Source organism: Gymnogyps californianus, chromosome 2 (genome assembly GCF_018139145.2).
Source record: "Gymnogyps californianus isolate 813 chromosome 2, ASM1813914v2, whole genome shotgun sequence".
In the NCBI taxonomy this organism is placed as follows: domain Eukaryota; kingdom Metazoa; phylum Chordata; class Aves; order Accipitriformes; family Cathartidae; genus Gymnogyps; species Gymnogyps californianus.
In genome coordinates this window covers 28,002,800-28,146,978 of record NC_059472.1, presented here as the reverse complement: position 1 = coordinate 28,146,978, position 144,179 = coordinate 28,002,800, and the positions used below count along the sequence as shown (strand labels likewise).

Below are 144,179 nucleotides of genomic sequence, written 5' to 3'. Positions count from 1 at the left end.
GAAAATCTGATGAGCTCAGAGTTTTCCTATGAGCACAGTGAGGAGTTGCTCTTTTCCCCTATCCCTTTCATATGTGCACACATACACTGACACAGGTATGAATTAGCTATGCTCATGGAGTGAGATCTGGAGAGTGGGATTTTTCAAAGGTAACAGTCTCAACCAGACTGGTTTCCCCAGCTATAAATTTGTAAGTCAGAAAATAACACTCATCGTCTTCCCGGAATGTCCAATATTAGATGTGCTCTGCTTTTAACTGGTAGCTGTACTTACATGTGCATGGCTCAACTGTGTGCCTTCACAGTGAAACCAAGCAATCTAAATCCAGTCTTTGTCTAAGTCAATCAGATCTGCTCATTTGCTTTATCTGTCTGTCTCTTTCCATGGTTTGGATACTGATCTGAAGGTAAATAATGCTTTTGACCTATGTAAAGAAAGGCTTGTTAAGTGAAACCTCCACTTCTTCTAGCCCAGATATTGTGGACCACTGTTAAGTATTCAAACAAGGTGTCCAGGAGAAAGTTACTCATCTGGATGAGTATTCCAGAGGGACCTGAATGTAAATACAACTTTTTTGTTCAATCACAGACCCACAAAGAAGGATTAGTGAAAAGCTGATGTATCAGGAAGGCTGATAAATTAAGTAATGTATTGGTGACATGGTTTCAATATTACACGATGCCATTTTTTGAGACCAGATACAGCAGTGGCTTAATTGGGATACATTGTTCAACATAGCTGAAAATTAAAGGTCAAGAAGAAATGTATTTTCCTGACTGAACTGGTGTGATTAGAAGGAGAAATAGGAAGGAACAGAGCTGCTTGTAAGGAGAAGGATTTATAATAATTCTTTTGCTTTCTGTCTGGGAAACATTCTCAAGTTTTTGACGTGATTCTAGACACTTTGACCCTTTATGTCTGTGTAACTGCTCTGCTAAACACGCACTGATGTAAAACTATTTTAATAATAATTAAGCAACTTTGACTTTTATTCTTCAAGCTATCTTAACTTTAATTTAGATTTAGTTTTTTGGACAAGCCAAGTATTTAAATTAATACAGCCAACACCTTTTGAGAAGTCAGTGAAAACAATCATTTCATGTTTATGATGCCTTCAATTATATTTTGTGCAGCTATGAGTCACAGTTTTGCTTTATGACTGCTTAAGAATGACATGACCTCAGAACTTCTTTATCACATTAGCAAAATCACATATATTAGCTTAAATCATAGAATCATAGGATAATTGGTGTTGGAAAGAACTTCCAAACATCATCTAGACCAACCTGTTATTCATGTTTTAACCCACCTGCTGTTCCAATAGTCTGTATTATTTCTTTCAAGGACACTGCGTGTAGACCTTCTTGGAATTTTTCTGAGAGAATAGGCACAAACTGAAACACATGAGATTCCCTCTGAACACCAGGAAACACATTTTCACTGTGAGGATGACCAAGCACTGGCACAGATTGCCCAGGGAGGTTGTGGAGTCTTTGTCCTTGGAGATATTCAAAAGTCATCTGGATATGGTCCTGGGCAACTGGCTTTAGGTGGCAAAGCTTGAGCATGAGTTTTGGACCAGATGACCTCCAGAGGTCCCTTCCAACCTCAGCTATCCTGTGATTCTGTGCTTCTTTGATCCTGGATGTCAAAAGACTAGAAAGCAGCTTTGCTGAAAACGAACTGGAGGTCCTGGTAACTTTGATGCTATCCCTGCTTTAAGCAGAAGATTGGTCCAGGTTTACATTGTTCCAAGGTAAATTTTTCTGTGTTTCTATCATATTTTCATGGAACCTTCAAAGAATAGGTTGAAATCTTTCCATTAGTTTTCTACTGTTTTATTGAGGAATGATAGCAGTTACCACTGGAGAATAATTATTGTATAAGTACCTGAGGTGAAACTTCAAGCAGAGAATTATAGAATTGTAACATGTAAAACAGACTAGAGCTACATCTGTAAAGTAAATTATATAGTGCCAGGCATCGGATTGTTTTTAGAACAGACCTTGGCATGCTTTTGACCTATGCCAACTTGCACACTCCCAAATTATTCCCGGGCATAATGGAGAAAATAGCAAAAGCAGGGGACCATTCCCAATAGGCAGTCCACATGCAACCAACCTGCTATGGAGGGTAAGGGAGTTCAAGAATACAGATAAGGTTTATGGTTCATTTGCCTGGCAATGAGTTTCGCTTATGGAGAAACTATGCAAAAGGACTACCAGGGAACGACAGACTCACCATTCAAGGACACTGTAGGTGGTGTTACTTCAGTTTCACTCCATCTATTCATCAGACATCAGAGTGTGTTCAGAAAACAATCAAGAGGAAAAATTATCTAGAATACAGACATACTTCCATTCATGCTGCCAAGTAGTTGCCCATACAGCTCAGTTTGAGAAAAATGGGAGTGATCTGTTCCTGGTTCTTCCTGGCAAGCATAGCCAGCAACTTCCTGCCCCAGTCAATCTTTTTGCTGAGAATGTGTAGGTTGCTTTGGATACAAGATTTTACTTTCCCAAAAGATGACATGGTCCGGTGACACCTCAGTCCTGTGCTGAGGTGGGAGATTTTCTAGGTCTTCTGTTTCACAGCTCCATTCTCCTTTGCCTATTCCTCCTTCCCTGATAGAAATCTATCCTATCCCCTTCTCTCTTCTCCCCAGCTTTGCAGCCCTGCACCCTCTCTTTGACCAGCTCTGGCTTCTGTCAGATCCTTTGTAAATCACTCTAATTCATTAGCAGGGCACAAAATCAACCAGCTTTCTAGTTTTGCTTTCTGCAGCTTTAGCATGTTGAAGTGGCTCACAGAGGGATCTGGTAGGTGTTGGGGCCAGCACAAAATAAGCAGCAGGACTGCATGTCTAGGAGTGAGGAGGGGAAGAAGAGAGGAGAACAAGAAGATGCCCCTTTCAGCAGGGTTTTTGTTGCTGGCATCTGACTTTGTGACACGGTCTGAGAAAAGTAATTGTGCTTTGCTGGTGGCTGTGCAAGTTGCTACTAGTGTGCATTCTGTTTCTGTTTTTCAAGTGAAGAAGACCTTTGTATAGTGCAAATAAAAGAAGTATATTCATCTGCTGCCATGCTCCACAGAAAAAGTTGGCAGTTGGAGTTTACCCTCAAAAGAGAACAAAAAACAAAGACTGGCTCTTCTTGCTTGTGTTGTTTTTCTTCATCCTTTATTTGCTTTTATTCTACCTGATTTACTTCATTCATTCAAAGCGTGTGGTCTGAAAAGTTCCATGAAGTGGTGTCCTGGTTTCGGCTGGGACAGAGTTAACTTTCTTTTTAGTAGCTGGTACAGTGCTGTGTTTTGGATTTAGTGTGAGAATGATGTTGATAACACTCTGATGTTTTAGTTGTTGCTAAGTAGCGCTTATCTTAAGCCAAGGACTTTTCAGTCTCCCATGCTCTGCCAGCAAGCAGGTGTGCAAGAAGCTGGGAGGGAGCAGAGCTGGGGCAGCTGACCTGAACTAGCCAAAGGGGTATTCCATACCATGGAACGTCATGCCCAGTATATAAACAGGGGAGAGCTGGCCGGGCGGCGCGGATCGCGGTTCGGGAACTAACTGAGCATCGGTCAGTGGGTGGTGAGCAATTGCATTGTGCATCACTGTTTTTTTTCCTCCCCCCCCTTCTTTTTGTTGCATTCCTTTTCATTACTATTATTATTATATTTCATTATTACTATTGTTAGTATTATATTTTAGTTTAGTTATTAAACTGTTCTTATCTCAACCCACGAGTTTTACTTTTTTTTCCTTTGCTTTCCTCCTCCTCACCCCACTGGGAGGGGGAGGGGGAGGGGGAAACGGCTGCATGGTGCTGAGTTGCTGACTGGGGTTAAACCATGACAAGTGGCTAAACAGACTCAATCTCTCTGCTGATTGAGAAGTCTCAGTGGCTATTCGTATTCATTTCCCTTCCTCATTCACCTCTCTTTGCCTTCAGATATTCTCAGACACATGGTTTAATTCAGGTGCTTTCTATTTTATGCTTTGCGATGCATTAATCATAGTAGTGCCTAGGTGACACTTTTATATGGGAATTAGTCATCTCCTATTCGTTGGTTCACCAGTAATTTGAGTTGTCTGACTCTCAGACTGATTTAAGAAAGTATCTAATTATCCCAGGAAATTTTCTTTGAAAACACATGAATGGATTTTTCAGTTCATTAAAACTCTACTGTGATTTCTTTATAGATAATTCTTCCAACAGATAATTGCAACCTATATTTAAATAATTTAAATCTTTATAGTTTGCTAGAACTTTATCCTTCTGCTGGAAGTGGCTGGATAGACCCCACGGATTCTCACAGAAGCTCACTAAGGCTTATCTTTTCGGGCTGTCTTCAAAGTCAATGGAGAGGTAGGCTTCCAAGGACAAGTCAGAGCAGGCGGCTTCCTCAGGTGGTCTAATCACCCACCATGTTAGAAGTCTGATATGTCTGCACTTCCTTTGATAATAACTCAACTAATAATAAGCTCAGACACTTAAGGGGGCTGACTCAGACTTTTATCCTGCAGAGATGTTTAAATAGAATCTCTTGCAATTTACTGGGTCTGGGCGCGTAGGTATCTTGCACCTGAGGTATCCTATATTATGTGTGGATACATGATCTTGTATCTTGTACATGAAAAATCACAGAGCAAGTTGCTAACATATAGGGAAAGGTTTGGGCCAATATTTGTTGTCCTCATTGTGCCTCGATCCATTTCACTGTCATCTTCCTATCTGTTGTGGCTGACAGGGTACTGAGCCACTGAGACCACCTATAGCACTGTTTAAATGATGAGAAAATTGGTGAGGGAATTTGGAAAGTTCAGAGCCTTACTGTGGAAGATGATCTAAGGCCATAGAGTCCTATCATGTTAGGAATGAGTACCAGGACAAAGGCAGCAGGTATGACAGTCTGAGAAGGTGATCTCATTGGCAATAGACTAGAAAAGTACTTAACAAATTTGACGTCATGATCCCAAAAGGTGTGAGACCTGAAAGCATGACATTTTCAGTCCCAAAATGGGAATTGCTGGACTAGAGCAGTCCAAACAAGCCACTAAGAGAACAGACTCCCCCAAAAAGGAGAGAGAAAGAGACTAAAGGAGGGGGAAGTTCCCTGCTATTGATATGCAACACTGGACACTGGACTTTGGACTGAAGAAAGCAAGGGGAAAGCAAGATTTTGGTTTCAATCCTCTGTCTCTGCACGTGTAGTCAGAGAAGAACAAGGGAGTCGGGAAGCAGGGCAAGAAAACCTGCAGAAGTACGGTATGGCAATCAATGAACACAGAGCAACTATTTCCAAATGAGAAAGCTGAATAGGTAGTTTTCATGGGAGATATAGAGCCTCACCAATGGGTTGAGGAGTGGGACAGGTCTTAAAGCAGTTAATCAATAAAAGGATAAATCACCGTCTCTTTCCAGGTGGATAAAAGTGACTACTCTGCCAGGTTTACTCCTGAGGATGAAATGTGGAAAACAGAAGAATAAACAGGAGGAAAACATTTGCTATCCAAAAGGCTCAGAGGGGCTACCAGCTGCAAACTGGGACTCTGCCACCCCTAGGACTGAATAGACTTGAGTGGGTTTATGTATTTATACCTGCTTCATCTAGCTGTATGGGGCAGAAACACGTACCAAGTAATACCCTTGTCTGGGATGTAACCTTTCTACTCTCTCTTCTTGTCAGTAGTTGGAGATCATCCCGCTCCCTTTCAAGTAAATGAAGTGTCCCAGCTCTGATCTGCCTCTAGTTATATTCAAATAGAGCACCTGGGACCCAGTGGAAGGAGAATGTTGAAACATTAAAAAAAATAAAGAAATATATTTGTATCTGTTAAAGAGCCTTACAAGCCATGTGCCACCAGTGGTGCTAAGGGTACACATGCCTCGCCAAACTCTTGCCATCTGGGTGGCTTTGCACAAAGACCAGAGATGGCAAAATAGTAAGTGATATAATAGTAATCCCCTCTAAGGAGTTCATGGTAGCTGACCACTTAGTGTCAGTGATTCTGAGTCTGCCCAGCAGCCAAATACATGAGGGGATGTCAGATCCTCTATCTTCCAGAAAACTTTCAAAACAGCAACTCAGATCAATGCTTTCATATTAAATTGTACTTAAGAATAAGCAAAGTATATCACAAACCTGTCAGAACGAGAGACTTGATATATTCATTCTTGAGGCTGATTGAGATTTCTTTTAAGTTCCTGTAAAGGTCTACATTTTTTTTGTTAGGAAGTATTATTTTTCATTCAGATCTATCTGTCCCTTTTTTTTTTACTGTTCAGCTGCGTGGAAATAAATCATGTTATTACTGAAAAGTGAAAACAAGGCTTATCACTGGGGTATAATAAATCTTGGTTAAAATACAGATTTATTTTTTTAATGTAATGATTCTATGTTTGAAAAATGTTAAGGTTGTGACAAAAATCAACAAAAGCCAGGAAATTCAAAGTTAATGTTGAATTGTGTCCATAAAGCACCTCATTAAGCCCAGTCATTGTATCCCGTACGGAATCATACAGTTTCCAGAGACATATGTGATTGTTCATAATAAAAGGGCATATTAAGGACAGAATCAGTGGATGTTCCTGATCTAGCAAAAAAATAATTCTAGTGTTCATATGCTCTGTAATCCATGAAAGGTGGTTCCATCTGGATTTAGCAATGAAGCACTCTCTGCTTAGGGTAATCTGGCAAAAAAAAACCCCAAAGAAACAAACAAAGCCTTGAGTTAGGTTTCAATGCAAGGCATGAAGGGGGGAGAGCTCCATAGTCTCCATCCACTGTGCCTTGATAATAGTCACAATTTTAGAAAATGACTTGTTGATTTAGCATCAGAACTATTTGCATATTTTTTGCCGAAGGAGTTTCTTAATGAAAAGTTAATCAAAAATTATCTCTTATAGCAAGATCTCAGTCATGAAGCATTTCACTGATGCATAAGCAAGTAAGGACTGGAGCCCTCCAAGTTTTCCTGCAGGATCACCGTAGGGCTGACAAGAATCCCAATACTTCCAGAGTTTGTAGCTTTAAAGTAAGCCTACCACATGCACTCCCAAGCCATTGCACTAGACTTTTGAGAGCTCTTTGAAGAGAGAATTTCCAAAATCCCCAGGGCAAATCTTACACTTGTTTGGATTTTTCTGGAAAATCAGATTTTTTTATTATTTTTTTAATGTGGGAAAGAAAATAGGAAAATTTGAAACATGGATGTTCTACAATTTCCTACCATACACTGTCTCCCAAATATATATAATTTGGGTTTTTACTTGCTTTTTATTTTTTTCCTTGCAGAAGTTAAATTGTGAAAAAAAAATCAGTTTGTCTCTATTTATGAAACACACACAAATGCTGCGTCGCTCCTCTGCTATCCCTGGGAGTGTAGTCCAGTACGCCAGCTTAGCAGGGGAGAGATGAGCTTTTTTTATTAGGCAAAAGGGCAGGATAAAATGGTTTTGTTTTCAAAACCTTACTTACCTTACCATGTGCAGTATCTGGGGAGTCTAAAGCTTGGAAAGTGTGCAGTAGTCTGCAGTGATCGCAGTAGCAAGCAGACAGGTGATGCTCCCTAAGTCCTACTGACGGACAGAGTATTGAGCGTTGGCTGATGCCAGGCTGGGAGGAGGGACTGTGGGGTCATGGGCCAGGGTGACAGCCACAACATGGAAGCCAAGAGGAGCTGTTCTTTGTTATGGAAATGCAGGGACTTACTGGTCTGAGCCTGAGCAGGCAGGGTGGGAATGAGCCTCCACATACTGAGCTGGAGCCAGAGCCCCTTCTGGCAGTTCATTCCTTGAGGGCAAGGCTGCTGGGACACCATCTTAGCTGCTGGAGGCAAGAGAAAACAGTGGAGGCATGCGCTGGCCTGGTGGGAATCCCAGGAGAGAAGGCAGCAGCAGGGGAAAACACGATATGCTATTGGCATGAAAGAACTAACTGAATGGCTTCAGGAGGACATGGACAGGAGTTCCATTGGAGGAGGAACCCTCTGTCCCATCCATACAGCAGTGGATGGAACAGGCAAGGCATAATTTATATGTACATATTTGAGAGCATTTCTATATAAAACAAAAAGCAACCAGGAAGAAACAGCTCAGTGCTGTCACTGGAGGAGATAACGCTCATACCATGCTTGGAGAGTGTGGGTAACCAAACCACACTGAATGTTCCCAGAGACCAAGGAACTGCAAGCAAAGAAGATTAGAGGGCTTTGAACTGGATGTCTGTTGAAGAAAAAAAGAAAAACAGAAGGGAAAATATTTTTGTTGCAAGAGCTCTGAAAACCTCAGCTACTACTGACCTCTTTCTAAAAACCTGGGAGCATTGCAATATTTCACCTTCCACTGAAATTCTCTCTGTTTGGATCCTACCTGCTTGAGTCTGGATTTAGAGGTGTTTATAGGACTCTCTACGGGGATTCAAACATAATATGTTGAGCAACTGCACTCTGATTATCAAGATCCATTAAGCTGTCTCAAATCAGGAGCCCCAAAATTGAAATAACCAAAATCATCAGTCACTTTGAAAATTTAGGTTATCTTTTTCCCTGTCTTTTCCCTTTTCCAGCTAGAGCTCTCTTTGATCCATGGCCCTTTTACATTTTTCCCCAGCTAACAGAGATTAAGCTGTAAGAGAAGAGCCAGATCTGATTTACCTGTCACTCAGAATCAGCAGCTTCAGGGCTACGAAGTGTGCAAAGGCATTTTTAGGTGGATAGACCTATGTTTGTTACCTTAATGTTTTCTCCAAGAATATCATCAAGGCATAAGCTTTATTTTGGATCTAAGGTATCTATAAACTAGTTGAACCAGCAGAGAAATATCCCAGGTATTTTAATGTTGTTATTGGCTTAATTTTGATTTGAAGAAATTCATTTGACATTGTTTGGGATTTATTCCACTAAAAACAAGATCAGAAACACAGCCTCTGGGTACCTGTAAATAGTGTGTCATGGCCAGATTCAAAATCATTCTGCTCACACTTGGAGTCCGCTAGCACAACCTTATAAATTGATTAGTAGTAGCAAGCAGATTAACGCATGGTTAGTGCCGAGGTACTGCTTCAATTCAGAGCTCATTTGCCACCACCCTTAACATATGTTTAGACATGCTATGTCCCCGTATTAAAACTCTTTTGACTTACAGGCCTAAAGCGAGATTTAGGCTGAGTTTAAGCACCTAATACAGCAATCTTGTCCACCCACTAATAGGCTGAAGAGCTCTGAGAGTCTCTAGGGCTTCCCTCCTTAGACTAAACGTTTCCTACTTTTTCCTCAGAACTGCCCTAGATGCAGCAACTTGGTCCTTTGATCTTGCTTAGGCTTCACTGAGGTCTGGAAGCTCAGCCCCTGAGATCCCCAGGGCTACATCCATACCATGGCTACAAAGCAAGTCAGGGCCAAACTCCAGTCTTTGGACAAGGTACATCCACAAACTCACATTCTCCCCTTCCCTTCCCAGAATGGGATGTCGATGACTAAACTGTCTCTTGGGCACTGTTCCTGATAAAGACTATTCGTCTGGCAAGGGTGAAAACTGTGCCAAGGAGCATGTTAATAATTAAACAGCCCACTTTTGACTGCAAGCAAGTGCCTTTGTTATTAAGTGGTATAGATACAGCCTTAGACATTACTGCAAGGGGGCAGATAGGTGTTTAAGTGCTTAGTTTGTCAGTGCACACTTTTTTATTCAAGGTAACCATTTAATGCCTTGCTCCTGAAGAATAAAGCAAAAAGCGCACTTTCAAACCTGACTGACTGTATGAGTCACCTAAATTCACTTGTAATCATCTAATGTCCTGATTTTCTGACGTGTTAACTCCACAGCTCTCTCTGAAGGATTTTTTCATATAGGTACCCATGTTCATTCCAGTCCGTTACTGGATAGCTCAAGCTCCTTTACTCATTCCCATTATGGTCAGCATGTTTGAAAATCATCTGATTTTTATTTCAGAGACTAAACAGCAAACCAGAACCTAACTTCAGGCACATGGATTTGAATATTTTGACCACCGCTCTCTGTCTTGACAAGTTCTTGACAATAACTTTATTACTTCATCCTGATGAAGTAGCAAACTGACAAATAATCCTCTTTTTTCACATGTCAGTGTCAAAATGTTGATTCTTTAGTAGGAAGTACTGAGCTAATTATAACCAGGTTTAATGTTTATTAGCTTAATCTGAGATTTAAATTTTATTGTACTTTTAAAATTGTTCCATTGTGCTTAAGCAACAGTTAGATAACTAAGAGCATAATCTCATGGAATAGAAAGGAAAGGTAGTAGCATAGGTTTTGCAAGCAGGAATGATTGGAAGAATTCAAAGTAATAAAAAAAGTCGTTGTCCTTTTAATATCATCTCAAATCTTGTCATTGCTGTGCTATAGTAGTGACTACAAAAGCATGTTTAGAGAAAGGGAAAATGTTACTCACTTAAAATACCAGGAAAACCAAAATGTTCTAATTTTTGCAGGTATGTGAATATATTAATTCCTCTTGTAGTTCAGTTCAGCCTGATCATTCCTTCCTTACCTAAACTGTTGTATAGATCTCTGCATTCTGAGACTACATTCCACCTCAAAAGTGGCTGCATTTTGACAATGGATGAAACAAGCCATTACACAGTTCAGTGTGTTAAAGTGCTCCGAGACCCTTTGGGAGAAGGTATTATATATATGTACCAGAGGTATTATTTCAAGGCAGCAACTCTGCCAAATGTTAAACTGAGACTGAAGCCTTACAGCTGAGTTGTTAACCTCTGGAAACAGGAGTTTAAACTGCAAATGCTGACCTAACCTTACCTCTGGGGGAGCAAATGGCAATAATGAAAAATTATGCAGCTTTCACCTCTTCTCCAAAGACAAAACAAACATTTTAACCTTCATTTTATACTCTTTTTCTCCAGTTAATTTAGACAAGCTTGTTGGCAAAATAATAATTCCTGTGCTTAGTAAGCAGTATTTCAACCTTCTGACTCTCATTCTGCAGGAAAATCACGAGGGCAGGTTACTTTCATCCTTGGTTTGTAAGTAGAAAAGAATTCCGCTCTCGGCCTTCTCGGTGCCACCATCAGGAAATACAACCAATGCACAAGGTAAACGTGCCAGACAGCCAGTGGGTCCCAATCTATAAAATCACAGGAACAAGTCAACTGAGGGAAAAATGATTGGAGGTGAAAGATGACAGGAAAATTATTATTGCAGATTTACCATCTCTGGCTGTTACTTTTAAAAGACAAGAAAAAGAACATACTCTGCAGTTATGTAGAAGGCCATAAGAGAGAGAAAGAGAAAGCATGTCCTCCTTTCAGCAGGCAGGGAGGAAGACAGAGTCTGTCCTGCTCCACTCATAACAAATCTTTACAAACTCTTGGGCAAAGATGTCACACCCTCAAGTGGTGGGACTGTATTTATTCATCACAAGTGGTTTTCACTGCATGTAATAAATGCTTCATTTCTTCTTCTTTAAATATAGCAGGATCTTACTTACAAATTAAATGCGAGAATCTGCTTGAAACTCCCAGTAAGAGGGCCTTAACTACTGATTATTGAAATACAGGAAGATATGTAAGGAAAAATTTTACTCAAATGATAGTATTTATCATGCTCCTACACTCTCCTCAGCTTTCCCTGCTACCAGAAATTGGATAGGTTGATAAGACAAAACGTGATAATTTTTATGCTTTCAAATCAGTAGACAGCAAAAAGGAAGCAAAGTAATGCAAAATAATCATTACTGCACCATCTACATGGTCTGTAGTCCTATCAGGTTCACAAAGGTGCTACACAGAAAAGCAGTTTTCTCTCTCCCATCTTGTCTTCCTCATTAGATTCAGACCGTGAATCTCTTCAGCTGGCCCTTTGCAAGTAAATTAGGACACCTTCCTACTGTGTCTTGGGCTAATTGCTAATGCAGTCCAGCTTTTTTTTCCAAAAGCCACAGAAAGAGCTGGACAAGGGTAAAAAATAACAGCTACAGCCACAAATAGACAAAAACGGTAGAAGGAAAGAAGAGCAATCCCACGCACTCCATTCCTGCCACAGTCACTTTTCCACTCGCACCACCTACAATGTCCCTTTCTGCAGTCAACCCCTCGGCCTGTCCCACTGCAGGTGGGGAAAGCGGGGGCAGAAGTTAACCTTCTAGCTGTGGGGAGTGATGAAGTACAGCTCTTGGAAGGCTTCAGGGTGAGAAGAAAAACCCAAAACAGAGGTTTAAACCACACCATCCCTAGCAGAATACTTGCTGATATATTTTTACTTTTGGGGTGCAGAGGTTTGAGCTTGCCCAGTTACCCATTTACCAGGATTTATTTATCAAATATAATGTTCCCTGGTTAAGGAAAGCATGCCCTTTTCTACCAGTATGTGACAACATTTGGGCAAGAGAAGGCAAGTTCAGCCTCAGAGGCTGGCTGGCATTTTCTGTCACCAGTCCTCAGGTATGGATATCTCTAAGATGCCCGTACCCATGTGTGGAATTTGTGGAAGCAAACTGTGATCTGCAAACTTCTAGTGCCTCAAGAGGCTCAAGTGCATAAGACCAGGCATAGCTGGTCCCTGGAACAATGTCCCTACCACAGCGCTTTCACCTCTGATTCAAAGGTGAGGGTGCATACTGAGTAGGTGGTGAGAAGTTTTGATGGCTCACAGTGATCCATTGACCACAATGGATCCACTAATCTAAAGTGATCTGTCAGCTTCAGACTGTTCTCTCCTGGAACCTATCAACCCAAAATCAGAATTCTTGCTGTTGTGTTCACTCTGTCCTGCTTCCAACAAGTCCAAATAGGCTTCCTGTGTTTTCCTGGCCTCTATGTAACCATGCTATCAGAAAGCAAATGAAGATCAGAAAATCAGAAGGCAGAAATGATGAGTAATTAAGGGTGGAGACATATAGTTCCAGTGGGAAAATGAGCTGTAGAGTCCTTGCAGTTAAAGACTGGAATCTGCAGTCAGAGGCACCCTGGACGTATGCTCATGAGAGCTGGAAACATTTCAAAAGCCTTATGGAATTAAAATAAAGCTTTTCCCAAAAATATAGCTATTTTAAACAAAACACTGAGGAACAAGTATGAAGAGTTTCAATAATTCTGTAAATATTCTTATATGGAGAACATTTTTTTTCTTTGTTTGAAATGATAGTTTTTTAAAAATTTGCCTTATTTTACTGTTCTAAATAAAATGTTTGAAATTGCAATGCAAGTTCTGCTTGATCTGCAAAATTTTGAGAGACATTTCACAGAAAATCCAGAAATATTTTGTTTTTCTTCTAAGCCAGAACAAAAGGAAATTTCAAAATCTCCGAATTTCTTGTGAAATGGATATTGCGGATCTGCACAGCTGAATTCACCGTTCAGAATAACTATTCTCTGTGTATGCTTATGTGTGATGGCCTAATTTTGCTATTAACTCATTTAGTATTAGTTTCCTATGTGTAGAACAAATGCAATGAATGTTCTGGCATTTATTCATGTTTTATGATCATTTTGCAACATGAGTTTTTCTCATTAGGTGATGCATACTTCATAAATATCTTCAACAGGGTAGCATATCAGATCTGAAAATAAAGGAATCAGAAGATCATTCATATTAAGGTGATGACCTCTTGATATTTCTTCCTGATTATTGTGCTTCATAATGATATTTCTAAATAGGTGTGTATGTGTGCGTGTTTGTCGAAATATAATTAAGCACTGCATCAGAAATGGATGCATTATTTCACATGTTGATATTACCAAGGTTTTATGTATATATACTTTATTTTTATATGCAGAAGGCTAAATTTCCTCCAAATCATGCAGGCATAAATCAAGGGGTTGTACAGCATGTGCATATGAAAGGGCATGAAAAAGTGAAAAATGGTAAATATTTTTAAGGGAGATATTAGGGCATGTTCCTGTAGGTGTGCAATGAACTTCATTGACCACACAAATTGACCACCACCAGTAGGTGTCTTAATAAATATTATTTCTTAATTTTAAGCCATAGCAATAGGCACACATTTCACCCAATTTTTGGAGACTCTGGGACAAGAAACTTTAGAAGAATTATGTTGTTTAGGTAGTTATTAATAATCTAGACAATAACCCTAGACAGTCAGACAGAACTGGCTCCTAAACATGTTAGCACCTCAGAAACTTTCCAAAACTGCTGTTGTATGCATGTTCTTACCTGCACCCACACAGGACTTCACGTACCTTCTCAAGACACTGTATTTTCACTCAGCCTCCAAGACTCTACAAGTTACAGGAATACAGGTTATGCTCCAGCCCCAGAAAAAACAAGTATGACACCAATCTACCAAACACCAGTCCTTTGAAAATGTCAGTTACAATGCAATATCACTATGTTTTCACACAGCTTTTGCCATCTTCTTGTTCCCATAACTGAGGGTACACTCAACAGCAAATAGTAAACTAGGGTTATCTTTCCACTGATTTGGAGGGGTATTGGATCAGATTGTTACTATTAAAATGTTTCATAAACCAGGCTGATCTGCAGGATGAATGGACATTCTGATCTTGCCAGGATAAGAGGACAAAAATTCTAATGACTTTTCAAAATCTCAGATAAAAAGTTTGAATAAGGTTTAAATTCTTGCATATATTTTATTTCTTTACTATATTTGATCAATAAAAACAGTTTTTCAAATTGTCCATAATTATATGTAAACGGATGCAGCAGTATAACATTCTGTTGGATTAAAAAAATTGTTCATTTTTAACCCCTAACCTCAGACACAGGCTGCCAGGGTAAAATTGTGTTCTTTGTCATGTGACAATTTTTTAAAACATTGATAAACTCAGATAATTATTCTTGATTTTGATATAATGATTTAATTAATTTCTGTCCATCTAGAATATAATATCTGGTCATCTCCAGATTACACAAAACGGTTGATTTACTCTCATATTTGATTTCTTCAAATAACCAGTAAAAAATCTCTACTCCTCTTTCCATTCTTTCCATTTTCTCCCCTGCCAAGTAAATCCCATTTTTCAAAAAGGCGTAGTGTTATTCTTTTTTTTTTTTTGAGCAGATCAAAACTAAGAAGATGCATGAGCACCATGAATTCTGAATATCTAAGTTATATACTTAAAAAAAAAAAAAGAACTGTATATAGCATAAGGATGCATAAAGTGAAAACTTGGTCACACAAAAATTACAGCAAAATCAGTTTTAGCTTTTGTGAGAAGGAATTCTGTGTAACTTGAGGAAAAACTGTGTATTTTAGTATCCTCATCCTAATTAAATCCAACATTTCTTCTGTATCGCCTTCCACCGTATACACTAGCTCTAGATTTCCTTTTCTCTGATAGGGAATTGAGTCAGGGAGAACCACAGGTAACAACCACTGTCTGTTAAAACGCCTTTTATTAATTAAGCTGTAACCATTGACAGAATCAAGCTGTTATTACTAATAGCAAATATCTGTCTATGCAGTGCATTCACTTACTCCTCATGCAGTTCACTCTCATGCATACTTGGGGTCCCTCAATTACCCACTTGCAGTCGGGACGTGAACCCCAGCTGCAGAAGCAGCGGCTCACCTCGATGTGCCGGTGGCTTCTGGGCTGTTCTTCAGAAAGGCCCCAAGAGTCCCTCGTCCCACCAGGCACGCATATAACCCTGTAGTCTTTCTTTGCAAACAGTAGCCACCACCTCCCTGCACAAGGTCCGAATTGTGAAGCTCCTTGTTTGTGCTCATACATGCCAGTGGCCTTCTACACTTTTGTCTGGCCCTTCATGTCTCGAGTTTCTCTGTTCTTGCAGATCCAGCAGGACTGCTGGCCTCTGAAGCTCATCAGTTCTTGGGAGACTGTCACACACTCCTCAGCTCATTACCTTTCCACTCTTTGGCCTGCTTTTATCCAGTAATTATCTTTACCCACATACGTGGGTAACCACAGAAGGGACTGCTACAGCACCCTATGCTCCCAGGCCACTCTGGAGCTTCCTCTCTGCACAAAATGCTAATGCTTATTTATTATATGTATGGTACACGTGTAGGAAACAGAGAACATGCTAATGTGCTATGAAATATTTTACAGCTTTGAGTCTGGTATTTAATGATACCTACAGGTGGTGACTGTACAAGTTTCAGATGATCCCACGAGATTTCCAATAAGTTCTGTATATTATACCTCCACAGTGTTCACTATCAAAAAAAAGAAACTGACCCATTTATTTTCTGTGGCCAAGCTCAATAAAACATAAAAATAGAAAAGAGTTTAAAGTAAATTTAATTTTTACACTTATTTCAATTTTATTGATCCAGGTTACCGTTTTCTGGGAACATAACTTAAATAATAACAATAACTTAAATAATAGCAACAATAAAACCAAATTATCTGAGGTGATATATTTTCATATTTGCCAACCCAGTCATTGCCCTCAACCATTTCTCCACCATGGAAAATCAGCTATCCTGCCAATATCTCTATATTACCATCCCTGCTAAGACAGGAGACCAGAAATAGATTTTCCATACATAATCCAGTTACGAACTTGCTTTATTGGAATAAGATACTTTAAATCCCAGTGGTTAGCAAGATGCAGAACCTTAAAGTATTCACTGTTCTGAGGCAGATTGTTACCTGTAATGATCTTCAGGTCAGTAAGGTTTTGGTTAAAAAATCTGTACTCGAGAAAAGTGAAAAAACATCTTCTAAAAGGAGAGAAGGTGTTTTATTTTTGAGAAATATTTTTTATTGTTGCTGCTTTTATTGTGTTTTTTTTATTGGTGCCAAAGGAAAACATTTAGTTGATTTTAATATGACAGTTCATTCCAGTTACTCAGAAGTTGGAATATCAGGAGCAAACATGGTAGTAAAATAGTGAGCATTATTAAGCAGATCTAATTTGGACAAAACCAATATGTCTTCCCCGTTTTTTATGGAGTTATAGCAGCAAATCACCATGATGTTATGATGTCAAGCACGTCAGATCCACAGTATTTCAAATGTGTCAGAAATTGTAAAATCTTTCTCAGAAGTTGTTCCAGCTTGCTAAGGATCTGTGATCAGGAGGATTTCTCCCCTTCTCTTTGCTGCTCAATTCTTCTGGCTGTTTCCCACAGTAGAATTCATTAAGAAAACTCAGAAATGCCATGAACTACATTTAAAAAGGAAGTAACATCTTTACTAACTCTGTTCCCATCGCAAAGCATTTCTTTGCTCTGAAGGAGGACTGTGTTCCTGTTGGCTGCGTGCAGAGAATGGAAATGGGAAAAAAATTGCTTGCAGAAACATTCTTAGAAAAGACATATGTTGTACAGATCCCTAAAAAAACTTCCAATTATCCAAAGATTTAATCAAGCATTGCCTGCTATGGACATATGTGCCTAGGCTATCCTCATACCCTAAGCATGTCTAGCTAGTTTACTTGGACTCTTAGTAGCTGCTAAGCTCAAGAGCTCAAGAAGATGCTCAAACCAGAAAGTTAAAAGTGTTCCTAGTATTGTAAAGAAGTTGGAGGGAATGAAGATATATTGCTTTTTCTCTCCCACTTCATATGAGCTAAGATTTTGATCCTATGGACTGATGTGTTCTGCAATCACAGTTAGACTTGTCTGACTCCTTAGGCAGTCTAGTCCTGTTGCTGGAGACCTATAGTATGGCATCAAAGTGATCAGTGGTAAAATGGGCAGTAAATTGTAGATATCAACCTTTCATGCTGGTTTTATGCTTTGATAAGAGCTGAGATAGTGCATTTGAAATAAAATGTTTCTCCTTCTGCACTTCAGCATTTTCAGTTTGGAAAAGCCTAATACACTTCAGGTCATATAGCTTGCTCCCTAAAGTAAGATATTTACCAATTTAGAAGGTGCTATCAAAAATAGCAAGAAATAGGAAATGAAAGAGATAGCAAAATAGACCTTTCCTGGCACAATAATCTCTAAGGTTTTGACCCAGCAAAAAATCTTGAACATGCTGGCAAAAGTTCCAAATAAGATATCAGGAAAGGCAAACAGATTTCTGTGGTGGAAGAGATTGTATTAACCTATCATCTTGTAATTTACTGAAATGTTTACTTTATTTGAAATGATTCTTTCTTAAAAGCCATAGTGATTTTTGTCTACTAACTAGAGAGGGAGACAGAAGGTCAAACATTAATATCTTGACAATGCTTTCATCTGACAGACTGGAATTAGCCTGTAGGTACAACATGGTTCAGGATTCTACTTTCATTTCCCTTTGGTGTAAGATTCACCTATTAGTTATCTCTGTGCTGCTCCCATACACAGCATTCAAATAAGATATGCAGTTTTTACAACAAAATTTTGCAATTTTCAAACATTCTTCTTGATTTTAAACATTTTTCTTATTATAATTGACATGAACATTCTTTTCCTGCTTTTTCTGCTTAGTTGTTAGCAGTTGTTACAGTGCTGTAATCTGACAAAAATACAAGCCTGCTGAATGGCTAAGTATCATATGTTAAATATACGTGTATTCCTTATTTGCTGAAAATCACGTTGAGGTGAATGTACTAATGCAGAAGGCAAACTTGACGTAGATTCCAAACAGGGATAGTGGTAAAGATGACTGTTGGTGTTAAAAGAAGTACTTCTGGTAAGAATTTTTGCTTGATATGTCACTTCTGGTTGTATCTTGGATGCAAATATCTTTTGGGCATATAAAAGGAGTACACTGGATACACACACCAGAGCCATCTGAACATCACTAAGAATATTAGATCTGAAACACTGTTTTTCTAGAGAAATTTTCTTGCATCAAAACTGTGTTAATACACATTCTAACTTACTATTTTAGCTAATAGAAAATAAAATCCTCAGTGCTATACTGAATACACCATGGAAGTATTGGTGTACTTTTTCCTTTAAAAAGAAGTGAACAACTATTCTACATAATTAGAGAGATTGTCTAAATTCGCATAGTTTCTCCCTCCAAACTAAGGTCTGTTTTCTATCTTAGTACCTTTTTTTCTCAAAGAATTAGAATATACTGAAGTTTTTGAAGCTGAAGCACTTCCTTTTTGTCTTAATTTGGAAACAGTAGGATTAGCTGCCTGAAAACGAACCCACTAGATGGTAATGTCTTGATTACAGGCACTTAAGCTGCCATATGCATACAGGTTCATCAGAGGTTCTACAAAACTAATGAAATCCTGGAAGAGTTACTGGTCCGTCATGACAATATCCATGTTCTAAAACAAAAATGGAGATCTGTAGGAACTATTATGTGAATTTAAAAGCATTGTTCGCATTTATTACTAACATGTGATATGCATATATATACTTACACATTGACAAACTTTTAACTCTACTGTCACAAAGATGGTTGATTGCTGCGCTTTCTACTCATCATTCTCCATATCTTTTGTCCATCTTTTTCTTGACTTGGTCCACGTATCAATGAAGGAGTTAGCTACACAGTGTCTTCCAGGAGACAGCTGATCTCTGCACCTGTCGTCTGACCTATCACTTTTTCTCTCCATTCCCAACACTTTAAGCTTGTGGTGGAGCATCAAAGAGCTGCTGCTACATACTTGGTATTTTCTTTGACATCATTCTCCATTAAAAAAGACAATTCTAATCAGACTGTGGAAAACATCCAGCTCTAAGAGTAAGACAGTACACCAGAAACAAAGAAAATCTCAAGGAACCAGTGGAGCTCAGGGTTCCACCTTGGCTCATTTGACCATTATTAAGTTGCAGGAGCCAAGTGTTTGAACTCCTGTAGATTAGAGATGTTTCTGGCCTTCAGCTCTGGCCCTGTGGATTTTGGTCTCAAACATCCTCTGCCACAGCTGCCTGCCATTTTCTAATAAAATGGGCAACTGTTCCCAAATTGTCTTGCATCAGTAATGTTTGGGTAATGCATCTCTATCTTATATAAGGTATACCTAGAGAGAGAATACATAACGAACTATTGTGCTGAGGCATTTATCTTTGCAACATTGAGAGGAATAACTTAACTTGTATAGTAGCCATGAAGATAAATAATACAGCAGGGCATAGTATCATGTATAAAATATTCCCGGCACTCTAGGTTCCATTTCATTATTAGATTTTTAAAAAGAACCATTTTCTTGGTTAGTTTCCAGAGCAAGCAGTCACAGAGGCTAATTTCAAATTGCTTGAGGCCTTGGAAACAAAGATGTATTTATACAAACACTGGCTTAAATGCCAATAAAAAATGTGAGCAGGATCCACCCAGCCTTGTAAATGAAAGATACACAAGAAATTTTTTCTCCTCACAAACCCTTATCTCTCCCAAATTTTTCTGTCATGCACCAGCGTTTACAGGCTGGCTTTCAAAACAGCAAAAATATTAGGCAGCAAAAAAGAGAGCTATCTAGATAAATAAACAGATAGCTTTCTGTAGCGAGCAGTTTCTTTTGATCAGCATGTGAGGTCCTTCCTCATTACCTGTCTCCACTGAGATCTCGCCTGGAGTATATTCAGGAAGGATGTGGGACAAAAGCAGGAAGTCCACAGCAGATCAGCAGGAATGGTTAGGTGTTTAGGTGTTAAAGTTTGCGTGAATTTGGGTTACTTGACCTAAAGAAAAGGAGTCTGGAGGGAAAGCATGGCAGTTACTAGTATACAAATCACTACAGAAATTTGCAGTAACAGAGAGAATAAAATATTCTTCATGTTCACCGTAAAAAGGAGAATCTTAAAAGACAGTGAGGAAGGTTCAGGTTAGATATCAGGAAAACCTTTGTAATGTAAAGGTAGTAAAGCACCAGAATAGGTTACTGGAAATGCTGTGAAATTTGCACCACTGGAAGTCTGATGTGAATATTTATCTAGAGATAACACAAGTGCAGTTAACGCTGCTTTGGATCAGGGAGATAGACTGTGTCACCTTGTGGTGGGTTGACCCTGGCTGGATGCCAGGTGCCCACCAAAGCTGCTCTATCACTCCCCTCCTCAGCTGGGCAGGGGAGAGGAAATATAACAAAAGGCTCGTGGGTCGAGATAAGGACAGGAGATCACTCAGCAACTACTGTCACGGGCAAAACAGACTCGACTTGGGGAAAAATTAATTTAATTTATTACCAATCAAATCAGAGTAGGATAATGAGAAATAAAACCAAACCTTAAAAACACCTTCCCGCCACCCCTCCCTTCTTCCTGGGCTCAACTTTACTCCCGAATTTTCTACATCCTCCCTGCCAGCGGTGCAGGGGGAAGGGGAATGGGGGTTGTGGTCAGTTCATCACACATTGTTTCTGCTGCTCCTTCCTCCTCAGGGGAAGGACTCCTTACACTCTTCCTCTGCTCCAGCGTGGAGTCCCTCCCACGAGAGACAGTCCTCCATGAACTGCTCCAACGTGAGTCCTTCCCATGGGCTACAGTTCTTCATGAACTGCTCCAGTGTGGATCCCATCCACGGGGTGCAGTCCTTCAGGAACAGACTGCTCCAGTGTGGGTCTCCCACGGGGTCACAAGTCCTGCCAGCAAACCTGCTTCAGCGTGGGCTCCTCTCTCTCCAAGGTCCACAGGTCCTGCCAGGAGCCTGCTCCAGTGTGGGCTTCCCACAGGGTCACAGCCTCCTTCGGGCATCCACCTGCTCCAGTGTGGGGTGCTCCATGGGCTGCAGGTGGATATCTGCTCCACCATTAACCTCCATGGACTGCAGGGGGACAGCCTGCCTCGCCATGGTCTTCACCACGGGCTGCAGGGGAATCTCTGCTCTGGTGCCTGGAGCACCTCCTCCCCCTCCTTCTTCCCTGACCTTGGTGTCTGCAGAGTTGTTTCTTTCACATCTTCTCACTCCTCTCTCCAGCTGCAATCGCTGCTGTGCAGTAACTTTTCCCCCTTCTTAAATATGTTATCCCAGAGGCGCTACCATCATCGCTGGTTGGCTCAGCCTCGGCCAGCGGCGGGTCCGTCTTGGAGCCGGCTGGCATTGGCATTATCGGACATGGGGGAAGCTTCTAGCAGCTTCTCACAGAAGCCACCCCTGTAGCCCCCACAACCTTGCCATGCAAACCGAATACAAACCTTCTAAAACCCTTTCAGACCAAGGATTTTGTGATGTGTTAAAAAATGCTACATAATAAATATATGCCTCAATATTAGTGATAAAGCAGTACAAATATAAAATTAATCATAATCATTCAGTAAAACATCTTATCCCAGAACTGTTAGCTTTTTTTTGGATTAAGGTACCAGCTGGCAATAGCATGATAATTTATTTATCCTAGTTAGAGACAAATGCATTATTTTATGATTAATTCAGTATGTAGACTTTAGACCCTGTGGAGTAGAGTTCAAGCCCCTGTTTTGCAACAGAATCTGTTACTTCAGTTAATCACTTGCTCTCCCTGAACTCTAGTATTTCACCTGTAAAAGGAGGACAACATCTCTTCCAGACTTTAATTAGTTACTGTAAGAATATGTGGAATGAAGAATGGAAACCATCTGCTTCCAGGTGTGGCCAGACATTTTCTTTAGATAAACAAACTCCCTGGGAACAGGTAGGAATAAAACAATCAATGTCTTAAGACTAAAGTCCTCACTGCCTACTAAATTACACATTTTTTTTTTATTTGCAGGGTGGAGTTGGTGGTGGTTGTTGTTCCTTTCAAGTGTATTTCTTCAGTTTCCTAACATGATGTAATTATGGGATTGTAGCAATGAAACCAGGGCTTATTCCAGATAAGAAAATTTGAAGGATGGCTAATCTCTCTGCTTCCAACAGATGAAATAAATGATATCCATTAGTGTAGTAGTTGACCACTTCTTTTAATCAAGCAGCAGCAGATGAAGCTGGAATGATTTGTACATGTCATCAGAAATAAAAGGCCACCCTTAGCATATATATCATTTTATTACAGTTTAAAAATTTCCCAAGACAAACCAAATATTAAGTTCTCATTTTATGGGTAGTATTATAATGACGATTAGTTATTTAATATTTCAGGGCAGTAAGCATGGCAGATGTAAAAAGTCACTGAACCTAAAGGTGTTTCTTGGACCAAATTACTCTAATGGCCATTAATTTGCTGCGAACAATTATTTTCAGCCAAATATATTTGGGTTTATGTCTGCACAATTTGTATGCACTTTTCCAGTGAGGTGGATAAGAATTTAGGAACAGCATGGAATAAAAACAAAGGTTTCATACATCTAAGGAAAAGTCTTCCTGAAATGGTCAGAACCACATGCCTAAAAGTTTCAGACTGGCTCTTTACTCGCGATCGCTCAGCAAGCAAGCTTGCCAAGCCAAAGTACAAGCCTTCCACCGACGTTAGACTCCCACTACCTAGAGACTATAACAACCTATTAATTCCTCAAGTTCGTTCACCTGAAAGTGCAAGTGTAAGAACTGGATCTCTCTCCCCCGGGGGAGGAGGCTGTACCAGGAACTCAACTCAGACTGTATTTGATCTTATCTGCAAGGTGATTGAAGTGCAGCACTCTGCACAGGTGCGTATTGTCTCTGTAAGTCCTCCCCTTGGCTCTTCTCTGCACGGTAGTCTCTGACAGAGTTTCTTGGTTTAGTTTGCAGTCCTGTGAGCCGAAATTGTCCCTCTTCTTTCTCTTTGGTAGTGTTAAATGTCAGTTATTTGAGGATTTGTAGCCGTAAAGCACTTCTTAGACTGTTCCTTTTTCTCACTTATGGTTAGAGGGAGTGGCATACGTATTTTTAACTAGGAGCTATAAAACTTATAAAAAGACACAAGGCTTAATGTTTTAGCTGAAATACAGCGAAAAAAGAATCTGTCTTAAGACTCTTATTAAGAGCTTGATCTATTTTTCTAATACAAGGTTATTAATAAAGTAAAATATGTCTGTCTGTGAAGATTTTATCCAAAAGCAAAGCATAATATTTTTAATAACTACATTTGTTTCACTGAAGCCCTCCCCCAAACCAGCAGACTCTTTTGCTAGACTTCACAGAAATAAAAAAATGGAACACTTCTATTTGACTGAAAAATTTATAACTTATTCTGGTTTTGATGGACGTACCGTTTACGGCTTTCACATTAAGTTTAACATATTTCGGGATGTCACCATGAGCCTGACATATAGAACAGATAGAATAACTTTTCTTCACTGATGCTCAGTCTTGGAGCATATTCAGTGACTGCTGTCATAGCTGGACCCACGGTGTGAGGTAGGTCGTTTTGCATGTGTCACAAATGCGCGCTCATGCCTACATATGTGCAGAAGCCAAGCCTGGAGAGAGAAGGCTGGATGACTCACCTCCAGTGCTTCTCATTTTTTTGCCGGCTAGGTTGGATACAGGGGCCTCTTTTTGTGCAAAGACTTCCAGGATTGTTGTCATCATCCTCCACCTCCTCTCTCTTTCTCACAATCTCTTTACTTTTTTTTCCTATATATAATGCACATTAGCTAGTTCATAAGTCCTTCTTGTGTTGTTCCAGTCGTGTGTTGTTTTTCATGCCGTCCTCAAGTTATATGAAGACAATGTTCATATAGAAATTGACTAAAATGTCTTTCGGTAAAGTGAGACAAACAAGTCTGGTTCACTGACTGTCTGCATGCTACAATAGCAGAAGATCTAGATATTCTTCAGAGCTAGGATAATCTGTCAAACAAAAAAAAACCAAAATCACACTTAAAACCCATATATGAATCTTTACATAACATATAGTCTATTTTGACAAGTACTATCCAAACAATTTGCACCTTTTGGTACAGTATTGCATAAAATCAATATTTCTGCAAGAATTTATCACTAAAAAGAATTGTGTTCTGTCTTGACAAAAATAAGGAAGAAAGTTATTCCTATTTTAAAGTCTAACAGGCTGAGGCTAAGAGAAATTCCAACCCAAAATCTGACATAGTTCCTCAGGTTCAATGGAAACTTTTTATTCTGTAAGTCATTGCATTGAAGCCCGGGGAATTCAATGGGAAAACAAATGGTATAATAACATGCATAGTTATTCCAGAATCAGGAACATAACCCATACCCATAATCTTCACTTTCAAGTCATTATTTTGTCCAAACCGATCACGTGCATCCATATAGTTTTGTGTCTTTCTTAAGATTAATTTCATATTCTCTGTAGAGAAATATACTAATAAAATATGCTTCCACAGCTGAACATTCAGAAGACCTAATTTTATAAACTTTTGAACGAGCATGCAAGTTTAATTGTCTTTCTTTTTGCTTGTTCAGTGCCAAGCAATCTTTTGGTAGGTGTCCCATGACGTATTTCAAATACTTTGCTACAACATTAAATATTTTTGTGGTACCTGAATATTAGTGGTGTCATATTATATTCTCATATGTTTACACAGTTTTCTTTCTCATAGTGTTTCAATACATCTTTATTGGCTTAGCTTTTTTTGCAGGATGTTGCCAACATCTGCATTTAAGAAATCTTTTGACAATTAAGGTTACAAAGGTACTCTCTTCTGTGGTTTCATTTGTACTGGGGACATAGGTATTGCCAAAGAAAATGAGGAAACAAATAAAAATGGTCATCTGTGCAAATAAAAATGGTCATCTCATTCTCTGGAGAAGAATCAACCATAAGGTGTATAAATACAGACAGGCTAAATTGTGTCTCGCAATTCGGTGAGTGCTTATTTCCACAAGTTTCACCAAGACATTAGCTGTAGAACTATAATCCTTTCCAGGGCTTGATGTGTGGGCTCATCAGAAAGTTCAGGGAGGTCAGGTATGCAAAGAAAATTTAGGATCCAGCAGAGCTGGTACTAAGTCAGATAAAAGGAGACTGTGTCTCCCTAGAAAATACTCTTTGGAAAAGAATTAATAAACCCCGGGCAAAAAAGTACTTATTGACTTAAAGGAATGAAAAGGTTTCTACCTTAAATACAGCTTCCTGATTATGGCTTTCAGACTTTAAATTACCAAGTATATTCAGGGCATGATATTAGAGTAAAGATGACATCATGAACTCTATTATGCTACTATGAAATTGGACTGGTTTAACAAGGGACTTATGCAACCTACATTATAGGAATTTTTTAGGGACAGGTTGCCAATTACCTCTTAGGGAAGATGAGTTACCCATGGGAAAACTTCAGAGTCTATAAGAGAGACCTCTGTAGATGAATATGTGCTAGATCGTGCTGAGCAGTCAGTTATGTGTTCCAATGCTGCTTCAAGAATTAGAGAGCCTCTTGCAGTTCTCTATAGCTCTACGTCCTTTGATGTGGCTTACGTAAGGCTGTGGAGATCACTTCTCAAAAACTTTCCAGATAAACAACCTTCCCTTTATCTTCAAATAAGCACTTGTTTCCTCATTCACTCTTCTTGGTTCCTGGCATTACAGCTTCAAAAACTGCGAGATTCCTGAAAGGAGGAATTTTGAAAAGCAAAATTACTGAAGGGTTGCCCTACAATACTGGGTACAGCAAGAGAAGGTGTGGTCCAGGATGTCCTTCAACAGAGGCTGGGAATAGAAAAATTCCTTGCAGAAACATCTGGAGCTGTACATCTCAGTCGTGGATCACCCAGGAGACAGAAGAGCAGATAGTAGAATGAAAGGCTGAAACTTGCTGAACTGCAAGAGCGACTAGAGGCCAACCCTGTATGCAGCTTTGTAATCCACCCCAGTTCTGGCTGTGGAATTGTTGATTCTGCTCATTTCCCTTGAACTCCAAGATTGGTCCACATATGCTGCCAGTGCAGGCTGGAATGTCAGTAGATGGACAGGGGTGTCCTAGGGCTTCCTGAGATCCCTCATGTTTTGAGGACCTGTGCACTGCATTGTACAGCAGAGATTTGAGATTGAACTTGTGGTGGGTTGGCCCTGGCTGGACGCCAGGTGCCCACCAAAGCCACTCTATCACACCCTCTCCTCAGCTGGGCAGGGGAGAGGAAATATAACAAAAGGCTCGTGGGTCCAGATAAGGACAGGGAGGGATCACTCACCGATTATCATCATGGGCAAAACAGATTTGACTTGGGGAAAATTAATTTATTACCAATCAAATCAGAGTAGGATAATGAGAAATAAAAACTAAATCTTAAAACACCTTCCCCCCACCCCTCCCTTCTTCCTGGGCTCAACTTTACTCCTGATTTCTCTACATCCTCCTCCACAGCAGCACAGGGGAATGGGGAAAGGGGTTGTGGTCAGTTCATCACACATTGTCTCTGCCACTCCTTCCTCCTCAGGGGAAGGACTCCTTACACTCTTCCTCTGCTCCAGCGTGGGGTCTCTCCCACGAGAGACAGTCCTCCATGAACTACTCCAACGTGAGTCCTTCCCACGGGCTGCAGTTCTTCATGAACTGCTCCAGCATGGGTCCCTTCCACGGGGTGCAGTCCTTCAGGAACAGACTGCTCCAGTGTGGGTCTCCCACGGGGTCACAAGTCCTGCCAGCAAACCCGCTCCAGCGTGGGCTCTTCTCTCCACGGGTCCACAGGTCCTGCCAGGAGCCTGCTCCAGCGTGGGCTTCCCACAGGGTCACAGCATCCTTCAGGCATCCACCTGCTCCAGCGTGGGGTGTTCCATGGGCTGCAGGTGGATATCTACTCCACCATTAACCTCCATGGGCTGCAGGGGGACAGCCTGCCTCACCATGGTCTTCACCACAGGCTGCAGGGGAATCTCTGCTCCGGCGCCTGGAGCACCTCCTCCCCCTCCTTCTTCCCTGACCTTGGTGTCTGCAGAGTTGTTTCTCTCACATATTCTCACTCCTCTCTCCAGCTTCAGTTTTTTCCCCTTCTTAAATATGTTATCCCAGAGGCGCTACCACTGTCGCTGATAGGCTTGGCCTTGGCCAGTAGATGGTCTGTCTTGCAGCCAGCTGGCACTGGCATTATCGGACACAGGGGAAGCTTCTGGCATTTCCTCACAGAAGCCAGCCCTGTAGCCTCCCCCACTACCAAAACCTTGCCATGCAAACCCAATACACGACTTCTGATCACAAGTTGAATGAGTTCTTTGAAGGCTATGGAGCCAAAGTAAAAATCTAAGCACTTGAATTCAAATTTCTAGCACAGAGCCTTGCCAAAGACGAAGTTTTGAAGTTTCTCCAAGCATTTTTCTTGAACCAAGCTTGATGCCTCAGGTGAAAAATGACATTAAGCCAGATGGCATAGCTGTAGAAGCCGTATGAGTAAAAAGAGAGAGTCCTAGAAAAGGAAGTAAATTTAAATGCTAAAGAATAAAAATAGAAAAAACAACTACAAAAAGAACTGAACTACACTACAGAAAGGTTTGAGCAGTACCCTAAGTTACAAGTAAAATTCAAGCTAGTGGCTGAGAGGAGCTAAGACGATGCAAGAATGCGCAGGGGGTGGACAGAAGCGGGTGAGGGATGCCACTGTACCGTGGCTGGGGTAGAACGTGGACCTCCCCACCACTGACCATGTATGCCCTCACCCTGGGAATGTACCTACAGAGAATCACTTAGAGGAGAAATTTTAACCATACAGAGTATTATACTCTGGCAGATGGATCACTTGATTGAAGCAATGCTTGTCTCCACAGTGACAGCAAATAATGAAAGCAAGATAAGTATGTGAGTTGGTTGTACTTTTGAAAGGTACTTCTAATTCTTCTCCTTGAAATATAGCTATAGGAGTTTGATTTCTTAACACAAAAGGCAATTACATTGCAAAACGAAGACGAATGTGTCTCTATATTTCTAACATGCAGGTGCTGAAATATTTCTTTCTCAGTGTAAACACGCACAATGCCTGAAGTACAGCTAGTTGAAGCAAGTTGATGGGCACCAAGCAACACAAAACGGTAATTCGTCAGCATTGCCAGGCTGCAGACTCAAAGCAGAGCAGCAGCTGCTAACAGGTGCTTTATGCTATAAACCATTATTTGTGTTCAGCCTCCCCCCATTCATTGCTGAGGAATGGAAAACTTGACTTTGCCACTCCCTGCAAACTTTTCACAGTTTAAGTCCCTGTTGTGTTTCTGTTACACTCAGTGTATGTTGGACTAGAAACTACAACACAGAAGCACAGGTGCAGTGTTTGCTGAAGTATGACAAAAATGGACAGAAAGTTATACAAGCTATGAGGGAGGCGTGGTTCATCTGCCACAACATGGACAGGTCAACATTCAACAGAAAGAATGAAGGTTGTGGTTTCATGTGGCCAGGCGTGACTCACTGTCTGAAAACGCAGACTCTAATGGGGTTTTCTGTGAAAGAGAGCAGAGACGAGCCTACCTTTGTCACTGGCTCTGCACTAAAAACACAAGATGAAATGCAGACATTACCATACGCTGCTGCAGGTTTCAGCAGTCCCATTCCTCTACATATGAAATAGCAGCAACAATTTTTAACCAACCCTAGCCTTATTTTTGACTTACAAATATTTTTCTCTGCACTAGTCTTGACTTTTAAATAAAAACACAAGAGAGTTAACAGACCAAAGAACCAAGGAGGACTATAGTAAGTAGAAGTGCATTTCATCATGGGGTTTTGGGGGCGGGGGGGAGGGGTGGTTTCAGATAGGCTATTAAGCCTTTATTTTTTTCAAAGTGAAATACATTCTTGTGAAAGTTCTCTCTGTTTACACTGCCCTAAGATAAGAATGAATTTTATTCCATTAAACATTTCTTCCAGTGATATACACAGTTATATAAAAGCAATAAAAACAGTTACTAAATAATGGTTGCTAAATAATGATTACAGAAAAGGTTTTACAAACAGCGGTAGTTTCAGGAGGTCAGGAGTGAAAAAAGAAAGAGATCATTAAGCTACGTAGGAACAAGCTGCATGAAAAAGCAGCATAAAGTGGCCCTCATAAATGTAAAAAAATTAAGCGTTAGGTTCATATAATCTAGCCAACAATTTAGTTCTAGGAAAAACGTTTATAAATTAATTTGTACACCACTGAAAGGAAATTTATCTTCAAAAGCACTGACATAGGACTAATCAAGTAAATGTATGTCTGACTGTCTTAAATCAACAAGTTTTTCATTCAATTTAACAATAGCTATTATTCCAAATAAAATTATTCATAGCTGTAAGCAATATTAGATCATATTTTAGGACAAAGAGCCTACACCATAATGGCCATTACTGAACAATCATAATTTTACAAAAGCTTTCGATTTTGTCTTTATTGTCAGAAATTTTCAGGATTCAGAGCAACAAAGTGTCTGGCTACCAAAAAAAAAAAAAAACCTAAATAAATTCACATGAACATAAACTGCCTTAAAAAGATCCAGAAAAGGACATCTTTGGAATGAACTTACATTCTAATATTATTTTCTGTTCTGTTTTTCTTAGGACATCAATATCTCTTAGGACTCAATATTTTATGTATAATGCAATTAAGATGTTAAATCTTGATAAATAATTTAATAAATTATTTAATATTAGATGTGTAAACTTTACTGGGAACACTCAGCTAGACATCTTATCATGTAAGTCCTTTCCTATCCAAGACTAAATTTTTCTGCTACTGGAAAGAAAGAGATATTTCTTGTGGATAAAATATTGCAGTTGATTCTCTGAATATCTGAGTTCAATTTGTAGATTCTCAGGTGCCTTAATCTGTGTTGAAGACTTATCAGAGTTATTCAGTTTACCTGTTTCAAGTTAGACTTCCTCAAATGAGAGCTACCCAGGCTTTGAAATAATATTCAAGCTGCTGTGACTTCATTTATGCCATCTTCATTTCCATTGCACTGAGGCAACTGAGGGAGTACCTTTGCACAATAATAAGCTGAAGTACTCTAGGAATTGTTTTCCAAAGAATTACAAGAGTCTTTCTTTGTCCTTCATGTAATTCACTGCTGGAACAGTTGGATGCTAACAGAAGACTACAAGCATTAAAGTGACATTTCAGTGCTTGTGTTAGTGCTTCATTTGTTATTAGCCTATACTACCAAAGAGTCAATTATTTTAAATTAAAAACACCATTTTATTTGAGTGAGGGGGTGTGTTTGCGGGCATAGGATCTTCGACTGGACGCAAACTCTTCTTGGTGGAACAAACCTACCAGTGCAGCCTCAGGCAATTATTTAATCTCTTTATATCCCAGTAACTCCATCTGAGAACTGGAAATTATAATTTCTCTCCCCCACACTTTATATGCCTGATCTGTTCCAAGCTCCTGTAAGACCAAAAAATCAGCTGGTGTAAATGGAAGAAATTTTCTAATTCACTTCAATAGTTTTTAGATCAGGTTTTGAGACACAGGCTCTTGTGTGTGAGAAAACAGTCCAGTACATTAGGACCTGTATATTGATTCAATGTGTAGGAGCTTATGTATTGAAGATAGTAAATCATCTTCATGAAGGGGTACTAAAAACATTTTCAAAGTATTCTTTACATTTCTTCCCTATAACAATATGGCTGTTTCCCGATGTCCAGGAAAGCAGAAGCACTGTGTTAGTTTTAGCAATCCTCAGTTCAAACTATCTAGATGAAAGGGACTTGGTTCAGCATTGAAAACTGCTGCTGTACAAAGTGTGCTACAAGTGAGCAAACTTGGTTGTGTCAGTTCAGTATCTATACAACTGAAAAACTGCAGGAGGGAATTAGCAAGCACTGCCTAAGTGAAATAATAGATAATACTTCAGACCTATTTGACTCTGGATATTGGAACAGTCACTGCTGTCACCCCCTGTAAAATATTACAAACTCAGTAAGTAAGACCACTTTGTCTAGCTTCGCATCTCTATATGCCATGCAACAACAACATGGTCAGATAACGGCAACCAGAGGTGAAAGTAGAGATCCAAATCCAGAATGTACATATTATGTACATTGTTAGTGGCTATTTATTCATCTACTGCCTAAATAGCTGTAGTTTGCATGATTTTATCAAAGCTACAACATACATGTAATCAATACCCCTCAATCACACTGTTTCTCTTTTTTTCACACAATTGCAATTGAGCCATTTATCTGTAGAGCTGATGGTGGCTTTTCATATCAATATTACTCAGCTCTACATGTGTTCTGGTGACGAATTAGAGTTACTAATGATTGATACACACCTCATTGGAGTCCATGCAATACCTGCATTGACCATTGTGGACAAAAACATCAGGTTTTTGACTCTTCTACCGATGCCAGCTAATGAACTCCAGCCTACAGAAGAAATTCTTCTTAATAGGCTCCAAGGGCATCAGTTTGTACTTTGTGTTCATTTACTTTTGGAGACATGGCTACATTATCTTTAATCTCTGCTCTGTCATTATCGTGTAGTGGACTCACTTACGCTTTCCTGTGTTCCTTTTATTTATACAGCTGAATAACCTTTTGCTATTTGTTTAATTTCCTTTACAAAGTCTGGCTTGGACTGACTTTTGGCATGTCTCACATTATCCCCATACTTCTTGATCTCCTAAACATAACTGCATTGCTGAGCAGGACTTTTTCCTGTTCCTGGTAGGGTGTCTACTTACTCCTGTGATTTGCTTTGTGTTTTTTATTCATCCAGTGAGATCCGGAGCCCTATCTTAAAATTTCCCCCAGAGTTCAGAATATAAATTCCACACAGTTTTTTGTCCTTTTTACACAGTAACATTTCAAGCCTCCAGTTGCTACTCCTTGGTCTTTTCAGTGCACCTGACTTCACAAATCTCAACGTGCTCATTCACACCCCAGCTGCCAGCCACCATGATCTTTCCTCAGCAGTCGGAAAACAACTTCTGGCCACACAAGCAATCGAGAGACATAGTACCTTCTAACAAAATGCATGCACCAGCCCACCAACCAGACAGCTCATCTTCCACTGTCAGCTTCTTTGTATTGCCCACTTGCCCTAGTCTTAGGTGACTTGCCTGATAATATTTGCCCCATCTAGCCTGGCCTCTTTGCTAGTTTTGACCAGATCTCATGAATGTCAGCCTGTCACTGTTCAAAGAAGGATCCACAGACCCATAACTTAAGTCTGTTGTATACTCACTTATGAATCTTCTCTAAGAAATTCACATATAATATCTCCCCTTGTGTTCAACAAAATTTGGAACTCTCCTTTTCTATACATTTGATCTTTAAAGTATCAAATTCATGGTATTTATGGTTGCAATGTCCTATCAAAAAACATAAGTTTTAATGATTAATTCCTGTCATCAAATAGAGCCCTTTCTATCCATTTACATCCTTTCTGCAGACAAAGAGGACAAATCATCATGCCCACAAACAACTGACCCACTTTCCTGACAATCCCTAGGAAATAAGTAATAGGTCATATTATCTTAGGTCATGTTAGGGAAAGAGGTCATATTAACCACCCTTGGATACCCATCACGCTGTGACTAGTTTGCATGCACACCCTGCCATGTATCAGGGTTGTGCTGGAGGTCACTCGTTCCTTTTCAGCCAGCAGCTGCTTCCTGATGTTTCTGACAAAAAACTTAAGTCTAGTGAGCGCTGCTCCCTTTTGTTGATGCCATTTTCCCTGAGTGCTGTCGCTTGTTCTTGGTTTGATGAATGTCTCCTTCACCTCTTCCCGCTCTCTTTTCAGGCTTGCACATGGAAGTCTTTATACTTTGTACGTGCAGGGTCCAGTACTGGCCAGCTGACCCCCTGGCACCTCTTCAACACCAGTTAACATTCTTTTGGCAGCTCACCCTGACACGCATATTGGTGAATCCCTCTCACTCCCAGGAAACAGTGAGGCCAGAAATGATCCTGGCCACAGCCAAAACAATATACAGAGCAGCCAGGAGTGAATTGACCCTTGGTTGTTTCAAACACGGTGCAACGCACACGAGTTGATGCTTCGAAAATGGATTGCACATTGGGCCATACAGTGAGGGGCATTAGAATGACTGGAATCACTCACTTACTTAGGAAGGATCAGCACCAGGGGCTTCAAGGTCTGAGGGGCCACAGCAAAGGTATGTGTTTAGGTGGACTGAGGGGGTTCCAGTGCTCTATAATTGGTGTGGAGGGCTATAACTGCTATGATGAAGAATTAGGCTGGTAGGAGGAGTAGCAGTGGCGAGGCATGCAAACTTCACCTCTACAATCATTCTATACCTGCAAGGATATCTTGACTTCTCCAAATAAGTGAGACGAGGCTAAAAACCAATAGAGTTGCTTCACTCTGCAAGACAACAGTGGAAAGAACAGCTGGAGAGGTGCCCATGGCACCAAAAGAAAAATTTTACAAGGTATTTTTAAGAAATCTTCTAGCTGTGCATACTGCTGCTTGGCAAAAGTACTGAACAAATCTTGCAGCCAATCTCTGTTAAAATGTCACCAGCTTTAATGCAAATAGGTTTACTTAGTACACGACCTCACAAGAAGTGCAAAAGTGGATTATTGATGTAGAAAATAAACCTATTAAGCTTTAAAATGCAGCAAGGACATTAAAAAGAAAAAAAAGAAAAAATACTGTAAAAATTTCATTAGAAGCAGTACCTTCTTAAAATGTAAAAATTTTTGGACAGTAAGTACTGCAAAGCTTTCATTATCAATGCCATTCTTATTGTTTATGCTGTATAATTATGTTCAAGACTAGAAAAGTAAATGAAAACTACTCAGTGAACCCATTAAAACAGCAACATTATCTGAAAAGCAAATTCTAATAACGCATAAATTTAAATCTCATAATAATCTCATAATAGGAGAAGAACTCCTATTATTTCAGCATATACAGTGCTGGCATGGGGTATAATTTAGCTTGAATCCCACAGCTCTGTCAGACCAACCAATGCCCTGAGTGCCTTGATAAACTACAAGGAGAACAGATGCATAATAAGAAAACTCAGACAGCTTGCTAAAGTTTCGTGTGCCAGTGGGACCCACTTGGTACAGCCAGAGCCCTTTGCCAAGTCTACTTTCTCACACTGTATAGATGGCATTGCTCCAGTAGCAGCTCTCATCTTCTATCCAGCTGCTACTCACACACACAATCTCAGAAAGAGAGCTTTTATTATGCATTAATTACAAAGGCCTACAAAGAACAATAGGACCTACTAACTACTCCTTAGCAGGTCGTTCAGCATTTTTAAAAGCCTATTTTTAAAAGCACTAGAGGTGGCAAAACTCAATTCTGCCCATCTAGCCACAGAAATGGTTCAGGGCAAAGTGAACATTGAGCTCAAAAGAATGTGAGGGCTCAACATCAGAAATCAGGCTTAGGATTTATTAAGCTCTAGATTTTTCATAGAAATCTCTGACATTGTAGAAATACTGATTTTCTTATGGGTAGTTCTTGAAATCATTGGACTTCTCTGGCTATGATATTGTAATTTTCTTTGGAAGGGGTTTTTCTACATATACATTTCCATTGCAGAGGCTTAACTCCTTGCTTGAATTGCTCCTCTAAAGCTAGCCTGACCTTGAATGAGTCGTGCTGTGAGGAGGCATCTGAGCTTCAAGTGGGTCGGATCTGCTGTCTTTGGTCATGTATGTCTCTATGATTTCTAGGAAGTTCATCCCACGGTTCTGTGCATTGCAGCAAGCCAAGTTTTTCTATCATTTCTTTGCTGAAATATAGGGGGAGGACTTTTCTGAAGTTTCTACAGGGTATTTTACCTCCAGGTTTAGCCTGGAGAAAAGAAGGCTCCAGGCAGACCTTAATGCAGCCTTTCAATATTTAAAGGGGGCTTATAAGAAAGACTGAGAAAGACTTTTTACCAGGTCCTGGAGTGACAGTACAAGGGGCAACAGTTTTAAACTGAAAGAGGGCAGACTTAGATTGGATATAAGGAATAAATTCTTTACAATGAGAGTGGTGAGACACTGGAACAAGTTGCCCAGAGAAGTTGTGGACTCCCAGTCCCTGGAAGTGTTCAAAGTCAGGTTGGATGGGGCTTTGAGCAACCTGCTCACGGCAGGTCCCTTCCAGCCCAACCCATTCTATGATTCTGTGATTCTATGATTCTATTTCTTTGCAAAAAGGCACAAAGGACTAGCAATACCCAAATACCAGCTTCACCTAAAGAGCAGAATAACTTTGCTAGAAGTACTTACATTAAGATTTTAAATCCTCTCTTTTCCTCCATGTCAGCTGTTGCACAAACACTCAGTGTTGCTTAGAAAACAAATTCATGGGGTCTTTGCATAGGGTAGCATTCACACAGAGAATCAAACCACTCAAAAAGGACTGACAGTCCTAGACTAAATGGTGCCATGAGTCTTCGTTGTAAGGGTCCTTGCAATGGCCGATTCCAATGGATTGGGTGAGACTCCTCAAACCACTGTGCTGATGAATTCTTATGATCCAGAGGTTTGCTCTGTGCAGTGCAGTAGGCAGCCTCTCAGGGTACTGTGATGATGTGATTCGGCATGTTTTTTACTGGATCCCTGTAGTGGTTTAGGCCCAGCTGGCAACAAAGCACCACGCAGCTGCTCGCTCGCTCCTGCCCCCCAGCAGGACGGGGAGGAGAAAATACAATGAAAAGGCTCATGGGTCAAGACAAGGACAGGAAGGGATCACTCACCAATGATGGTCACAGGCAAAACGGACTTGACTTGGGGAAAAAGAAATCAATTTAATTTGTTACCAATAAAATCAGAGTAGGATGATGAGAAACAGAACCGTATCTTAAAAACGCACCTTCTCCCCACCCCTCCCTTCTTCCCAGGCTCAGCTTTGCTCCTGATTTCTCTACCTCCTCCCCCGGCAGCAGCGCAGGGGGTGGGAATGGGGGTTGCAGTCAGTTGTTTCTGCGGCTCCTTCCTCCTCAGGGGGAGGACTCCTCACTCACACCCTTCCCCTGCTCCAGCGTGGGGTCCCTCTCACGGGGGTCAGCCATCCATCAGTTTCTCCAACTCAAGTCCTTTCCGCGGGCTGCAGTCCTCCACGAACTGCTCCAGTGTGGGCTTTCCCACGGAGTCACAGCCTTCTCCAGGTGCATCTACCTGCTCCAGCGCGGGGTCCTCCACGGGCTGCAGGGGAATCTTGGCTCCACCGTTAACCTCCATGGGCTCAGGGGGACAGCCTGCCATCTCACCACCGGCTGCAGGGGAATCTGCTCTGGCGCACCTCCTCCCTCTCCTTCTTCACTGACCGCGGTGTCTGCATGGTTGTTTCTCTCACATCCCACTCCTCTCTTCGCTGTAGCTCTTCTTCTTCTTCCAGCCCTCTGCAGCCTTTTCCCCTTCTTAAATATGCTATCACAGAGGCGCTACCACCATTGCTGATGGGCTCGGCCTTGGCCAGCGGCAGGTCTGACTTGAAGCCGAGGAAGCTTCTAGCAGCTTCTCACAGGAGCCACCCCTGTAGCCCCTCCCCCGCTACACAAACCCAGCATAATCCCATACCTATTTATTATGAGTCCTCCATTTTGGTATATCCCAAAGTTGTCCTTCAGACTTGACAGTCCCGTGACTCAAAAATTTGCAGATTCTTTTGATATATATTTATGCAAGTGATGCATATCTTGCATTTTTTAATGTTTCCTCATTAATGCTCATATTATTTCTGCCATCTACGGAGAAAACATTCAGCATTCCATTAGTTTGGAGGTTTCTTTTTATTGAAAACATAATAAATAATGTCTTAAAGTGAAGAAATAATGGTGTAAACATTTATAAATCATGATTATTCGAAGACATTCCTAATTTATTACTTTAAAACTCCCAGGAAGTAACAGAAATTCTTTTGGTATTTTATATTAGTAAACAATTGTCTCTCTTTCTTGCTTTGGCTACCAAATATATGTAAATAGTATAATTGTGAAATGAACTCTTTAAACACAATACATTAACCTCCATTAACAAACAGCCTTTTGCTTAAGTAATGAAATTGTATCCAAATACTCCACATTTCTTACTGCAACAAATCAGCATTGTCCAGACACTCTAACTGAAGATTACACATGCACATGTACTTCTGGTTAGACATCCTAAAAAAAACCAACTCGAATTTCAGTTTAAGTGTACCCTACTGCATTAAGCTAGCTGATTCCATATTTTGGGATTTGGGTTTTGTGAAGCTGAGATGTGATAAACTGGATATAAACTTGTTTCCCTTCTATAGATCATGAGTAGGGCAGGTGTTTTTGTAATATGATTTCGATCCTAAGGTGAAAGACAATGCTCCCAAGTTTAGTCTGGTGATTTTAGTGAAATTTTTGCTTCTGTAGTGAGCATGGGGTCAAGATTTCTGGATTATGGTCTTGGAGGCCACCAAATTATCCATACCTTTTTATGGTTTTTTTCAGCATTACAAGGCTGGATTATGGTGACAATAAATGATTTTCTTACCACATCCTTCAATCAAATACTGTTCACTTAGTCAAAACTGAGATAATTTTTGAACTATGTAGTTTCTCCGATCAGCTATCAACAGACTCCAGAACAACAAGTTTTAGAGCCTGAATATCAACGAAGAAAAAGTTCAGAAAGAGTTTGGGGAAAAAAATGTTTTAGCATGGGATTTTTTCAGCACAAAACCAGACATGTCAATGATATTTTTATGTCCTTTTTATAGTAAGTTGCAAAGTGAAGCCAACCAATCTGCAAAAATTGCACATGTACTGTAAGTGAGCAAATATTACTCCTATTGCCTATGCTGTTTGATCTCACAGTCTAGAAGAGAAGTAGAACTATATTTAATGACTCCCACAGCCAGAATTTCAATTTAAAAAAACATCCCTGAGCTCTGTTGTTCTTTGAAATACGAAACCCCCATCTCGTTTTCCTGCTCAGAGAGCTTGAAACGGATGACGGCAGGATCCTTCCATTAAATCGCTGACAGGTAGCCGGCTGCCAGGATTCCAGCCGGGAGCCAAATTCACAGGGGTCAGGGGTGGAGGTGAATGCTATGCATCCACAGACAAGTCTTATAATAGCCAAATACAGAAGAGAAGGTTTTCGAGAAGCAACCTCCACAAGGATGTCAGAAGCAGAGATCAGGGAATGGAGAAGATATGCTTCAGCCCCTTGTATTTCCATGGTTGGTGATGAAGTCTATAACTGAAAGCAGTCTAAGGATACTGTTAAGTGACAGAAATACTGGAGACATTTTGTCAACATCTCAATTACCAGGTCCACAAAAATAAATTATTCATGGGTTGCTCATGTGCTATGTCACCATCACGAAACAGTTTTGTTAGTACTGGCTTTACAATTTCATTTCTTGGGCTGAATAGTAGATTCTTCACTCCCACAGAAACATTCACATTTTCTGTTTAAAAGAGAAGCTGAGGTTCATCATTGTAATGCAAGTAGCATAAATATTACTTCTTCTGGAGTTTCATCTTTACCTGTGCAGAAAAACAGAGTCTTCATGTATGTTCCTGTGTTGTGGCAGTGAGGGGTAAGATAACACAGAAGCCAACGCCCCTTCAGCTGCTCTTACCCCAGTAAAGTCTCACACTGGTTAATGTGGGACAGATGATAATGGAAGACGCTGCAGAGCTGGTCAAGAAAAGAAGATAACTGAGTCCAGAACAAGACCATTGTCAATAAAGAAAAGTTAAAATTAATAGAGTTTGTAGGCACTGAATGTGGTAATAGGGAATCTGGATGTCTATAGAAGCAAAGCCGGAGAAAAGAGTAAAAGCTTTCACCAATATTCTGTGCACAACAATGATAGTCTTGTGCTGGGGTGGAGCATGGCGACTCTGATGATAAGGAGTTTGCCTACATTTCCTATTTAGCATTCCCCCCTATTTTCCCGTGCTTCATGTTTGTGTGCTTCAAAAGATAGGCGACACCAATTTATACTAGCTTGAACTTACTCCTGCTATATCCACTCTGCAAGTAGCTTATTTAACTTGAAATGCAAAACCATTTCACATTGCAGGACCTAAATGTCTATGCAAATAGTGTAAGAAGTGAGCCATTTGCAGTTCAGATGATGGGATGTGATTTCATAAGCATTTAGTGATAGGAAAGAGTTTGTATGTATTCCTGTCCTAGCCAGTCATTTTAACTGAATTTAAAATTTCAGTTATAATATCCTTTAAGTATGTACATCTCTGTTTTATAAAGGTAAACTTTATTTTCTGAAAGTCCCTGGCGAAGCATTGTGTTTTCATAAGTGAGGTATCTTGATTACATTTTGTAAAGAGGGATTTCTGTCTCTGCTGCATTGTAACATAAATCACATACCATGTATGAATGCATCATTTAAAGACACATAGGTTTATGGCATACTGTGACAGCTCTTTCTCTCTAGAGTCCGCTGGTAGTTTGATAATGGTCTTAGACCCTGACATTAGTGCCTTTAAGCAATTGACCTACAGGGAACATGTACCAGCAAATTATCTTGACTGTAAATAAGGGAAAAAACATACATGATGAAGATAAATCTTCCTTTCTTACGAACAGAAGAAAGTGGTAAAAAGTGTCCTCAATTACTGATATACAGAGAACCTGAAGAACTAAAAGGCTGTTTACAGTGAAGTGGCAAAGTGCTGATGGAAAATCGCTTTTGGCAGCATGTGAGGAAATGAGGAAGTGAAAAAAAGACAAAAGAAACAGTCTATGTAAAACTTCCTGCCTGCATAAAAATCCCGCATTGACCTTCCTATCTCTACGGAAATTGCAAGTTAAACGTTTTATCCCTCAGATTTATCATTTTTAAGTGACTAAAACGTATAAAATGTTTCCAGAATTGAGTGGTCATTTATGCTAAAAGGCCCACAGCATGACACTAATATGAGATGGGGAACTGCAGAAGTGTCATTGTAACAAGGCATTGGTAAAGATCTCGTTTGGAATTTCATGTACTGGGCTGGACATCTATGCTCAAGAAAGATAAAATTGAACTGGAAGAGAAGCAGAAACAATCTATAGCATTGATTAAGTAAAGAGAAAGCCTTACAATGAGACCTTGCAGAGCTTGAGTTGTTTAGCCAAGCAAAACAAGAGATGGAAGAGGATATGAGGACTCCAGAAATATGTCTTTGGATTAATATCAAGGAGACAAAGAATGGCTTAAGCTAAATAGAAGCACTAACATAAAATCAAATTACTGTAAATTGGTCATGAATAAATCTATTCTGGAAATTCCTAATATCTGAGGAGCAAAATTTTAAGAGTATCCACATAGGCTATGGGAGAAAGTGAGGCTAAATATGTTTTAAGATGAACTTCAGTACATGTATGGAAAGAGGTGTATAACAGAGTAAGAAAATGTCTGGGGCTAGGAAGTTGGTGGCTCACTTCAGTCCCCTAGACAGAGGCAACTAGTGACATGTCCTCGGACACTGCTCCTGGCCTCCAGCTGCCAGTCCAGAGAAGTTCTTCTACAAGATCTGGGTAGTATTTGCCAGATCTGTGCAGATTTTTCAGCTAAGTTACAGCATCTCAAACGGCATTAGGTGACCACGTTTAAGCTTCTGAATCAGGCTGTGAGCACGGGCAATCAAACTTCAGATATGTCATGTGTTACGTAGGCAGAGACATATCCTAAGTACCTGGATCTTTATGAGCTTGTATTGCATTTATAATGTGTTCTCAAGGCTTTTTACTTGTCACATTTGGAGGCCAGGGAGGATTTCCCCAGGTGAATGCTCTAGTTTCTAGGGGAGGCAGGTTTTGCTTTCAGCTTTGAAGCTGAAAAGATTCACCATAGCTGCAGGGAGGAAGTTTACAAGATACATTTGAGGGTCATAGTGCATTATATTGCTTCAGGCTGGTGCTAAGGGTTAAAGAAGATATTGATCAAGAGAGGGTTTTTCTCCCAAGTTTTACTTAAAAAGTCTTTTTTCTCTTGCTTTTCTGTATAGAGAAGAAAGTAGTCAGTCTTTGAGCAAGTTTTGTTTAACATATACTATGATAGTACAGAGACTGGAGATGTTCTCGGTTTCTCACTCTTGCTTCCCATGGCACAGCTGTGACACAGCCTGTATAAGACTATAAATTCAGTACAGGGTGATGGAGATGCTTTGCAATCTAGGGTATTAGGTATATGTGGAGCCTCTACAGCCTTTTGAACTAGCGATTTTTCCTCGGTTGCCCACAGTTCTGAGTGTTCTGACCTAGATGAACCAGACTGTCTACAGATCATGACCTAGACTGTCTCTTCCAGCCATATGCTCCTATTTTTATGTCCATATCAGCATAATAATCAATACTGAATGCTGGGAGAACTTGCATTATGCTGCCCTGAATTTTCTGTGAATTCTAGCAGTATGTATTTTTACACTGATTAGCTAGCTCCTGGACACCTTTTTCCAGGTGTCAAAATAAATAATTGTTATTTTATTTCAGATGTTCAGTGTCTTTGCTGTGGACCGGCTCTTTTCAGGAAATATCTCAATGTGAAGGATTCTTAAAAATTATTTATTTCTTTTTTAATAAAAGTCACATATGTATTGGATATACTTGAAAAATTCTCAGGAAGGTGTGTTGTCACAGTTGCATATTTGAAAGTATCCGCACAACTGTAAGTATAAAATAGCAGTGTGCACAGAGAATGTAACCTATATGATATTAAGTTGTGAGCATTGTATGTGCCATCTGAGTATTCACTTGTTTTACCAGAGGCTCCTATGTGATTATGGGGCGATAAGTATAAATGGTCAGGTAGAAATAAAAAGCAAGAAATAAAACATTCAGAGATACAATGTTTCTGTAAAAAAACCTTCAACATACTTAATATCTGGGAGATTAATGGGAAAATGTATACCTGACTACCTTTTCCCGGGAAAATGAAAACTGGGGTCTCGAGATCTCGGTCCTCAGGTTCAAAAGTCCCTTCAGGAGAGGAGATTTTGGGGGAAGAAAGACAAAGCTACTTCCTGAGACAGCAGCTGCTACAGGAGGAGACCGAATGAGAATCTGAGTTGTCACAGGAATGCGATGCTGAATGAGAGCATCCTTATGGGAAATGTCCCAGTTTAGGATGGGCATGGGTTTACCAGGGAAAGTGAGCCAGCAAGTAAGCCATGATGCTGATCGACCATCCTCCTCACCTGGATGTGAGGAAGCAGATCAGGATCCCGGTGCAGAGAGCTGTAGCTATTCTTTCCTGTATCTCAGTCATTAGTCACAGCTCCCACCTGAGACCTGGTAGCTGACTCCATGTGAACCAGGCCAAAATCAACAGGCTAGCTATGATCACAGAATGTAGGAATATATTAGAGGAAACAGGAATTACACTAGCTATCACTTCTCATGTTTTAGTTTATTGCCTGTCACTGGGAATAGAGGCCGTTGGAGCTGAAACAAAAGTACACAGGTACAAATGTTTGTCTCTGCTCTGCTGTGTTTTAAGCCACCTTCAGGGGTAGTCGAATGCTCTCTTTGACCTTGCCCTGAAATGGGCTAGAAGTGCTCACTGAGGTCCAACAGACCTCAGTTACTTACTTTCTGGTGCCAAGCTGAGATGGAGACCCTGACTGAATCCATATGTCTGGGCTTTGTGGTCGTTGACATGCCAAATCTGGATACAAATTTAGCATGTCAGCAGGTATGTTGATGACTGAGCTCAGGACTAAAGTTCAGTCATAAAACTATTGCAACTTCCCCTGATAGAGAGAGGCAGGGCAGAGGAAGTCTGAAGAAGACAGCTGTGTTTGGCTAACAACTGCAGAGTGCTGAATTGTGTGTAGGAAGATTACAGTGTATAGAGTATGGATTATTTTATTGCTGTTTTCTTATGTCATGCAGTGTTACTGTGAACAGTATCTTGAAAAGGCTGTTGAATCACCGTCTGTTCCTGCTCGCAGCTCCCAAGAGCAGAACAGCAGGTACAGAACTAACTCAGGCTTGCTGAAGCAATCCCAGCTTAGCAAGCAGGCATCTGATATCCAAGCACTCTTTTAAAAGTGTAAGAGCCAGTGGATTCAATCCCAGGCAAGTGACCTCCTCTGAAGTCACATTCAGACCGGACAGTGGTATGGGTGGAAGGACAACATACTTTCCTTTATTTCACAAGTCCTTTTAGCTTTGTCTTAGCAAAAGACTAGTAACATTGCTGTTAACAAAGCTAACATCTCATTTTTTATGGATTCATTGCATATTTATAAGCTTTGGTGCCTCTTCAAGGAAACTGGTAACACCTCCTTCTGCTATTTTCTTCATGATAGTTACATCAGTTTTAAAAGACCCGATTAAAGAGCTTGTCTTTAGCATTGTTTCCAACTCTAATTAGAGCTTTCCTTATTACATATCCTCTCCAGAAAAACCAACTTTGTATCTCCTGAGAAAGTAAAAGGTCCAGAAAACCATATCTAATTCCAGAATCAATGTATTTGGCCTTTTTGTGCATTCAGTCCACCAAAGCACTGCTATCAGGTGCTGCTTTGCACTGTGTTCTGGTGCAAAGAGGTCCAATAGAATAGTTCCCATCCCTTCAGGAATACAGAAACAAACAAGGGAGCTCAGTAAACACAGGCTGGAGATAGAAATAAACTTGAATTTCTGGAGGTATTCCTCCTTTCTCACATCTGGGAAAGTGGGAGTCAGAGCATAGGTAGGATCTTTGTTCCTGACCTGCTCCATCAGTTAGTTCATTCTGGTTTTTCCACAACTTCAATTTTCTTTCTCCTCTTTCATTCCCCTAGGAGATTCAGCCTGTGAACTCCAAAGTAGTACTTACCTGATTATTACTATCCTGCTACAGTGGGACCACTCAGAAGGATAACTACTAAAAACATAGGTAAAAGAAGGGCCACAGTATGGCTCATATTGTTCTTCCTATACCAACTAAAGTCAGTAGAAAGACTTGCACTGCCTTCCCTACATTTTGGTGAAGTTGGAGTTTTATAGCTTGCATTTGGAAACTGGGGCAAAGAAAATGAACTGTAACTCAAGATCTGACAACACAGTGTAAAACAAAAGGAGAATCAAATGCAAAGCTGAAAAAATCTTTGAAACTTAAAGAATTTGTACCCTTGAATTAACTGCTTAGTATTAAACCTCTTTATAGCCATATTAACCATCACGTGGCAAATTCCTTTTGTCCATTAATAAAAAACCAAAACCAATCATGACTTAAAAAAAAAAAAAAGAATGGGAATTTCTTATTCCTTTTGGCAGAACACTGAGCAGCAGGCTACTTACACAGGTAGCATCATCTCACAAGTCTTACCTTCTCAAGTGCCACAGTTGTGCTCTACTTTAATTTTTACTTTCAGGGTACCACTTTCCTCAGACCTATGTCCCTGGCTTTACCGCTTTGCCAGCTAATGGTTGCATGAATCAGCCTAGGGAATAAAAGGCTGATTTCTGGAAGGCAGACTTATGGAAAACAACTGATGATGAATCACTGAAGTTAGTAGGTGTTAGTCATTAAAATTGTTCTTACTGAATGAATCTCACAACGGCAAAAGCAGTACTCACCAGACAATGAGGGAAGTGGCAGGATGTACTCACACAATGCATGGAAATGACATAACAGAAAACACCATCATCTAGGTTGCAGCAGCATCTGCCTCTGCTCATTCTACAGAATTACAAAGGGTTTACATTTATCACAACATAAATAAGCACAGAGGAAAATAAGAGGTGATAAGGAACGTTTGCTTCCACATGCCACAGATAAAGACCGGACACACAAATACAAAAGGGAAAGGTCGGGTGTAACGAAGGCTGACTTCTCACAGACCTTGATGCATACATAGGTGTTCAGGCCTCTTTTGCAAGCATCTCTTGGATTAGAGTCAAATTACTGAATTTAAGTCATTTAAGCTATGTCTACCTCAGCAGGTAGTGTGTTTCAAAAGGAGAGAATCTGGGAGGTAGAAGAGTTGGTGACAAGGATGTGATGTCCACATCCAGTTTAAGGGTTTTGCTGAAAACTAGATCTAGTCTGATCCTGCTCGTTCAACACCCATTAGCAGTTGGAGTGCAGGTATCTTCCTGCAGCATTTTTATGAGCTTAGTTTCATAAAAAAAAGAAATCCAGTCTGCATGCTCCAAGACCATTTCACAGTGTGAACTCTGAGGACAGCGAGGGAATTCACAAACTGGCTGCTGATCCAAACTAGAACAATAAGGTTCATAGATGTGTCTACCTTATGTCTATAATGTCTACCCAGCTATATCTTTAGGGTGTGAGACTACATTCCCAGCCTCCTTCAATTACAAAGTAAGATACCATTATTAAGGTATTATAACCCAATAGCTCTTACATTTCTTTGGCTGTGGTTTTCTTGAAGCCCATAAAACAGTCATACCTTCCTTTCTGCTAAGGGCCTGATTCAGCACCTGCTGAACTCTGTGAAAGTCCTTCTGGTGACTTCAAGCAATTGTGGAACAGCCTCCAGGTAAACTGCTCACTCAGTTGCTTTCAGTTGGATTTTTAAGTGAATTTAATTGTTATTCAGTAGTGCTGTTTTGTCTCAGAACCAACTCAGGACCTATTTTGAGTTGGCAGGAGCAAAAATTCCTTCTGCTGAGAAGACAGGAGATGGTACAGAGCCAACTACAGTTTCTGTAGTTCCAGCGCTTTTCCAGCACCTTCCAACACCAACACCTTGGCAGCTGCTGCAGCAAAGTCTGACCTTAAGCACAGTATCAGTTATTACATCTACTGCTCTCTGCAGTAACATCTTTTTTCTCTTCTGCCATGACTAGGTGTAGTTTGTATTGCCCTTTTTTCTCTATTAGCCCAAGTCTGGCAACAGTCTAATTTCATAGCCTGTACAAATACTACTTACATTTAACAAAGAGTCAAATATTCACCTGTGTGAAACCCACAGTTACTCCATGCTTCATGTTGGTCTGTCTAATGCTTTTCTTCCCTCTGTGCCCATATTTTTATGCCATTACATTGTGAGGCATGTAACACAATAAAGTACTGCCAGCAAAATCCACATCTCTGTCCATGGAACATATTCCTTTTCACTCAGCAATTTCTCTGCTGCAACAGGTATGGATCATATCCTCTAACTGAAAAGCAGGTCCCTGGAGGAAAGTGCCTGCTGCTCATGAAAATACACTGTCAGGCAAAAATGATGCATTCTTCAGTTTTAATGTTTAATATGATTCCATGATGACCCCCAGCCCACATACCAGGAACTTCTAACCTAGATGATGTTGGGCAACAGAAAGAATTAGTTAAACAAATGTTCTTTTTGTTCAGCAAGTCACTCCCTATATGTTCTACCATTGAGCTTTTTTATTGCAGAGTAGGTTTGTTTGAAGTAAAACTGGTAGACAATTTTGTGATTAAATAATTGTCAGAAACTGTTGATGTGTCCAAATAGAAAAGTATTACTGAGAAGCACTCGCTAGTTTTAAAGGACAAGGCTTATCTGGTCAAATTCAGACGGAAGACAGATGTTCACTGACCTTAAAAGAGTTTCAGGCAGGCACATGGGAGTAAGAATCCAACCATGACGTTCTTGCTTTGCTTATTTCAGTCCATGGATCTGAACCTCACACTCCCACATACCCAGCAGGTTTTCTGCTCTCTGGACTATTAAGTCATCTTCCCTTATGCTCTCTCCAAACAGATAATGTAGTTATCCACATGAAGCGGAGTACCTCCAATAGGAATGACTGAGAGAAACACAGAGATTTACTCAATAACATGCTTCAGGCATTTGATTAAAATCTATCATTCCAGGGTTCAAATATCTGTTTCAGTAACAGCCTTGTCATGGTTTAACCCCAGCCGCCAACTAAGCACCATACAACCGCTCATTCACTGCCCCCCACAGTGGGATAGGGGAGAGAATCGGAAAAAAAAAGTAGAACTTGTGGGTTGAGATAAAGACAGTTTAATAGGACAGAAAAGGAAGATATGATAATAATAATAATAATAATAATAATAGAATATATAAAACAAGTGATGCACAATACAATTGCTCGCTACCCGCTGACCGATGCCCAGCCAATCACTGAGTCATGGTGTCCCCCAGCCAACTTCCCCAGTTTATACACTGGGCATGATGTCATATGGTATGGAATACCCCTTTGGCTCGTTTGGGTCAGCTGTCCTAGCTGTGTTCCCTTCCAGCTTCTTGTGCGCTCCCAGACTCTGCTGGCAGGGCAGTATGAGAAGCTGAGAAGTCCTTGACTTAGTGTAAACACTGCTTAGCAACAACTAAAACATCAGTGTGTTACCAACATTATTTTCCTACTAAATCCTAAACACAGCACTGTACCAGCTACTAAGAAGAGAGTTAACTCTGTCCCAGCCGAAACCAGGACAAGCCTACAGAAAGATAAACACATTGAATGAAATGTAGACAGAAAAAAAGACAGAAGTTCAAATCCTTTGGCATGTTCAGACAGAACAGAGCCTTTAACAGAGATCTAGATTTCTAGTGTGCCGGCTCCCGAGATAGTACATAATATGGGATAGATAGGTCTGCCTTTTTTTACTAGCAACTTTGAAATGTCCTAATGCCATTTCAAAGTATAATATCCACACACACACAGCAAAACATCAAATCTGCACAAAAAATCAGAAGGGGAAATGGAAAATATTTTTTCACTGTGTTCTTGCTTAACGCAACTTTCTGTAACATAAGAGTGGGAGAATCAGTAATGTTTTGCACTCACATGACCCTTTGAAATCTCATATTCCTTTAAAAAATTTAATAAATTCATCTTCATGAATTCCTTGAGGTAGGTACTATCCTCATTTTGAAGATGACAAGTATGTAGTATGGAGGTAATAAGTTCTCCGTATCAAATAAAAAGTCATTGGCAGAACTGGAAAGAGAACCTAAATATATAGCCCTCAGCCTTAACTATATTACCCTTTTCCATAAAATGTTCTTCCTTGCAAAGGTATCACAGTCAGAGTTGAAGGGAAAGATGCTCTTTCACCTCATCTGTACAGAGGTTTCTCCTTTTCTCCTGTTCCATGAGATGGGTTCAATTACTGCCTAGAAAGCAAGGGAGAACTACCCAGATCATCCAGTCCCCTGTATTTAAAGTGTATCCCTAATCAAAGGAGTTTGAAGTATTTCAGCCTTGGATCTCCTTTCCTAACATTGAACAGACTCCACTGTACACTGAAGAAATTAGGGTGTTTTTTTTTATAACAACTTTTTCATTAGAGCGTCACACTTCAACAAACTATTTCAATGAATCAGTTTCTTTTTTCCAGTGAAAACACGTTTTGCTGAGAAATTTCTAACCACTTGACTTTCAGAACAAGTTAATAACCTGGACCTAAATCCTGAATTCCTTCCTGAGGCATATTTCATCCTCTCAACGATTTGATCTGCCAAATAAAAAAAATTTGGGAGTAGTACTAGAAATAACAATGGTTTATCATTTGTATTTTGTTAGGAAAGCAATTTTATTCATAGTGAAAATCTCCTAGGAACTTTCTTTTGACTGCAGTGACATCTACTGGTACTCAGCAAATTTTCTGAATGTGAAGTAAGAATAAACATGTCAAAATGACACTAGGTATGGGGCCTAGCAGCTTGACATTTTATTTCTAAGCAGGAGAGAAGAAAAAAAGCAGACATTCCAGAGTTCAGGCATGTATCCTCCCAAGGACTGCAGGCTTGCTCATGTTTCCTGATGTAAGAAGAAATGGTTCAAGTGGAGACAGCACAAGTTCAACAGTGTTTTAAAAGGCAAAGAAACTAGATCACCTGATACACAGGGAGCAGATTGTTGCTCACTTTCTATTCTGGAGTGAACGAAAAGAAAGGAAAAGACTGCACTGGACGGAAGAATTCAAGAATGCAGAGGGGTCTACGGAAGCAGCAGTACTGGCAGAGGTAGCAGTAGGCTAATGCCTAGAGCTGTCAGACATCTCCCTCCTCAAGGCATTGAAATGAAACACAAATACAGTGAAACTAGCAGAGTGGTAAGCTAAGAAACAGAAATCCTGCACAGATCACTCTTGAGCATCCAAACCCCACCTCCTGTTTTCTTTGTGTGGTACACAATTACTGCCCGTCCCCTCCAGGAGACTGGATCCTCGACAGCATTGGGGATGTCTACATCTTCCTGCTTTTCGCTAACATAGTCCTTGTTCTGCCTCTACCTTTCATATAGATAGTGGGCTCTTAATAAAATACTATATAGGAGCTAAGGATTTTTATAATATACTCAGATAGGTATTTTTCATTGTAAATTCTCTCCTTCCATGTTTTGTTTTTATTGGATAAGAAGTAGCATATAATATATATTACACTTGTGAAGCATCACAAAACATGCCTTTGAAGCAACACAATGTATAGCAATACACTAAAAAATTATTTATACATAAGGATCCCCCTCATTTTCTTTCTCAAGCACACAGAAAATCTTGTATACTTTAATTGCACTCTATTTGGCAATATGCACAATGGAGAAAGTATTTTAAAATGTGTCCTTTTCTTAATAATGCAGAATAATAGCATATGAGTATTTTGAAAATCCGTACTGAATATATTCAGATATCAAATACTTACTAGATCTTTCTTAAATGACTGAGAAATGTATCAAGAAATATTGTCCAATGACAATAATTTAATGCTAGTCAAAGTCAGAAAGCTGCATTGTCTAATGCATTATATTATTCTGTGCCCCTCTGCCTTTCAGTTAAAATCAAGAAGATGTATGCTAATAAGAACAGTGGGCCATCTCTCTGGACTTTGCAACCTTCCACGTTATCCATGAATCTATCCTGCAGCCATTTGGAGAAGCACTGGGAGCAAATGAGTTATGAGTCATGGGAAGAAGAAAAGGCATGTCACAAATATTGAAATTAAATGCAAAGGGAAATGACAAGTACTGGAAATATGAGCTGCCTAACAAGCGACAGATAGTAAAACAAGGGAAATGCTGGTAATGGTAAATAATACAAGAAGACAAATACTGGGAAGAAAACACAGTAAAATAAGAGAATGAATACGGAACTAATGGTATCATTGATCCTAAGGAATTTTGAAAGGGTAAGAGAAAAATACTGAAACAAGCAAAGCTCTAGGGAAGATGCTAAATTAAGGCACAGTACAAAATAAGAGATCAAAAGATTCATTTAGAGGCTTGATCAGAAGCATCAGAGTTGTCACTGATGGACTCTTTGACTCTGTCCATTGTTTTTTGTGTAACTTCAGTATACTCTATTCTACTTTAATTTTGTTTTCTGGCATATAAGTACATGCAGATACTATTTTCAGGACTGTGGAAGGTTTTTAAGATCTTTGGCCATTGTTTTAAATGTGGTCATTCAGACTTTGACACCTTTAGTAGCCTTAATGACTTGCAGAAACTACACTTGCTAAGCAAGGCAGAAATTTCTCCAAGTTCACTTATTGATTCTAAATGAAAAAGAAAGAAGAGAGCATGAAAATAAAGATGAAAGGCCACAGTCTCAGCTGAGATATATGAGTACAGTTAGATGGGCTTCTGGTTTGTATTACTTAGGAAACTTACCTTGAGGTTCTGCCACTGTGAGAGAACTTCTGAGGGTGACATCTGCTAACAGGGCAAGGTCTACGGAGGAAACAGATTTGTAATTAAGAGCATTATTTACTCAGCCTAACCTAAGGCACCTTCGTCAGGCATCTGCTCTGAGTCACACTTGACTGGACACTTTGTGTGCACTGACTTTACAGGGAATCAAGGGAAGATACAGCAAAACTGAAAAGGCTTAGAAGTAGCTACTTCAACACATTGATGAAAAAGGTTACTAGTGTGAAACTAATAAACGAGCATGAGAATATTGGAGATCTTGAGGAAAAAGTAGAAATGAACTTTTCCACCTCTCATGGTCATGCCTGACTTCAGTAGAACTAATAATGGGATTAAATTGAGAGTGAAACTTCCATCCTTTAAGTAAAAGTTGGCAGCATTGTAGAGCCCAGTTGATTTTAGAGGACACTCATGAAGCATTCTGAGAACAGAGACTTTCCGTCTTAATGCTGCAGTCATGTATCTGAGTAGCTTTATATATAGGCATAAAACTAAAAATTTGTATATGTGTCTGTCCTGGTTTCAGCTGGGATAGAGTTAATTTTCTTCCTAGTAGCTGGTACAGTGCTGTGTTTTGGATTTAGTGTGAGAATAATGTTGATAACACTCTGATGGTTTAGTTGTTGCTAAGTAGCGCTCATCCTAAGCCAAGGACTTTTCAGTTTCCCATGCTCTGCCAGCAAGCAGGTGTGCAAGAAGCTGGGAGGGAGCATGGCTGAGGCAGCTGACCTGAACTAGCCAAAGGGGTATTCCATACCATAGAACGTCATGCTCAGTATATAAACAGGGGGGAGTTGGCTGGGAGGGGCGGATCGCGGCTCGGGCATCGGTCAGCGGGTGGTGAGCAATTGCATTGTGCATCACTTGTCTTTTCTTGGGTCTTATTTCCCTTTTTTTTGTTATATTCCTTTTCATTACAATTATTATTATTATATTATTATTATTCTTAGTTAGTAGTATATTTTATTTTACTTTAGTTATTAAACTGTTCTTATCTCAACCCACAAGTTTTACCTTTTTTTTTTTCTCCTCCTCCCCATCCCACTGGGAGGGGGGAGGGGGAAGCGGCTGCGTGGTGCTTTGTTGCTGGCTGGGGTTAAACCATGACAGCGTCTGATGGAAAAAGACTAGGAATTGGAAATTCAGACTTTTTCTCACTTGCATTAAAAATATTTTACATTGTTGCTTTGTATTTTCAAAGGGCTTTCAAGTGAAGACCATCATCTAAGTGAAGTAATCATCCAAAATACTTGAATATAGATAAGAATCAGCCCCTAAGCATAGCCTATGAAGAAATGTATCTTTTTGCCCTTTTACTCTATTTTACAAGGAGTTTTAGTGTCTTGTCAATATGATTTGTCAGTTGATATGTGATATTTACCAAGATATTTACCTTACTAGCTTTTCTGGGACATTTTAAAAAATTTTGGATTGGAGGGCAGAGGGCTTAATATAAAATATAAAATGTTTCATATCAACAGCAACTTTCAAATTTAAAAAAAAAAGGTTTTGAACCTGGAGTCACACTTTTAGTGCAGAAATATCATGACTGATTCCATATTACTGGCAAATAGGTCTTACCCAGAGAAGCAGATATGATGGGATTCCAAATTTTTGCTTCAATGAAATTTATGAGCCTATTTAAAAGAGAATAGAGAACAAACTTGGAATATACTTTTATTTTACTTAACAAGACACTACAGCTTGAAGAGTAAAGCCAGAAAAACCTGAGGATATTGAGATACACCAAGTATAACTGTTATTTAATAGATAAAAAATTGCTCTTAGAGTGTAAACAACAGGGAGAAAAACAGTACAAAAAAATAGTGGCTATTTCTGACATAAAATATATGTTCTGTTTAAAAGTGGCATCCGTTGAAAATGTGGTTCTCTCTACATTAGAGAGGACAGAAGGCATTAAATCAAACTTCTTCAAAGTAACAAAGAAATGGAAAGATTAGGTCTTCCCTATATCACCAGTTATTATCATGTAACCCTCTTAAAACACAAGTCCAAACACCTGACAGCTCTTGGCACCAACTAACATCATATCTATAGGCTGCAAGGAGCAACACAGTTAGACACACTTCTGCTGAGTAGAGATAAACTGAAGTATTCAGTTTATTTGATGTAAGTTTAAGTTGATAACCATACAGTCAAACACTAGCCACATGTGTGGATATCCTGACTCACCACGTGGAGTATTTTCCTGAATCACACAGTGTGTAAGGATGTAGGAAACAACCTACAAAGCTTTGTGGGTTGGAGCTTTGGACGTAAGCTTAAAGCCAAATTAGTTTCTTATTTATATTACTTTCCTGTTGGACCACATTCTGGGCTGACTCTAGGCTATTATTCTTAGTCTTTCCCAAGAAATATGGGTACTACACGTAGATTAACAAGACCTTTAAAGGCACAATTACTCATGACAAGAACAATTCTGAAGGTTTGTAGAGTCATCTGTCCCGTATACCCCCATGGTGACAACTTCCAACAATATGCCTCCAGATCCAACATCCTCCGTTCAGCAACCCAGAGGTGCTTTTGGATCACAATCACAACAGGGCAAGCAGAGTTTATAGACCCATACAACAGACAGTATGTGGGTGGCACCACTTTCTCAATTTAGGTTTCTTGCAAACTATGTACGCTAAAATGACCGAGTGTATACTAACCTACATTAAAACTGGAAACATTGGTGATTAAGGAAGATTTGATTATTTGATTTAATTTGATTTAATTTATTAATTTAAAAATTCCATAAGGAGAGGAATTAGAAAACCACAAAAATGAAAATAAGTTATCAGGAAGAAAAAAAAAAACAAAGCAAAAATAAATGGCTAAAATAAGTATTTTAACTAACGCTCACAAGCAATATATCAGATACAGGAACATGCACACTATATAAAGAGTTTATTACATGATATTTAAAATGCATCTAAGAGTAAAAACTAATTTAGAATATATAGAAAATTACACAACTAAACCAAATAATATAATAATCAAGAACCAGAGTGATCATTTCTAGACTTGTGATTCATGAAAGTCGACTTACTACACCATAAAGATAAAAGTGAATAAAACAGTAAAACTCTCATCAAGACAAAAGAAACATTAAATTTATGATAATTAAATGAGAAAGGCAGCTACAAGTAAGAAGACTACAATGGTAGTTGATCTTCCTAATATTTATAGAATTTTTTGGAATACAATGATTTTCAGTAATGTAATTTCTTCCTGAGTCAACAAGCCACCAAGAGAAGTTTGTTTGTAAGTCATATCGTCACAATCAGGGACTATAATATCATGATGACATCAGATATAATAGGACAAGACATTACTGAAAATTCAACCTTATTTTACTGAACTTTATAAATTTTCTCTCTATCAAACTAGTATATTCAGAGAGGTTATCTTTACCACTGATTTACTTTCTATATAGAAAAGAATTATCTAGAATTACTTAAGAGATGTAACACCAAATTGCAGTGGTTTCAACCCTGTCCAGGTTGCCTTAAGCAGCCAGGTACTGTGAGATACAATTTGTCAATACTTAAAAATTAAAATCACAAGGGTTTTTGTCCCCAGAAACAATAATGAAACATGGGCTTAACTGAACAGAGTGATTTCAAAGGCTAAGCATTTACAAGTTTGCATAGGAGATGAGTCATACAAAATTAATGCTCAGCTACGTGACTCTTGAACACATCCAACTTTTTGTTATGTGCTGAGTTTGCACAGCCAGACTAATGTACATGGGACTACCTGCTTACACTCTGTGTTGTATACTTTGTTTATAAAACATAAACACGGCTTCAGTCACAGTTGTGTGTAATTCTTGCAACTTCCCTTCTACACAAGCCTTTGAAAATATATCCAGAAAAGAAAATGAGAATATTTAAAATGAGCTGAAAAATTACATCTGAGAACTTGCTGTAGCCTAATATGAACTTTTGCTGAATAATGATACTAATTATCTATTTCAATGACACACTTTGAAGGGGATAATAAAACAGAATATGAAATAAATTATGGAGTAAATACATATTTTAAACTCAAAGAGAAGGTTACTGTGACATTTCAGACCAATACCTTCCATATCGCTACAAATATTCTCTCTCACATAAATGGTAATAAAACCAAAAAATCACAAGCCCCTTCATATTTCCTTGTGGATAAATCCACATACAGAATTAATGCTAACCAAACCAAAGACGGCATGTCGAGACAAAAGCATTTGTATTTTAGTGCTCCACTCTTTAGTGCTGAAAATAACAAATTTCCAAGTTCATAGTACCATGCCTTTTATCCAAAGATCTTGATGTGCTTCATAAACTTTAATTAAGCTTCACAGCATGACTACCAGTCAGGCAGAAATTATATCATTTTCAGAAAAAGCGTGGCATGGCCTTCATTCCTTACACCTCTGCTCTGATTACATACTGCATTTTCTCCGCTGTGATGTATTGTGGAAAATTATGTAACAGCAAAGCAAAAGGCCCCAGTGTGCCCAACCTCTATTAGTTTAACTTTCTTTGCTTTTGTTTCTTACTTTTTTGATAATACCTTACACTAACTGTTGCATTTTTTACCTTTACTACTGAATTCATATATCTATACCTAAACTGAGGTTATGGCTAAGACACATTTCTTTTTTTCTTTTTTTTTTTTAAGAAGAAAGACCTATAGTTTGCGTTGCATTTTCCCCTAGAATCAACTACGGAAAATATACTTGAGAAAAGCGCACAAAGACTATATAGATTTGTAAACAAATTGCTACAAGAGTTGTACTTTTCAGAGCACAAACCCTCTTTTCCTACATTTGCAGGCACATAGAACAATATGACCACATCTTCTTTTGGGACATCTGAACACCTTGATAAGAAAAAGAGTACCATATTAATAAGTGATCTTTTCCCTCCTTCAGAGTGTGCCTCAGGGTTTATGCTTCATTTAAATACAGTGCTGTAAAGAAAGCCATCGTTCCTTCAGGACAGACCGAGGAAGTGAGGGGTATATTCATTAGCTTTTTGCTAATTGCAGTTGCAATTTTAGTGATCCTGTGATACATCTGACCAAAAAACACCTTCAGCTGGAAAAAGGGGTTTGGATACAAGCCAATTGAACTGAAGTTTGATATTATATCTATAAATAAGAAAAACACATTTACAAAATAATTAAGAACAAACTGCTGGATTTAAACCAAAGTGCAAATACTTTGAAAGGGACACTAAATTATGGAACCATATGTGATCAACTCTTCTAAGTATCTATGGTTCAGAGCAACAATTAAAAAATGTGGCTGAAATGTAGCATATGCAGCTTAGTCAACCAAACATAAATCAGAAGAATTTACTGTGCCATACTAAAACTTTGTAATAAATTCTAATACTTGAAGAGTTAAGGAGAAGATCCACAAGACTGTTATTAAAACATGGAGATGGGAGTTATTGTGCAAAACTTAAACTATAAAGCCCAAGGAAAAGACATTTCTGATAAAGAGATCAAAGTATTTCACAGAAAGATTGAGAGAGTATGTATTGTCCCAATTTATTTTAGGTACAGAAAATGTTAGTATTTTAAATTGACGTGGAAGGCAATGTTTTCTGAGAAGCAACAAAAGTCAAAACAAAATCAGAACTGCTAGCATGAAGTGGTTTCTGTTTTAATAGACCAAGTTTTCTCAAAAGGATAGTATAAATAGTACTATAATCCCAGTTAGCACGGGATCCTGCCCTGGGCCCTCCTGGTGGGGCATGGTCAGTACTATCAGGTTCACTTGCAGGCCAGGAGATGCCTGTATCTGTGGCCCTCCTTGGTGTCGTTCAGTGACGAGAGGAACCCAGAAAAAGCTCTCCTTCTAATCTTTTTACGGAAGTATATATATTTCAATGTTGATTAAAAAGTTATCCGTAGGAATTTTTAGCTTACATGTAGTTATTGTGGTATCTTCTGAGAAAGCATACATATGCAGCTCTGTGTCTGTATGTTTGTCTGCTTGCATTATTTTTTCCTTTATGAAAACTTTATGACTAATAACTTCAAGCTATAATTACTAAGTTTTATTTTAATAGAAGAGGTTATCCATAAAACTAGATATACCTATCAATCACACATAGTTTTTCTAGCAGGATATATTTAATCTTAGTGTCATTAAAATGTAGCAATATCTATGAAGTACAAATTGCTAGCAAAGGAGTGAATCTATCTATGAATCTGTATTTATAAATGCTGTTACCTACAAAGTTTACTTTATAATGGAGCTCACGGCTGTCACAAAACCTCCTTACTGCCCTTCTCCCTTCCGGGTGTACCTGCACTCTGATTCTGGATGGTGTTCCATCGAAAGTGTCACTTTGGGTTATGCAGTTTTGCTGACTGGTAGGAACTCACTCCAGCGTGAGATAGCCGCAGTGAAATACCACCTAATTGGGAGCGTCACTGCAGTGGGGACAGCTGATGGGCTGAGTCTTGCCCAGTGCAAGGTAAGCAGCTCCCAGCCCTGCCACTTGCCGCAGCAGCTAAATCCTGCCAGGCTAGAAACATGCCCTGTTCTTCCTCTTCTGACAGGTTCGTCACAGGGATATTGACTGCTTGCTCAGCTGCTTTGCTAATGCATACGTATGAGTTTGCAGGCTTGCAGTGTGGCTGTGCCAGAAAGGGGAGCACGGTGCACTGGACTCCCTGCTGCACTTAAACTGGCCCAGCCCTGTAACTGCATCAGCACAGGGCTGTGCCCCAACACATCAGCCTTTTCCTCCACTGCTGCAGGTAGCAGTGAGACTGAAACTGGAAATAAGAGAAGTGCTATTATCTCCCTTTCAGTACTATTATCTCCCTTTCAGTAATACCTTCCTTCATATTACTGCAAAAAAAGGAAAAAGTCTTTCCCAGTCTTTCGGTTCTTTAATTTTATGACATGAATGTTTTCTGCCTACAGGTATTTCGTGTTACATGATATGGTTTGCCAAAATATTATTTTCTATGTGTATATCCATCTTATTTTAAAATGTTTTTGCATGCAAACAGAAAAATTAAGCTGATTGCTTGCAGGTCACAGAGTCTGAACTGAAAAATCTGTGTCTCTGGATTCTAGATATATGCTATTTACCAGCTTAGCCTCTGTACAAATTTGATTGACCCTCCTGAGAAAGTTTGGCTGCTGAAGAGATAATAAGAAATCATTAATGTTTTTATAATCTGCAAAATTTTAAAATATTTAAGAACATGCTGTCATGGCAATAACTGCTCATGTGATAGCTGCTCCTAAAAATACTCCTGAATTCATTATATGATTAGCATATACATGATTCCCAAAAGAACCATTTCATAGAGTAATACTTCTGAGGGCCTACTGCCAGTGCATTAACGTTTTTGATGCTATAAAATCACTGGAAGAAAGTCTCTGTTATGAATAGAGACATTTCCTTTGCAGTGAAGGGGAATCTAACTGATTTACATAATCAAACCCTTTTTGGCCCCTTGGAAAATCTGGTACCTCATAAAATGATGTAGTATGGGCAGTGCCTCCACATTGTAGTTTTTTATCAACAACAGTAAACTTTTGTCTATTTCTATTAACAATGTCTTTAAAATCAGGTCTGACTTATGGTTTCCAAAATGTTAGATTCAGCATTTAACTCTCAATAGCACTTACTTGTAATATTCAGGGAATTCTGCTGCTTTATTGACATGCAGGATAAAGAAAAAATTTGAGATCTCATTTAAAAATTGGCCTCCAAAGGCGTATTCTGATGTTCACCTGGAGCAGCATGACACAATTTAAATGTGATTTTTCTATGCAAAGATAGGGTTTCAAAGCAAGGAATATAACTCCATATTAAACCATCATGAGTGCTTCACTTGTAAAAAGTTGCTTGCCTGAGCATTGTGTCAGTAGTTTAGTTATGTTCTTCTGCCTGACAGATGTGGAATAGTGTGTAATACTAAGACACTGTTGCAGCATAAACTTACTCAGCACTTTTCTGGTGGCAAAGTGCATTAACAGTAGAGTTGTCGCAAAGTATCCCGAGACAAACACAATAAGAATTACCAGGTCTTGCTGGTTCATGGTGACTTTCATTTTCATTTCATAGAAGGGCAGTGATTAATGAAACCTCTGTATGTGGGATATGATTCGGGAAAAGGAGCCCAGCTTTTCAAATACAAGCAAGATCTGTCCGTACAAGACATCAGGGCTGAGCTGTGACTCACCAGCCAGAGAGTGAGGAGTGAGGGAAGAAAAAGGAGTGGTTCATCTGTTGGAAACAAGTTGCAGGAAATCACTGCTCCAGGACTGGATCTGTCACCTACATGATGTATGAGCCTTCAGAGGCAGAGGCAGATGTCTCCTGAAGATACCTACAAACCCTATTCTAAATTAGTTTCATAATAGAAAAGCCACAATAATTCAGCTTTTCAGGACTGCCTAATCACAGTCCACCCACGTGATATCCCTTGGACAAGATCCTCAGCCTGCTTTGTTCATCCTGGGTAAATGGGTTGAAGCAGAAAAGGTCCTAGCAGCTGCATACCTGTTTATGTGAAGACTGCTGTAAGACAACTACGGTGGCTATGCAAGGTCTCTCTCTCTATATATAAGGAGGTAGTACAAGAATAATGGAGGCAGAGCCGCAGAACACAGCCACTAACACTTGTACTCTCCTGTAAGACTCAGCTCTGCTTGAATTTCAAAGGGTCCTCATTTGACTTCTGAACTTAAAGCATTCATCTTTTCCAGGCATCTGGAGAGGTAGAGCACAGATTTTTACCATGTGCCTCATCAGGAAGACTTGTCCTTCAAGAGATGTGTTTCATCAAACCACCACAGTACTTAGCACCTTTTCCTTGGTGGCTGTTCTTGTTTTGCAAGCCTCTGTGGCTTCCAAGCTGTTCTGCCAGTGATCAAGTAAGATGGAAAACGAAGAAAAAAAAATGCCGCTCTTCAGGATATGTCTTCGTTGGCAAAGGCAGCACAAGCTTTCTCATACAAGCTTTGGCACTAAGGGGAAGGGAAGGACAGAGCCATTTTTTCCACAGCTAAATAAGGTTCCCAGGAGCTCAAGCTATGCTGAGAGAGAACAAACTGTGCTGACAAGCGACTAGTCTTCAAGACCTCATGCATTTTCTGAAGAGGCCATAAAAGAAATACCTGACTCAGAGAAATGTATGTATGTCTGAAATTTCTTCACCCTTTGTAGCCCATGCTTCTTCGGGGCTTTAGTCAATCATACCTAAATGGCTCTGTCTTTCAGGCACTTGCTCCCCAAGTTTTCAGGGTTTCACCTACATGAGTACACTGAAGGACACTTCCCTTTAATCTCTTTCTTGCCCCCTTAAGCACTTTGTGCTGGCCTGAAGTTAAGAAATACAGAATAACACCCAAGTAATGCAAAAGCTGCATCCATCAGCGTTTACTTTGATTTTCCTTTCATAAACAAATGCAAATCAGATAATAGACCAGAAAAGAAATAATATCTGAGCAATTATTTCAAAATACTTTTCACATCTTCTAAGTACAAATACAATTATTAATAGCAATTTTTGGCAAACAGTTACCTAAGCTAATAATAACTTTGTCCAGCTGCTCTAACAAAGTCATGCATTCTCCCTTATCAGTGTAAGATGTATGTGAAAACTTAAAACTGCATCAAATAAACAGCTCTATGAAAAGTAAAATGCTGAAAGATCTCTTGTGTATGAGGGATAATCACTAAAAATATACTGATATGTAAAAACTTCTACCCATAGATTTGTAATACAGATGGCACCTTAAATTAGCTAGTCTATATTTGAAAGGGATTCTATGAAAAATAAGAAATGTAGATCACAACACTTTATTATATTTATATTCTGCAAGTACTTGAGGAACACGCAGAAGAAAAATCTATCCCTGAGAGTGTTTTAATAAAGCTGATTATTTATACAGCTGTTTGAAAAGATGTGTCATGCTGCTCATCTGTAATGTCACATTCACATTCTAATATCAAAACACAGCTAACAAGGCTTTTTCAAGTATGAATTTGAATGACAATAGTGACATCGAGTGGTCATCGTTGTTAATTGCCGCTGTGTATTGCCATGAAACCCCTGCTATAACGGTAATGCCAATGTGTAGACTTCAAATAGTATACAGTGCTAAATCAACTAGCACTGCTTGTACAGCAACTGTAAATGTGAATTCATTACAAATTGTCAACATGCAGTTTAAATTCACAGTCAAGCATTTTAAACATAATCCTGTGTACAATGTAGCAGAGCCTACAATGTACTGACAAAAGCACAAGCAGAATACGAAGGCAGAACACCTACCACAGGATGGGCTGCACCCTTAAAAGGTTGGCATCAAAAGCCTGAAGAACATGGCCAGAACCATACAAGCATTCATGCATGTGCACAACATCAGGCGCATGACCAGCACCAAATTCCGTGGCTAACTTTTTGTCTCCAGAAGTGTTTTCCCACCACTTGGTCTTGGTGCTCGCTCTGGTGCTACTCAGCCTCTACACTGACAGGAGACCCACTCATGCCCGTGTGCCCTTGCTCTTTGGATGCTTTATACCTGTACAAAACAATTTGTGCGTGCAGGCTGGATGGGCGCCAGAGCACACCCTTGCTTGGATAATCAGAGAACCAGCACACCAGCGAGTGCTCTTATGCCTCAGAAGCCAACCTTGGTGCAGCAGATGAAGTCACCGAGACTAGCTACATAATTAGTTAATCATGCACATAAGCGCTCAGTTGGCTGGAGCCATATGCTTGGCTTTTTGCACGGCTGAGAGGGCTTCACTGGGCAGCAGGAGGGCAAAGATCACTCAGTATTCATGGATACAATGAATGCTCACGTGGTTATTTTTGGTGCTTATTGAATCCATATTATGTTCCTAATCTGTTGTTTCTTTCTTCACGCCCTTCCCAATGCCCATGGCCACAGTGTGACAGAACTTCTACTAAAATTCCCCATCTTTTTCAGTTCTCTATTACTTTTTTTAATAGTTTGTTTCATTTCTACATTTAAAAGTGCTGTTTCCTCCCTATTGCCATTGCTGCTTCCATGTTAAGGCTGTAGCCTTAGCTGTGAGGGCAGACACCTTCTGGCAGTGACAATCTGTCAGAAATCACTGGAGCTTTTCACAGGTTTGGGTGCACATGTGTAGCTCTCATCCAGAGCATGTCTCAGATAATAATACACTCTCTGCTCAAACATACTTCCATATCGTGCCCTGCATCTGCAGGCCATGCCTTTAACAGAAGGCTCTCCTTGGTATCTAGAGGAACGTTCAGGGAACGTGCTAAGAGTCCAATACAAAGATTTTGATCTTCAGATTTCAAGGAGGGAGTGGTATTTTGTCTGTATGATGTGCAACTGCTTCTGCACGTGTTGTGAGACTTTAGAGCAGTTTGAAGAACAATGTAGAAAAGGAATTTCTTTTTATACAGTTGTAATAACAGCTCATGTGGATAAGCAACTCCTTTCTCAAAGACACACAGTGTGCACAAAATGTCCTGTTTCATTTGTTTGTTGTTTTCTTGTTCTGATGTCCCCAAGTCATTATTCACTGATGTGCTATGTTGGAAAGAAACAATTCCCATAGCATTTCTGTAAGAACACTAATTGAGAGCACTGCACCAATGGATATTTACAATGGGGCTTAAGCAGATGAAAAACACTGGTGGGCTTTGGTACGTACACAGCAGGCCAAGGTATCGGATGTCCTTCTGCAACTGAGATGATTCTTGCATGGACCTGCAACAGTGCCCTCCCTGGAGCACCCCAGGGGACTGATAGGGATAACCAGCTCAGGAGAGAGGGAAGCTGGCTCTCAAGCTCCCAAAGGATGTACAAGCTTGCCTTTTGCGGTGAGTTGACCTTGGCTGGATGCCAGGTGCCCACCAAGCCACTCTATCACTCCCCCTCCTCTACTGGACAGGGGGAGAGAAAATATAATGAAAGGCTCGTGGGTCAAGATCACTCAGCAATTACGGTCATGGGCAAAACAGACTCAACTTGGGGAAAAATTAATTTAATTTATTACCAATCAAATCAGAATAGGATAATGAGAAATAAAAACTAAATCTTAAAACACCTTCCCCCCACCCCTCCCTTCTTCCTGGGCTCAACTTCTTCACTCCTGGCTTCTCTACCTCCTCCCCCCGAGCAGCACAGGGGGACGGGGAATGGGGTTTACGGTCAGTTCATCACACATTGTTTCTGCCGCTCCTTCCTCCTCAGGGGGAGGAGGACTCACACTCTTCCCCTGCTCCAGCGTGGGGTCCCTCCCATGGGAGACAGTCCTCCATGAACTGTTCCAACATGAGTTCTTCCCACAGGCTGTAGTTCTTCATGAACTGCTCCAGCGTGGGTCCCTTACACAGGGTGCAGTCCTTCAGGAACAGACTGCTCCAGCGTGGGTTCCCCGTGGGGTCACAAGTCCTGCCAGCAAACCTGCTCCAGCGTGGGCTCCTCTCTCCACAGGTCACTGAGCACCCATGTTAACAGATGGGGCCCAAATCATAGCCTATTCTTATAAACATTTGGAGGAGTGGAGGAAGCCCATAGACTGGGAGAATAATACCTATCTGTTAAGGGACAGGAGATAGTACTTAGAGAGAATGTATAATTCTGTATGTTGGGTATAAAGATGATTTACGTATGTAGCATAAGCTGTGTTGCTAAGAAGAGATTTCAGTAATAAGAATTAGACACAAAAGGATGGTTAGAAGATGTATAAATGTACTAAATTACATGGGACCTAAGCATGATGCAAATGCTATGGAATAAGGCATGGAGATTGTATTGGGCCTGGCTGGGATGGAGTTAACTTTCCCCACAGCAGCCCTCATAGTGCTGTGCTTCGTATTTGTAGCTAGAAAGGTGTTGATGACACACCAGTGTTTTGGCTGCTGCTGAGCAGTGCTCCCACAGCATCAAGGCTGTCTCTCCTACATTGCCCCCCTCACCAGTAGGCTGGGGGTGGGCAAGATCTTGGGAGGGGACATAGCCCGGACAGCTGACCCAAACCTGACCAAAGGGATATTCCGTACCATATGACCTTGTGCTCAGCAATAAAAGCTAAGAGAAAGGAGGCAGGGAGGGGGCACTCATAATTAAGGTGTTTGTCTTCTGTAGCAACTGCTACATGTACTGAGGCCCTAATTCCCAGGCAGTGGCTGGACATCGCCTGATGATGGAAGGTAGAGAATAAATCTTTTGTTTTCCTTTGCTTCCGTGCATGGGCTTTGCTTTTGCTTTATTAAACTGCCTTTATCTCGACCCATGAGTTCTTTTTCATCTTATTTTCTCCCTCCCTGGTCCTGCTGAGAAGGTGTATTGGGTTTGCGTGGCAAGGTTTTGGTAGCAGTGGGGGGCTACAGGGGTGGCTTCTGTGAGAAGCTGCTAGAAGCTTCCCCTATGTCCGATAAAGTTAATGCCAGCGGGTTCCAAGATGGACCCGCCGCTGGCCAAGGCCGAGCCAATCAGCAACAGTGGTAGCACCTCTGGGATAACATATTTAAGAAAGGGAAAAGAAGTTACAGGGGAGTTGCAGTTGCAGCCAGAGAGAGAGGAGTGAGAATATGTGAGAGCAACAACTCTGCAGACACCAAGGTCAGGGAAGAAGGAGGGGGAGGAGGTGCTCCAGGCACCAGAGCAGAGATTCCCCTGCAGCCCGTGGTGAAGACCATGGTGAGGCAGGCTGTCCCCCTGCAGCCCATGGACATCCACAGTGGAGCAGATATCCACCTGCAGCCCGTGGAGGACCCCACGCCGGAGCAGGTGGATGCCCGAAGGATGCTGTGACACCGTGGGAAGCCTGTGCTGGAGCAGGTTCCTGGCAGGACCTGTGGACCTGTGGCCCCATGGAGAGAGGAGCCCACGCTGAAGCAGGTTTGCTGGCAGGACTTGTGACCCCACGGGGAACCCACGCTGGAGCAGTCTGTTCCTGAAGGACTGCACCCTGCAGATGGGACCCATGCTGGAGCAGTTCATGAAGAACTGTAGCCTGTGGGAAGGACTCACGTTGGAGAAGTTCGTGAAGGACTGTCTCCCATGGGAGGGACCTCACGCTGGAGCAGGGGAAGAGTGTGAGTCCTCCTCCCCCTGAGGAGGAAGGAGCGGCAGAAACAACGTGTGATGAACTGACTGCAACCCCCATTCCCCGTCCCCCTGCACTGCTCGGGGGGGAGGAGGTAGAGAAAATAAGGAGTAAAGTCAAGCCTGGGAAGAAGGGAGGGGTGGGGGGAAGGTGTTTTAAGATTTGGTTTTATTTCTCATTATCCTGCTCCGTTTTTGACTAGTAATAAATTAAACTAATTTTTCCCCAAGTCGAGTCTGTTTTGCTCGTGACGGTAATTAGTGAGTGATGTCCCTGTCCTTATCTTGACCCACGAGCCTTTCGTTTTATTTTTTCTCCCCTGTCCAGTTGAGGAGGGGAGTGATAGAGCAGCTTTGGTGGGCACCTGGCAGCCAGCCAGGGTCAACCCACCACAGGAGGGGAGGGATAGAGCAGCTGGGTGGGCACCTGGCAGCCAGTCAAGGTCAACCCACCACACCTTTTCACAGAGCAAGACCACAAAGTCAGCTCTTTCCTGTAAGAACATTACTCCAAGGTACTTCTGAAAGGACCTAGCCCAAGTACAGCCCAATTTATTTATTTTTCTGTAAGTGTCTCTCTAGGTGCTCTGGCCATTTCCATCAATAAAGCAATAAATCATCTGGATTATTTGCGCTTGCATGACACCAAAACAAGGCTGCTGCAAACGTATCCAGAAGCTTAGAAGCAAGCATCTACTCAATAACAGAATAAAAATAAAATCTCAACTAGTGGTCCAAAATTGTAGAATGACCATGTTTTTCAAAGAAGTATGGGACACTTGGACACCTGAAGAGGCTGATAATTCTGTTTTAATGGTCGGGCAGACACAGCACATAAAAAACAGTGACTTATAGAAGAGTAATGTATGATGACACTCATTCATAAGCACAGAAGCCTTCAGTGAGTTTAACACCTTCCATAAGCCAACCTGAGGCTATTGTCTTCTTCCTGCAAGTCTGTTTGAGTCAATGGTCTTATTAAAAAAAAAAGTCAGCTAACAATTGCATAATAAATGAATAATATCAGAACTGTGATTTTTTAACTATCAATCAGATGTAAAATAACCATGTAATCTTACCTCTCCTTGTCATTGTTATTTTCTCCCTTTCCCACCTATTCCTTGTACTCTTCAATTACCTTTGATCAGTTTTGACACTATTTAAGAAAACAGAATCTGTCTTTTGCTTTGTTTGTATTACTGTAAGTACAAATATTTCTAACTCAAGTTTATACCTTTGAGTCCTAAAGAAATAATAAATAATAAAATTTAATTAGTATTTTCCTACAAGAACTTTGAATCCTTCTAGACTTACAGAAGCAAGTTAGACTCAAAATTCCAATCTCAACTTGTCTCAGAAGTTCTCACTGAAGGAAAACTTAAATGGGATTAACTTCGCATTTTGTCACTCAGGAAAGGTGCAACAGGAAAACAAACTTCTTAATTGTTTTAAAACTACAATATTATCTGATTTGAAAAGATAACTATTTTTCAGGTAGTGAAAATCTTCTAAAATCATACCATCTTGATAGATTTGCCAGAACTAACTTCTTATGAGAACAGTTCCTGGAACGTCAGTACCACTGACTAAATTGCAGTTGTTTTCTTGGCCAGCATCTGCAATATTTTTATTGATGCTGCTATGCTGGAGATCAAAAGGATTCACATCCTGCATATTTCCTCTGGTATTTCATCTTTATTTTGACTATATGTACAGCACAATTACTACAACACAAATACTGTCAGTTTGAAGGTCATATTCTAAACTAATTTGTATTTGATGTTCCTAAAACTTATTCTTTATAAAACTGTTGAACATTTGGTTTTGATAAATTTGCTGAGATATGGATCTATACTAGAGATTTTCATTTATTGGAAATATTTACACAGAAACATATTTCCAGTTTACCAAACCAGACAAAATTTCTCTTTTTCATTGAAGACCACAAGGTGGCACGTGAAACATACAATAAACATACTTGAAAGAATACAGTAGAAAACTAGTATGCAGTTCTACCGGATGACCATTACCTGAAAATTCAAACAGTTTTAAGAAGCAGTCTAATTTTTTGTGGGGTTTTGTCTTTTTCAGTCCAAGCTCTTTACATTGGAAAAGGAATAAGATGCACAAGCCTTTTATTAACAAGGAGGGACTATTCTTTCTAATATAAAAGTATATTAGGGCATTCTAACACAGACACTGGGTCTTGTTACCCACAGAGGTAAAATACAGAACAATCCATGTAAAATTCAGAAAATTTCTTCCATTATTTCCATTCAACAGCCATAAGAACCAGACAGACCATCGTGTATGCAGCTGTGGTGTGCTAAATCTTCATTTTAATGAAAATGTCATGAAAAGTTTTTGTTAAACATTAAACTATATTTTAAAATGCAGAAATATAGCATCTGGTACCATTGTGCTACAGCATGGAAGGTCTGAGCTTGTTCACACAGATGTCTGAGTACAATGAAAAATTTTTCACTTATCTATCTCACACACTTCTGAATTCAGCAGATTCAGCAGATGTATTTGGGATGCCTAAAGGATACTAAAGCTGTGAGGGTGTTAACTGTTAGGAGCTAGTTGTTGGGGTGTCTTCTTTTCATATGCTTTATCCAAGATGATAACATCACATTTTTGTCATTGCCAATAAAGAATATATCATGTTGATGTGTCTAGTTTTCTGAATTGCACTCCAGGGAAACACCTTCATTCTGCAGATCACTTCAAACACATTCCCAAACCCAAAAAATGTCCTTCTGCCCCATCCCAACTACCATCTCAGCCTGTCTGTGCTATTTTCCCCTGTATGATAGTGAGCTGTGGTAACTCCAGGCCTGTTAAATTTTTACAAGCATTTCATTTATTGGCCAAGTGTCAATGAGCAGATGGAAGACCCCCACAGAAGAGGTCTGTGTGCTCCAGCCTAGAGACTTGGAAAGGGTCATGCTAATACCTATAGGCATTCAGACAATTTGAACCTGTAGGAGTGGTGTTTGGTGCCGTGTGCATGTGGGCTGGTAAATGGGGTCCTCATTTAGTATCTGTTTTACATATATATTGTTCATGAAAATATTCCACCTTCATTTTGGCTTTTTTTTTTTTTTAAGATCTTTTTCTGGAATTTACTCTCTCCCAAACTGTTACATTTGTGCTGAAAATATGCCTTACGTTATTCCCAGATGACACATGCTAATTAGGTATACAAACAGGAAGAGAGGGCCATGTGTTTATGCCTGAAAACCGAGGAAATGATTAACAGGGTTGATTCATTTTGGCTTACTATAAATTCCTCAAGACATAAGTACTGTTGCTAAAAGCCATAGACCTTCAGCAGAATACTCATCAGGAATTACCTGCTCCTAAATGAACAAGAACTAATTGCACTTACTAACAAAATGACTAAGGCTTGGATTATCAGTGAATGGGGTTGAATGTTGTAGTCAACAAACACCAGGGAGGCTTTATTTCTCTCTTTAAAAAAAAAAAAAAAAACACCACCAAAAAGTGTTGCCATAACCATTAGTTTTATACAAGAAAAATGATCTTTCATTAAATGAAAGAGTATCTGTTGGAGATGGTTCAGAATCACAGAATTTGGGCAACATTTGACCTTGCTCAAGCCTGAAGGGTTTCAAACCTGCAGCTGGAAACTGGGGCTGTTGCTTCTATTGAGAATTCATTCTTGTACTGTACTAAGTATGCTCAGTTCCTACAAGTCTTAGCTCCTCATTTCACTTACAGATAGGCTGCATCAAATACAACATAGGTGTTGTCAAATACAACATGCCAATTTTTTACCCTTATTGAAGTGCCAACACAAAACACAAAAAAAGCAAATGCAAATGTTTAACATTTCCAGCCCCCACTTGATGACCTGGTTCTATGCATCCATTTGACTACCTATACCTCTCCTTGCAGTCTTGTAGTAAAGTGACCAATGTTATCCTTTATGACTGTCATGACTGACAGCTTGACAGCTATTTGGAGAGAATTTTAGCTATTTAAGCTACAGGATGGAGCTCCAACAGATTATGTACTTCTGGGAACTGTAATTACAGATCTGGGAGATTTTTGACACTCTAGGTGGTGCTTTGCATCAAATCTGCCACACTTGTATAACAGTTTAGATTTAAAAAGAGAAAAAAGGGGAGAAAAATAAATTTTGCTCTAATGCACTGCTGAAAGTAAATTTTTCAGCTGGCTCTCAGCTGAAATCATTTTGTGGGAAACACCAAGAACATCAGCATTTTAGACTGAAAATCAAAATAAAGGTTAAATCCTAGAAGCAGGGGGACAGAGGAAGCTGAAGCATTGGAGGAAATACCCCAGCCTAAAAAATGAACGTAGCCTGATCCTAAACATAGCAGACCACTGAATAACTTATACTACCTGTGCTAGTAAATTCAGAGGTGTCAGGGAATGGTCCCAGGCCCTGGCACTCGATCTTCTGCCAGAAGATAGTTCTGCTAGAAGTCTATTAGAATAATCCCTTTTTGGCTCATGAGAAATACCACTCTCCTAAACAACACCCATGCTTCAGGAGTTAGAACCAGGAACTATGCTTAACAGGCATTTCTGATGCAGATTCTCTGTTTTGGATGGATGACAGTCATCCCATGCTAGCTGGCCTCGTTGCTAAGAAATGGTCCAGCGCATGTTTAATTTATTAGCATGTATTCAGCACCTAGGATGGACCTGGGCTCCATGTAGCCCCAGAGAATCCAAGACAGCACATGTTGAGAAAGGTACAGAAAAGTACCACGGTGTTATTGTGTCCAAGCAGAATCCATCAAAGTCTCCCCCTCTTTCTCTTCCTCCTTCTCGACCGACCTTTTGCCTCTGCATTACTTCCACACAGAATGCTTCACTGGGTTCATGCAAAGCAGGTGGCTAGGAAGAGGACTGGTATCATAAAATTGCCCATGTCCCACAAGCAAGAGGAGAAAAGAGGAAGCTCAGTGAAAATAGCAAATAAACATCAAAATTATTGAAGCTTGGGGTGGCTTTGTTAAACTGCTAGTGCTGAAAGGAAATATCATTTATCTTCAAGAGAGCACCAGAGTTTATCCTGACATTACACTTATGACGTGTCATCACCACATGGGCACAAGCAGTAGCACAACATCAAAATAAAATCCCAGGTGACTCAGAAGTATTGTACTCCCAAGCGCTCCCTCCCTCCCTCCAAACTGCTAGAAAAGCTCCTGGCATCTCTGCCCCTTGATTCAGTCAGCTGGGTAGTATCGACATGTCACAATAGCTGGATACAAGTACTTTCATGCAGATCTCTCAATGCAAAATTGTGTAAACAGTCATCTAAAACAACAGGTAATAATTTCCAAAAGAATTCAGATGTTCAAGAATGGCCCAGCTAGTGTGTGGCATACACTAACAAGGAAGGGTTGGTTAAGGCTGGTAGGAGACAACGCAGATGATTGCAAAGGGTGTTGGTTTTCACGCTCCTTCTCTGTTGTAGCCCTCATTATCAATAGATCTGAGCAAGTGTATCATCATCTTGCCAGGGTGGTAGCAGGCAAAACAGGATCTCAGTCAGAATCTAAACACCTAATGTTTTGTTTCAGAAAATATCAGGACTGGAAATGATTTCTCACTGGTAAGAACAAGCACAATTGAAGAGGTTACTACCAAAATCCTTCATTCCTGCAATGTAGATAGCACAAAATATTCAGACAAAATATTCCTTTTAAAAAAGCTATTATAACCCAAATATCCATTCTCTTTTCATTTAAAAGCTTGAAAAATCCACGAAAAAAGCAAGGACAAAGGCATGGTAATTACTGAATGAAAACTCATTTTCTAAACCAGGGTCCTTTATACAACTCTAAATATACAAATAAAAATACAGGGACTATCAAGAGTTAAGAGAAAAATAATGTCTTTTCCCCAAATGTTTCAGGGTATTTAATAGGTAACAGGGTCTGTCATGTTTAAGTCCAACAGTAAAAATATAGTAAAGTTGTATGACAGATATAACAGCTAAATATATAAGTCCATGTTCTGACTATTGCCATGCTTTTATATTACTTCATATGATCTTGTAAATAGTTTTATCTAAGTGACACAGACTAGTGTATTTAAGATTAGCATTTTCCTGTCCTCAGGTTAGTCGTATCCAGTAAATCTTGATAATGGATATTAAATGTTATATGTTCATAGGAACTTATATTAGTGACCTGAACAAATGTTCAATTATCTTTACAAGACATAACCACTTTCACTATTTCATTTTAAACACCATTTACTTTCTTACTACCTTGCTAAAAATATCGCAGCTCGCTATACAATCCTCCCCAAATTTTGTGGGCAAGATAATAATTCCATTTTGCTGGGCCTGTCATTTTAAATCCTGCCATAAAAACGATCCTACTTCCAAAATACCTGTAAATATCACCAAAAAGAAGAAGAAGAAAAAAGAAGTAGCCTAAAAAAACAAGGGTGGGCCCTGACAGAGCCAAAGTAAGGCTGTATTTATGAGGCAAGACACAGACGGTGACCATCACAGTCCTGGTGCCACTGTTTGGTGGGAGCTACTGGTAGCTGTCTTCTCTGAATATTGCATCACTTTGTATGGGAAGCACATCACAAGAAGATGAGGCAATTGAGGAGCGAGAATATGATGCATAGGTAGATCTCTTCCCAGCTCTTTTCCAGATAGGTCACAGCTGGGTGGCACATCTAGACTGAGATCCATCCTCGATCCCAACACACAGTCATAGCCTAAGTGTTTGACATAGTCCACTGGGTTTGATAGTCTTCCTGCTATTGAGATCAGAGACGATCATTCGCTTGTCATCTCTGATTTTCAGTGTAATTCCAGCTGTTCCATTAAACCCAGATATATTTATAAAACAAATGACCAAAAAGCCCAGACCTAAGGCATATAGACAGTATAAATTACATTTTCACAACTGGGAACAAACCAGAAAGTTTTTCTTTCTAAAAACTGGCATACAAGGAGAAACTACGCTGAAAGGAAAGTATTTGAAACCACGACAAATTGAACCTGATTTATTTAGGGAGAAAATCACCCCTCTTCAGCTAGGATTAAGTGAGTTTTTAAAATTGCATCATGAAACCATAACTTTTTTAAATCTGAACATCTTGCCTTGCCAACAAAGAGATGCATACAACTTTCTGTGCTGTTGTGCAAACACAGTCAATCTGGTGAATTTTAAAACAACACAACTGGATTTGGTGTTCAATGTCCATAAAAATGAAGGCACTAAAATTCTTCTGGATGGAGGGACAAGACTGTAACAAATTACTTCAGAAAAATGAGTCTTTCTATTAGTAAAGACATGCACGTGGTGTGCATTTTTATATACATATATATGAATATAAAGGGGTGCATGCACATTTATGCATTGGCGGTCTGTCTTTCAGATGGAAACAATGTGCATGAGTTCCACAGATGCACAGAAAAAAAACACCTTTCTGTATTTTGTACCCTTTTGTCGATATCTGTGTGAATACCTCTTTACAGCAGAAATCTAAAAGCTCTTTCCACCCTATGCTGCCCATAGGGAAGAATGTCAGAAAGCAAATACCACCTCAGTCTGGAAAATGTGTTTAATTTTAGCTGTTATTTTAGTTGATCTTTTATACAGAGATACAAGGCATGAAAAGCATTTTACAAGTCCGTATCATCATGTACTGAACACACAGTAGCAGCCCTCCCAGATTTCACAAGCTGAAGACTAAGCTCATCAATGTAGCTGTCACTTTCAAAACCAGTTTCACCAAATACTTCTTAAATTCAAGAAAGAGAATTACATTAATTACAACACTAATCAAACCATGAGGAATATTACACACAAAAAAATATCCTCTTTGCTGTGGACCTTTGCTTATCTCATTATCAACGTGGACCTTCAGAAAATTCCCACGTGAAGTGAAAAGTCAGACCAAAGACTTCTTAACAAGAATGAAAAGGTCAATGTGGCAATTCTCACAAGTTAAAGATTCAAAGAAGAAACCAAGAGGCAGCTGTTTATCTGCTACGTGGTCTAAATACTGTTTCCATCATTCAGAAACAGTATTTAACAAAAGCTTTCATTTTATCAAAAGCCTCATCTACCTTAGGAAGCCCACATGAATAGGGAACCTGTCTACAATCATAATGAAGGACTTTGAAACTTCTCTTTGAGTATGAAGAGTACTTTTTTATTCTCATGTCTGTTAGACAACAAGCAATGTGAAAGGCACAGCTTGCTGTACCAGGTCATTTATCACCCAACACAGTGAGACAGATGGCAAATTACAGATTACATCACCTGCTCCTTCAAATGTAGCAGCAGCTCTGTCAGAAACAGTGTGGACTTAATTAGGCCCCTGCCATGGTTTAACCCCAGCCAGCAACTAAGCACCACACGGCTGCTCCCTCCCTCCCTCCCTGTGGGATGGGGGAAAGAACTGGAAGGGTAAAAGTGAGAAAACTCATGGATTGAGAAAGATAGTTCAATAGGTAAAGCAAAAGCTGCGCCCGCAAGCAAAGCAAAGCAAGTAATTCATTCGCCACTTCCCATCAGCAGGCAGGTGTTCAGCCATCTCCAGGAAAGCAGGGCTCCATCACGTGTAACGGTTACTTGGGAAGACAAAATGCCATCACTCCGAACATCCCCCCCCTTCCCTCTTCTTCCCCCAGCTTTATATGCTGAGCACGACGTCCTATGGTATGGAATATCCCTTTGGTCAGCTGGGATCAGCTGTCCCGGCTGTGTCCCCTCCCAACTTCTTGTGCACCCCCAGCCTACTTGCTGGTGGGGCGGTGTGAGGAGCAGAAAAGGCCTTGACTCTGTGTAAGCACTGCTTAGCAATATCTAAACCATCCCTGTATTATCAACAGTTTCCAGCACAAATCCAAAACATAGCCCCATACTAGCTACTGTGAAGAAAATTAACTCTACCCCAGCCAAAACCAGCACAGCCCCAAAAAAGTTTATTGCATAAATGACACATTAAAGGTGATTATCTGATATTCTACCAGGTTTTTTTATCAGTATGCTATGCATCTTCTCTATTGTCAGCTGCACATTTTCAAATTACAGTTTAACAGGTCTGTGCTTTGCTAAAGGCCTCTGCAATAACAAGCAAAGCTGTTCTGATGTGATCTGACAGTCAGCCCCAGGAACAGGAAGAAAACACAAACCTACTTTTCCTCCCTGGTCCTGTGCTCAGGTCCTGGGACCTAGATTCTGACTTTCTGGTCCGTATTCTTTCTTTATCACAGGATTATTCAGATAGAAATAATCAAGTTAATTTATCCAGAAAGTTACTTGGTCGCTGCTTTAGAACTTCCTACAGATTTAACCCGTCAACGTGATTCCAGAAAACTGGGGTGGAAAATGCCAGTGCTTTGAGATAGAGATATGCTCAGGTTTCTTCTAGGTGAGCATTGTATCCCACTACCACCACCAGACAGGAACGCACAAATTAGCACTGGCACAAGCAGCTTCGCTACATATTGTCTCCATCACCCTTCTCTTCTCATAACGACCACACCTTTGGGAAGTCCATCACGTACTCTTCACTGATGAGGGAGCTGCACTTCCTCTGTGAGTGAAGTCTGAGGTGTCACTATGGTTGCATAGACAGATGGAGTTTTACAAGAACATGCTTATTTTCTCAGTTTTCAGCATACTGAAAGCGTAAAAACTAATCAGTTTAATTAATCAGTTTAAACTCACCATTTAGTCACTGATTATCCTTAAATCTGCCATTAATTTCTCCTGCAGGTCACTTTGCACTTCTTATTACAAGAAGGGATCCTGCTTACATTTAGAGATACCAAAGGGATTTTAAGTAAAAATCAGTAAAACTGAGAACAATAAAGTTTAGATTTTTTTTACATGTGATGAACTGATGAAACATGTTAGGTCTTATATTGATTGAGAAATACACTTATGAAGGTATTTCTCAAAAATTGTTAAAAGTGATTAAAAAGAAAGTAAGTTGTACATACTATGGGTGAGTGTAATACAAGTCTCTCAGATATGAGACTGTGACCCATTTTACAGTTGAGAACAGAAAATCAACAGGTATTGTTCCACGGATTTCCTGAACGCCATTACAGCGTTGATTTAAAGCCAATTATACAGTTAATCTAAAAATCAGAACACCACAGATAATACTTCAATTGACGTCACGTCCTATTCGAGTTTTACAACAGTTAACAGTTTCAACACAATCTCAAAGGAATATTTTAAGCTTTAATTTGCACTGTAATTACTTTGTATTGTAGCTGCAGTTCATGCCACTTAACATCAACAATGAAACCTTAAGCCAGCTGTGATGCCACTTATGTCATTTGAGAGAATGCCTTTTAATACACCAATGAAAAAAAAGGGGAGTTTCCAGAAGCAGTAATGATTTACTCTAATTTTTCCCTCGGAAGCCCCTTTTTGTCTTGGGAACTCCAAGTCACCAATTTATCTTTTTGGAACTTCTGTTTTTGTGTGCCAGCAAAACACACAGCTCACCACAGCGCTACAGCCATAGAACTCGGATCAAATGGGGCATTCTTCTTCCCTTTCACCCTTACTAGCAAGCTTGACTTATAACTCTGACAAAATTCCTGAAGACCTGCAGAAAGCAGCAACTAACTACTTATTCCTGTTACTCATCCTGTATTCCTTTACTGTGATGAATACGCCAATATTGCTTCCACTCAGCTAGCAGAAACTGGCCCAGTGCTGTCTTAGCATGGTCCAAAACCCACTGACATCAACGGAAATGGACAATATATAAAGTTCTAAGCCACAAAACCTCTCTACATTTTATAACAAAACAATGAGTTAAATAAAAGACTGTCATAATACTCTTGGCACTGTTACCGATCTGTCACTTTTTATAATCACAATAATTTTCTTGTTTTTTAAGTTAGTATACTTAAAATTATAAATATAATGAAATCAACACAACAGATGGCAACAAGATGTGCAAATAACTTTTTGTACAGTATCTTAAAATTTTTAGTATAGTGGCATTCATAATCTCTTAATGGGAAATGCTGTAAGTATGTATTTACACAGTGGTTTTGTAATACATGCTCACTGTGTATGTCCATTGCATATTATTTTCTTCAGGAAAGAAAATCTTTCTTATGTATCCAAGTTGAAATAGTATGACAAATTGTACTACCGACATGGTAAATACAGAGAGGGATATGCATAAACAGATACCCAAAACTTGCATATTGCAAACATTGCATCAAAATTACACTTCTGGGAAACCACGTAGTGTGTCTGAAGGACACAGGCTAAACGAAAACTGAAAATAGAGTAAAAGTCAGCACTTGCTTTTTATGGCTGCTCAGTATGTTAGTAATGCTGCAGCATTTGGAGGATATAAATCGTCCAAGATATAAGAAAATTGGAAAAACATAGCAAAGCTATCTAAAGTACTAGGACCTAGACAGAACTGAAAACTAATTGCCATGCTTTAAAATGCATGCTGTGAAATATTGCACAATATCAGTCTGAAAGCTGAGCTCCTTTCCCTCATTCTCTGGTCCCTAGCCATTACTGGGAGAAAAGAGGAGAGGTGAAAAGCCACAGATGTTTAGCCCAAGATCCATACACATGGAAAGGCGTGGTATTTGCTCTATTTACCTTCATTTCATCCTGCAGAACTGTCACTCCTTGTGGAAAGCTACAGACTTCTAACTTTAAATTAAAGCATTTTGTTAGTCTATGAGAACTTGACCTGGTGAACAGGCCTTGCAAAACCTTCGTGCGTAATCTTCACGTAAAACCATCACAAACACATCAGCGGATCAGGCAGCTCGCTGAGTGGGGGCAAGGGTGAACTTACACTTTCTGGAAATTTCGAAATTACCTTTTTGAAATGCCGCTATCCTGAAAAATCTTCCTAGGACAGACTCGGAGAGGACAAGTGAGTGCCTGTCGTCAGGGGGAAGAGCTAACTCTCCTCTCACTTCACCTGAGCAATGAACATACACCCGGAAATGCACAAATCCCAGCTCCGGAGGGCGGCGGGCGGCCTTCCCGGCCAGGCTCGGCCCTGGCATCCCGCACCATCTTTCGGGAACAGAAATAACACATCCCCCGCCCGCCTCCCGGACGGAAAGGGGGATGCTTCCCCCCTCTCCTCCATCCCCGGCCCCGGGGGATGCCGCCCGGCACGACGCCCCCCAGACGGGGTGGGGGGGATGCTCCATCCCCGGCCCGGGGGATGCCTCCCGGCGCCACGTCCCGGCTCCCCCGAAGGAGGGGGCTGCTGTCCCGGCACAGCTCTCCCGGGGGACCGCCGGGACCGGCACCGCGCTCCCCCGGCTCGCTCCCGGCTTTCTCCTCCCAGCAAGACTCATCGCGGCGGCTCCGCCTTCTCCGACCGGGGAACCCGCGGGAGGCCGTTTTCCGCGGGGAGGGCAAGTCGCTTCTCGGTGGGGCTGAAGGAGGAGCGGGCCGCCGGCGAACTAGAGAGGAGGCGGGCCCGGGAGGTGGGGGGAGAGGCGGGGGAGGAGGGCGAGAGGAGCGGCGCTCCGGTCTCCGCTGCGCCGGGCAGAGAAACGGCGGGGCCGCCCCCGGCGGCGGAGTGCGAGGATGAGCGGCGAGGATGGCGGAGAGCGGGCGGGCTCCATCAGCTACGCCCTTCCTTCCATCCCCTCCAACAAACTCCCGGATTTGCGTTTTATCAGCCGTGGCGCTTACGGTACCGTGTCCGCCGCCCGCCACGCCGACTGGAGGGTCCCGGTGGCCCTCAAATGCCTGCAGGGGCCGCTGCTAGACAGGTAACGGGGGGCGGGGAGGGGGACCACCGGGATGGGGCATCGCGGGGGGGGGGGGGGGGGTGATGGGGGCGGCGCGGCTGCCGGGTGAGGGGGAACCCCCTCACCCGGCAGCCGCGCCGCCCCCATCACCCCCCCCCCCCCCCCAGGGCCGCCCTCCGTGGGGAAGGAGCGAGCTGAACCCGCCTTTACCCTAAATCAAGAAGGGGGTCCCACGCTCCCCCATTGCCCGGGACACTCCGTGAGTACGTCCCGTCGGTGAGTAAAGCGGCCGCGGGTGGTGGAGCCCGGGCTCTGCCGGGCGTGGGTCGAGCTGCGGCGGCGAAGATGCCGGCGTGGGTTTCTCAGGTTGGTGGATCAGAGATCGGGTGTCTTGGTAGGCAGCGCTGTATTAAATCCAAGGGCAAAGGAGATCCCACGAAGAGTGATTCAGCTCGAGCGATGAGAAAGCACGTACCAGCCCCGGAGCTTCCTCTCTTTCGGTTATTGAAAATGGGTGGTTTCAGTCTCAGCATGTGAGACACTAAGCAGGTTGCCTCTTTTGAAGGTTTTTTCTTCTGCAGTGTGCACCTTGGTTCCTCGTCAAGGTGGGATGTGCACAGTTCGGCTTCTTTCTGGGTCTGTTGGTTGCTAACCATTTTGCTGAAGTATCAGCAGGATATTAAAATCCAGTGATTACTATAGATTTGTTTACAGAGAGAGACAGAGAGAATATAAGGAATATATTACTGTATCCACTAGAGATTGCTTCTAGCTCCTAAAGGAAGCTTCTCTGAGACAATGCACAATTTTTTTTTTTTCTCCCCACAGATCTCACAGTACTGAGAGAAGCTAGTTTAAAATAATAGTCTTGTAGGCCCCCACGTACAACTGATATTTTCCATTAGCTCTTCAACCTGTAGCAATTGTGTTCCCCATGTTCCTGGGACCCAAGTGACAGTGTGTTTATTACAGGAGCTGTCACTCCATGTAAAGGGGCAGCAGGTAATAATTTTTCATCCCTCTCTGCCTCATTCACCCCCTATAGTGCCAATTTCTTATCGTATCAGTGCAAATTTGCCTCTTCTTAGGCTGTCTGAAGTCTGCCTGACTGTAAACCTGCCTCTTGTGTCTTATCTAGGTGTCTTCAGTCTTTACTGCCTCAGGTTTCTGTGATCTAGTATTCAGCATTTAGGCAGAATAGCTTCACTCAGAATAACAAGGCTTCTAGTCTTGTGACTCAATATGCTAGAATATAAGATAAGTTGTTTTAAGCTATCTCACCTCTTATTCCCCAGGTGTGTATACACAGGCTTTATCTCTGAAATCTTGCCAGAATGAAATGGAATCTCAGTTATGTTTTTAAGCAGGAATATTGTGATCTCTGATAAGTTTATTGTTGCGGTTTTTTCTTTAATTTAAATGTCTACTTCAATCCCTGCTAATAACAAATACAATGTTTATCCTCTGAAATCAGTTGGGAGAAAACAGCAAATATTATTTTTAGCCTTGCAAGAATTTAGATTAGTGTGACATCTAACCCGTGAAATTATGATGAAAAGGGCAACTGAGGTAATCAAAATAATTCAGCCACCTACCATACATCATGCAAAGCTTGGAAATGCTATCAGAAAACCGAAAGCTATAAGAAATCTGTTATACCTGAGTCTCTGCAGCAAGTGATTTGTCGGTTGTATAGTAGGTAACATAAAATGCCATCCTGTAAATGCTGTCAAGAAAAGGGAAGTGTTCATGGTGCAGTTAATTCCCCAAATAGGAAGCCTGCGCTATGTATCCCAGAAATTGGTGTGTGAGCAGCCAAAGAGCAAAGCCAGTTGGGAAGCTGTCATGGGCTTGTACTATTTTAGGTATTACTCAATGCCCTTCTGGTATGGAGCAGACAAAGGTGAAGTGACTTACAGACACACGAATAGACCTCGATATGTTGCAACTTGTTTCCCAGCTACAGCTGAATCCCATGTAGATGTGCCTCATAGTCTGGGAAAACCCCTAGCTTTCTCAAACCTAGTCTTTTCTGGAGAAAGGGAGGAAGAGAGGGAGTTATGTCTTTTGTCCCATGCTTTTCTTGAAGGCTGCCTTTTTACTTTGATCATTTCCTAGAGTTTCTATAATAGAAGCCTTTTTCCATCACATAGATAAGGACCAACAATTGCCCTTAATTTCACATCCATCTAAATTTGAAGTTTTCCTGTCGTAAAAGCAGCAGGCTTTAGTTCTCCAGGCTTCCTCTTTTCCCCATATACTCTGACAGCCTTTTCTTTGTGAGGGCTGGATCTACATTGATGGGTCCAGACTGACGTGAACTCTTCAGTGTGTGCCCTGAGCTTGATGGACACAAGGCAGCTCTCATCCAGGAGCTGTATAGCCACATTAACACGGCGCTATGCTGAGCAAATTGTGATGGGCATAGCCCTGGCTTGTACGCAGCCATGCCCCAGCACAGCTGTGTTGCTTCTGAATCAGTCTGGCTCACATCCAAAGGATCAGTCTTAGATGTGCTGTAAAAGTCCTGTATTTGGATATCCTAGTCACATACTTGTACCTGTACCAGTCTCCACTGGTATAAAATCTAAATCTTTTTTTCTTAGAATTATCCTTCATGGTCCAAGTATCCTCACTGTTAACAAACCCATTTCTTTCAAGAACATTTGAGATATAAGGCATACCAAATAGTTTATCATTTTTAGGGATAGAAGCATACTCAATCTTAAATAAAACTTGAGCTTCTCGAATCCACATGCTGCAAGGTCTGAATTTGTAAAGTTGTATCAAATTCACATTTATGAGGAGGTTTGATGTAACAGAGAGCATTCACACAGCCAAATTCAGGCGTCCAAACATAATGAGGCTGGTCCCTTCCTGCTTCCTGTGCAACCAGGGAATGTTTTTTCCAGAGGGTGATTCAAAGCAGGGGCTCGATTTGAAGGAACAATTTAGTGAAAACAAATCATAATTGGTTGTTCCTTTTCCTTCAGAAACTGAAGGTGCATTCCTTTAACCCATATTATTTTAGTGCATGTCAATGTCCACTGACATTGTCCACTAAATTGAAATGGTTGGAGAATTGTGAGTATTAAAATCTCCGCTCTGTAGGAGATTAATATTGGGCCTCAGTGAAAACTCAGGGTTTGAAGATGGGCAGTAAAATAGGACAAATGTAGCTGGTTATTACCATTATGGTTACACCGAATGGTGAAAGCTGGAGTTCTGACTGTATCCTTATTTACTGGAAACATGGATGAAATGTGTGATGTAAATAGATTTGTGTGGTAAAACAAAACTGTGGAAGCTATCTTGTATTTACGTTTGCAGATTCCAATTTGTCTTACAGTATCTTGTTATCAAAACAGCGTAGTAGGAAAAAAATGGTGAAAGGTGGTGGTACTGCATATAGGTACATAATTTTTTAAAGAGAATATAGTGAACCCAACATTTGCTTTGAGTTTCCTAGTATTGGTATGGTAATGTTTTTTGTTTGTTTGTTTGTTTTCTTTAAGTGATAGAAACCACCTTCTAAAAGAAGCAGAGATACTACACAAAGCCAGGTTTAGTTACATTCTGCCAATTTTGGGAATTTGCAACGAGCCTGAATTTCTGGGGATAGTAACAGAATACATGACAAATGGGTCTTTAAACCAGCTTTTACATGGGGTAAGTGTACTTACAGTCTTTAAATACAATCCCTGGTTGTTTCAAATAGATTGTGATTTCCATACTTAGGGAAGTAGTATAGTAAAGTGTATTATTAATAATATTTCAAATTAAAGGACAGTCATTATCACTAGTAGTTTTTGGTGCTCAGAGAGACTTTCTGTATCCCAAAAAGACAACCAAACTCAGCAGACTTTAGTTTTATCACACTTTTTCCTTTAATGTTGTGACCTATAACTGGCTTCATGTTAAATTATTATATACAATCACTTTAAAAATCTTTGTTGTTCTCTAATTAGAAGCTGAAATACTTATGCTTACTTCAGCTTGGGTTTCAGAATTATTGCCAATGTAAATATCACACAAAATGAGTAGTTTTTCCTGAATTTGAATCTTTATTAAAAAAATTGAAGATTTTTACTTTAGTTTATAGAAGTCAGATATTGCTAATCTAAACAAGTATGGATATTTCTACCAGATCTTACTCTCAGGAGTAAGTTCTCCTCTGCTGAACTCTCAGCTGCTCCCATTGGCTTGGTCTGAGCATCCAGTGTTGCTACTGTAAAGCTACTGCAGTTGTGTCTCAACAGCACTGCAGTCTCTTCTGTACCTTTAATCAATATATATCTTGTGCCTGAGAGAGCTCAACTGTGTGTTTTTCATAAAAGCATTAGTGTCAATGTAATTTTTAAGATTTCAGTTGAGTTTTACTGCCTTTTTCCTAGTGTATTAATATTTATAAAGGTAGTATTTTGTGCTTTGTTTCACCACAGCTTTTTTTTTTTCCCTAATGTCAGCTGAAGATATGACTCTTGCCTTCCTTTATGTAGTAGTCATAATCTGTGGGTTGCAAGTTTCATACAGGAGTTCATCTGTAAATCATATTTCCATATGAATGAGTAATGTAGTGAATGTCCTACATCATGTATAGCAGTCATGAACTACTACGTGAATACTAGAGAACGAAAACATAACACTGCATGATTAACATTTATATATTTAACAACTAACCAGTCTTAATGCTCAGTTACAATTTTTTAAGGAGTTCATGTAATGTAAGTTTTAAAAGATTACTGCTTGTCCAAGTCACTTTCTTATTATAAATGTCTTTGTGTTGTGCTTTTAGATAAGAACAGAGGATTATATTTTGGTTTTGTGGTTTTATCTTGGCAGAAGGATGTATATCCTGACATTCCCTGGTGCCTGAGATTCCGCATTCTTTATGAAATTGCTTTGGGAGTAAACTATTTGCACAACATGAATCCCCCATTGCTGCACCATGACTTGAAAACCCAGAATATTTTGCTGGATGATGAGTTTCATGTCAAGGTAGAGTTATTTAATTCTAATGTTCTTCAGCATCCAGAATGAGCGAAAGTGTTTTAATTATTGTAGAAGAGGAAGAGTGAGGATGTGGCCACACAGAGGGGATGTAATTGTATGCCAGACATTTTCTTCTATCCTTGCAGACAGAACTTTTTTCTTTTGAAAACTCTGCTTTGCTCAAGTGTGGATTTGATCCATCTGAAAAGACCAGAAAGCCAGAATTCAGGCTGTTTCTGCTATAACAGTAGCTGATACTCAATAGCAGTGACACTCTCGTATGGCAGCCTTCCAAGGGTAGCTACATCTGGCCCTTTCTGAGAAGAAAATAGGAAGTGTTCCTGTCTGAGATGCTCAGACAAATTAGTTCTGGAGGACAGTAGGTCAAATTCAAATGTTAATACCACATTTGATATTTATCATGCAATATGTACATATATGTTCTTTTAGTGTAGTATAAGAACATGTAAAACATAACTGCGAAATCTGAACATGTTGGAAGATGGCTTTTGTGAAGCTCCTTAGAGCAAGTAAACATACACAGAGAAATAACGTTAGTTTAAAACTTTAATTCTGCCTTTTAAAATATCACTGCCATGATGTGAAAAAGAGACTAAAAGTACTTTTGACAAAATGGTTAGGTGCTTCCATGATTGCAGGAGTTGCGGTCTTTTTTGTAAAAGATCCTCTGTTTTTAAAATTGATAGAATATACTATTCAAGTAAATGAGAAATAAGAGATATTTTGCACTTAATTTATACTTGAATGGTGAATGCTTCAGTTGTTACCGTGAGATGAATCTTTTTGTGAGTCCTTTGAGCAAAGATCAAAGATTCAGTGCTGATTTCTTCTTTCTCCATTGCAAAGACATTTTTCTTGGCAGCAAGGCGCCTTACGCAGCTTTGTCTCCGCTCACACCCTCAGCAGATCATACCTCCTCCCACTCAGTTGTGCTGATATTGCCATCTCTTGAGCTTCCTGATAAACCTGATTGGGGAACTGGTCCAAGTAATTTTTTTATCCACTCTTTTTTTAATCCCTAACAGCATTGATGTGGTCTGGTGCTCTGTCTGACCACATCTAAACAGTTGCTTTGCTGGAGCAATTGAAGGGAAGAGGTTAACTCTTGCATACCTGTCCTGCCTCCTGTAAGGAGTCTCTGGAAGACTGTCCGTAGGGTTTTTAAGTGTTTTTTTGGAGTGAAGCAAGATTCTCTAAATTAGGACAGCTGGCAGGAAATGCAAGGAAAGTTATCATGTATGCCAAATAGAAGAAGTATTGCATATGTTTAAAAGTAATAGAGTGCTTCTGGCTGTCCCTGATCTACTGAATGAACGAGATAACGCAACCAGTTACAGTGAGGAAGGCTTGATGAGAGTGAGTTGTAGAGAAAAAAAGGTTATTTTTCACTGTGAATTTTGACTGTATGCTCTCCAGAAAGTTTATTTCTGTTATCTTACTTGCCACAGTGCTCACACAGGCATCTTTGTTGAAAATGTTTTTGCTCTTACACAAAGGCTGGACAAGTGCAGAGCTCGTAGCTGGCTGCTTATCTTTCTCCTTTGTATGCCAGACACTCTGCAGCTCAGCCAGCAAGCTTATTCTGCTGGCTGTTTGTCTCCCTACCTGTAACCTAGTCTGACATCTTGCTCCCTGGCTCATGGATGTCTGGGAATGTAAACTGATGCCAATTCATTCTTTATGTAGATGTACTGTAAACCCTGTAGGAAGAGACAAGGCTCCAGAGCGCACAGTAAAGAAAATATTCAGCAACTTTTTGCAGCACAGAATTTCAGAATATCAAATTTATTAATTCAAGATTAATATTTCATAGTTTTGGGGGTGAGGTGGAGTGCCCTAAAATTTTTCTGTGAGAGCAACTGTCTTGGGATATCTGTAAGCTAAGTGACATAGAGCTATTATGATTTATACTAAATTTGTGCTTTCTTCACAACCAGGGAGCTAGAAGTACTCAGTGATTTCTTGTTTGCTTTTTTTAACCAGAGAATGTGATTTTCTTAATACGGGACAGGCTTCTCTAGCGGATTCCCCAGCCATAGAGTATATGAGTCCTTCCTTAAAAGAACAACAGGATAGGGCAGTGCTATAGGGATAGCATGAGTCATGACCTGGGAATGTTTTCTGAACTGGAGCTGCTGTGTCCTGTTGCTAGGACAACCACATACTTTTTGTGTGTCAGGTTAAGGACTTTCAGTGACCGGTTCTTTCGGGCATATTTCAGGAATTTCTAACAACGGTCAGCAGATAAATCCAGTTTTTCTTCTCAGAACAACTGATTTGTCCTTTCCAGATTGCAGATTTTGGTATGTCAAAATGGCGTGTCATATCCATGTCGCAATCACGAAGTGAAACCTCTTTGCCAGAAGGAGGGACAATTATCTACATGCCACCTGAAGATTACAATCCCAGTCAGAAAACCCGTGCAAGTGTAAAACACGATATCTACAGGTAACTCGTGTTGTTCTCACGTGGGCTTTGCAATCTGAATTCATATTTGATTTGCTGAACTTAGATTTTAACATATTCTCAGCAATTTTATTATTTTCAGTAGTAGCAGTATCATACGTGTATAAGCAAAATGAATTGGGAAAAAAAGAATTGAGTGGTAGCTGGATTTAATGACTTGTTTCTTTAGGAAACAGTGACAAGTGGAATGCTCCAGAAATTAAGCTAGAACTATGGAAACAGACAGAGGAGACTGGTTTCTATGAATGAGTGTACACATACAGACAAAGTAGGGAAGGAAAAAAGCTGTTCACACCATTAACTCGATGCACATACCCTTGTAATTTGTGCAGATCAATTAACATAATTTGCAGAATGGACTCAGGGGAAAGAAGAAAACATATTTTTGGGAAGGGTTTAGGAAAAAACAGGGTAATGGGGTTGAAGTATTTAGAGAGATCTCCTTAAGGAATAACTTACTTTATGAAAGTTCAGGTAGATATGCGTCAGTCAGTTCTGAGTAGTAGAAGTAATAGAATAGGAAGTAGTAGAGTGGTGGTGGCGACCCATATAACAAAATAGCAATTGCTTTTAGGATATTAGAGTTACAATTAGTTAATCTGAAAAGGCTTGGAGAGCTCAAAGATTACTTGAACAATCGTGGAGGAAATTGTCATGTGTAAATGGAGACTGAGGAGGCATGAAAGAGGTATATCACTGTGACAAAGTCCATCTCTGCTGCACTCTACCATCTTTACCTTCAGCTATCTTTGACAGGGTTGTATTTTGGTGATAGATGAATCAGTCTCAGAGGGTCTTACTGACTTCTTTTAATTATCTCTTACCCTTAAGGGGCACACGAAGTTTCTTGACATTTCCTGTCCAAAGAATAGAGATGGTAACATATCTGCTTTCCTCACCCTTTGATGAGAAAATCTGGACTAGGAAGACATTTAAAAGGAATAATGGTATATTATGGGGAAAGAAGTAGCAGTGTGACATCTCCTCTGGCTTCTGATTTTAGAGGATTTGAAAGTGTGGCTGGTGGCTTAATGAGTGAGCGGAGATGAGGAAGACAAATGTTTGTTAGAAAGAAAAAAAAATCTGTGCAGAGGAATAACAACCAAATGGGAGAAAATAAGAGAGAAAATATCAGTAGAAGAGCTTAGAAAACTGATAAATTAGGAAGGAAAGAGATTATTTGAGATGAGAGAAAAGAAACTGAGACAACATTGTAAAGAGGGATGGCAGTTCAAGGCAGGAAGACATGAAGGTAGAGAGACAGTGAAGGAAATGACCACCAGAAAGGTCACACAGGAAGATCTGTGCTCAGGATCAGAAGGAGATGCTATGAAGCAGAAATAAGAAAGGAAAACGTGAATAGTGTAAAGGGGAATCAGCAGGAAGTGGTATGCTGCAGTGTTGTAGAATTGAGAAAATAATCGTTAATTGTAGAGAGATTCCAAACTGAATGAAAGGCTGGATGTCTGATTAATTGACCACAGCAGATACAGCCGAAAGTTGTTGAGATATTGAAGCTAATTTGTGAGGAAGGATCTTTCTTAAAGAAACAAATCGTTTAAACAACAGTCAAGCAACATTAACTTTTACAAAAGAAACAATTTGCCATGCCAAAAAAAATCAGCCTGCATTAATTTCTCAGGAATGCATCAAAAGCAGGCTTTCTAACAGGGAGGACTGCTTTTATTAAAAGTTACTTGAATAATTTTTAACATTGATGAATGTTAAAATGTGAATGGAATAAGTAGTTAGGAAAGCTCAATTTAAATGATTGATTTTAAGCGTCAATTATTTCGTTCTTACTTAATTTTTTTGATTCTTCCTAATTGGTAGCTGTCAGATGATATAATGCTTAGAGGCAGTTAAATGTAACCTGTATGCAAAATTTGGTACTTCTTAGTGATGTAGGAAAATACTGTCTTTGTGTACAGTTATTTGAGTAGTTGAGCAAACATTTATTCTGATAAGTGTAATTCTTCTTTAGCAAAAAAATAATCCTTTGCATAGTTTCATTTTTATTGCTTCAGTGGAAATTGCATTTCAATTTTTTTGAAGTAACATTTTAAAAACTTTTCAATCCATTTTTAAATTGATTTACTAAAAACATAAAGGAGTAGAGGTAAGTTTACAAGGATACGTTTGACATTGGAAATTAGGTTCTTAAGCAGTGAAATATTTTTGCTCTCTCATTTTAGCTTTAGAAGTACTAGAGTTATTCCTCACACCAAATTCCTATTCTTAAATAGGAAAGCCAGATTTGGGTTTTTTACATTATTTTATTTTCTTTTATTTGCTTTAACTGCATTGATTATTTTCATAAATGAATTCAATGCTTCATTTAAATGAAATCATCTAATCTGATTTAAATTACAAAGTTGTTTAAAGTTACCTTTTTTTAATATATCTTGATGACTGACAAGAGTGACTAGTCTACTAAAGGTGGAGCAGGTTTGTATTCACTGACCCACTTCCCATTCATGTTGATGTGAATGGAAAAAAATGTCACCAGTTTGAGTAAGCAGATGTGTGTTCGGTCTCCTAGCTATAGTTCAGAGTGGTCTTCCCGAGAGTCTGTTTTGCAAAGTGAATGCTGTATGTAAGGGACATCTCTCCCTATAGAGAAGATTGCATATGTTGAAAGTATATATGTCTGTGGGGGAAGCTGGAGTGTGCTTCCTGGGTGCAAGAGCGTATCTTACCTGACTCTTCGACCTTGTGTTGGGATAGAGGTGTGGGTGAAAGCCATCCTCTCTGGTGGTACCCTGCTTCCCATGGGAATGTCAGAGCGTGTCGATCCAGATTGGGGAGATGCCACAGTATTGCAGTTAGGACAGAGCAGCTGGGACTCTGGGGCTCACTTTAATTTGCATACTGAGATTTAAACTACATGTACATAATTTACAACATATTAGTAGAGCAGAGCTAATACAGATTTGCAATAGGAGTTTATATGCCATGTACCTTTTCTGTACTTAATATTATTAACTAGTTCTAGTTGAAGTCACTGGTTAAAATTCCTGCTATTTTCATATATTCAGGTCATCGTTGTAGTTAGCCATAGTCAGTCCTGTGTGTGCATGCAGGATCATTTTAGCGAAATGTTTCTAATAAAACATAAAGCTGAGCACATTGTGTTATTAAGTGTTGGTAGTCTAAAATAATGTCTTCTATATTTTTTATACTTTAAACAGTTATGCAATTATTACGTGGGAAGTGATGTCAAGGAAACAGCCATTTGAAGGTAAGGCCATGTCTTCCTTTAATTTATTTTTCCAGCCTTACATAAAGGCTAAACCTGAGACCTGGATACCTGGGGACTTCATTTTAGGGGTTACTTTTTAATGATTCAACTTGTAAGATTGTTGAAGAACACTTTAAGTTACTTTGCAAATTAGACCTTTTTCTGTATTGCTTTTTTTAAATTACAGTGTTGTTTGATAAATTAAAAATACATTTTTTGTAAAAAAAGAAACATAACCTTATTTTGGTGAACTATAAATACTATGTCTGAAAACTAAATTATTCCTCCTATAGTAAGCTATTTATATTGCATATATTTCTAATGACTGCACGATGTCTATTTTGACAGAAGTTATAAACCCCTTGCAGATAATGTATAGTGTGTCACAAGGACAGCGACTAGACTTAAGTGAAGAAAGTTTATCAATGGACATTCCTCATCGAGTGCTTATCATAAGGTTGATAAGAAGTGGATGGGCACAAAACCCAGATGAAAGACCATCGTTCTTAAGTGAGTTTACTTTGCATAACGAGAAAAGATTTTTAAATTGCCAGATTTCTGTTGAACATGGTACTTACAGAGCAAGGTTATAGTCGCAAAAAGGAAGTGGTAAAGAAGTCAAGAGATACATGTGCTCAGTCTTGTTGCATGTGATAAGGTGCTTGTCTGCTTCCACCATGTCTGTAAACAAACTTTTATGAATGGAACTATGTGTGTGCCATAAAACCAAGTTATTAGCTGGAGTCTTTTGCATTTGCCATCTCTAATTTACCTGTAAAAAAGCAGCATGTTTTGTTTAACTACTTGCACTTGGGTTTTTTTGTTTATTGTTGAAGGGAACTTTTTTTTTTTTAAGAAGGGGGGAAAGTGAAGTATAGAATGAGTACTGTGGGATTTATGAGCAAGCTGATAAACACACCAACAAACAATTGCACATCAGATAAGCTATAGTGACTTCATCTTGTGTTTGCATCTCAGTATAAATCTTTTTCACTGAGACTTTATCTTTGACTGTTCCACCTCCCAGACTGAGCAGGAACTGGTTTAACCCACGCACTTAACTTTCTCTTTCCATCTTTCCCTTGTTCAGCTTTTTCTCCATGAGACCAAATATAGATACTTTCAGCCTTTTTTACAGTGGATTGCAGAATTTAGACAATAAGACTGAAGTGCAAGCTTGTAGAGATTAGAGTGGCATAGTGTCAACTGGAAAAGTTTTGTTTTGATTTTTGCAAACGTATGTTTGTTGCACTTAACCGACGTACTTGGTGTATGTTGAGTCCAAATTTATCCCCCATAACAATTTCTCCTTAAAATGCTTAATTTTGTGGTGACTTTTGGTTCTTGTTTCACCATTGTGTAAAGGTAATTCCATCAAAATTGGCAGAAAGTGATTACCTGTTTTCAGCTGTGAAATTTGCTCTTGCAAGTGTTCCTGTGGTCACATGTCAGTGTGGTGAAGCTAACAGTGGTTCCTGCAGCTGCCTTGCTGTGCTTGTTTAATTTGTGTGTGCTTTAAAAACTTCCTTCCTACACCTTTAGAAAACATGATCCTAATTCTGTAGGGAAAGCTGAATCACCTTGGAGAGGCAAAAATGTAGAATAAGAGAGTTACTGAATTTATTCAAATGTAGAACGGTACAAAGAGCTCTGGCTTAAACAATTCTGTATTTTAAGTTTCTCACTGGTTAGGCTGAGGATACAATGACTCAAATCTGAAACACTAGGGTTTTTTAGTTGGTTCTGGTGGGTTTTGTTTTTAGGGTTTGGTTTTTGGTTTGTTTTTTTTTTAATGTTACAAGTAGAGAGGTCCGCAATCTTAATGTTTCATTTGTAGCTTTGGTGAACAGAAGTTTGTTTATTATTCTGAAAACCTTTATAGGCATACTTCCTTTGAGCTGGAAAGTGTTAGAAAGTTGCTGTTCAGATAGATAGCTTAGAAAGAAATGTTCATAACTTCATTCTTTTGCATCAGTTTGGCAGAGGACAAAATGGGGACACATCCAAACACATATAGCATCTTCATGTTCAGTTTACAGTCCAAAATGAATTACATGACCTTTTTTGAGGCATTCTTATTTTTGCATTAAGAACATTTTGAAATGTCAGGTTATTTTGGCATGACTTTGGTTTGTATGATTGTAAATTGTGGATTTTTTTTTTTCCAAGCAAGGAAATATATCTATGTATAATATTTTCTTAATCAAAAAGAATAGACACATCATGATATTTCCTTATGTATTCTTGTTTTCCTGTGTCAGTTAACCAAAACAAAGTAGCAATCAAAGTCTATGGTCACACTGAAGGGATAATTACCTGGGATATGTACTAAAGTGTGAGCTAACTTGGGTTCTGTTATTAGTGCCATGTCTGTAGTAAGATGGCTTTTGAAGAAAACATGCATTGCTTTTTCCCCTACTTTACTATCATAAAAAGAAAGAGGAAGTTGCAAAACTGTTGCAAAATTAAAGGAAGTAAAGCCCACTGATTGGGAAATTTTGCAATTACCATGGCACAGGGGGAGGAAAAACCAAAACACCCAAACCTCCTTTTTGTTAAATAAACTTTAAATAGAAAAGCTCCGTTAACCTGTCTGTTCCCCTTATAAAGAAGGGATAAAGACTACTTATCACCGTGTTTCTGCATGTACTTGGAATGTGTACCTACAATTTAATTACAATCAACAAAAATTAACAGTGCTAGTATTTCAGTGTGGAAAATGGAGTGCCAAACCTGTAAAACTCTGTTTTAGCTGATGCAAGAAAACAAGAATCCCAGTATTGAATGTATGTCTTGAAGATGCTAGTGGAAAAAAGTTAATATGGGAGAACTGCGGTAAAATTATAGTAAAAAATAAAAATATGTTAATAAGGATGCAGTGTGACGGATTGCTAGTACAGTAAATGGGTTTTGCCAAATGGGTGGAGTCCATAGAAACGCAGTAGAATTGTGATACGCCATCATCCTTTCCTCAGGTTTTGTTGTACTTGAGCACAGTTTCAGAGGCATTTTTATAACACAGTCATCTCAAAATTTGAAATACTTAGTTTTGTAAACCTTTCAGCATCGGAAAGCAAGGGAGCATAGCACAGGTTGTTACTTGCTTATCAGATTGTCGTGTGTCTCCCTATGTGAGCAGATGATTTTAGCTCCTCTGACTTGCTGCCTTTGGTGAGCATGAGGACACTATCCTTTGGATTCACTGGATGTGATAGGTCAGTGCCTTGACTATCACCATCTTCTCTGGCCCTGCCGCACAGCATCTGTTCTGGGTTTTGCTGTGGTGGGGGGTTGTTTGTTTATTTTTCTCATACAAATCTCTAACACCTCTGCTGGAGTGGGAAGACAGAGGCGCACTCTGAGGTCTTGTGCTGTTTGGTCCCATTTAGCAAACCAGGCTTGTTGGGTCTATCTTGAAATATAGCAAACCCACCGATCTATCCATTCCAGGAATGCAAGACTTGCGGTCGGGCACACTCCTGGATCTCTTTTGATGCAGAGTGCTGAGGTGGCCAGATCAGGACAGGGTTTGCTTTGGTGATGTGAAACTGTTGCATTTGTAACAGGTGAAAGCAAGAAACTTCTGTTTAGCAGCGTAAGTAGTTTAATATATATCAATAGGCAAATTACTTTTGTAAATGTAAGAAAGTCGCTTTAGCAAAATGAAAATTTAATGTCCACCTTAAATCCTTCAGCAAAGTACTCTTTCTTTGTTTAGCATGCTTAATAGACCTTGAGCCAGTCCTGAGAACATTTGATGAAATAGCGATGCTGGAAGCAGTAATTCTGTTAAAGAGATCAAAGGTAAGTAAGTGGCTTTTGTTACAGTCATGAGTTGGTCAAATATGTTGGTAACTTTTGCTTGCTAAAAGAAATGTAACCTCCTTTGTCATTTATCTAATCTTGTATCTGGCTGAAGCATGTGTATCTGGCTGAAGCATGTGTTTGTACAGAGCTGTCATCTTGTCTTATAGCAGAAATTTAATACAGGTAAATATGTCTCTTCCAGTCACTATATGAATCACGATGTATTTACAAGAGTAGAAAGAAAGCAGATGTGGAGCAGATATCTCTAAATATACCTCTGAATCCCCAAGAGGTAATTTTTTTTACATATTGCATTTGGTATGTTGGCATCATTAAAGATCCCGAGAGCTTTAAAGGGGGGTTAACTTAGTAAGAGGGAATTGTTCTGCAGTTTACTTTCCTATGCAGTCAGAAAAGGCGTAAAATGCGTTAGTTGAGGTGGGGTGTAACAAAAGCATAGCCACATAGGTGAAGATAGTAAAGGGTGGGTAAGCAGAAATAAGAAGGGCACATTTGGTATATCCTCTAAGTGTGGGAAAGCCAGTCCCTCAAGGAGGAATGCAGCACACAATGTCTGCAACTTGTAAGAGACTGTCTTCTGCTCCCTTACACCTCTACGGAGCTTGCTTATATAGGGCCATATAGATTTGCTTTTACATTTTGACTCTTAATGCTGCTTCTTTTGATTCTTACTAATAATTAAACTTCTATACAAAATTGCTGTCAGCTTTGGAAAAACACAAGTATTAGGATTACATAGATTTCTTCTGTTTTACTGTATTTTAATTGTGCTATCTATTGAGCATTTAGATATAGTAGAGAAAAGACAGTGATGGGAAAGTACTCTGTAAATCATTGCAACTTTGTATTTATTTAATGTGCATTTTCGTTATACAACTGGAATCATTTCAGGAAACATATTCTGGCTCCATACAATGTGATGCACTTCCCCTTCGGAGCATCTCTCCAGATATATCAAGACTCAAGTCTGTTCCCAAGTGTAATATCCTCTCATCAGGTAGAGATACTAATGACTTCACATAAATTTAAGTTGCCCTCGCAGCTTTACACTCCCACTGTATCATTGCATTTGTATAGTACATAGTTGGATCTCCGTTTATGTCAGAAAAGAGAGGTGTTTTGTAAGCCTCGTGCTCTGGGTAAAAAAATAGAGTATTTTAGCTCTGATTTTCTGTTCCTGTCACTTGAGAAATCCCCACAGCTCACAGCTTCAGTTTTCCTATTCAGGGTTGTGAGTGCAGAGATAGCATTTACTTGTCCCTTCAGACTCTTGGCAGTTTAGTTAATCATTTGTGAACTACTTCTAAAGATAAAAATGCTAAACACTTTGAGGCACTCCTAAAGCTGAGTAAACTGAAAGTTTCTAATGCAGCCCAACCTCTCAATCATTTTTGATTCAATAAATAAAATGGCTTTAATAAATAGAATGCCTTGCAAAAGTATCTGCACAGATCTTTTGTAGCTGTCACCTTTTCTGAATAAAAGTTTGCTAAATTCCCAGACAAAACTCAATTTTGAGGTTTTGCTGACATCAGAAGCCAGAAAAATGCAATGGGACCCAGGTAAAATAGCAATACATTGTGAAACTAAAACTGCACTTGAGTTTCTTCTCTTGAAAGAATGCAAACATATATTTCAAAAGAATGGATCATCCTTTGGCTTTGCAGGGACCAGTGGTGTGAAAGTAGACAAGACGATTGACTTCACTGCTATAAAGTAGGGCATCAAAAAGTGTGCTGAGGTGCTGCAAAACTGGAGATATTCTGGTAGAGGTAGGAGGGCACAGGCTGTTTCTTTTCCAGCTCCTGTTTGAACACATCCACAATTCTGGGCTTGTACTCAATGTACTAGAAAGATATAAATACAGCAGGAATTCCAGGGAAAACAAATTACAGGAAGCTTAAGGAATTTGAGTTATAGGGGAAAATGGCAGAAAGCAAATGTAGTGTAGTTTGGCTGTACCTCTACCCAAGCATGTATCTATACACATAGCATAAAAATCTTAAGGATGAAGAATAACTTGTGGTGATGAAGCTTAATAGGAATGTTGTGATGAATTTTAGAAAATGGAATATTAGATTGAATATGAGCATGGACTGTAAGTGTAATCAGATAAGATAATGATAAAAGTCAGCCCTTCTTGCTGCTGGTTCCTGTTAAAAATTGTCATATCTGCCTGTGGAGGTCATTGATGAGATTGTGGTGGTACTATTAATCTGATTGATCAGTTGGTGGTCCTTTACAGAGTCACTGCTTAGACTTTGTTGCATGTATGTACAGATACTGTAAATCCTGTGAAAATAGTGTCTACAAAACTGTACTACAGCAGAAGTGTTTGTTATTACTTTGCTAATATCTGCATCAGGTAGTTTTATAATGGAAAGCAAGACTGACATTCTTCTTACTTTGTCTAAATTAGATGCAATTGTTTCATGTGACAATCTGTTCCCAGGTAGCTGTTGGCAAGAGATGAGTTTGGCATGGCACCAAGGCAGAAGTTAATGACTATAGATTTTAGTTGAGTTGTTTTTTCCAGCAATACAATTAGAAGATTTTCTCAGAAACTTGCTCCTTCAGAGTTAGGAACTGTCTTCTAACTTTCAGTCTCTTTAATTTTTCTTCCCTAGCCAGCTTATACACACACTTGTTCATGAGCATTGCTTTAAGCTTAAATAGCTCTTTTCCCTCTTTTCCCATTTTATTTCTGACATAGAAAGTAATCCTTTAATACACTTTGTTTTGCTAGACAAGCAGGATACATTCTTTTGAAGTCCATTTGTAAAATAAGCTTCTTCATTCTCCTGGTATCCTACTAGTCCTCATTCTCCTGGTATCCTACTAGTCCTCCCTGTGCATGTTCTAACTTAAGTCATTGAAGTAAGGCTACCAGACATCTGTACGTAGTATTAAAAAAGAAGTGTGACAAGTGTTTTCTTCCTGAAATAAGAATTTTACTTAATATACCTTAGAATTTTATTTTTCCTTTCTCACAAGATCCTTCGTTATAGAATAATCTACCTAGGGGTTTTTTTTTCCTCATGTCAATTCCAAATCAATAACCCCAGCTTGAAGCAGAAAGTCTAGATCTCATGTTTTGTGCTACTGAATTCCCACTTTTATTACTCCAGGTCAGCTCTATTACTTCTAGGTCAGCTAGGTTATTTCTGAGTAACCTGAGTCAACCCGTTCTTTCTGAATAACACCTGCAAATTTCATCAACATGTTTCTATTTTGTATGCTATGGTCACTAGTGAAGTTCATTCTCCCATACTAGTACAATCCCAGTAGTTTTGTCTCTAATGCTATTAAATATCTGTGTGTGCCTAGAGATCTATAACAATCTATCCCAGCAGAGCTGTTTAAAATCCTTTTCTAAAACGATCTTTCACTCACACCAGTTATCTCCTAATCCTTTCTCATTCATGCATTAGGTAACATCTGCTACTTCACACTATATAGCTCTGCCCAGCTTACTTTCTCTCTCTTTAATGAAATGAAATGCTAGTTACTATGAGTTCTGGTCCACCATTTTTTAAATAATGAGAGTGTCATTTCTTTCACATTTTCCTATTCCTGCTCCTTGTATTTATAGCCATGTTCTTCCACAGGTCAACACTCTGATCTAGGAATACACCTTCAAATACCCCCATTGGATGGGTATCTATAAATCCTGAGCTGTCTAGGGAGCTACCTGTTCTTATTGTGTCTTTAGATGTTCATCTGAATTCTTACACCTGCATCTCTGGTTCTTAGTTAACATCTCTGAAGCTCTTTATCAAGTGACACTCTGAAAGTCTGTAATGAAATCTGTATACAGAATTAGGCATATGCCCTGTAACTGGTTTCTCATCAGCTATTTGTCGTCTCTTCTTTGAGTCATTCCTACTGCTGCTTTCATATCCATCATCTTTTTCTGCCATGAAAAATCCTAAAAATAGAAACTATTAAGCTTTCCACCTGATAAACCCCCTTTTTTTCCCCTTTCTTTGCAAACGTTTACATGAAGCTTTCTTGAAGTCATATGCTGTTTTGACAGTCTACCAAAGCTTCCATTGGCTTCCCACCGAATGTCACCGTTGGTCTTCATGTTCTTTCCCTCCACCTGAAACTTTCTTTCAATCTTTCCACCTTTGTTACGCTGCCAAACTTCATCAAAATAAATTAGTCGGCTTTCATGCTGACTCCTAGCTACCCCTCCAAACACTTGAAGGAGTTATTTTGTTCTTCCAGTCCCTACAAAAATTTTCTGTTGAACAGAGCTTTTTTTTAAAGTTCACATCTACTGGATTTATTCTCTTAATGTTCTTTTAAAATAAAACAAGAGCCCCAAACCCATGGTCAAGCCCTGATAAAAGATAAGGGACATAAAGGTACTCTGAACCTGAGTGTAAGGAATAATGTATTTGAAGTGAATTTAGGTTGTTTATGACTTGTTTTATGGAATTACTCTAAATAGTCTCTGATGGCTGCATTTTATTTGAACATAGGAGTAATACATCTCACTCCCCCCCCCCCTTTTTTTTTTTAAGATGGAAATTCTGGGGGTCTACACTCTCTCAGCAGTCAGAGCACAGATGAAAATATCTCTGTAACTCAGAGTGCCAAGCTTCTTGTGCATCCATACAGTTATGCTCCCTCATCTGACAAGAGTATTTCAGACGCCTCAAATTCTGCATCATGTATGCTGCGGTCATCACCAATTCCTTCAGGTACAGCAAACACTGATTTAATTCCAAGACCCACAATAAGTGTCCTAATATCAAATATATATGTGTATGAAATGGAAACTGGAACTGTTGTTCATCTGTAAAATGAAAACAAAGCATTCTACAAATTAAGAATGCAAGTAATTCTGCCCTTGTAGCCTTATATGTTACAAAGTAAGTAAAACCAATGTAAAATGTAACCTAGTACACGTACCTGTAGCTCCTAGCTTTTTTCTCTCCATTTAGGCAAACTTAATTCCTGCTGCCTTGGGTCTTCTTTATCCCATTCCCTTTGCTCATATTATTTCTCCTTTCTTCTACTGCTGTAGCAGTGCTGGAGTTCAGCAGAACAGGAATAAAAGTTAGCTGGAATTTTAACTTATCTTGTTGCCTGTCACTTCTCTCCACTTTTTAGGCTTGGCAGTCTTCCTGTTAGTAATGGTGGGGCAAAAAGAAGCAGCAGCTGTGTCACCATCTCACCTTTCATGATCTTCTGTGTTAGCTGAGAGCCTGCTGCATGATATTCCTATGCATCAAATAACTGTTAAAAGTGTGCTTCCAAAAAAATAACAAAAAGAAACTTTAATGCATGATGAATTATTCAGAGAGATTTTTTTTTATGGGCCACACAATAACATGCAACTTGATAAAGATCTACCGCATCATCCCTGTTCTGGAAATATGAGAATCTGCACCTTTTCACTGTGTGAATCCTCAGCTTGAGAAAAATACACAGGAAACTACAGGGATGTTTTAAGTAACGTCAATAAAAATCCCACTGCAAAGTGAAGTTACCACCTCTCTCTTTTCAGTACCAGGTCGGGTTGAACACCGGAATAGGTTGCCCACAGAGGCTGTAGAAGTCCCATCACTTGGAGATGCTCAAAATTCAGCTGGACAAGGCCCTGAGCAACCTTAGTTATCCTTGAAGTTGGCCCAGCTTTGAGCAGGCCATTAGACCAGATGTGACCTCCTTAAGGGTTCCTTCCAACCTAAATTATTCTGTGATTCAGATAAAATAAATAGTCTAATCACCAAATTTGACAAATTGAAACATTTTAAATGTGGAATACAACAGTGAAATATTAAAAGCATGTTTAGTAGTCTAGTGTATTTCTAACCAAAAACAAGTTTTAAACAGCTCTTTCTCACCTTGTTCTTTGTTCTATGGCACTACAGACAGTTACAATACTAATTTTTTTTTTTTCATCCTCTCCAATCTCAGATTTTGTTTTGGAAACCATACAACAGAATGTAGCTCATCAATGGATCCAAAGTAAAAGAGAAGAAATTATTGATCAGATGACTGAAGCATGTTTGAATCAGTCACTGGATGCTCTTCTATCAAGATTTTTACTCATGAAAGAAGACTATGAACTTATAAGCACGAAACCTACAAGGACATCCAAAGTCCGACAACTGCTTGATACCTCAGATAGCCAAGGAGAGGAATTTGCCAGAATTATAATACAAAAGTTGAAAGATAACAAACAGCTAGGACTTCAACCTTATCCAGACATTGTACCTAATTCTCTAAGACTGCATCTTTAAATTTATTCTTTCTATATGAAACCATGTGAATATTTCTTACAACACAGTTCTTGTTTCTATATATAGTAGTTTTATATATGTACTGCTTTGTCTTTACTATGCCTTTGTAGAGTCTCAGAAATGACACTGAGTTCATCTAGACTGCATTTGGTGAGTTACCAATTAATCAGTTGGAGTGCAGTCATAAAGCCAAACACTTGACACTTGTTGACTCGATTCATAAAAGTATTTTGTTTATACATGACAAAGAAAAACCATTAAATGTTCCCTGTTTTGCATATTTTCTGTATCCTTTCCTTTCACCTTACAGGATTGAGACAACCCATCTCAACTTGGAGTATTGGTTTTTCTCCCTCCATCTGGTCTTTCCCATAAAGGAGGAAAAAAATCTAGGTGATCTACTTTGGGGCTTGTGTGCTGTGTGTATAATAAATTTTCTTCTTTCAGCCATACTGGTTACTTCTCCTGAGATACCGGAGCAGAGCGGTAGGTGGGAGGAAGTTTACATTGCATTTTTACAGGATATTTTATTATGTTTTTTGTTGTTTTCCCATTTTGTTGCCAGGGCAAGCGCTTCAGACCACTGCATAAGAAGGTCAGTCCAAAAAGGAGCCCGAGGGTAAGAAGGACGTTGTGCTGTTCATCTTTGTTCTGCTAAGAACTGATACGTTAGAAAGGGTGCAGTTATAGCCTTTTACATTATTTGGTTACACCCACTTAAACTCCTCTTGAAATCGTAGTATAATGAGATCCACATACAGCTTATCCAAGGGAACCCTCAGTTAATATCTCTTTTACATTTCCTTAGTTAATGCCTCCCTTACCTTTGTCATCTGCCATAAATACTTCTCATCTCATGTTGCTGGATCAAACTTTTAATTCAATTTTATTTTTAGTATTTTTAGAAGATGAACAGTAGTCTGGGTCTGCACAAAGATCAAGCATGCACTGCCCTGCCAGGCTGGAATTGATGTGCATGGGTCTCTCCTGCCATGACCTGTCTTAGCCTTCTCTGGACAACATCTCCGCCATCCTTTTTTGTCTGAAGGATGGTGCTAACATGTTGAGGCATAAATGGGGCCACCTGCGAGGAAAAGGTACATCGTATTTTTTTCAGCTCATTTCAGAAAGCCTTAGTGACTTTACTTACGTGGCTTCAAAACTAGTAAAAGAATTACTGGTTTTAATTTGTCAGAACACAGCACAGGCAAATGATTTTTACAAGCACTAATAAATAATTACAAATTCTGCTAACACCATGTAAAATTTGGGAAAATCCAAACTTCACGTACAAGAAAGCTGAAATCTACCTAAACTACCATATAAAAAGGAGCAGATAAATGAGAAATCCTAAGTGACGGCTGTTTGGAAGCCTATAGAGATGTGAGATCTGCCCCATTTCAATGATTCAAGCTTCAGTGTGGGCATTACTAGTTGCCAACAGCTTAGTTTTTTCAATATCTGTCTTAACTTATTTTGTGAACTGAATCACAAGAATACAATGTATAATTTATTGGATAGAAAAGGAGTTGTTTTAATTTTTTTAGAGTAAGTTTTTGGCATAAACTGGGAATTTGCATTTTATCCTGCTTCTCTCTGAAGGCTGTAAAATTCAAACTAGATATCTGAGACTAGGACAATGGTGCAATGAATGGTTGTGCTTTTTGTAGAGCAGACCTGAAGATGTCTAGCAGGGACAGGCTCTGAGGAAAGCTGCCAGCCTTGCCAGTGGAAGTTTGGTGCCAGAACTGTGTGTTTCACTGCACATCACATTTTAAGCCACGTTTGTTCATTATTAGTAGTGCCTAAAGAAAGATTTGTGTCATGCAAGGTAGCAAAATAGCATTTCTTAGATGTGTGTCCAAAATTCATTGTGTATTAAGAGCTTTCCTGAATTGTGGTTTTAGTAACTAGAAGAACAGAGACTTCTTTAGGCGTATCTTTTTACGAGCTGATACATTGTTCTTGTAGTAGGATATGCATGAGTTGCAAACTTTGTAATTTATTATTTTAAATTATGTGTAGGAAGATAAAAGCAGTCCTGGTATGTGTAAAAAGCCTTGGCCTGCCGGGTGGCACTTGGCCTGCCAGGTGGCATCTGATGTCTCATGTCTGGAGGTCTGTACCTTCTTCCTATTTCCCAACTCATTGAAAGCAACTTCTGCCTTACAGCAAACAGAACTTGAGCACAGGACAGATGCCATGCTTCCTAGCTCTACGTGCTGTGCATGATGAAACCTGTACAGGCTGGCAGACTGATCTGAATTTGTGATTTGTGCTGTTGATCTTTCTCAGTGCTGCTGCTGCACCTTTGCACTCACTTGCCTCTGACATGTTCTGCAGCCTGCCAGTGTGCCTGCTGCAGCTTTTCTGCCGGCGCCCCATGAGCTGCTGTTCCCCAGAAGCCATGTGGATGGGTGGAGGAGCCCTGGGGAACGAGTGGGACAGATCCCAAAGCCATTCCAGGTGCTGCCAAGGCAACTGTGGTAGTTGCCCACCCTCCAGTCTCTTCATAGTGGAGAGGAAACATGGGACATAAAAGATGAGGACCCACTGGTAGGACATCTGGCTGAGGGAAAAGAGCGTCCTGCTGCTTTCTGAAGGCTCCCTGCTGACTCTTGCCTGTCAGTAGGGAACTAGCTTGGGGTCAGTTAATAATAATAATAATGATAATGATAAGTCTGGCCTACAGAGTCACATTCAGGAATGGTGCTGTCATGCTGCTGCAATCAGTATGGGCTGCCTCTCTTCATGTGCCATTACCTAGAGGTGGCACAGCTGCGGGAAAAGTAATTTTCTACCCCCAGTCCTGAATACACATGCATCTGTAAGGCCATGAATGTTGTTCTAGCTAAAGCCCAGCCCTTCAAGGAAACCCTGAGGCCGCTCAATAGAAGAACTCAGTCCTATCTCCCTTTTCTTTCCTTGGACCCTGAGCCTCCCTCTGTGAGGGAGTAGAATCCATAAACCTGCCCTCTCCAAAATGTTAGGCACGCACAGGAGTGAAATGGAGGAGGGGGCAGCCACACTCAGGACTTGAGGGATACAGAAGAAAGGGTAAGGAGAAAGCTTTGGGGTAGGCATGGGGAAAGGGAGGTAGAGGCTGTGTGCCTGATCCACACAGGGTGTGTGAAGGGTGTGGGGAGGTGACAGACATATGAGCCAGTAAGTCAAAGTCTGCCAGTTCTTTTGTTTAACTCCAGTACTATGAAAGAGGAACAGAGTTTCTGTGCAACTGGAACACTCAGCACTGATTTTGACTGTGGCAGCAAGTGCAGGGTCAGCAAGGACAGTCAGGCACAGTCATGCAGTTCATGCACCACTTCTCTGTCAGGAAGCCCAAGTCTCGGATGTCTGCTACAGTCATGCCATATCTGTGGATGTGGCAGGTGGGACCTTGCTCTGTGAGTGAAAGGGTCGCAAGCACTCGGGAAGACTACCATTTGAAAAGCTGGTTGGTTTCCCCCCCACACCTTCCAATACACAACAGTATTTTGTGCACTCCTCACTTCTTCATAGCAATTCCTAACAGATTTTTCAGCATTTTCACTCCAAGCAGGAATGCTGCTGATGTTTCAGAGCACTGTTCTTGCTGACAATAAAAGCTTTTCTCTGAGTTGTAACAGCTCATAGAGAGCCTTTTAAAATGTACATGTAAAAACGTCTTTCACATGTACATGGGGAAAAATAGAAACATAGGACTATACTTATTATTTTGCACTTGTTACCATTAGATTCCATATGCCATTTTAGCACCTAGTCACTTAGTACTGACTGATCCTCAGTCACTTAGTAGTGGCTGATCCTCGTGTTCTGCTCCCATGCCTTGAGTTAACATGGTTGGTAGAGGTTCCTTGACACGGTCTGTGCGCTATGCTCTGTCCTGCATCAACTTCATGGGAAAGTAAGTAAAGATCTGATTTTACCAAGATGACACAAATGGTGGCCTTTGTTTGTCATTCAGATTCTTGCAGCTAATGGCAGAGGGTGTTCGGCAGTATTTTTTCGACCAAGGTTAATTGCAAGTGCATCTGTTGTAGACGAGGACTGTAGGAGCCTGTGCTGGCTGAGCACTAAGACGCAGGGGGCAGAGGTAAGGAACAGGAGGAAGCACAGGACTTGGCAGAGGTATAGCTGAACTGTTTGATGCATCTGGGCAATGGTGTGAATGAAGACGGCTCTGGAAATAATTGAAGTACTTTTGTTTCCAGGGTAGAGTATCAAAAGCCTTCCTCAGCAGTAATGGAAGTGTAGGCAAGAAACCAGAAAATGTCACAGACTTATTCAGGCGAGTGCACCTCACTTTGCTGTTCCATAAGCAAATGTGTGTATGTGTAGCTATAACACACAGAAGAATTGCTATGAGCAGTAAGTTGGCACAGGAGAATCCTCACTGCAGAAATGCTAGTCAAATTCTGCAAGACTGTAAAAATGAATGAGAAAAATATGTTATAAAGGAAGTCACATTCACTTCTTCACTTTGTCCATCCCGCTTACTTAAAATGCAAATAAACGCATAAATTCCTTTCTTTGCAAAGGAATTAGATTTTGTGTTCACAGAAGAAATGTTCAAGAAAGAAATGTTTTTCATGTACACTGCATGCTTTATGATTGCTCAATGCTGATTTATGTGCTGTCACTGTAAATTTGTGCGAAATGTCGAGTAGGACGTAACCATCAGAGTCAGACCAATAGTAATATTGGAAGCATTAATGAAGAAAACGTTTTGTTTCGTGTTCCAACATGCAGCCTCTACAGAACTAAAACAAAGGGCTGAAGCTGGCTCAGGAGGGGGATATATGAACAACATAAAAGTGCTCTCCAGCTCTAAGAGGGGGCAAATGTCTGACGACAGAGTCCCTCAGCGTAGCACACAATCAAAAAAACAGTTTGGTGCCCCAAATCACAAACAGGACAAATTCAAGTTCAAATTTCAGAGTACAAGTAATTATGCATTCTTGAAAATATGCATTCTGGTTTTTAGGCTATAGTTCATTAACACTGCTCTGACAGAAGAAAAGGATTTTAAGATGAGAGAGGCTCTGATTGAGGAACGTGGTGCTCAGCCTCTCTGTTCTTCCAGCAGAGAACAACATCCCTGCAAAACAATTCTGTTGCCAAAATGTTTCTTGATATATTATAATGTACGTAACCACAGACTTGCAGGCAGCTGGAATTGTGCAATCTTTTCAGGCAGACTTAGAGAGCTCTCAGGGATAAATAACCATCCTTCATAGATAAAAATAAAGGAACTTGGAGGCTGTTTATTCAAAATACTTGTCATATACCTGCTCTGAATAGTGTTTTAAAAAAGCACAGCCATTTCTGTGTGTAAACATTAACTGTAGACCTGTCTCAATCTATCACAGAAAGCATGTTTTTACAAGATGTTACTTGGAAGGAAGATGTTACTTAAAAGGAAGAAATAGGAGGAGCACTGACGATAGAAAGATTTGGATTGGGTTTATTATTTCTTTGGGTCACTGTAGGTTACAGTATGCAACGTGCAACATGATGCAACTCTCCTGCTTGTTTTCCAGTTGGATTACTGAGGCTGCTTGGAGGGATATCTGTGTTTGAACTCAATTATTTCACTTTCCTGCGTGGATTAATACTGGTGAAGTCCTGATGCCCGTACTGATGAAGTCCTGTTATCTGGTGCCTCAACTCAGTCCAGTGACTTAAGACTCTTGACCTGCTGGATCAGCTCCTTCCAGATGCCCTTTGACACGTGAGTACGAATTTTTGCCTTACTATTGGCCTCGTCGTTCATGGAAAACAAAAATCCCAGGTTAGTGCTCTTGCATTCATTAACTTTTTGCTCTGCCCAGAAGACTTTATTTTCTGCATGTTTACTTGTTTCGGTAGATATTGTGCTGTATACCATACTGGCTTTCGAAAAGTACTTCACAGACTGGGCAACATATTGTTTCAGAAGACAAAGCTGAATACATTGGGTAAGTAATTTCTTTCTTTGCTTATTTTTAATCTTAGATTTTTTTTAAAGCTTATTTAATTAAAATAAGATCTTAACACCAGATCAGTCTGTTTTGTGTATCATGCATCATGTCATAAATTATTAGAAAAGCCACAGATATATAATTCTCCAGCTAAGAAAAATAACTGAGCTGATAAATATTTAACAATGAGTAGATTAAATTTAAAAGAAAATATATCCAAAAAAGTAAACAGAAAAACATTAGGTTGTTTAAAATGAAATAATACCTATGATTTTCAGTTAACTACCACTCTTTCCTAGTCTCCTCACTCTGAAAATCTTGCTGTTTTGGCAAGTTATGCCACAAGAATAAACATCTTCCTTGTATACAGTGTTAGTAAAAAGTCTCATTGTGGCTTTCTAAATTAACAAGAAGGAATTAGACTGCATTTGTTTCACATTAACATCTGGGAAAGTGTTGTTCTTGGTTTCAGTGACACGTGGATGAAGGATTTCTTTTTTTTTCCCCAACCTTCCTTTTGTCTTATTCCTATCACAACGTTCTAAGGAATAGACAGCAGCTGATATTTAAGCTGCCTGCTTCTGCCTGCTAATGACCTTAGTTGAGATTGTTTGCAGAAACCACATTCCAGGAGAGTCTGGGATCTTCTTTCTGGAAAGCTCTCATTGATTTTAGTATTCATGCTACTGTAATAAAAATAGCAGCTAAAGGCAAGGCTAAACCAAGAGTGAGAGAAGAGGCTATTCATATTAGTGTTAACTTACCCCCTGGTGAAACAGATGTGTGCTTATTTAGAGCAGCAACTAGAGAGTCACTATTCAATTACAGTAGCCTTTCTGCTAAAGGAAGCAAGCATATCACCTACCCTCTGGTAAGCTGCTGCCTTCTCTTTTTAATACCTTTATAGGTTTGGACTACAGTAGCTTCTCTCTCAAATATCCTCTGTGATTTGCTCTGGGGTGGCGATGGAGTGCTGGGGGTGGAGCAAGTCCCTCCTATGGGAAAACCAGCCTCTGACCACAGTAATGCGATTGGAGCATGTGAAGCATTAACTCATTGAATATTTTTATAAACATAAAATTTAAAAATTGAAAGGAAATATGCTCATTTCCTACTGAGTGGGATATGTTTTCTTCAGAGGAGATCAAAGTGGATTTTTTGTTGTTGTTGTTTGGTTTTTTAATTATTATTGCTAAGTGTTTTATTTTATGCTGTTCCTTCATAATGCATAATCTTGTTTTGTTTGCTTGATCTCCTCTCTCACTGAAAAATGTTCAACAGTATAATCTGCCATGAATACTCCCTTTAAGACCTGTTGATGCTCAGGCTCAGCAACAATGTTTTAAAGTTTGATCTACACATTTTTTGTCATGTTGAAAACTGCTGGCTTATCTGATTTTATGTTCCAATAGCTATTAATAAAAATGTATATGGTTGGGTTTTTTTTTTTTGTCAGTCTGCTACACGCAGGAGAAAATTACCCAGAGTGTACTTGGAGAAAATAAGAGATTGCTCGTAAGTTTTAAAATAGCTTTCTACACATGTATTGATTTCTAATACAAATATAATTAAAATATGCTAGATTTTGTTTTTAAATGTCATCCTTAATGTCATTAACTTTCTGACTGAAACTAGAAAATACTAGGGTTTTGTCAGTTTTATTGCCTGGTTTGACTTTGCTATGTTCATTGATAGCATAGCAGACTTTCATTATTGAGAAATTATGTGGCAGTAGACAACAATCACCTAAACAAAAGGCCATGAAATTACTGAAATAATATTAAGGAGTAAGTTTGATGTCCAGCATGTTCCAACATCTTTGATAGGGGATGACTTTCTAAATGCTCTCAGTTTCCAAGGGAATCTGCTGAAGGGAACAATACTTGGTCTCTGAGAGAGATCCTCTGATTTATTTACTAGTATTTCTTGAATTAAAAGCTGAGAATTTCAAAATGTGCTAACAAACAGAAGCAGTTTGGTCCCTCTGGAATTCTATGGAGCAGTTTATAAGATATCACACTTCCGTAACCCCTGACTAAGCCTTGCTTAATCGTTTGGCAAAGGTTAATTGCCTCAAGAAGGAGGCAATCACTCATGAGGCTGTAGATCCCTGAAGGATGGGAAGTGTCTGAGAAAATCCTGCCCTGCCAAACCATTCCTGCACTAATTTATGGAAGAACTGTCTTTGGTTGCAACTCTGGTTTTCAACTACTATCAAGCTGTCTGTTCTTCCTTCACTTTTCTGTATGACTTCTGGCATTGGCTTGACTAAAAAATGAGCTATTGAGAATTACCTGTATATGGTGTTATTGTTTTCTTTAACTTCTCAGGTGTTGGTCTACAAGTTATTTTCTGTTGCTCTTTGTGCATACAGCTGGGAGGTAAACATAAGATTGCAAGGGATTTAGGGCCATTATGCCTGTCTGTGCTCTCAAGGCATTCTGCTTTTTCTCTGAGAGAAAAATTTTCCTCCATTTGTTGAGGGAGCCCCTAAGGAAGAGCAGAACCTGCATGAAAACAGGGTTCTGAAGTTCTGTAGTAGAGATCACTTGTTGACACAAGGCACAGGCAAGTGTTTGCAGCTGTTTCATTTAGGCTGCTGCAGCATCTGAGGCACAACAGCATGTTGATGCCTGTCTGAATCTCTGATTTCCAGAAAGCAATAGCTCTTTCTGATTGTCACAGTCCATGGGGACCAAGAGAGCAGGGACCTTCCTTCGTATCAGGAAGCTTTTATGTCTTACTCTTCAGACTTCATACACAAGAGCTATTGAAATACCTGTACTTATATTTTTGATGCCATAAAGTTTTATTATTGCAGTAGGGTTAGCCTTTAAATACTCAACCATCCTAAAGCAGAATGCGAGAATGCAAAGAACCTCCCGTTTTGAATTACTGCATAATTAAATCTTTTTGTTCTCAGGAAGCCACACTGAATTCCTCTCTGCTAGAGGATTGACCATAAGGATTTGTTACCTCTTATAATACAGGATTTTCCAACTGAAAATGGCCACCCCCTGTAAGAAGTCATCTTGTTACAGCTCTGATGGTTGTCCCCAGCACGTAAGCCCTCCCAGACCTTAGCTCGTACTGGCTCTCACTTGGATTATGTGCACCCTCAAAATGTGACCTACAGAGATGCCCAAGTGACAGAGAACAGAGTCATGCTTGAACAGCTAGGCTTCTTAGCTTAAGCTTTTTGGCACACCAGTTTGAGGCAGAAGCAGCAGTGATGGTCCCAGAAAGGGGAGATGGTAGCATAAGGATGAAGTGACAGTGATGACAGCAGGGCAGGACTATGGGCCAGGTTCAGTAGGAACAAAATGTGAAAAAAATATGAAACTACAAATGAGGGAAAGGATTAGACCATGGCAACAGATATTGGGCATGTCCTCAAATTGTTTTCATCACTGCCTGGGTTGTAACAGCAGTAAATTCTTTACACATTTAACAAAAAATACTTCTTTTGTTATTATACAAGAAGATCTGTACAGGACACTATTTCCTATATTCCGCTAATTTTCTTAATAGCATGAAGACTTTGCTGAGAACTAGCATGAGTCCTGCCTCAGTCAAACCTTGTTTATTTAAGGAAGACATAGTCCTGAATAAAGAAATCAATAACAGCTTCAACATTGTGACCCCACTGGATGAAATCAGTGCACTGTCAAAGCTAGTGGGAATATTGCTATTGACTTGAGGGGACAGGGGTGGGACAGGCAGAAGCTGTTTAAAAGATTTTGTTCTCAAATTGCTACTTTCTTACAGATTTTCAGCTGATATAAATTGGGGTAACTTAACTACAGTGAAGTTACACATCTTGGTTATGGAAACTGAGTCTCTTATCCTTTGATTCTCAGGCTGTACCTATTCGTAGACTTAAATCAGGGTCTGGTTAAAAGTTTTGCTAATGTGACATCTCTCAAAGTACAGAAGTTTGAACTGTTTCTTCTTCTAATTGTTTTTCTTTCAAAATGGTTCCATACACAGTCACTTATTTATGAAAGAAATATTTCCCTACACAGCTCTGGTTACACATTTTTAGAGATCTGAAATAAACTTTTGTTAGCACAAGAGAGAAGAAAAATATATGCAAAACATTGTTACTTAAGAAAATAATTTAATCTTTACCTTTGTGCTCTCATGAAACCTGCAGATTGTAAAAGTTCTACTAGCCTCAAGTAGCATTGCCAGTTTAAATGCTCAAATTCCCTTTAGCTACCAGGTCATCTGTACTAGACATCAAAGTTCAGGTTTGATATCATGTATTCAAGTTACCTGAACTACTGACAACCTACCAATTGCATTATGTATCCTACTTTACAGGAAAATAACTTCATCTCATTTATCAGTGAGACTTCATTTCAGGAAAACTGATATGACCACTACTTGCATAGCTTCACATTCACATCACCTCAGGAACAGCTGCATTTTGAATTCTCACTCCCTTTGAGCTGTACCCACTTAAACATTTGTGCACTTTGGCTCAGAGCCAGAGCTCTGAATAACCCACATTTAAAAAGAAAAAAAAAAAAGAAAAAAAAAGAGAAAAATTCCCAAATCAGGCACAAGAAGCACAAGGTGATTTTCAACCAGCTCTGCTGCCAAAGTAGTATTACTACAGAGTTCTGCCCAAATTTCTGGCATGCTGCTGTCCTGATGGGCTCTCCGGACAGCTGCTATCACAGGAGGGCGTTTCTGCCAACATTTCACATAGCCATGGAAAGCAGAAACGGAGCCAGGAGGTTCTGGAAGTATTAGCTCGTATTTTGGGGTGGGGGGGGATGGGGGGGTGACTTCTTTTCCCTCCTTTCTTTCACACAAGCAGAAAAATTCTGTAAATCATAGGAAACAGGAAATGCTTATCAGGAATTTTAAGGAAGATACATGACTGGTGTATTGGATGTCTGAAATTCCTCCCCCCAGACCACGGTGATGTTTTTTATTCTTAGAGGGACAAAGTGAGAACAAAGAGGAGTCACCTGTGTGTAAAGAGGAGGTCAGCAAAAGATGGGAGACTCAGCAGTCACTCTTGAACACCTATGGCAAGAATTAATATTTAACATTAGTCCAGCGTTTCCACGGTGCTCCTGCAGTTAGAGAAAGTGCCATTGGGATGAGAAAAGCATTTAATCTTTAAAGAGAGTTTGACATCTTTTAATCTTTAATCCTCATCAGGCCTCATTAGTTATTTGATCAACTAGGAAACTGAGTTGGAAAAAGGTTGGAAAAGAACACATATAATTATAAATTATTCAGGGCTGCTAAAACAGACATACTTTACAAAGGAAAGCAAACCTTTCGGGAAGTTTGGGGAGGGCAGGTTGGTTGTTTTAAACTGGCCATTGACCCATGTTTTAACAACATAAATCTGTGATCAAATGTTTTTGGCCAGTGTCGTGTGGAGGAGCTTTGTTCTACTCAGAGAACTTGGCTTTAGCTGATAGGATTTTGAGGAAGTTTTCTTTGGAAGTGTTTTAGAGTGTGTGTGGAGGGAGGGGAGGGAAGGAGAAATAAATTTCTTTTGACACAGGCACCAAAAAAAATCCATTGTTCTAAGTAAGCATCATTATGAGTCAGCAGGACCCAAGAGTTGAGACAGTCGCTGCAGTCCCAGCTGTTACATGTCGCTTCCCCATCCCTGAGGACCTCGGCCCCAGAGGGGTGCGATGTGTACACAAGGCTCATTTATCGACACAGCTATGCAGTTACGTCGTTCTTCCCAGCTCCCAGCATAGTTGGATCCTAGCCTGTGAGCACTGGAGTGGGAAGCTTTTACAGTCATGTTTTGTTGGACTCCCTTATACAAAAGTGTTCCAGGGACAGGGTGTTCAAAACTCAATCCCTATGCATGCTAGTGGCTTCTACCCAGAAGTCAAATGAGGTTAATAAGTAAAAAAGCTGCATTATTCACTGCAGCAGCAATCTCATCTCTAGGAACAGCTAAAGCTCTTTTCTTTATCCTCATATTAACATTAAGCTCCTGAGGCTTCAGGTTTTGAATGTCTTTTTCTCTCTTTTCTCCTGTGTTCCTCAGCAGATAATTTTCAGACGGATGTGATTTGATGAAACAAATAATAATGAAATAAAGTTCTTCCTGGGATGACAGCAAAATTTAGAGAGCGGTATACCTGTAGGGGATACTCCAGCTGTATTAGAACATGTTTCCAAGGGTACAGTGTCTCCTTCTTCCCTAAAATAACTTCAAATAACATAATGTAGAATTACAATTCAAGATAAATAATAAAAGTGAACTGAGAGTTCATGAAAGCTTCAGGATCTATAACCAAGGACAGTGGCCTCACATTTATCCATTTAAAAACGTACAGAACAGTGAAAGCTAAGAAAATTCACTAGTATGTGGTTCCTGGACTGCAAGATAAAAACAGGCAAAATAATTGTTCTTTGTACCATTTATGCTTTGTATGCTAATTATCTTATCCGTGTTTCTGATGCCATGTGCATTACAAAAGATGTTCTCTCCTCTTGTTTTCAGGTAATGATAGTTGAGGATGCCAGCCCCCTGGCGAATATGCTGCAATAAAAAATCCAGAACTAAGAATGGAAAAGCTGAAATGGACAATATGGCCGAGACAAGTGAAAAAATGCAGATGAAAAAAGAAATCACGTTACTAAATGGAGTTTCTTTAATTGTAGGGAACATGATTGGCTCTGGGATATTTGTATCACCCAGAGGTGTTTTAATGTACAGTGCTTCCTATGGACTCTCTCTAGTCATCTGGGCCCTTGGCGGGATGTTTTCACTGTTCGGAGCTTTGTGTTACGCTGAATTGGGAACATCCATTGTTAAATCTGGAGGCAGTTATGCTTATATCCTGGAAGCATTTGGTGCCTTTGTGGCCTTCATCAGACTCTGGTCTTCCTTGCTAATTATCGAACCAACAACTCAGGCAGTGATAGCAATCACGTTTGCTAACTACATTGTTCAACCAATTTTTCCTCATTGTGAGCCACCATATGATGCAGTCAGGTTGATTGCAGCTGCTTGTATATGTAAGTAAAGTTATGATTCCTAGAAATTAAGAACTATAATTCTAGGTGCCCAGAGAGATTTTTCTGAATTTCTATTCCTTTGCCTTCTGTGAAAATAATTATTGCCTCTCTGAAACATGTTCTTACGAACTAATAATCTTTTATTCAGATGGATTTTATTTGGGGCTGGGATTATGAGAGGGGAGAGGAGAATTACAACAATTTGGCTGGGGGAAACTATGACTGCTGATTAAAGGTACATATATCTTTATGGATCATTGGCCTAATTGGCAGCCCACATTTGGTCCATGCTCTCTTGGTTGGAAGGGACCTTTAAAGGTCATCTAGTCCAACCCCCTTGCAAGGAGCAGGGACACCTTCAACTAGATCATGTTGCTCAGAGCCCCGTCCAACCTAACCTTGAATGTTTCCAGGGATGGGCCATCTACCGCCTCTCTGGGCAACCTGTTCCAGTGTTTCACCACCTTCATCATAAAAAATTTCTTCCTTATATCTAGTCTGAATCTACCCTCTTTTGGTTTAAAACCATTACCCCTTGTCCTATCGCAACAGGCCCTGCTAAAAAGTCTGTCCCCATCTTTCTTATAGGCCCCCTCTTAAGTACTGAAAGGCTGCAATAAGGTCTGCCCAGAGCCTTCTCTGCTCCAGGCTGAACAACCCCAACTCTCTCAGCCCTTTCCTCATGGGAGAGGTTCTCCATTCCTCTGATCATTTTTGTGGCCCTCCTCTGGACCCGCTCCAACAGGTCCATGTCTTTCCTGTGCTGAGAACTCCAGAGCTGGACACAGTACTCCAGGTGGGGTCTCACCAGAGCAGAGGGGCAGAATCACCTCCCTTGACGTGCTGACCACGCTTCTTCTGATGCAGCCCAGGATACGGTTGGCCTTCTGGGCTGCAAGCGCACATTGTTGGCTCATGTCCAGCTTTTCATCCACCAGTACCCCCAAGTCCTTCTCCGCAGGGCTGCTCTCCATCCCTTCATCCCCCAGCCTGTATTGATACTGGGGGTTGTCCCAACCCAGGTGCAGGACCTTGCACTTGGCCTTGTTGAACCTCATGAGGTTCACATCGGTCCACTTCTCGACCTTGCCCAGGTCCCTCTGGATGCCATCCCATCCCTCAGGCGTGTCAACTGCACCACTCAGCTTGGTGTCGTCTGCAAACTTGCTGAGGGTGCATTCCATCCCACTGTCTAGGTCATTGATGAAGATATTAAACAGTACTGGTCCCAATATGGATGCCTTAGGGACACCACTCGTCACTGATCTCCATCTGGACATTGAGCTGTTGACCACTACCCTCTGGATGCAATCATCCAACCAATTCCTCATCCAGCGAACAGTCCACCCATCAAATCCATATCTGTCCAATTTAGAGAGAAGGATGTTGTGGAGGACTGTGTCAAAGGCCTTACAGAAGTCCAGTTAGACGACATCCGTAGCTCTTCCCTTGTCCACTGATGTAGTCGCTCCATCACCAAAGGCCACCAGGTTGGTCAGGCAGGACTTGCCCTTGGTGAAGCCATGCTGGCTGTCTCGAATCACCTCCCTGTCCTCCATGTGCCTTGGCATAGCTTCTAGGAGGATCTGTTCCATGATCTTCCCAGGCACAGAGGTGAGGCTGACAGGTCGGTAGTTCCCAGGGTCCTCCTTTCGACCCTTTTTAAAAATGGGTGCAATGTTTCCCTTTTTCCAGTCACCAGGGACTTCATCTGACTGCCATGACTTTTCAAATATCATAGAGAGTGGCTTGGCAACTCCATCAGCCAATTCCCTCAGGACCCTGGGATGCATCTTGTCAGGTCCCATAGACTTATGTATGTTCAGGTTCCTCAGGTGGTCACAAACCTGATCTTCTCTTACAGTGGGAGGGACTTTGCTCCTCCAGTCCCTGCCTTGAGGGCCATCCACTCGAGAGGTGTGGGAAGAGAGGTTGCCAGTGAAGACCGAGGCAAAAAAGTTGTTGAGTACCTCAGCCTTCTCCTTGTCTGTTGTTACTGGTTTTCCAGTCTTGCTCATCACAGGGATTACACTTTCTCTGACGTTCCTTTTCTGGCTGTCATACCTGTAGAAGCCCTTCCTATTATTCTTTGCATCCCTTGCCAAGTTCAGCTCCATCAGCACCTTGGCCTTCCTGACCCCATCCCTACACAACTGGGCAGCGGCCCTATACTCTTCCCAGGATACCTGTCCCTGCTTCTGCTGCCTGTGCATTTCCTTCTTGCCCTTTAGTTTGACCAGCAGAAGTCATTATTTACAGACAGTATTAAAATTATATTCAAACCTGACACTAGGCATGAACAATCATTGTATAACCTATTGGGGTTTTTTAATACCAGAATAAAACCAAAATTCTGTCCCCATTGCACAATGTTGGTATATTAATAGGAAATACTGTGTGGGCAAATCAGGTCCTGCTTCTCTAAATAGGTCTATTATTACCTTCACAGCTGACAGGACACTCTGTCAAATATGCAGAGTCACTCGTGATAATGATGGCAAGAAATTCTTTGAGCATCTGTGGTTGGATGCTAATTTCCTTGCTATATAAAAAGGTTTCTAAATGGTTTTCATTTTAAGCATTACAAAACTTTTTCTTCCTCTCAAAACTGAAGGGGAGATTATAGGCAGGTCAAAGAAACAGAAGCAAAGACCAACAAGGCTGCTAGAGAAGAAATAGCCCATTCTGATCCATGCTTGAGAGCACTCTGGACTGCCCATGCTGCATTTGTCCGGCTCTATTCTCCAGCAGCTGGGCTTCTTATGTGGTATCAATGCATACCCTTACCTTTCCTCATTTATCTCTGTTTTGAATTATGGAGTTGCAAGAGAGATAAGTTGCCCGTGATGCCGTGTGTGTGTGCTAGAGTGAGAGGAGGTGGGCACGCGGCTTGGCCCCTGGCTGGACCTGCTGCTGGCCAAGCAGCAGCACTTGTCACAGCACTTTATCTGCTCATCAGGGTTTAACTTCTGTGACAAAACTGAATACAAAGAATATGGCAGAAGTAGGAAAGGAAAAATCCCACCCACTCTCTGCAACCAACTACTTTGTTATTTCTATTAGATCCTGTCAAAATTGAGGCTTGAGAGAACTCTGTAAGTACTTCTGTAATCTTCAGACTCAGGGTCAAAGTGTGAATGACAGCTTCTAAGCCCTGGGCAAAGAGTAACAGCATGCTGACCTGGCTCAATTCAGTATCTTGTCCACAGCATCCAAACTTTTTGGTGCAGAAGCTATCCTTACTCTGTATGTAGACTAGAGCTCGAATCAGCATGGAGAACTTCAGGAAAAACTTCAATTCAAATAAAGGATATAAAGACATTTCAGCTTCTGCATGTGAGCAACTCTGTTGACTTTAATAAAATTTAAAGATTATTTAAAAGGAGCAGGAGTTAGTCCTAAAATTCAAAAGCTGATATGTTTTGTCTTATCTACTGTCATGAAAACAGTATCCTTCAGAAAACCGTTGTGTAAATTTTAAACCAGGTATTTCATTCATTTTAATAAATCTAGGTGGTCCTGAAATGGTGAAATTTGATTCTGTTTTATTCTTTGAAAGATGGGTGGTATCTGGACGGATGCTTTAAGTGATGTAAAACATACAGTGCTCCTCTCATGCACATTCTTTTTCTCTGCAGGTTCCTTAACGTTTATTAATTGTGTTAATGTGAAGTGGGGAACCCGTGTACAAGATGTTTTCACATATGCAAAAGTTATGGCTCTTATCTTGGTGATATCTGTTGGCCTTTACAAAATCGGTAAAGGTAAGAATAATTTTCATTTACTTAAATTCTTAAAAATGAACCATATATGAGTTTCTAAATCTGTGCAGGAAGATCAGACTCCTTAAGACTTACATATGAAGTAAGTCTTCATGGAAAAAACTGTCTGCCGTAGGAAGATCAGAGGAATTTTACAGCTTGTTAAACAATGGGGGTTTAATTATTATTCTATCCTTAGTGTGGCAAACCAACACACGCCAAGTTCTGCGTTGTTTGGGCTGAATAGCAAATAGCAGCTGAATTAACATCAGTTTAGTGCTAACTAGTTTAAAGTCAGCCTCAGTGTCTCTGATTCATGCTTGTTAAAGGCTAGCATTGCTACTTGTCCTATGACTGGACAACACAGCAGAAATTGCTGGACGCGTCCTTTGCATTGCTCCTCACCCCCCACTCTCCCTGCCCTGCCCATGGCAGAGAGCCGCCGCAGCGCCCTGCGAGGGGAGAGGATCGGGGAGGGGGGAACTCGTCCTTTCCTTCATTGGTGAGAGGGCATGCTTGTTCCTAGAAACAAGGGAGAAGACTGTAACAGTGCAGTCCTGTGAATCACTGTGGTATTGTAAGACATCACAGGACAGATGAGCCACCTCGTATCAGCAGTAACTGGACTGAACTGAATACACTGAAAAGCTGGAGACTAGTTTGTTCCGGTGCTGCCTCTGATCTTTGCATGACAATAGATTTGATTTTATTAATTTGGGCCTCTGGTACAGTGAAGTCTCTTCCAACTCTAGCTCTATTGCTTCGTTACTAAGGTTTCTTCATTTTCCTTTCCCATGAAATTCCTAAATAGCCATTGTATCTTTATTCAGTTGAAATAAAGATGGTTTCCCCTCTTCAGTTTAGGAATTGTCTTTTTCTCCTGCTGAAACTAGCTTATAAAACCTAACAAGTGTTCTTGCTTTTCCATGTTTGTTGGCCTTCTCCTTTCCTTAACTGCAGTCGCATCAGTTGTTACGCTGTAAAGCTACATCAGACTTTAAGAGAGCTTTTTTGTTTAGCCATTATCCGTGCATGTCAGTTGTCACTGGTTTGTTCAAGTCTAAAGAAACCTGAACAAACTAACCCAGTCCTAAGGGCAGGAACGTGAAGATGCAGAGGAAAAGCGTTGCTTAAGAGCCACAGTTACATGAAGGAGTAGTTCCCCTCATAAAGCTGCTGCGATTTTACAAAGGTGTAAGTCCGTGATGTCAACCCTATAGTAGCTTTGCCCTGTCCCCACAGTCACAAATTTACCCGTGCTTTCAAATTGCCTCCTTCAAAACTCCCAGCCCGCTTGCTGGCGTGCAGCTGCCACGATGCAGTTTGGCCCAGGGACAGTTCCCTCTGCTCCTGCATCCATATAGCCCACACCAGTCCCTTTGCGTTGCTCCGTGGGGTCAGGGAGGGTAAAGGCAGAGAGGAAACATTATTGTGAAGAACACAAAATGCTGAGGGCTTTTAGTGGTAGTAAAGGTCTCGTCTCTGCTTTGTTTAAGCAGAATCGAGCACTTAAATACAGAAAGGACTGGGAGGACAAATGATGTAGACTTCAGGAGGAAGCTGTGACCAGGTCAATGCACTCTTTTAAACTCAGCAGCTGTTTTAATGAAAAGAACAGTTATGACGTTTTAGCCCTGCTGTATTCCTTCTGATGTGCTCTTGTTTTAAAACACTGTGAATGGATCTGATTTTGAATATGAGCTGTCTTTAGTAAAAAAAAGCTTTTCTTGGTCCTTTTGAATTTTTCTTTTTTTTCCTTCCAACCATTTTCTTCCCCAAAGTGTGTGTACATCTCGTAGCTTCACCTTCCTCAGTTCGAACAGTCTCCTGGTAGTTACTACTCTTCAGAAGACTGAATTGCTTTTGTGGTATCTATAAACTCCTTAGTTTAACCACAGGGTGAAGTACTTTCATTTTACAACAAAGACCTTACTTTCTTCCCTAATAGAGGTTTCAGCATGTTTCTGTCTTCCTTGATACTTAACACACTTCCATTTATATTAGATAGTTGACTGACTTTCTGCAAAATCAGTAAGGGCTTTCTTCCTCTTTCCAGAATTGCAATGAAGGCTCATGCAGTTTCATTAATATTTCATCAACATTTCATCTATTTTGCAGCATTCTGCAGGGTGTCGTCTCAACCAATTGAGCTAAACTAGAGGAGAATTTTGAAAGGAAAGATTTTTCAGGTCTTCTCTCTTAATTTTGGGGAACACCTTTGTGGGGCAGAGAATCCCACTGAGAACCATGCCTCCAGGATTTCCCCCTCCAGTGGCCACTAATTCATCTGGTGAAAACAAAAGCACAGATATGAGGAAGGAATATGAGACAGATTCAGGAACTGAAATTGGGTTTCCCAAGTGCCTCTGCCTGGCTGACAGGGCATAGCATGACCTCAGTATGGCTCCCTCCTTCGGTAGGCTAGACAGCGATGCCAAGAGATGAGGATGCCATGAATTCTGGTAGAATTACAAAAGTCACATCCAAATAACAAACACGGGAAAACGTCTTCTGCTGTCTCGCTGTACAAGTGTAGCTGTCTGAATGTCTGACTGAAACTTTCCTGTTTGTCAAGTGAAAATATAAGCTGTGCACTCTGAGAAATAATGATGAAGCCTGGATGCAGTGGGTTTTTATTTCCTTTTAGTTAGCTGAGACTTTTAGTGTAGTGTCCTTCTACATCGTACTCTTTGAAATGTAACAAGCAATTGGTACCTGCTCTTTGTACAGGAGAAACAGAAAACCTGAGAGCTCCGTTCGAGGGCTCAGCAACAAACTCAGGGATGATCGCCCTGGCTTTGTACTCTGCCCTCTTCTCCTACTCGGGATGGGACACGCTCAACTATGTCACCGAGGAAATGCAGAATCCTCAGAGGTAAATGCGTGCTTTTCCTTTGAATTGGTGAAGTGTCCTGGTAAGACGGGTGATGGCAGGACAAGCCGCTCTGTATTTGTTTCTGATTGGAAATTAGTCAAACTATTTTCTCTGCAAAAACCTTCTTCTTTTCAAAAGAAGGAATAAGTATGAGAACTCTTTCTGATTATTGTCCTCACTCACCAATTGTATCACACTAATAAATCACTTGTCTGCATATATGTATTTTACACCTTACACTTGTCGTGGTTTAACCCCAGCCAGCAACTAAGCACCACACAGCCACTTCCCCCTCCCCCCTCCCAGCGGGATGGGGAGGAGGAAAAAAAAAAGGTAAAACTCGTCGGTTGAGATAAGAACAATTTAATAACTAAAGTAAAATAAAATACACTACGAACTGAGAATAATAATAATAATAATATAATAATAGTAATGAAAAGGAATATAACAAAAAAAAAGAAAGAACACCCAAGAAAAGACAAGTGATGCACAATGCAATTGCTCACCACCTGCTGACCGATGCCCAAGCAGCGATCCACCCCTCCCGGCCAACTCCCCCAGTTTATATACTGGGCATGACGTTCCATGGTATGGAATACCCCTTTGGCTAGTTCGGGTCAGCTGTCCTGGCCATGCTCCCTCCCAGCTTCTTGCACACCTGCTTGCTGGCAGAGCATGGGAAGCTGAAAAATCCTTAACTTAAGCGCTACTTAGCAACAACTAAACCATCAGCATGTTATCAACATTATTCTCACACTAAATCCAAAACACAGCACTGTACCAGCTAGTAAGAAGAAAACTAACTCTGTCCCAGCTGAAACCAGGACACACTTCAGACCAGAATTTTTAAAGGAGGAGAACAAATCCCTGCTGAAAGCAGGGAAAAGTGCGGGTCCACCTAGCCCTCTAAAATTCCCTACTTCTTTTCAGTCAGACAGAATTTTTTTTTTTTTTTCAAGGACTGGTTTTGCTACCAGTAGAGTAAGACTGTGTCAGGCTTATGACTGTTTTATCATGTGATCTTCAGCATTACTGTTTATGTGCAAAATGTTTAATTTTGCTAAAGATGAAAGCTTAAGTAAAAAACCAAAAAAGTCCACAGTAGCACTGGAAATATCATCTCCTCCCCTCTATACAGAGTTGTGTGCCTCACCTACTCAGACTGATATAGTCCACCTTGTCTTGGGACATGCATAGGTTATGAGTCAGAAAAAAATGCTACGATCAAGAAAACACCTAAGTGTGCATTTAAATCTCATTGCTTAAGTGGTCTCTTAAATTGCTTCACATAAAAGACAGTACATAAAATTTACAGGTATAAATGTACATTTTTTTCTCTAAAACTTGTGACAGAACAACAAGCAGCCAACTAAGCTGCTATGGAATTGTTCCACACATGGCTGAATGTTATTTTGTAACCCCAAAATTACAAAATGATGGATTACAAAAAGTGATAGAGGTATCCATTCACAAATGTTTGAATTTGGGAACAATCTTCTATTTAAATAGTCCTTATTTAAAGAATATGAAATAATTTTGCCATTTTCCTTTTGCAGGAATCTACCTCTTTCTATTGCAATTTCAATGCCTATTGTGACTATTATTTACTTGTTGACTAATATTGCATACTACGTAGTGTTGGACATGTCAGCTCTCCTCACAAGTGATGCAGTGGCTGTGGTAAGTTGTATAAAATAATTAAAACAGAAGTTACTGTATGGATGACACTGCAGAAAAATCTCAGGTAGCATACTTCTCGGCAAAACAACTGAAATATTTCCATGTTGAAGGTTGTTGCTTTGTTTTGAACTTTGTTTTCATGTAAGAGTACCAGTATGCTAGCAGGTGCATATAAAGAATATATCCAATAAATCTGCTCTTGTAAAATCCTCTTATATACTCTATAAATCCTACTCCTAACAGTACTTCATTGTAGAAGATGCTTTTGCTAGGGCCAGACAGAGAAAGAGCTATGGAAAGGCTGGGTGGTTTAAGAACGAGAGGTTTTTGCTATCATTCTAATGTGTGTGATGTTTAATGCTGCAGGATCACAGCAATATTTTCAACACAAAAACGTTCAGTGAAATGCTTTTTAATACCTTATCAATATTTCATACAAAAGTACAATTATAACTCGGGGATTACTACAGTCAGGATTTGTCAGAATACATTAGAGCAAATACATCATCTTCTATTATCTCATTGACTTCATCTAGGCTTAGAAATTTTTTTTTAAATCTTTTTTAAATGTATCTGCCATTTTTATTTTGATACTGATCAGTTTTTACAAATTCTAATTTCCCAAGTCATTATCGGGTGTCATAAAAAAGCATGGGCTATGACAGTATATTTGGGCTGGTGTGTTTTCATGACAGTTTCTCAGGATTGTCCATATGCTTAACGTAACAGGCATTATTTTCTTTTTCTGCTACAGACGTTTGGCGGTGAAACCCTTAGTTATGCTAAGTGGATAATTCCTATAGCAGTGGCCATGTCTTGCTATAGTGGCTTAAACTCATCAATAATTGCAGCATCTAGGTATGAAATATAAGATCTATTTCAAATAATTGAAAAGGAATCATTCATTATTAATCTGCATTCTTTACTACTGCATTGTAAAAGTGACACAGTTAATTTTTGCCATGTCAAGTCATTCATTTACAATGGAAGGATTGTTACGATCTGACATGTCTTCTCGTGATCAGCACCAATTGATAAACTAAAGCCACTTGAGAAGACAGCAGCATTTACAACAGAGTAATAAAAGCAGTAATGCTGCCTTTGTCAGAAAGCAACAAGCTATTCCTTGGCTCACTGTCTGGTTGAGTTTTCTTATTCTTTTTTTTAGGCTTTTTTATGTTGGAGCCAGGGAAGGACACCTCCCTGACAGTCTCAGCTTGATTCATATAAAGTGCTTCACACCAGTCCCTGCTCTCCTCTTCAATGTAAGTGACAGCCCAGCCCCGTGCCGGCCAGGGGTTTGGACCCGGGGAGTATAACACCTCGCTTCTGCTCGGTGTTTCTTTCTCCCAGGCTTCTCCTGAGCTGGAGACATCTTCGTCAAAGGCCCACAATTTCTAAAACTCATTGAGGGTGGTGGTGTTATTTTGTCTGGTGGGGTTTTCTTCAGTGCAAAAAGAATGGCTTGATTCACATTCATATGCTCTCTGAACAAGATTAGTGAGGTGTAAGTACAACAGCATTACTTAGAAAATAGAGAATGGCTAAACTTCACAAACCCGACACCTCTTCAGCCAAATGTGGTGGTCTCACTGCTGTGTTTAAGGAAGAGCTACCAGCATGTTTCAGACAGCATATTTGCAGATTTCTCAGAGTTTTAAGTACATCCTTCTTACAAGGACCTGCTCTCCTGAGTCCAGACAAGTATGTTGGAAACAGGCCATTTTATAACTTTGCTACCTCTATTTTATAAGACATGTCTTTATTTTCACATTAAAAAGTCTTTGTTTTTATTACCTCTAGGGCTTAATGACTTTGCTTTATCTCCTTGTGGAAGATGTTTTCCTCCTCATTAATTACTACTGCTTCAACTACTGGCTCTTTGTGGGCCTGTCTATTGCAGGACTAATATATTTGAGATATACTCAGCCGCATAGACCACGGCCTATTAAAGTAAGTAAACAAGAGAGGAAACAAGCCCTAAAAGCCAGCTAATGCACGTGTTTATGTGATCCTTAATATCACAACCATAACATTACCAGTTATGTTATAGACTATTTATCAGCCATAGAAATCCTTTCAACATACAAGATAAGAAATGAAGGAGCAAAACCCATTTGCGTTTCCACAAGAACATCTGTTCTGGTACTTTTGCTGTGAGGTTGAAATTATATTTACCATTTCTTTTTCCTTTCATTCAACCTTATAACTATCTTTATTTCAAAATAAATAAGGGGTTCTTAGCCCATCCTGGAACAACCCCCTTTTGTATTGTTCACAGTGGACCTCAGCAAAGCTAGTGATGGGGTCTCCAGAGAGGTTAACACTGATCAAACTTACATGACTTAAGAAATTCAGCAAAATCCCTCCAAAACCCATAAATGCCCAAAATTCTGTTCATGCAGAAGTTCAAAAGCTTGAACAATCAAATGTATTTTGATTGTTCCCTCCCACTGCATAGTGGTCATAGACAGTAAAATGCAAGTTTAATGACTGACTGTAGAAGAGCCTCTGGCTATCAGTTAGGAGAGGGAGACTGCACAGGAACAAAGCGCACCTAAAACTTGTTTCTAGTTTTAATCCAGTGATTGTCCGGGAAGCAGGGACGGAAACGCACAGCTTCCCCCAGGCACACAAAACCACGCGCTGGCTCCCCTTTCACTGCACTCTGTTGGCTCCATGACCTGCATTTCGACTCTGCAGTGATGCAGTAAAAATTATGAGAAATCCAAATTAACACCCAGCATTTCTTCCTTGTCATTCTCTCTTCCTAACCTCCTGCACCATTTTTACCAACACATTTTTTTCCATTTAAGTGTAACATCCTGATTATAAAAAACACATGGTTCAAACAAAGGCATAAAATATCCTAAGCACCTACTGCTAGAAAACTTTCCAGCCTTCCAGAGCAGACCAAATTTTCCTGAAGCATGTTCATATTTCATTTCCAAACTCTCCCCCAAAATATGTGGAAGATTTAATCTTGCCTTCTGGGCAGTTTTGCTACTGACTCTACTAAAGCAAGTATTACAGTCAGATTATAGATAATGACTGTTTAATTCCTATCAGCATTTGCCAGCTTAGTCAACGGCACAAATCCGCATACACTTTTTCCTTTTCTGAAATGTAGCAGTTGGTTTTCATCAACTTACATTTTTAACCTTTATAAGGAAAAAGAAGTATTTATATCAGTAAACTCTCAGGAGTTTCAGCTAGTATTCAAATGTCAACTCCTGGACTCTTGAGAAGGCTCATTACTACAGCCAGTGAAAAATATTTTAGGGAAAAATAAATCCATAAAGAGGTTATTGCAACTTTCCTTATTTGTGGTATGATATTCGTTAAGTGCCCAGGCAAAATGGTTGTAAATCAGTCCATTAGTTCTGTAGCATCAACATGGTAATTAAAAGTCTAGCTGAGTTAGTTCCCAATCAAAATTACAATTAAAAATTTGCACTTGAAGTTAGAGGGAAAACTACCCATTACTGCTCAGTTTTCAAGTACTGCTTTCAAGATTGATCTCTTACTAATTGGAAAGGAATTGAGCTTGTGCAGGCCTGACAAAAACAAAATGGTCAGATACTCAGGTGTGTACCAAATAAGAGGCTCTCAACAGCATACGCAGAAGCTAGCAAATTGTACTGACTGTAGGCAGTCAAAAGATTCAGCACATAGTAGTCTTATAGTCAATAGCTATATTTTTATTATTGACATGTCTAATCTGCAAAGCCTGACATTTTTACAATACAGTATTTACTGCATCTTTTAATAAATGTTGGATTTTTTTTTTGTCTCCACAGCTTAACCTCTTCTTCCCTATAGTATACTGTTTATGTTCCCTCTTCCTGGTCATAGTTCCTCTCTACAGCGACACAATCAATTCCCTTATTGGCATTGGTATTGCCCTCTCAGGCATTCCTGCATATTATTTGGGAGTCTATCTGCCAGTTGAAAAAAGACCTAAATGTCTACAGTGGCTCTCTGGTAAGCAACATCATCTTGCCCTAGTCAGTGTGCCAAAATCTTGAATGCTTGGTCAGAAGAAAGAAAGAATAATTTTTCCTAGAATCCTTTTTCTTTATGCAGTTTTGCAATGCTTTTCTATACGACATGTCTGAGATCATTTGCTTCATCACATGGTCCTGAAAACAAAACCATGCATACCTGTACAAAACAGTCCAATATGTGGATATAATATGGTCATCTAATATTCATGGTGTTGAGCCATTTCAATATGTTGGCTCAGTAAAAGCCATGTAGGATTGTGAAGACTGAACGCATGCAGTTTGATACCCTGGAAGGCAGAAATACCAGGACACCATTGCTGCACTTTCTGTCCAAGGAATGGAACATCTGAGTCAGAGGAGTCCATGCATTTTCGTAAATTATGAAATAATGAATTATTGGCCTGAAGGGTAGTTTCCACTCCTCAAATTCAGGCAGTCTTGAAAAGCAAAACTTTAATACTTTTATTCAGTTTGAACTCAGCTATCAATCGGACAATTCAATGAAAATGTTGATGAAAGTCTGATTAAACAAGACGTTCTGTTTAATTATTGAGCTCCTTTGCCTTTAGCTACTTATAACATGTGCTTAATCAAATTGATTAAGGTGTTTTAAGATTTTCCTAATATGTGTGTAGTGCTTTCAAATCCTCAAAATCCATATATTTGTCTAAGAAATATTATAACTTTGTCTCACACTTTTTTGCTATGTATTACAGCTACAACAACAAAATATGTTCAGATGCTCTTCTACTGTGCTCTGTCGGACCTGGACATAGACATGGAACCTAGAGCAGCTAAGAGTAGATAGAGTTGTCTTGACATTGAGAGTTGTGTCTTGACATTTCCTATCCGGAGCAATTTTTGTCATCTGAAGTTCTGCTCATGTGTTCAGTTATACTAAAGCAGTAACCACTGTACTACGCATCAGTTTGATGTCTGTTAATTTGTGCTTGTTTTATAAACCACTCTGTTTTACAGGATTTTTAAAAAAAATTCTGTTTGTTAATAGTGAGTTATCATGTAACATTTTGAAACTATAAAGCACTGTATGAACAAACATTTATTAGTAGATAAGTGCTAAATATTAGATGAATTGCAAAATCATAATAAAAAGTATTAGGTCTAGTCACAATCCTAACAAATAAATTGATAAATATAACAAAAGACAGACCAGATATTTGCAAGATTCAAAACCTGAGTTGGGAAGTAGAAGCCACAGTGTACTTCTAAAAATATAACTAAATTCTTAGCCAAAGTAAAAAATATATAATTCAAACTGGTAGACATGATTTGAGTCAATGTAGTATTAGTGTTAAACTATTCTAATGCATAATTCCTGGCATACATAGTTTACCAAAAGGAGAAAACCAAAGTTTTCGGTCATTTAAATTCTGTGAGAAATTCTTATTTGATGATATCCCACATTCATTACCTTTTTGCGGAAGAGGCATTTTCAACGAATAAATTATACCATTGTAACCAAAGTGCTTTTGCTTTCCAGCAGAACAACCTGCCATGGAGCACTGTAAGGGACAGAGTCGTGTTCCAGCTAGCGTATATTCAGGGAAAACACTTCACCTTTTCATAGTGTCCATTGCTTGCCTAGAAGTATCGAAGGTGTGACCCCATGAATCATACTAATTTTTTTCCACAGTGGAACTTATTTAAGGAATTCACAAGGAGAAATTAAAAACATTGATGTTTACAAAATCCCTTGAGCCCCTGCCCAGCTCTTCAGGCCCCACCAGTTCCTGCTGGCACGGTAACCTGCAGGTCTCCTACTGAGCACGCAGAGAGCCTCCAGCACCGGCTGCCAGGTCTTCACATCACGTAGATGCCTGTTGCACAATACCCAGCAGAGGCACATGCACTGGACAAGTGCACCCACCAGTGGGTGCCATGAAAGAAAAGGGTAGTTAAGAACTAGGATCATTCTCTGGAACATTAAGTTTTTCAATGATGTGGCATACAGGAATGTGCAACTAGTGCTAATTCTTAGTCTCCTGAAATGGAAGAGACAACAACTGTCACTAAAAAAAAGCCATCAGCCTTGCAACCTAGACCATAAAAACAGCTGCTCCAGCTCTAATATGGCTTGTTGGTATGTAGTACCGTTTGTTATCCTTGTTGGCAAGTCATACTTCCTTTCTGTAATTATATTTGAATATAACATACATTGTTTTTAATTTGAGTTTCATCATTGCTATTCAATTAACTCCAATTAAGGTAATTTAATCTTATACAAGTCCCTGTAGCTTCTAGCATTATTGTCTTTTATTGATATCTGCCCAGAAAAAGAGCAATGCAATAGGCAATCGTTGCTATTTAAATCTCTCTTCATTCCCTCCCCACATTGTAAAGTCATTTGCAGGATTGTGATTTCGTGCATCTCCAACACAGTGTTTGCTGACAGGGCTCCTGTGAAACCTTCTATTTGCATTTCAATGACATCTGCTGTTGCAGTTTCCTTTCAGCAGGGTTTTCTTTTGATACAAAGTATGAACAATAAAAATGCACTAGATTAAGGTAAACATGAAGATATAAGAGATGCATGTTTTGCTTTTTGGAAGCCACAGCTTTCGAGCACTAAAATCACAAGTATCACAATCACAAAACACGAAGAGGAAAGAAGACCTAGGGTGTAGTTTAGCTTTCCCAACTCAGAACATCCCCATGTACTCTTTGCACACACGACACATACTTCTGTTACCATATAGCACCATTTTGATCCTGCTCTATGATTGTAGGGAAATATTGCATTTTTGCCTCATCTCTTACAAAGCACTGTTTAACGACAGAGCTGCGGTTCCAGACTGTATCAGGGCACAAGGAGAGTACAAAACCTACAAGTCGGTACCAAACTAAACGTGACAGTCTTTGCCTCCACAGAGTTCAAAGTCACGCTTGGTGCTGAGCTATGTGTCACACCAAGACAGCAACTGTACCATCCTCTGAAGTTTTTCCTTGCAGGACTAAAGTTCCTAAGTGATTTGAGACACCTGAGGTGACATCTCGGGTGGTAACAGATAGCAGGCACTACACGTAGTGTAATAAGGGCTATGGACTAAGACCATTTCCATAGAGAATTCTGAGCTGAGAATCTTCTTTCTTTGTCTGTTTTTTGCCAAAATCTGTTTTTGCATGAATCTGTTAACTTTCTGGGCATGACGCACAAGCCTTAGTTTTCTTTCTTTCTGGACAGAAGGAAAGTAGTAGTCAGATGCAAGGTTATAAATGTGAAGAATGTTTATTGAAATTCTCTACGGACATCGGAATCTCAGAAATGTTAATGTGTTTGTTGATGTTTCACTCCTTACAAATAATGCATGTAAGTTATTGTCAAATATCTAAAGCAAGTCATAGATGCTGAAGTGTTTAAATAAATAAACATTTGATCCTTGGCAAATGCTGTAGTTGTGTGGTTTTAAAGCAGAAAAATAGTACTGTGAATGAAATTTGCCCTGCCATATATCTCACAAGTTGGTTTGCCAGGAAAGCAATGAGACTCTTATTTGTGTCCTCTGTAACACAACAAAATAAGCATTTATGGAAGGAAAAATTTCTAGTTACTCCAGGTGGGACTCTTTCTCACTGCAGTTATGAGCAATTCTTTACCCAAACACTTTCTTGTTCTAAAAGTAAACACATTTTTTTACATTATTCACAGATGCTCAATTATGCAGTCAAAAAATAAACAGTTTTACTTTTTCAGAGGCAGTCTTGGCATCCAGGCTAAGTATCTCGTCATTACATAGCAAAATATTAGGAGGAGGCTGTTTGACATCTAGTTTGTCAGCTGGCATCTCTGGGGTAGGGATAACACTGGAAGCCTTTGGAAGACGTAGCCCGTGGAGGTGCAGGCTGCGCTGCAATGCGTAATGGGAGCCTGGCAGGCTGCAGGGACAAGAGACCCTGGAGAACAGCCCACGTGCAGAGCTGGGGAAGGGTCTTCCAGGGCAAAAGCTGGGGCAGTACAGTACTTGGGAGTAGTACTAGCTCTTCTTTAGGAACCAAGAAAATACAGGATTCTTGCTTTTTATGAAGAATCACAGTTCTTTGAATAAAAACCGGAGAAGAGAATTGGTATCAGATTCCACTTCTGTGTCAGCAAAGGAAAACAGAAGTTGGTGTTGACAGAGCAAAGACCATCAGCCACAGAAAGTCTGAAGATGTCTGGGCTTTGCATGAGCCTGAAGAGCCGTAAGGGCTGTTGTGTGTTCCCTGGCTACAGAGGTGAAGAAATGCCTTCACACATTAAGTAGGATGAGGATATTGAAGTGTGAAACAACCTGAGAGATGTACGACCTGACACAGGGCCAGGTCACAGCTCTGTTACAGGATGAACTGCCTTTGGCACATGTGTGACTTGAAACTGAAGACGCTTCCTGAATATCTTTTCTTGACATTTACCTTCATTGTGTAACAGGAACTTTAGAAGTATTATTGCACAATCTTTGAATCTGTAGTACTAGATCTGTCAAGTCCCTGTTCTCTAGATGAGAAGCTATCACGTTTTGTAAATCTTCCCATATTTTTTCTGCAGGATTGATTTTTGACTTACGTGGCAGCCAAGCAACTATATGTAAAATGCTATCATTTTGCAAGTAGCTTAAAAGCTCTAAAATTAAAAAAAAGCGAATGAGGAAAATAAAATGCAAACCTAAACAAGATGCCACACAGTGAGGGGAGAATAACTTCTTTGTCTTGTACATCAGGAGCCTGGATTGTAATCACAAGAAATTAGAAGTACTTATTTAGGAACACACATTTAATATAATTGATGTCACTGAAAAACATGAAAGATGAGTGGGCTATTGAAATGTCTGGTTATCAGCTACCTAGAAAGGTCAGTATTAGAGTCAAAGGAAGGGAGTGGAATTTGGTTTACATGACCATGGTTTTGAAACAGGAGAGGTCAACATCAAAGCAAATGATTGTGAGTCAATCCTCTTCTAACAGGAAGAATAAAAGAGAATTAATTGGTTCATGCTACAATTCAATAAAAAACACAGTAGAAATTAGTAGGTGTTTAAAGAGCCGGTCACCCAAAATGTGCTGTCTGTCAAGTGATGGAACTGAATACACTTCAGCATACAAACAGAACAAAGATTAATTCAGCAATATATCCATTTCACAGAGCCAAAAACAAGTGTGAGCCACACCTGCTGGAGGGAGGGCAAAGAGAGTTTAAACTGGAAAAAAAACTGCTTGGGGCTGTTTAAGAACATTCTACCTACATGCAGAGACCAGAAAATAGAAAGGAACGTGCACCGGTTTAAAACTGTACTAATCCTTCCTCTTTAGAGAGGAAGTGCAAAGAGCCATTTAGAAATAGAAGAAAGGCAAATTTGATGGTAATGACCATCAAAGTTCAAGGACAAGCTGCTGAACAAGATGCCTGACCCATTTAGATGTGCTTCTACAATAGTACAAAAGAATTTCAAAACCTGGTTGCAATGACACAGTATGTGTTCGGGTCAAAATATTCTTGTTATGATGATATTACTTTATTTCTGATTAGCCATTGCTCTTGCCTATACCACGCCATCACATAAGGAAACCTGCAAATCAAATTCACCTTTCTCTGCTATCTTAGGAGTCAGGTCTTGTCTGTCTCAGTGTGTGTGTTGGTCCTGGAAGCAGAATTTAAAATTTCCCGTGGAGTTACATTTGACTCCACAAGAGGGAGAACTCCTGCTCTCAGGAAAGAGCGAGCGCCCGTTGTTTTGAGACCTTCTGCTCAGAGCAGCAGAATCAGTGATGTATATATTCCTGCACATAGCAAAAGTCCTGAGAAGGACAGCCTTAGCTCCAGAGAAGAGTGTCAGCTACATATTCTGAATAATGCTGTAGAACAGCCTGTCGCAAATTCAAATGAAGATGAGGTTAAAGTTCAAACATTCCTCTTTCCTTATGGGATTGCTTTCATGTCTGTAGCAGAAGACAGATTTTCTCATCCTGACTGTTTCCTATTTATAACAGCATATATGAATACCTAATTCAAAAGGATGATGAATATCCTTTTCAGAACTTCCACATTAAGCGTAAATAATAAACAAGCTAATAATAGCTAATAGATAATTAATTCGCTATTTTATGGAAATGAAAAAAATTGTTCTGTTTGAATGTCTGAGCAGTTCTCCATCCTCATACTTTCCTTTTTTCTTCTTCATCTTTTTCTCAGATAAAACTTGTGAAATCTCCAAGTCCCTCTGCTGTTTGGTAGTGAAGAGCTATTTATAAAGACACTCTTTGGAAAACACAGTGCTTAGGTCAAATCAGTTGCCTGTTGACCTCCTGCCAATATGATGTCAGTACATGGGCAGCTATGGCCTTTGTTCTATATATATAGTTGTTATTTTTTCATATCACTCTGTTGAATTCACTTCTGCTTTAACTGCCTTCCAGAGTAATCCCCTAGCTCTGCCCACTTAGTGGAATACCAAGCCATCCTTGCCTTTCATCTCAGCTTATGATACCCATCTGCTGCCAGTAATTCTCTCGATACGTTAAGGTACTCTGAATTAGCTCCTGCCAGTAATAGCTGCAAGTGAATAATATGCACAGAGTGGGCAAGATCTCTACAAGTAGTTGCCAGCAAAAGGTAGCAAGTGGAGAAGGGTATGCAGATTTCATATTCCTTTCTTCATTTTGCTTATTTTTCTCTCAGGCAGAGCACCTTTATTAGTTGTAGTGCTTGCTACAAATCCAGACGGTAAAGGGATGTATATTGGCCTACTGACCTCCCTCCATCTATCTCAGCTATTCATTCTCCAAAATGTGTTAAGTAGTAGCAGACTTGACAGCGTTCCCACTTTCCATTTATGCCCTCGTTTGTCAGCTGTGCAGAGTTTCTGAGCCCTGTTAGGTTGCTCGCTAGGCTTTGCTAACAGCATGGTGGCACTTGGGTCATTTATGATAGTATCACCTTACACCCTCGCACTGCACGAGCTTTGCCTCTTCCTCCTTCTGTGGGACACACGTTTAGGCAGGACTGTTTGGACCCGCTGCATCTGAGGAGGAAGTTACTGATGCTGAAGCAATTCCAGTTGACCCAAAACATACCTCCTCACCTTCTGTGTGACCTTGGCTGCCGTGAGCACATCAGCCCTGGCTTCAGATATTATACTGTCTCCTATTTAGCAACAGATGTCAGTGAGCTAGATTTATTCCTAACATTCACTGTAACTAATAGATCAAATCCCAGATATACTAAATATTAAATTGAGACCTACAAGTCACTAACGTGTTCCTGCTTTTCTGGGACTCTGCAGATTACCAGACTTCATGTGTGTTCTGGTACAAGAGAAGTGATCTAACTTTCTAAGAGCTTTGAGGCCTTTTGGAGAGTAAGGTTTATTCAGTAATCTATATAATCTATATAATCTGATTCTTGTTCCAGATAAGAATTTTGCTGTACAACAAACTTTCAGAGACTATTGGACCACCGTCAGGGTCTAACCAGCCTTAGATGTAAACCTCCTCTTTTGGGGGTCTCAGGAGCAGCACAGAATGAGGAGAAGTGAGGAGATAAAAACTCTCTAGAATAAAAAGAATGCAGATGTTTATTCTGTTCAGCAAACAGCAATTATTTTCTTCCACAATAAAATGCTAAAACAAGAAAATCAACTGAGTACCTTGCACACTGAAGGCATAGGTTTATTTCTCCAAAAGACAGGACACTAGAAACCAGGTAAGACCGAACTTCCCCGGAGAGGTTCAGGGAATCACAAGGAGAAATGTGACTGTGATTTTATCCCCGTTCTTCTGTTACACTGACTTGTCCTCCTACAATTTATCAAGACAAACTAGATAAACATTTTGACTTTGAACGCAGAAAATATCTACTTTTACAAACAGCTTCACAAATAACCTAGCTGCTGCCTGGGGACTAGTCATGTAGTAAATGACTGCCAAAATAGGTTTAAACTGTGGGGGTGTGGGGCAGAGAAAAGGATCCAGGAAACTATTTCATTTTGCTTTAAGGCATTTCATGAGCTGACTACATGAAGTATCTGGCTTAGTGAGTAATTATGAGAAGCACACTACCACAGTATTGGATGCAACCTGCAAATAAACAGCATAAAGATTGCTAAAAATCATGCTGGCTTTACTGGAACTATTCCAGCCTTCTTCAGCCACGCATACTCTCAAAGTAACACTATTTTAGGTTAGGGGTGAACAGTGTTAACTGATCGTCACATATCAATATGGCCAGATTTGGTCTGACCAATTCACAGTGGATGAAAAGTATTACAGTCAATGGAGATTTGGAATTAATCTTAGCTCAGGATTTATCCATCTTTCCTTTTTTTATTTTACAAACAAAATGGGCATTTTTCTGAAGTCCTTCTGTGCTTATTAACTTACCGTCCAATGGACAGTAAAAAAAAGGAGAGTAAACAGCCCAGTGTTTCTCTTGGAGAGCTTGGGCTTTTCTTACAGGCTGAGTGAACCTGTCACCGGGCTGTGACTCTCCCCAGAGGCGCAGTCCTACCATCATATCTGGAGTGAAAGTGCTGGTGGTCTCTGACATGTCAGACATCTCAGAGGAGTGGACTGAATTTGTTCAGTTGGGTCTTGATTTTTTTAAGAGGTGCCCTTTTGATTCCCCCTGCTTTTTTCCTAGTTCCCAAATTTCCCCTCATTTCCTAGTAATATGGACTGAGCAAGCTTTCCAGCAAGTCCATCAACACCAGTCAAGCTGTTGATCAGATCGAAATTCCCACAAATTGCCACTCTTTTACATCCTAAATGATGTTACACAGAAATTAGATGAGCATAGCTGGATCCAAAAGAAAGGGATTCATAAAATGTATATATGCACAGCTACATACTGCGGCATTGAATGACTTGGTGGCTCCTCAAACAGCCCATGCTGAACTCTCCAAGAAGACACTAACAAACTCTCCTGTATGTCTTGGATGCCCTGAGAAGTCCATAGGAAGAACTAGGTGCCTGTGCACCAGAAGCTGCTGTGATTATCAGCCTAAAGAAGGGCAAGGGAAAGGTTACAGTATCTGAGCCAGCAGTAAATGCCTGTCACATAAAACTATGCAAAGCCACATTTTAAAGGTTAAATACAGGCGCAAACCTGTTTAATTTCTATTTTTATGGACGGATTTCCACTTCCAAATGCCGATCTGATTTTATATATGGTCTAGACATGCCACTGAAAGCTGTGCCATACTTAACAGAAAAAAAGAAACATAACAACTCTGTTTTCAGGGCAGAATGAGGCATGAAGCGGAAAGGGAAGAGAAACAACACAGAGGGGATGCTGGGATTTGCCAAACATTTTTATGACGGTTTGCTTGGAGACCCCTCAACATGCCTAGAAACCATATCCAGTAAGTTAAGCTTTCTGATGGGGGTTTCTCAGAGATATAGTCCACCACAGAGAAACTGTTCCTCGATTTCAGTTATTTTCTTGCTTTCCCTTCTCCTCAAGCCCCTGTCTCTTTATGTTGTATATATTACACTTCCACTGCAAACAGCATGCAAAAAGGATGAGGGCACAGCCTCAGGTACTGGCTTCAATTTAATTTTTGCCATAGTTACATGATGGGATTCACCTTTCTCAAAGGAGGAAGAGGGTCTTTACTCATGAGCTAGGATGGCTCATTGACAGAGCTTTAAACGAGACTTGGAGGGGGAGGGGGATAATATCACGCTTGCCTGTGACAAGTTGTGGGATGACACGCCAAGGTTAGAGGGTCAGGGTGCTAGCAAGGGCTCTCAGCCTGTTGCTCTGAGATGTGCTGGGTACACTGGAGCACACTTGAAGCCTTATGGAGATGAGCCAGGGGCTCTGGAGGTAATAGAAGCCAACGGAGAAACACCAGTGAAATACCTTAAAGGAATTAAGGTGTGTTCCTCTAAGAAGGTGACATGGCCAACAGCCCAGCTGAAGTGCCTCTACATCAATGCATGCAGCATGGGCAACAAACAATAGGAACTGGAAGCCACCATGCTGCTAGAAAGCTATGACCTAGTTGCCATTACTGAAACTTGGTGGGATGAATCCCATGACTGGAGTGTAGCTATCGATGGCTACAGGCTGTTCAGAAGGGACAGGCAAGGAAGAAGATGCGGAGGGGTCGCCCTCTACATCAAGAAATGGATAGTGTGAAGAGCTGTCTCTGAAGAATAGCCACGAGCAGGTTGAAAGCTTATGGGTAAGAATTAGAGACCGGGGCAACAAAGGGAACCTTGTGGCTGGTGTCTACTACAGGCCGCCCGATCAAGGGGAGCCTATCGACGAAGCCTTCTTACTCCAGCTACAGGAGGCATTGTGCTCGCAGGCTCTCATCCTGCTGGGGGACTTCAACCACCCTGACATCTGCTGGAAAAGTAGCACGGGGAACTGCAGGCAATCCAGGAGACTCCTGGAGTGCATTGAGGATAACTGCTTAAGCCAGGTACTAGACAGCCCTACCACAGGGGACGCAATACTGGACCTGTTGGTCACCAACACAAGTGAGCTAATTGGTGATGTCAAGATTGGAGGCAGCCTGGGCTGCAGTGATCATGCAGTGGTGGAGTTTGCAGTCCTGAGGGATATGGCTCAGGCAAAGATAAAGTCAGGACCCTGAATTTTAGGAAAGCAAACTTCCAGCTGTTCAAGGAGTTAGTCAACAGGACCCTCTGGGAAACTGCCCTCAGGGACAAGGGAGCAGAACAGAGCTGGCAAATCTTTAAGGACGCTTTCCACAGAGTGCAAGAGCTCTCAATTCTCAGGTGTAAGAAATCAGGAAAGGAAGGCAAGAGACCAGCATGGCTGAGTCAAGACCTGCTGGTCAAACTAAAGGGCAAGAAGGAAATGCACAGGCAGTGGAAGCAGGGACAGGTATCCTGGGAACAGTATAGGGCCACTGCCCAGTTGTGTAGGGATGGGGTCAGGAAGGCCAAGGCACGAACGGAGCTGAACTTGGCAAGGGATGCAAAGAATAATAAGAAGGGCTTCTACAGGTATGACAGCCGGAAAAGGAACATCAGAGAAAGTGTAATCCCTGTGATGAGCAAGACTGGAAAACCAGTAACAACAGATGAGGAGAAGGCTGAGGTACTCAACAACTTTTTTGCCTCAGTCTTCACTGGCAACCTCTCTTCCCACACCTCTCGAGTGGATGGCCTGCAAGGCAGGGACTGGAGGAGCATAGTCCCTCCCACTGTAAGAGAAGATCAGGTTTGTGACCACCTGAGGAACCTGAACATACATAAGTCTATGGGACCTGACGAGGTGCATCCCAGAGTCCTAAGGGAATTGGCTGATGGAGTTGCCAAGCCACTCTCCATGATATTTGAAAAGTCATGGCAGTCAGATGAAGTCCCTGGTGACTGGAAAAAGGGAAACATTGCACCCATTTTTAAAAAGGGTCAAAAGGAGGACCCTGGGAACTACCGACCTGTCAGCCTCACCTCTGTGCCTGGGAAGATCATGGAACAGATCCTCCTAGAAGCTATGCTAAGGCACATGGAGGACAGGGAGGTGATTCAAGACAGCCAGCATGGCTTCACCAAGGGCAAGTCCTGCCTGACCAACCTGGTGGCCTTCGGTGATGGAGTGACTACATCAGTGGACAAGGGAAGAGCTACAGGTGTCGTCTAACTGGACTTCTGTAAGGCCTTTGACACAGTCCTCCACGACATCCTTCTCTCTAAATTGGACAGATATGGATTTGATGGGTGGACTGTTCGCTGGATGAGGAATTGGTTGGATGATTGCACCCAGAGGGTAGTGGTCAACAGCTCAATGTCCAGATGGAGATCAGTGACGAGTGGTGTCCCTAAGGCGTCCATATTGGGACCAGTACTGTTTAATATCTTCATCAATGACATAGACAGTGGGATGGAATGCACCCTCAGCAAGTTTGCAGACGACACCAAGCTGAGTGGTGCGGTTGACACGCCTGAGGGTCGGGATGGCATCCAGAGGGACCTGGGCAAGGTCGAGAAGTGGGCCGATGTGAACCTCATGAGGTTCAACAAGGCCAAGTGCAAGGTCCTGCACCTGGGTTGGGACAACCCCCAGTATCAATACAGGCTGGGGGATGAAGGGATGGAGAGCAGCCCTGCAGAGAAGGACTTGGGGGTACTGGTGGATGAAAAGCTGGACATGAGCCGGCAATGTGCGCTCGCAGCCCAGAAGGCCAACCGTATCCTGGGCTGCATCAGAAGAAGCGTGGCCAGAATGTCAAGGGAGGTGATTCTGCCCCTCTGCTCTGGTGAGACCCCACCTGGAGTACTGTGTCCAGCTCTGGAGCCCTCAGCACAGGAAAGACATGGACCTGTTGGAGCGGGTCCAGAGGAGGACCACAAAAATGATCAGAGGGATGGAACACCTCCCCCATGAGGAAAGGGCTGAGAGAGTTGGGGTTGTTCAGCCTGGAGCAGAGAAGGCTCTGGGCAGACCTTATTGCAGCCTTTCAGTACTTAAAGGGGGCCTATAAGAAAGATGGGGCAGACTTTTTAGCAGGGCCTGTTGCGATAGGACAAGGGGTAATGGTTTTAAACCAAAAGAGGGTAGATTCAGACTAGATATAAAGAAGAAATTTTTTATGATGAAGGTGGTGAAGCACTGGAACAGGTTGCCCAGAGAGGCGGTAGATATCCCATCCCTGGAAACATTCAAGGTCATGTTGGACAGGGCTCTGGCCAACCTGAAGTAGTTGAAGATGTCCCTGCTCCTTGCAAGGGGGTTGGACTAGATGACCTTTAAAGGTCCCTTCCAACCAAGAGAGCATGGACCAAATGTGGGCTGCCAATTAGGCCAATGATCCATAAAGATATATGTACCTTTAATCAGCAGTCATAGTTTCCCCCAGCCAAATTGTTGTAATTCTCCTCTCCCCTCTCATAATCCCAGCCCCAAATAAAATCCATCTGAATAAAAGATTATTAGTTCGTAAGAACATGTTTTAGAGAGGCAATAATTATTTTCACAGAAGGCAAAGGAATAGAAGTATTCTATGATTCTATGATTCTATGATACACCTACAATGCCTTTCTTGCCTAAGCCCTTTCATAGGCTCAGCCAGTTGTGCCTGTAAGGTCTGTGTTTGAGTTAAGGCTGAGTTTTCATCCAGCTCAAGAACACTCAAGCCACTGTAGGTGGTTTTGATGTTTGGGGATCTGAGATGTAACCTGTGCAATGACAAGCAATTTATCTACCCCTTTCTAAGCCTCAGCTCTTTAAAATGTTGGTAAGAGGTGTTCTTCACAGCAAGATTGTTCAAGCATATATATTAAAGATAGGATGATGCTTAGATACTTCAATAATAAGACTTTAATATGTACTTTTTTTAAAGCTGCACAGTCTGTAATACATCAGCCAGACTTTTCTAAACCTTCATTTAATATTAAGGATATAGCTTTGCATTAATTTTTCCAGTTGCTGTCAGCTGCATTATGGAAAGGCTGTGAATTCCCCTTTATTTCAAATGGTTTTTAGAATGGTAGAGGTCCTGTTTCACACTGCTGAGTGTTTCCAGAAGGAACATGACGTTTGGGATACCTAGAAAGGCAGCTGTAATTCGGTACGCATGCTTTCGGTACCCACACTGCCTCTTCTGTCACTACGGAGAAGGACATGAAAAGATATTTCTCAGTACAGAGACTAACAAACACAGCACTTAAAAAAACGGGCCCAGACCCAAAGCCTTTCGCCTTTTGAGCACATTCTGGCAGCAATCGCCTGGGCGATGCGGGGCGAGATGCGGGGAGAAGGCTGCTCCTCTGCAGGACGATGCTGTGCTGCTGCAGCGGGGCCGGGACCATGAAGAGGAGCCCAGGGTTTGGCGTGGGGGCAACGCGGGGCATGGGGGGGGACGCGGAGGGGAGCGCATGGCGCTCCCCTCCGCGTCCCCCCCCACGCCCCGCGTTGCCCCCACGCCCGGGTGGGCTGCCTGCCCCCTGCACCGCTGCCCGCAGCACTTGGGTGCATCCCTGGCCCCTCACCCTGCTTTCACTGGACATCAACAAAGTTTCCCTCATTACACTCCTTGCCCATTTCTCAGACAGGGAAAGTGATGGGGAGGGGGCGCTGAACATCATCAGCTTACACCAACTGCAATCGTTGCAGTCCTACGATTTCTCAGAGCTCTGCAAAAAGGCCAGCATTGCTGTCTGGTACCTCCCGCGCCGTAGGTTTTATGTCCTGTTGACATCCGTGGCATTTCTAAAACAATCTGTCACTGTATTATTTAAATCCCAGGTTAAAGAGAGCAGTTCAGCCTTTCATGTGATTGGGAAGATGTATCAGCACAGGCTACGGCGGAGTAACGCAGCCTCCTGAATACAGCGCAGGCAATCCATTTCTGCTAATGGTTCAGAGCAGGGTGCTTTTGCAAGATCAGGTCCCTAGAAACAGGACCTAGGGGAAAAGTTTGTGACAGTGAGTCACCTTCATGCCTCCAACACCCTGGGCTCAAGCAGCGCTGGTTTTCAGTTGCCCTATGGCTGTATCACATTGCTTTAGCAGAATGAAAAAGGCTGCAACGCAGACATGGTCACTAGGAAATAATCAGCTGGGAATAATTTCTCTGTGTGAAGTAGGGGCAGGATATATATTTCTCACCTCTAAGTGCACTATAGGGCACTGTCAGAGAAATGCTGTGCTGTGGCTGATCACAGGCACCAGAGCAGCCCTGTGGTGCCATGAGCATCTGAGGATAAATGACAACGGCTTGAGCACAGCTGAAGGTGATAGCTGGGTAGACCAGGCAGCAGCCATGCTGAGGATATGAAGGTGGGCACAAGTAGCCCTCCACACAAATGGGACAGACGCTCTGCATCTTACAGCCGGAACAGGGATATCCACACTCTGACATCTACTGGGATATAAATAATCCTAATTAACTCGCTCCTGCATTGACAGAGTGGAGGCTGACAGTCCTTAAGTGGTGTGAGCTATGTGCTTGTGCTGTTCAGCCCTGAGAGAGTCAGCAGGGCTGGGCAGTGCCCGTGGGGGACAAGGGAGGACAGCAGTACTTTGCTACCAGTATTGTCTTAACTTATTGTTCATGAGTCAGAAATCAGGCTCTCAAATTAATAAACCTAAAAAAACCCCATGAGATCTAAAATAGTAGTGTTGAATTCTTTTCTGTCAGGCCTTTTAGTTTCTCTGTTTATACTTTAGTCACATTTCAAACCTTCCTCTGCAATAATGAGGCACGGAAAGGGTACTTGTTTGGGTAGGTTTGTTCCTTTATTAGTTACTTTTTGGTTTTAAAAGGAGAGAGTACTACAGAATCAAAAGATTCAAGTTAGGGTTTAACCAAAAACATGGAACAGTTTGTTTAACCAAAAACATGGAACAGTTTAAAGTGAGAAATACAATTAACAGATTTTAACAATTACCTTCATTGTGAAAGTCAGAAAGGAGGGCAATCCAAGTGCAGCTGTGGTCACCCTGCAGTTTCCAGGTCTGGCTGATGGGCCACTTCTGGCCGTACCTTCTCAGCACTGCCCTTCACCTCCTCATTAAAGTCCTTCCAAACGTTGTCAGAGGAGTGCAGAGAGCCAACAGTAAATGAGCTGATGTGGAACCAAGGAAGAAATCAGCAATGGGTGTGCCAGGACAACATCAACCTTTCTGCAACAGCCACGCTAGCAGAAAACACACAAAGATTTAAGCTATATACCTGTTTTTTTCCTTTCTCCCTTCATATACCAACAGTTTACTACTTCTTTTCAATTTCTTTCCCTTGCTTTTTTCCCCTACTCTTCCTTTTTTTACCATTTCACTGCCATGATTAGATTCACTTGAGAGTGATTTTACTTTATACAACAGTATTAAGGACAGCAATTTCTTTTCATTGCCTCCTTTTTCCCCTCCTCCCCCTCAAAATTTGCTTTAATGACTTGTCCTAATTAAGTTTGAACAAATTCTTTATTATGTTCCCAGATTTGCTGTGGTGTGATCACTTAACCTGCAAATTATAATTGCAGGTTTGGTACCCATGCAGACTGATTATTATAATTGGTACCTGCTACCTCCCTTTTAGTTTTCATTATAGTTTTACACTCAAGGAAGCTAAGACAGTTCCATTTTAGGAATAAACAGGATACACTATCCTAAAAGAACCATGTTTGTCTTCCAAATGCATATTGCTTTCATATAATGTCTTTAACTTTTAACAAGAGAATCTGCTGAATGATATCTGGGTAAGCGTGGTAAGAATTAGACCACAGTTTGAAATAAAACCAATACTTCTGAGCATATTAGAAATGGATCAAAGATCAAACCAATGTTTGTGGGGCCAAAATGAGTTATTCTAGCTGAAAATTTGACCAAAGATATTTTCAAGAGGCAGCTCTGCCTCACCGTTGCATTAGTAAATCTAGTCCACTTCACTGAAAAGATGAGTGATGGATGGTACAGGCCTCCTTGCAGTAACTTAACTTCCTTGCAGCGTTCCATACAATGAAGGGAGCCATTTGAGACCTGAGCTAATGATTTCATTGGAATGCCCTCCAATGCAGACAAAATTCAAAACCAATTGACCTGAGTTTGGTCTAGGAAGGAAAGGATGAGCAGAAAAGTGAAAGGCAGCTCTAGAACAGTCAAAATAGGCTCCAAAAGCCTGTGGGTTGTGTTTAGGAAAGTGTATAAATCCTGGATATGTATGCAAGCTTCTTGCATACATATAATAAACACCATTAAAAACTGCCACTTCTTTTTCAGAAAAATCATGCTTCTGTAAAAAGTTTCAGACATGAAAAATAAATCTAGTAATCTTCACAGAACTTGGTCAAAGTTTTAACTGGTGAGCATTTAAGTTTTTTTTTCTTTCATTCACTGAACTCAGGTAAAAGGGTAGAAGAAAAGTTACTGAATTAAAAAATTATTTTAAGCTGTGATATTTTTTAATTACCAGCATATCACTGGTGCTGGGTAAAAATAGAACCACATTTTCATCTGCCATAAATAGCAGAAGTTAATACAAATTGACACTGCTCTATTGCCACTAATAGTCTGTACAACCAAGACATGAGGAAGTAATTTACAATATTTTTTTATTTTTATCTTTGATTGCTTGTAGTATCTCTTGTACATTTAACATGTCATTCCCAATAGCACCTAGAAACCAGCTTAAAGGTTTTAAAAGGTTATTGACTTAGTGTCTGTACCTATAGTCCTTTATTGACCTAAGTCAATAGTCAGTAGACATTTTGCTCTGATTTAATTCCAAACTTTTTTCTTTATCAGACCTAGCCTGACAATTTTGCTCTGCATTCTCATTCCTGAGAGTATGTCTGTATTTATATTTCCGTCTATATTCACTCTTATGAAGTGCAGACTTGCCAATGGAACGGAGAGTTGCAAAGGCCTCCTACAGCCCTCACCAACACATCATTTCCAGCAGCAGGACTCTCTTACTTAGTTCTATGCAGGCTTGATTCATATGGGACTTTTCCTGCATACTGCTATTGAGAAAGCAGTTAATCCTACTGGTAAAATAGTTCTTGGTACCAGCACTAGCTCTGCCCTATAGCCATTTTATGTAGTGTATTCCCAGGCTAGCACAGCTTTCTCAGTGCAGTCGTAACAGGGACATTCTGCAACTCATCCAGCAGAGTCCAGCAAAGCCGTACTATTTTCTCCCTTCCACATTTCCTTTTCTCTCCAGCTATTCTCCTCCCTTCCTAGGGAGCTTGCAAGGAAACTTCTTTACCTGTTTTTCCTTCCATTCCCTTCCTGGTTTGCTAATTCCTCCTTGCTGTTGCCCTGATGATTGCCAGCTATCACACTATTCTCTCTCCTGCTGTATTATTTCAGCCTTCCTCCTCCCTTTCACCCAGTCTTGTTTATAAGCTCTGTGGAATATGGAAGTCTCCTGTTCAGTGTTTGCACAACATATTGCACTTGTGATTGCTGGTGATTGTTGCAAGGCTATTGTTTATGATGCATGCAGTCATCCTAAGCTATTTGCAAGTTGAAAAGTTCCCTATTTTATTGCATATTCACAAACTTTCAGCTAGAAATCATCCCTGACTGTTGTTGTAACCATGACTTCACACCACAAAAATAACAAATCACTCCAGTGGAGCAAACTGTTTCCGCTGGTGATTACGCTACTTTAAAAGGATAGAGACCCTGTTGCATCACAGAATATGTCTAGATTGGCTAGGTTAATTTAAAGCTGTAACAGTATAGCCACTGCCAAGCCTTTCACAATGGGTAACGTGCTAAAATAATAAAAATCAGAGTGGGGCGTGAGGTCTGCTGAAAAGTTTATTTTAGTTGTTGTTACCTAAGGGGCAGCTGGGTCCCAAGAACAGAAAACCTTCAGCGATGCTGGGGAGGGGGGCTTTCCCACATCCACTGGCACAGAGCAGAAAGTTCCCTTTGTAACCCAGGGAGGGCCACTGCTGGGACCAGATGAAAGGCAAGCAATAGTGGCCTGGAGAGGGCCGGTTGGGGAAAGCCCAGCTGCCAGGGGAGAAGACAACACTGGGCTAGCAGGTCCCCATGAGTGAGCCACACGGACTTACCAGCCCTTGTTGGAAATGGGTGGCCACCCCAGTCCAGATAAGAGTGTTCAGAACGGATCTACGCCCTAAGAAGAGCCATGTTATTTAAAATGAATTCAAATACAAATTAACAAAGCCAGACTTGTGCCAATAAATGGCAAAAAATGGCTGAGAAAGGCCTGATATCCACATGTCTACAATACAGTTTCCTTCAGAAAGAAGTAGGCTGCTAGGTCATGGAGCTTGGTTTACTGATTGTATTGACACTGGCTTACTCAACTAATTAAAATCCTCATTAGTGATCTTAACTGAAAATCTGCTATTTTCAGGTCAGGCTTCTGCCTGCATTCATTTGTCTGATCCTGGGGTTAAAGCGCAGGGACTCAGCAGCAGAAAATAGCTCTTCCCAGCTACCTCACCCTCTTCTGGTGCGTCCTTGACAAGAGACTTGATCTGTTTGACTTTCTTTGCCAGGTTGTAAATGTGAAGGCAAGAACTTTCCACTTGTCAGACACACAGAAGTTAATTTCCTAGTATTTGAAAAATAAGGTGTCCGAGAAAAAGGAATTAGTTTTATTTATTCACTCATTGATGTTAATCTGAGCAGTTTGTGAGCATAAACAGGGTGAATACCCAGAAGACTTTGTGCTGCAATAGATTTTAAGCTGCATACACATAAGTGATAAAAGTGCCCTAAAACCCCATGACTGAGGTACCTAGCAGTAATACTGTTGTGTGCAGGCAATACAGACTTGCTTGATTAAAAAAGGAGAGCAGAGGACTTGCACACGGAGGTGTACAGGACCATATACAAATACTGTTAGAAGTCAAGTACTGAGTCATCAGCTTCCCCTAAAGCACACCAATCAAATAAGTTTTCCTTGGCTTACTATGTCTTTAAAGGTCTGAACACCCTTGTGTTCTTCAGGTAATTGGTTCACAGTACTGTGTTTCTGCAGTGCACTTCAGGATTTCTGCCTTTAAAGAGATTTTTCTGAGCCACGTATACTAAATACGACTGCTAAGATTCATGCTGATTGAAATAGATGAATCTCTGTTAAATAAGCTGAATGTGCCTACTTAAAACAGAAATGGTACATTAGAGTTTATGCCATCTATCTCCTCCCCATTCTCTTATGAACAAAGTTTAAACTGGGTCTAAGAATATTTGATAAATTTGTTTCTGTAGTGAAAACTTTACCCTGTTATCTTGTCACCAAGGTTGTTTTGCAGTTTGTTTGACCCAGTTTGCAGTTTGAATATGTGTAGTCCACAGCTGCTAACACAAAAACCAAAAGACTGAAGAAATCTTCCCTTCTTTTTTAATTACTATATGGCCATAATGTATGACATCTCTTTAAACACTGCTGACTAATACTCCATTTTCTAATTAAGAATTATTATCAATTCCCCCTTTTAATAAAGGGAAAGTGCTAGTGTAAATTGCACTTTTATAGTAAATAGCTTTTTAGCTGGAGAAGAATTGTGTAGTACTCTCAGCTAATAACAAAACTACATGTTTTCTATTGTTTTCTAAACATGGAAAAAAAGCTCTTTTCTAGATTACAAATCTGAATACTTTATAAGTCTATATGGGTCATCTGGAATTAAAC

At 40.3% G+C, this 144,179-nt stretch overlaps 2 protein-coding genes across 6 annotated transcripts; both read left to right on the top strand.

Annotated features, from left to right (window-relative positions):
- Nucleotides 1-77,820: 77,820 nt before the first annotated feature.
- On the top strand, nt 77,821-99,072 carry RIPK2 (receptor interacting serine/threonine kinase 2). The gene is made up of 11 exons (XM_050892008.1): nt 77,821-78,008; nt 81,503-81,656; nt 82,830-82,985; nt 85,291-85,448; nt 88,658-88,707; nt 89,056-89,217; nt 92,426-92,511; nt 92,717-92,806; nt 93,427-93,532; nt 97,065-97,244; nt 98,467-99,072. Exons 1-11 carry the CDS (start codon nt 77,821-77,823, stop codon nt 98,790-98,792), a joined length of 1,656 nt encoding a protein of 551 aa, XP_050747965.1. The 3' UTR covers nt 98,793-99,072.
- Nucleotides 99,073-99,832: 760 nt separating this feature from the next.
- On the top strand, nt 99,833-127,486 carry LOC127012614 (Y+L amino acid transporter 2-like). Of its 5 annotated transcripts, XM_050890832.1 has the most exons (14): nt 99,833-99,889; nt 104,333-104,523; nt 104,661-104,749; nt 106,209-106,267; nt 107,676-107,815; nt 111,249-111,766; nt 115,405-115,530; nt 118,258-118,402; nt 119,959-120,082; nt 120,837-120,940; nt 121,251-121,347; nt 121,886-122,035; nt 123,883-124,066; nt 124,806-127,486. In XM_050890832.1, exons 6-14 carry the CDS (start codon nt 111,265-111,267, stop codon nt 124,895-124,897), a joined length of 1,524 nt encoding a protein of 507 aa, XP_050746789.1. In that variant the 5' UTR covers nt 99,833-99,889; nt 104,333-104,523; nt 104,661-104,749; nt 106,209-106,267; nt 107,676-107,815; nt 111,249-111,264; the 3' UTR covers nt 124,898-127,486. The 5 variants fall into 5 exon arrangements, with proteins under 5 accessions (XP_050746789.1, XP_050746788.1, XP_050746790.1 ...); XM_050890831.1 differs by lacking the exon at nt 99,833-99,889 and having other exon boundaries at nt 104,325-104,523; XM_050890833.1 differs by lacking the exons at nt 99,833-99,889; nt 106,209-106,267; nt 107,676-107,815 and having other exon boundaries at nt 104,325-104,523.
- The last annotated feature ends 16,693 nt before the right edge of the window (nt 127,487-144,179 follow it).

Excerpts from the sequence above, each read along its gene's own strand:
- RIPK2 (XM_050892008.1), top strand. The coding sequence starts at position 77,821 with ATGAGCGGCGAGGATGGCGGAGAGCGGGCGGGCTCCATCAGCTACGCC. Across the intron at positions 85,449-88,657 it reads GTAAAACACGATATCTACAG|TTATGCAATTATTACGTGGG; the intron begins GTAACTCGTGTT and ends TACTTTAAACAG. Across the intron at positions 92,512-92,716 it reads TTCTGTTAAAGAGATCAAAG|TCACTATATGAATCACGATG; the intron begins GTAAGTAAGTGG and ends TGTCTCTTCCAG.
- LOC127012614 (XM_050890832.1), top strand. The coding sequence starts at position 111,265 with ATGCCAGCCCCCTGGCGAATATGCTGCAATAAAAAATCCAGAACTAAG. Across the intron at positions 115,531-118,257 it reads CCTTTACAAAATCGGTAAAG|GAGAAACAGAAAACCTGAGA; the intron begins GTAAGAATAATT and ends CTCTTTGTACAG. Across the intron at positions 120,941-121,250 it reads TCAATAATTGCAGCATCTAG|GCTTTTTTATGTTGGAGCCA; the intron begins GTATGAAATATA and ends TCTTTTTTTTAG.